Below are 144,179 nucleotides of genomic sequence, written 5' to 3'. Positions count from 1 at the left end.
TTAAGCGTTACTATTCCCATAAAGAAATTTCACATCTTTTGCCAAAGACGCCTTTAAATTACGGACTAGACCTTTAAGCTTATTCTAGAAGGAATAGTTGAAATGGAGGATGTTGAGATGAGAGGGGTAGGTTTGAGAAATGGGGTGGGGTGGAGATTGTATCACATGAACTTACGAAGTGGACATAAATGCCAAATGAATAAAGAAAGAAATGTTTCATTGAACGACGTACTCAATTTATGGATATATGGCTTCAGACATAGGTTAAGGACCACACAAATAATGAGAGAGAATGAATGAATGTTTAACGACACCCCAGCACGAAAAATACATCGGCTATTGGGTGTCAAACTATGGTAAATGTAAACCCAATGTGATGATCATCATCAATATAAAAATTCAACAGTTAAATAAAAACAGTGTAAAGGACTGTGTAAAAATACAAATATCACAGATAGATATAATTAAAATTTAGAATAAAATTCAGTATCTCGTAAAAACTGCAATAAAAGTTCTGGATGGAATCGAAATGATTCTATCACATTTCTTTGTCCAAATATATCTTTTCGAGTTGCTGACAACTGCTTACACTCCACCAAAATGTGTCGCACAGTCAGAAGACACTGAGGTGGAGGATCTTTCTTCAATATAAATGAATGGGTTAAGTAAGTGTGACCGATGCGGGCACGACACAAGACTTCCTGCACTGTCTATAGGAGGACTACCACTCTCCCAAGACTGGCTTGATAGCATGAAGCTTGTTCGCAACCTCACCATCCCAATCACGTTGCCAAGTCGAAAAGATAAATTGGTTGATACAATATTTAAAATCAGTATAAGGTACACCAACCCTTGCATGAGACAAATCCAAAGCAGACTTGGCAGCTGAATCTGCCTTTTCATTACCCCTGATGCCAACATGGCTGGGTACCCAACAAAATACAATGTCTTTATTGGCAATAGATAAAAAGACACACTTTCGTATCACCAAAATGAGAGAGAAGACTTGGTGTCGCCACGTTATGGGTTAGGCCCTACTCTTTTTCGATTAGCATTAAGATATCGTTTATGTGCACCATATCACAAACAGGACAGTACATACCACAACCTTTATTGTACCAGTTGTGTAGCACTGACTGGAACAAGATATAGCCTAAGGGGCCCACCCACCGACTGGGAGAGATCCTAGTTCGATCGGGTATCAGGCGATCGATTTACCACAGGGCAACATCTCGCCTCTCAACTCACGAAAGACTCTTTATTATACATATATATGCATTATATATTATTTATAGCTCCTGTCAGACTGACGGAGTGCCACACCAGTGGAACGTACTGCAAGATACTCTGTCCAAACGGAATGGTAACAGACAAAGACGGATGTCCGCTGTGCCAGTGTATTCTTTAACATTTCACGTGGTAAGACTTTTCTATATTATAAATACATATATTATATAGAATGCAGAAAATATAGTAAACCTAGGTAATATTTTTAGGGGTGGACCAAGAGCATGAGGGTATATGGACCAACTACCTGAAAAAGGAAGTCAATGAAATTGTACCAGATTGTTTATTAGATCATTATTGGCGAATATGAATGTCGTTTTCTGAAGTATATTAGATACCTTAAGTCATTCCATTCCACTGTAGTAATTGTGTAGATGGATACGATATATTACGAATGGACTACAGGATAGAATTAATATGTTTGGACAAGCTAAAAGACTATTAAAGGGAAGGAAGGAATGTCTCTTTAACAACATCCCATTGTTGGAAATGCAATTTCTCGCGAAAAAGACGTTAGACCAATTAATTTATTCAGTGAAAAGAACTTCTAGTATACAGCCATTAAGAGTTTCGCACATTTGTATTGTTACAAAAGAAGAGTTCCGTTTGTGACTGGTACACTATCAATCACGTTTTTAAATATAAAAATATTGTAATTTTCTCTAATACTTTAAAATGCCATTAATCCATTTTATATGGAGACCTGTAGACTCCAGCTTCCCCTTAAACTACAACCATTTGGCGTATATACTTAGGTGAACTGAATGAACGGTTAAAGAGTTTTGGGTTGTCAAATGTAAATGTATGGTTTAAAGACAAACAATCAAACGAGCACACAGAAGCTTCCACATATCAATATAATAATTATCTGATCTATATCGACGCAACGAATTAATGAAAAGTTTGAAGTTAAAGATTGTTTTGTTTAACGACACCACTAGAGCACACTGATTTATTAATCATCGGCTACTGGATGTCAAACATTTGGTAATGTTTACATATATTCTTAGAGAGGAAAATAGTAGCAAAAGATCTTTCATATGCACCATCCGAGACAGAATAGCACATACCACGGCCTTTGGTGTAGAAGTTGTGGTGCACTGGCTGGAACGCCAAAGAGCCCAATGGGCTCACCGACGGGGATCGATCCTAGACCGACCGCGCATCAGGCAAGCGTTTTACCACTGGGCTACATCACACCCATAACAAGATAATAATTATCAATATTATAATTATGCGACACATTTTCCATTTGGATGGATGGATGGATGGATGGGAAAAATGCATATAAAAGATATCTTAGCATCATACACGTACTTGTCCGCAAACGCGCCTAACGGAATCTCTGAGTTTGTAAAAAAAACCTATGGTATAGTTCCATGAGATTTGAGATATATATGACAATGTATTCATGTTTAAACAGTGTATTGACTTTCCTTGTAGGTTAGCATGCATTTGATGTGATCTTGGTGTGACCTAGCTGCATCTGAAGAAATTCCATACTTTTGCGAGGTGGGGTTGGGGTTTGGGGTTTGGTATGGGGTTGTGAGAGAAAAAAAGAAGAAGTTTAAAGTAATAAAATACGTAATTCAACTAAATAATGTGTTTGTTAATATTTAATAATATATAGAAAGCTTGAAAAAAACTACACAAATTCGGACAGGTTGGAAAACAAAATAAACCAATCTAAACGTCTCTCCACACAAACCAGGAATGAATTAATAGAATATAATAGATGTTTAACGACATCCCAACACAAACATACACATCGGCTATTGGGTGTCAGTAAAGGTAAGTATATGGAATATTATTTACATTCAGAATAAAATTTATATAATTATGTAAAACTTGAATTATAGAGGTTAAATCCTCTGACAGTAATACTGTCAGTGTCCTTCACGACCGTTTCCTGAAGACACTGCAAGAGGATTATGATTTTTAATTGAAATATATAATTCATCAAAATTGGGCCTAAGCTCACGACAGTTCCACTATACGATTTTATTTGTCATCAGGATATTATGTATGGGTATTATCTTTGGTTTAGGTGGTCCTTTTTATTCTGAATAATCAGGTGATGAAATGTCCATCTTATCACCTACACCATCTAACGCTTCATACGGATTGCTGACGGGGATTGGCCGCTGTTAGACGTTTGCCTGTAACAGATCTACTGGAGCCTGACTTTCCAGCAGTTGACCCTTTTGGCGTATTCAAAGAATCCGGGGACACCTGAGATGCTTTGCTCACTTGTTTTTGTACAACCGTTGCTGTTTGCGTTTGAGTCTTCTGGATATCCGAGATCTTTTTAAAGTGATTGATAACATTTGGCCAGGTCAAATCTGTCTGAACCGAAAACATTGCTGTCGACTCTTAACTGCTGCAGCTTAGGATGTCCCAACTACAACATGTGTTGCAGTCTCAACTAACGTCCTGGCCTCGGTAAACGACAGATGCTTTTCAACTTTAATCTGCTGCACCTGTTTTTCTACTTTCCATTTTGAACATTCGCGAGAGTATGCAACATGCTTACCCTTGCAGCTGGTACCATGTTAGCCTGGCATGCCTTGCTATCATGATCAAATTGACCACAGAGGGCACATGTCAGCCTGTCGCGGCATGTATTTTGTCTATGTTCACATCTTGGCACAACAAAGGATTGGGAATAAAAGTACCCAGCCTAAATGGAAGGAAGGAAATGATTTATTTAACGACAAACTCAACACATTTTATATACGGTTATATGGCGTCAGACATATGGTTAAGGACCACATATATATATATATATATATATATATATATATATATATATATATATATATATATATATATATGGATCCCGCTGTCGCCACTTCATGGGCTACTCTTTTCGATTAGCAGCAAAGGATCTTTCATATGCACCATCCCACAGACAGGATAGTACATACTACGGCCTTTGTTATACCAGTTGTGGAGCACTGGCTGGAACGAGAAGTAGCCCAATGGGGCCACCGACGGGGATCAATCCTAAACCGACCGCGCATCAAGCGATCGCTTTACCACTGGGCTACGTCCCGCCCCCAGCCTTAATGGCGTATTAAAGTCAGAATTAAAGTATTCGTCGGAACTAATTCATCGTTTCAACAAACATCTATCCGCTTAACTGATGAAACGCCTTGCGAAGAGAGATTTACACAAATCTCATCTTCGCTGACACCTTTCAAGTCTCTTGTTCTAATGACTCCTTCGATGAATTGAGGGATGATGTGCACGTACCTTGATTTTAATATTGCACAATGCCTTTGACATTTAGAATGACTATCTGCAGAACATTCCACCAGCAGTGAACCATTGTGAAGCCTTTTAGCACTTTTATGTTCACTGGCCCAGCCATCGAGTCCATTTTGTACAACAAAAGGTGACAATTGTTTTCGGAAGATTCAATGACAAGAAATCTTGGCCATGCTTGAGAAGAAACCACTTTGGATTTCTTCAAGATCGATACAGTCATCAGACGAAGAAGAGTTCGAAATGTCGGTGTGGACTCTTTTCAGGGTCCCATCTAAATTATAGTGTTTTTAGATTGATCCATAATTAAGGTCATGTGATTCATCAACCATGCCCCCACCCACCACGGAGTCCAACAAGGGAACACGAAGCTGCGAATAATCATCTAACAATCATGCCAGTGATACATAGTTGATATACTTGGGCAATGAAAAACAATAAGTCACCCAAATGACCCTAGCCATCGCCCCAAGAGCAACATATACAAATGGATTTATAAACAATGTTTGTTCTTGGCAATATAATCAAAACTAAATCTGTCTACTCTCGAGTTAAAAGTTAAAGTTTGTACTGCTTAACGACACCAATAGAGTACATTAATTTATTAATCATCGGCTACTGGATGTCAAAAGTTAAGTATTTGTGACATACAATCTTAGAGAGAAAACCCACTGCATTTTTTATTAGTAGAAAGACATCTTTTATATGCACCATCCCACAGACAAGATCGGAGTCGTTGGCTGAAACGAGAAATAGTCCAATGGGCCCACTGTCGGGGATCGATCCGAGACCGACCGCGCATCAGGCGAGTGCTTTACCACTGAATCATTTATAGAATTTTCAACGAACTCACGCGCGCGCACACACACCATGCTTGCACACGCGCGCGCACACACACACGTGCACGCAGGTACACAGCTCCGACAAACCTCTGCTGAATAAATTTATGACGTGATGTAATGAAAAGCGGCACCTTAGACAAAGCTATTTTAAAATATTTTCTGTATTTTTCAGTTATCGCCAACAGGTAGTTTCTCACACTGTATTCGTGTTTTTTTCACACTATTCATGACAGAGTGAACATTTCGTGTGGATAATGAAGACGTTTATCTGTTTTCTTCTGCTGGTAACAGTATCACTCGGTAAACATACTTTTTAGAAGTTTACTTAATACAATTTAATAATTCATAACCCATAAATATATATTTAAACAAAAATCCACTGTCGTCTTTTTAAAATTAAATATTTGATTAAAGGTTCATGTTTCTCCTACATCATTGCACGGTAATTCGAATAATTCGGATTGATATTAATTTCTATAGGTCTCAGCCTGTTGACCAATCCCAAAAACATTTATTGTTACGGCAATAAAATATTTAAAAACCAATTTCTATATATTTTCTGTTATGATGTTAACACAGTCTCAAATCATGTTGAGTATTCGTTTCACAATCGCCAGAATTTGGAATTATTTACATCCTATAGAATCGTCGGTCATTCAGAATTCGTGGAACATAAGTAGTTAAATTATTGGTTTCGAAATATTAGAGTTGTAAGCGATCATGCACTCAGAAATAATTATGTTCAAGCGACCAGACGTGAATTTAGCCAGAAGTACCAAACAATGTAACACGAGCAAGAACCAGGTGCAGTTTTGACAAAAGGACGTAGAATAGAATTTAATAGAATGGAATAGAATAGAATAGAATAGAATAGAATAGAATAGAATAGAATAGAATAAATGTTTAACAACACCCCAACACGAAAAATACATCGGCTATTGGGTGTCAAACTATGGTATAAGACAAAACATTAACTGATGTTCAACATCAATAGAAAAAGGGACGAGTTACATAAAACTATTAACACATTGATCTCGTTCATCATAATTCAATCTTGTATGAGAAAATTGGTACAGACGGCTATTTTAGTATCAATTAACATATATTCCACTTTTCACACACCTGTGGCCTACACGTTGTACAGGTACAAAACAAAGACTAGATAATAGCCTACATTCCATGTTTCTATCAGTATTAAGATACTATTTGATGATGTAACTTTTGATTGCAGGGTCAATGGAACGCAGGAGTGTCTGGTGATTTATACCAATAATACTTGTGTCAAAATTGATCATGTCAAAATAAAGTGCACACCTCTTTTGAATTAAATCTTTCTCTATTTACTTTTTTTTAAAACTTCAAATATTCACGGAGTTTGACACATAATTTATCTTCATTTCAGCCAGGGTAGCAATTAATCGATGCGGGCCTGTGTGTCCTACTTTCTGTCTTACCGGTCACAAGGCTGATGAAAATGGTTGCCCAACGTGCTTTTGTAATCAAGGTCAGTTATTAACTGCCAGCATTAGAACCAGTCATGATTCAACTATTCCAACAAAGAATGAATGAACGAATTAATGAACGAACGTTTAACGACACCGTAACACGAAAAACACGACTATTGGGTGTCAAGCTAAGGCAAATGCAAACATGAAGTGATGATCAACATCAATATAATCAACAAAAACATTTCACATATTTTGCCATAGACGCCTTTAAATTATGGAATCGAGAAGTGATCGTTGAGATGGAGGGTGTGTACCCGTTAACGAGAGGGGTGAATTTGAGGAATGAAGTGGGGTGAAGTTGCATATCATATCATGAAACTGACATACATGTCAAATTATTAGAGAAAGAAATGTTTTATTTACCGACGCATTAAACACCTATTTATTTATGGTTATATGGCGTCAGGACCACACAAATATTGAGAGAAACCTCGCTGTCGCCACGTTATGGGTTATACTTTTCAATTAGCATTAAGAGATCGTTGATGTCCACCATCCCAAAAACAGGATAGTACATTACAAGTCATTTTTTATACCAGTAGTGTAACACTGACTGGAACAAGACATAGTCCAATGGGCCCACCGACTGGGAGAGATCCTAGATCGATCGGGCATCAGGCGAGCGCTTTATCACAGCGCTACACCCCGCCTCTCAACTCACGATAGACTATCTTTATTATACATATACACAAATGTATATGTATTATATATTATTTATAGCTCCTGTTGAACTGACCCAGTGCCACACCAGTGGAATGTACTGCAGGATACTCTGTCCAAACGGAATGGTGAAAGACAAAGACGGATGTCCGCTGTGCCAGTGCCTTCCTTAACATTTCCCGTGGTAAGAAATTTCTATTTTATAAATACATATATTATATAGTATGCAGTAAATATGGTTGTAGTAAGTAGTTTGTGTTTACAAAGCCAGGGGCAGGCCGGACCAAGAACAAAAGGGTACATGGACCAACTCTCTGAATAGAGCACTTCAGTGAAAATTGTAAACAAATTGTTCATTATATCATTGTTGAGGAAGATGAATGTCGTTTACTGAAATGTATTATTTACCTTAAGTTATTCCATTCCACTGTAGTAATTGTGTAGATGGATACGATAAATGACGAATGGGCTACGGATACGATAAATGACGAATGGGCTACAGGACAGAATTGAAGACTGTTAAAGGGAAGGAATGTCTCTTTAACAACATCCGATTTTTCGCTAACATGTTATAACAATTAATTTATTCCGTGAAAAGAGAGCTTCTGGGCAAATCCATGACTCGAGGGACGTGAGAGTAAATAATTAATTTCATTATACAAAGGGTGAACATGTATTCACGTGACACTCGGTTTGCAGAAACACACGCGTTTACATGTATGTTTTTCCTCATGGTTTTGACATAAATACATATCACATAATTTCAAAGCTAAACACTACCCAAAAACAGGAATATTAAGCATCTCAAATAACCTCCGACGCCATATAACCGTTAAGAAAATGTTTTGAGTGCGTCTTTTCCTCAAATATCCTACTCTAAACTGGCTTTGTCACTTCATGTCACTTAGTTTATGAGGTCAGTAGCATTACCTTAAAGAGTAAGGACATTTAAAATATTCTATGAAAGTGTGTAACCAAACATTGGATTTGAAGCACTGCACGCGGTCAGTGTAACGGGCATAATTAAAGACATGGCCTTTCTAATTCTCTTAGAAATAATCAAAGTAAACTTAATAAATACGCCAGTCAGTCTTGAAATGAAGTCATTTGAATTTAAGAGAGAAAAGGAAACTATAACATTTGTCACATGCAACGTCCGTCACAGGTATGGGTGGATTCAGTAACGTCCGTCACATTGCAATAAGTTAGAAAAAGTCTTTATTATTATTTCAGTTATTCAACACCTTTAGAACAAAGGGTGTTTTACTAATTAGTTACCACTAGATGGCAGTTACAGCATATTTTACCCACAATTCTTTACTGTTTAATTTTTGTTCACTTCTGAATTATTGTCAAGAAAAATCTATTTTAATTTCATTAGACGTCCTCGAGAATAAAGGTATATACAGTAAAACTTCTCTAAACCGGACCCTCAGTAAACCGGAATTCCCTCAAAACCGAACTTTTTTCACGGTCCCGCGTTTTACGCAGCTTTAACCACTGAAATGAACCCCTGAAAACCGGAAACCCCTCTACTCTGAATACCGAACGAATTTCCGGGTCCCGTTTTGTTTATTAAAAACCCTGAAGGAGCGTCGCCTGTCTCGACCATACCAATTAGTTGTCAAAGTCGCGGTGTTACTAACTATACCAGATGATATGCGCATGTTCGGTGTAGCGTGTCCGGGACGTGTTTGAGCGTTTGTCGAACAATGCTCTAATTAGTCTCAAGTTCAAGTCTCTGTTACCTAGATTTCGGTTAAGCCTTGCCATTCAATTAACATCTTTAAGTTTGTAACGGGAATAATCATGTGCACTGTGTTTATTGGGAATGAGTGTTTAGAGTTGAAAATGGGCAGAATTTTTAAAATAGCAATTAGTGAGAAAGAAAAAAAAGTTAATAGAATTAAAAATAAATAAATAAAAAGTTACAAGCCAAAAATAAAAAGAATTGACTGCTCGGTCGAATATTTATATAATTTGGAGCATTTTAGAAGGACAGTCCAAAAATAAATAAGAGAAAGAAGGATCGGACTATTTAATAATATTTGTAAAAAAAAGAAGTAATTTCGACATAAAATTTTGAACGAAGGTCTAAAAGTTTAAAGTCCGATTTATATGTCCACATGAGTGGCCTCGTTAAGGCCGTTTTGTTCTTGAGGAGGTTGGCGCCTACGGAGACGAGATGAACTGCTTGCCGTTGAAGTGTGGCACAAGTTTCCTCCACCTGTGACCTAGCAGGGTTTTTGCTAGCTCGACGTAATGAATGCCGGCGATAATCTTGAGTACTCTGTGGACGGTGTTGTTGTCCATATCCCTGAAAAGGATTCCTTGTCTGTACAGATCCTCCCGGCGCGTCGTCACCACTAGGCAGAGCGTCCCATCTCGTTCGTCCGTATCGTGGATGGCCACCTCACTGCCGTCGGGGAAGCGCTTGAAACTTCCCTCTTGGATATCTCCCGGCAGTGAGCCCACGTGTGGTGTATCACCAACCAAGTACTTAGAGTACTGGCTCTTGATCTTGCTGACAGCGAGACTCCATTCGGCAAAGTCCCTGCCTCGGCCAGAGGCGGAAGGCCGTGCCTTGGCTGGCTGGTCACTCGGGGGAGTGACGGCCTTCCGTTTCGCAACACCAACTTCCTTGTTCGTCTCAACGGAGTTCCCCGTGGGTGGGGGTCTCGACGGAGTCGAACGTGAAGGTGCAGGAACGGGAGACGCCGGCCGTGGAGTCTCGCACATGGCGATGTTCAGCTCCTCTCCTGGCGTCGACTCGTCAGACTTCGCTTGCTGGGTCTCCTCAGCTGGCTTGGCTGGCTTGTCCGGTTGGGCTTGGGGCGACGACGCAGAAGGGACCGCCGCTGGCGGTTGAGCCGTCAGCTTTGTTCCTCCCTGTGCCGCCCCTGGCGCACGTTTCCTCTTCCTCGGTCCACTTCCCTTCTTTTGTGGAGCAGGGTCGCCGTACACCAAAGTCACGGATGCCCGTGATCCGGTGTACGCGACGCGGTACTCTATCAGCGTCCCACCGGCCTCGGTGGCGTCGTGGCAGGCCATCGGTCTACAGGCTGGTAGGTACTGGGTTCGGATCCCAGTCGAGGCATGGGATTTTTAATCGAGATACCGACTCCAAACCCTGAGTGAGTGCTCCGCAAGGCTCAATGGGTAGGTGTAAACCACTTGCACCGACCAGTGATCCATAACTGGTTCAACAAAGGCCATGGTTTGTGCTATCCTGCCTGTGGGAAGCGCAAATAAAAGATCCCTTGCTGCCTGTCGTAAAAAGAGTAGCCTATGTGGCGACAGCGGGTTTCCTCTAAAAACAGTGTCAGAATGACCATATGTTTGACGTCCAATAGCCGATGATAAGATAAAAAATCAATGTGCTCTAGCGGCGTCGTTAAATAAAACAAACTTTACTATCAGCGTCCCATACGAAGCAATTAATCCCCCCAGGTGGGGGGGGGGGGGGGGTAACACGAGAGAGCATGGAACAGCGTCCGTCTTCATCGCTAGCTCGAGTAGGAATGTGTTTCCGATATGTCCAAGATATAGAATCTTTAACACAGGCTACAATAGTTAAGCAACGATGTGCTCGTCGGCAGGTAACAATGGAACACTTTGTTAAGCCCGACTGTTAAAAGAAAAACTCAGGACATTTCTTGACGTTTCCATGTGTTACATGTTCCAAATGTATTTGTGTTATTTGTTCACAAAAGCTCAACAATCTACATAAAGAGTTTCCACTTTAATTTGGTTATTGTTGGTTTATAAATGTAATTTAACACACGTTTGTACCTTGGTAATATTAATAGTAAAAATTAAAAAATGGTTATCAAGGCTGTTTCTTAAAACCTCAGTAAACCGGGGTGACGAGTTTCCCCGACTGTGGTTGACCGTAGATTTTGATACAAGGCTATAGTTACTTAGTTATTAGTCGTAAATATGAATGAATCCATACCACATGATTCCAGCTACTACTGTGAACTGTATGAAAGATTTCCATGCAATGATAATCTACAAAATATGCATCCAGAAATGACATTGGTGGGCATGTAACTTAGTACAGGTTTTTTGGCGTTTTTTGCAAATGTGTGAATCCAGGTTTTGTAAAGAGGATTCACAACATTACACAAATAGCAATTTCAGTCTACCGAAGGCAAATGAGCCAAGCTCCCAAATGATGCGAAATCTGTAAGGGAGTTTGAATATTTGTTCGTTAGGAAATTTTGAATAAAAGATGCCCAGAGACGTATTTTTAGTTCAGTATAGTGTTGTATATCGTGGGCGATAAATAAAAAATGGCACTTAAATGAGGGGGTGGGGTGGCACTGACACTTTCCCTGCCCCCCCCCCCCCCTGGATCCGCCAATGGGTATATCCTTTTGTAACCATTTTAGGGGTCGGTGTTTGTCTTCAACATGACAGGTATTTTTTTTTTGTAGTTTTTTTTTAATTTATCAATTTTACCTTTAGAATAATTGCAGACTGTTGCATGATAGAAATAAATAAGATACTATTGATATATTGATAAAGTTTGTGAAAGTTCAGTTAAAATTCATAAAAATCCACATCATGATCGTCACCATGCATTAAAATGTTTTCATCACCATAGCAGATGGTGATGTACTTCTTTTAATGGATGACATTAACCAACTCGACAGAGCCTGGCGTTGTAATTTCCCCGACTTACGTCAAATGAGCTGAGATTAACAGCTAATCGGGCGTAGAAGTCGAATCGAGTCTTATGTTGATACAACACATAATAGATACATCCGTTATTTATTATTTTATGAAAGTTAAAATAGTTTTTATTCGCAATAAACGAGAGAGAGAGAGAGAGAGAGAGAGAGAGAGAGAGAGAGAGAGAGAGAGAGAGAGAGAGAGAGAGCGAAAGCGTGTGTGTGTATGAGATAAAGGGGGGGGGGGGGGTAGGGGAGAAAATTGTGTTGCCTTACGAGTTCAGTAATATATTCATACTGTATACAGCAACAATACAGGAAACAATACATCGAAATTAGCACACATGCGATAATGATATATGTCTATCGGACTATTATTATGCGTTCTGGGTGTTTGGGTCTTACGATTTGTTGTGTCAACTTAATGTTTGTGTCAAAAGTGCCACCGGTGAATTGCGACAATGGGTTAAGCTTTTACTGCCTTTTTTCAGACAAATGTATTCATGCAGGGACTCATTGTACGTACACTGGTTGAGACTGTCAAGCTATTCATTTCACGACATGTTAATGAGATACAATAAACATGTTGATGACTGTTGTTTTTTCTCCCTTTTACAAGGGCGGACAAGTGGGGTACGCATTTTCCCATTTGGCACTGTATAGTCCTTAGGAATCAATTAATGTTTAACAGCACCCCAGTACGAAACATAAACTGGCTACTGGGCGTCACAAGTAAATAATAAAAAACAAAACAAAAACTACAACGCCATACAGAACTATCAACACAATTTATAAGACGAACCATTTAAAAACAAAACAAAAACAAAACGATAAGCATAGACGATAGCCTTGAAAACATTATCACGTCAAATAAGAAAGTTTTCAGAGGAAACCGCTACATTTCCCTCATTAGCTGCAAGGAATGTTTATATGAACAGGACAGTATTTACTGTGGCTTTTGATATAGTAGTCGTAAGCACTGGTTGGGATGGGAATAAAGTCCACTATTGGATCACATCGAAAATGTTGACACACCTGCACCATCGCTAGAAAGCAGGGCCGTAGCTGGGGGGGGGGGGGGGCTTCAAGGAAAACATCGAAACTTAAAGAAAATTATCTTAACCGTTTAAGGAGTTTTAGACTATTAACTACTCAGTTGCTCCCCTCCCCCCCCCCCCCCCCCCCCCCCCGACAAAAAATCCTAGCTACGGCCCTAGAAAGTGTACACGCTGGACGGGACGACCCCTGTTGATGTAAGGTCACCTTCAGACATTCGGGGATCAGTAGCTCGCACGATCGCCATCTATGGAGTCGGGGTTTTTCCCGTTCCAACCAATGTCCCACGACTAGTTTGTCAATGGTCGTAGTATGTTCAGTTCTATCTGTGCACACGTGTATAAAAAAGAACCCTTGCTCCTTTAACGGTAAATGTGGCTAGGGTGTCCTCTAGCGGTGATCTAGACCAAATGTTGAAATGACCAAATATTAAATACCAAATAGCCGTAGTTTAAAAATGTGCTGAGATTCTTTTTCTTAGAAAATTGCGCACACGACATTCATTGCTTACCACCTCCATTCACATTAGTGTATCCGCCCGTTTTATGTTTCTAGTCAACTGCAGCCAACATAATGAATGTGGAAATAACAAATTTTATGTGTTTTTATAAAATAAATACGTTTGTTGTCTCCCAGTGAACAGTCTGCATGTTGGGTGTTAAAGAAACCAGAATGGACACGTATAATTTGCAGTGGCGTATTCTTGGAATGGTTATATTTCTGTGGACTGAAGGTTTGGCTTGTACCTATGTTTACATGCTGCACTAATATTAGTTAAGCTGTATCCTAACCGGACGCGTGCGATTATTTTAGAAATTATTGATTTCAATTGCCGTATCCTAATCGGACGCGTGCGATGTGACAAATATCTCGTTTAACGGATGTCTATCGCATCGCACGCGTCCGGTTAGGATACGGCAATTAAAATAATTTATAAAATAATCGCTTGCATCGCTCGTGTCGATCGCGTCCGGTTAGAATACAGCTTTACTGTCAGGGGCGTAGCGTGGGCTGGACCTGTGTGTGTGTGTGTGTGTGTGTGTGTGTGTGTGTGTGTTCGAATATGAACCAAGTGGACCTTTTCTATTTTGTTTTTGCACCACCAGAAACTCCATATGTATAAACCTGTATGTTTTAGTTCTGAAAGCGGAACATTTGCTTCAGCGGGGTGGGGGTGGGGGGTGGCGATTGTGTTCGTCCGAAGCCCCCAGCCTACGCCCCTGACTGTATGCCGATTATTGATATACTAATACAAACACATGAACACATGCGCACCTACATGTATGCACGAACCTAAGCGCGCAAGCACGTCCCTTAAAGCTGTATCCTAACCGGACGCGAGCGATTATTTTAGAAATAATTGATTTCAGTTGCCGCATCTTACTGCACGCGTGCGATGCGACCGGTTTATCTGTCGAGCTGTACGCGTGCGGTTAGGATACGGCAGTTGAAATAAATGATTTCTAAAATAATCGCTCGCGTCCGGTTAAGCTGTATCCTAACCGGATGAAAGCGATTATTTCAGAAATCATTGACTTCAATCGCTTACAGCGGGACAGATAATCAATGATTCCTAAAATAATCGCTCGCATCCCTCGCGTTGCTTGGGTCTGGTTAGGTAAAAAAAGTAAAGTTTGTTTTATTTAACGACGCCACTAGAGCACATTGATTTTTTTTTATCTTATCATCGGCTATTGGACGTCAAACATATGGTCATTCTGACACTGTTTTTTAGAAGAAACTCGCTGTCGCCACATAGTTTTACGACAGGCAGCAAGGGATCTTTTATTTGCGCTTCCCACAGGCAGGATAGCACAAACCATGGCCTTTGTTGAACCAGTTATGGATCACTGGTCGGTGCAAGTGGTTTACACTTACCCACTGAGCCTTGCGGAGCACTCACTCAGGGTTTGGAGTCGGTATCTGTATTTAAAATCCCATGCCTCGACTGGGATCCGAACGCGTCTGGTTAGGATACAGCTTATCTCTTCTGAACAGTCATGAGGTGCTCAGCCTTCATATTTAGACATCGACAATTTCGATCATGCTGCAGAGTAATATCAATTGCATTTCAATTTATTTTCGTACTTAAATTCAATTAAGGTGCAAGCATGCTATCCTGGTCACATACCTCAGCAAACTATAGGAACTTTAGTTATTAATCGTTGTAGTGACCTCTCTCCATTTAACACATTAAAACCGACTCTCGGTGGAAGACGGTACAGGGGTACGAACCCAGTACCTAACAGCCTTCACGGTACTTCGCCAACAAAAAGCATGTATCTCTCCTCACCACCCCGGAGAAAATGAACGATAAATTATTTACTCGCCAAAACTATACTTTTCTTCAAATTAAGTGAAGGACCATTTCTTAAAATGGGTACAATGTTTTTTGTTTTAAATTGCCAAAAATAGGGGAACCAATTCTTGATTTACAGTCACTTTAACCTTGCCTTCAGTTAAAAAGTTTGTTCAACGACATCACTAGAGCACATTGATTTATTAATCATCGGCTATTGGATGTCACACATTTGGTAATTTTGACAGTTTCATACCCGCTACATTGTTTCATTAGTAGGAAGGGATCTTTTATATTCACCATCTTACAGACATGATAGCACATACCACGGCCTTTGATATACCAGTCGTGGTGCACTGGTTGGAACGAAATATAGTCCAATGAGCCAATCGAGGGGGATCGACCATAGACCGACAGCGCACCAGGCGAGCGCTTTACCACTGGGCTACATACCGCGGCCCTTGCCTACAGATGCACAGTAAATACTAATTCAGTAATTCTGTTTGCACGAGATTTAGAAGTACCACAATAAATGCAAGTGTATTTATTATTATTATTAAATGTGAGTATTTTTTACTGGACATACAGCAAGGCGAGAACTTGCTGGAGAATCATCACGAGATGCACGTGCACGATTCAACTTGAAGCTATGGGTGGTGCCCATCAACACACGTTTTGTAGGCAGCAGCACTAGTCAAATACTGCACTAGTTCACCAAGGTAAACATCTACGGTCCGTTTTTTAACATTTTGACATTTATTGGACCCGATGTTTACAACTTGAACAGCAAAAACAAGCGTGCAGTTTCCGCTCAGATTTCAGGCGGAATCGATACAACCATGGAATTAATTATTTCGTGGCGAAATATGAGATGTACCAATAAATATAAACACTTACTGTATAAAGAAAACTGCCCGAGTCACGTTTTACGCATAAATAGACAGTTTGTCCAAACAGTAATCCTGCATTAATCCAATTTTCAGTTACGAACAAAATCTCGAATATTCCCGCCGGCCATTGTGAGCATATTTAAAATGTGATTGAAAACTGTTGGCGGAATCGGATTATTTTTATTATTATTCGTATCGGGTTCACGAGTTTATTCCACGATATTTAATGGAATATCACGTTTAATAATAATACATAAATAAACTTAATTAATGAATAATATTTTTTTTAAATCAATTAATTGATAATAAATTAATAATAACAATTAAATAATATAATACAAAATTAATTAATTAATACTTAATAAATAATAATATAATAATAAATTACTGAATAATGTTAGTAATAATAATAAATAAATAACATAATAAATAAATTATTGATTGAATAATAATGATAATAAATAAATAAATTAATTAATTTTATTATTAACTAAATAAAATGTTTTTTTTTTCATTTATAAATGTTTCCGTTACACACACACACACACACACACACACACTTATATACACACAAAACAGAAGGGGGTGGGGGAGACAGACATAGAGGGATGAAACGGGGTGGCAAGATATCACGCATTTGTTTGTTAGAACATGTTTAGTAATTAATGCATAACTGTGACTTGATGACAACTGCTGCTTGTGGTGACTGCCTTGTACCTGTCTGCACATTGGCTAAACCGATGTGTACTCTGATTTCTACTTAACCGTTTGAACATTAAATGTGCCTTGCAACCATATGAATATGTTTAGTAATTAATGACAACTGCTGCTTGTAATGACTGCCTTGTACCTGTCTGCACACTGGTGTGCACTTGACAATAACATGCAAGTAGTGGGATGGATGTGTATCATTCCTGTTCTTTTGTTGGTACCAGGATTACTTCAGGTAAGTTTACTGTTAACATGTTCATGCATTTATGTTAATTTCTAAATGTTATGGTTAACATTTGAGACTTAATGCTTGATAATTATGTAGTTGAACATACTTTTTCAGTACTTTATTTAAGTACATTGCTGTGGAGATTTGTAATGTAACTACATACAACTTATAGTACAAGTTTTGAAAGTAGTTACATGAATATGTTTCAAGGAATAAATTACATGGAGCTGACAATCATTATAACATGTTAGATTTACATGTATAATTGTTTTCAACTGCCAGTTTAACTTTCAAATTGTCTGTTTCCCCATTCTTTGTGTGTCTAGATTTATATATATATATATATATATATATATATATATATATATATATATATATATATATATATATATATAAATATATATAATTTTTTTGTTTGTTGTTTTTTTAACTGAATAAAACCCCTAAAATAACTAATGACCAGTAATTATAGCTAAAAAAAAGAAATGAAATTAAAACCAAAAAGAAGAGAAAAAAAAGGAGAAAAACCTTTGAAACACATGTAAGCAATGGCCTGTAATAATAATATTTAAAAACAATTACTAAAGGAAATAATAATTTTGGAAAAAGTAAATAAATGAAGGCCTTAAAATAAGTAATGACCTGTACTAACAATCATTATTTTTTTAATAATAATAAAAAAGAATAATACACCCCAAAACTTTAATGTGATAATATTATTAACAATGCATATAATGCAACCCACACAAAGCACATATGTAGAAACAAAAATAACAAAATAAATAAATTTAATAATCAATTCCATTCAGTTCCGCAATATTTCTTTTTACTGGGTGTACGTAAAATGCTTGATACGAATAATTCTCGTTCCGCAAAATTTTCATTCCGCATTTTCGATGTGCCAGGATAAAAATAGCTTTCAAATGTTTAAATGTGTCATCTTCAAACATCTAATCCTGGAAAGGTTACCAAAGGTATTGTACTTAATATTTTTGTCTAAAATTTATTAAAATATGTTGTTGTACGTGTTGAGGCTCTTAAATAAAGCACATATGCCTGATTTTATTAAATCGTGATTGCAAATGGAAAATTCGATCCAATGGATAAACGTTACGGCACAGCAATAAACATCACAATAATAAATATCGTGCCGGAGACGTTTATCTTGATGAACTAATACTGCACCACCCCAACATGTAGGACATCACTTAAAACGACGTCGTTTGATCGAATCACAATTGCTTAGTATGCATTTAAAAAAGTGGTCCTCAACTTTTGTGAAGGATGTACAGTATATAAAATTCAAAACTGTTCGAAAGAAGCTGAAACATCATGACGATTAAAGGGACAGACCCTAGTTTTTAAACACTACAACGTATTTTTCACTGTTGGAGCCGTTTTTAATAATTAAGTTAGAAATACTTATATTTTATTATTTAAAATATTAATTTCCGTACACCAGAAGTAGTTCTGGTCATCCAGATTTTTATAATGCCAGAAAATGCATTTTCCATAAATTTAAAATCGCACGTTCGTCTGAGAAGAAATGGTTATCGAAACAAGCTTTAGTTATTTTTAGATGGTATTTTCCCCATGTAAACATCAGACCAGCTTCTCCCTGTTATAGTCTTCAGGGCCGTACCCTGATAAAAATCCGGGGGGGGGGGAGGGGACTACTATTTATAAACAAATGAAACACTATAAAAATTAAACCCCGAGATGTGTATGCTATTTTCTGGAGTAAATAAAAAGTGAGACCCCCCCCCCCCCTTGAGGGTACGGCCCTGGTCTTATCTATATGTGTCACGGGTTTGTAGATTACCACGGGCTCAAACTAGGTTCTGCGCCTTTAAACATTACGTATCTGCCGGTATCTTGATAACAATGTACTTTATAGTTCCAACTAAACTCTGTAGGACTCCAAACCCTGAGTGAGTGCTCCGCAAGGCTCAGTGGGTAGGTGTAAACCACTTGCACCGACCAGTGATCCACAACTGGTTCAACAAAGGCCATGGTTTGTGCTATCCTGCCAGTGGGAAGCGCAAATAAAAGATCCCTTGCTGCCTGTCGTAAAAGAGTAGCCTATTTGGCGACAGCGGCTTTCCTCTAAAAAAAAAAACAGTGTCAGAACGACCATGTTTGACGCCCAATAGCCGATGATAAGATACAAAAATCAATGTGATCTAGTGGCATCGTTAAATAAAACAAATTTTACTCTATCTTTTTTTTTTTTTTGTCTGTAGGAGGACTGATATTTCATAGTGGACGTAAGTACAGGCGCCAAAACATTTCTAGTTTCCGTTTAACAAACTGACATCTGAAGACGCACACCGACACGGATGTGAATACAATGTTATTTGATTTGAAAACAATGCCTTAAATTATTTTGAGGTCGAAGCACAGTGTATATATTTCTTTCAAAGACAAATGAGCACATGCTGAATTATGATTTCACACACACTTTCATAGAATTTACACACACACACTCACACACACACTTTCATAGAATTTACACACACACACACACACACACACTTTCATAGAATTTACACACACACAGCGAGAATTTATTCTAACTATTCTATTGTAGTCCGTCCCATTCTCGTACAAAAATGTTTTTGTAAATAATTTGGTTTGACGTAAGAAGAATAGTAAAAAAAAAAATGTTTTGGATATAACACAAAACCAGTGACTATTTTTGTGTAAATTTTAGAAATAACTTGTAGTAAATTCCATAGTATGAAAAAAAGCGTTCCCCGTGGGAAACACTATCGGTCTTCATCATTCTTACAGCGTCTGTAGGCAGACTGCCAGTCAGCTACGTCGCGACAGCATTAGTGTTATTTTGTTTTCGTTAGCGGCAGTCTTCTCAGAGACAAAACACCTAAAAGTGATTTATGCACGAGCTCCGTCATAACTGCCTCCACCTGGTTTTATTGTGCCTCGGTACATTTTATTACCAATAGAAGTAAAGTTTGTTTTGTTTAACGACACCATTAGAGCATATTGATTAATTAAATTCTGGACTGATTACAGTAATCAATATGCCAGAGTGGTATCGTTGGACAAAACAATCTTGACTTTTGTACAGGTTGAAATTGATCAAGTCGGTGGTAGAATGGCAGAGTCGGTGGTAGAATGGCAGTCCTCCTAGATACAGTAGACCGTTAAAAGTATTTTGTTTGACAACACTAGAGAACAATGATTTATTGACCATGCTAATGCCAAACATTTGCTCATTGTGACACTTTTCCCCACATGCAGGACAGCACATATCACGACCTTTGATATGTACTAAGCGTGGGACAATGGTTGGGGCTAGACGGACTAGACAGACACTTGGACAGGTATCAACGCTCTGTCCATATGTCCGCCAAACTCTCTTGCCGTCAGAGTACTCGCGCTAGTCCTCGTCTCGGTGACTTCTTTTCTTTCCGGGTGCCCAGCCATGTTGGCATCAGGGCTAATGAAAAGGCAGATTTTGCTGCCAAGTCTGCTTTGGATTTGCCTCATGCCAGGGTTGGGTACCGTATACTGATTTTAAACTTAATATTAACCAATTTATCTTTTTGACTTGGCAACGTGATTGGGACGGTGAGGTTGCGAACAAGCGTCATGCTGTCAAGCCAGTCCTATAGACAGTGCAGGAAGGATGAAAGTCTTGTGTCGTGCCCGCATCAGTCATACTTACTTGACCCATTCATTTATCTTAAAGAAAGATCCTCCACCTCAGTGTGAGCTCTGACTGTGCGACACATTTTGGTGGAGTGTAAGCAGTTGTCAGCAACTCGAAAAGATTTATTTGGACAAAGAAATGTGATGGAATCATTTCGATTCCATCCAGAACTTTTATTGCAGTTTTTACGCGATGCTGAATTTTATTCTAAATTTTATTCTAAATTTTAAATATTATCTATCTGTGATATTTGTATTTTTACACAGTCCTTTACACACTGTGTTTTTATTTAACTGTTGAATTTTTATATTGATGTTGATCATCACATAGTGTTTACATTTACCATAGTTAGACACCCAGTAGCCGATGTATTTTTCGTGCTGGGGTGTCGTTAAACATTCATTCATTCTTTTCTTTCCGGAGGCGGGACGTAAGTCAGTGGTACAGCGCTCAGCTGATGCGATCCCCGTCGGTGGGCCCATTAGTCTATTTCTTGTTCCAGCCAGTGCTCCACAACTGGTGTAACAAAGGCCGTGGTATGTACTATCATGTCTGTGGGATGGTGCATATAAAAAAAACAAAAAACCTTGCTGCTAATAGGAAAGAGTAGCCCATGAAGTGGCGACAGCGGGTTTCCTCTCAATATCTGTGTGGCCCGTAACCATATGTCCGACGCCATCCCCTGCGCGTGCTGTATAACCTCACCGTGGTGCAGGGGTGTAACATTCTCTTGGAGAATGGCCAATACAGCACAACTCCCCTTTTGGGGTACCTTGTTGGCCGTGAGGTGCATCTCGTAATGCTGGATGATGGGATCCTGGTGGTTGAGTTGGGGACATATCTGCGGGTATGTTTTCTGGCAACACACCACTTTGGCCTGGAATTCAGCCAGACGGGTGGTCAGGGAGGCCCGACCTGATTAATCGGCTGGTCACGCCATGCTCAACATCAAACAAATTTTTTGTGTTATACTTGCCAAGAACACCCATTCCTTGAATGATCATGTGTATATGTTGCTCTTGGGGCGGTGGCTAGGGTCAATCAGGTGAGTTCATGTGTTTTTTTATTGCCTGAGTATATCAACCATGTATCCCTGGCATGATTGTCTGGCGGTTATCCGCAGCTTCATGTCCCCTTGTTGGACTCTGTGATGGGTGGGGGCATGGTTGATGAATTTATGACTCTATAATATGGGTAAAAACAACTCTCAAACTTCAGATGGGACCCTGAAAAGGGTCCACACCGAGGTTGCGGATTCCTCATCATCTGATGAGGAGTCCAGGACTAGTTCGAACTTGAAAAAGTCAAAAGTTATTACTTCTGAATCCTGGCCGAGGTTCCTGGTCATCAGTTCGACTGTTGATGGGGCCTTGAGCAAATTATCTCCATTTGCTATTCAGAAGGGGCTTAGGGGCTTAGCTGGCGAGCCAAAGTCTGTGAAAAAACTGAAAAGTAGTTCACTACTGGTAGAATGTATGACTGAGAGGCATTCATCATGTCTTCTGAAGTCTACTTCATTGTGTAATGTGCCAGTAAAGGTATCGCCTCACGCCTCCCTCAATTCATCGAAGGGGGTAATCCGGTCACGAGATATGGAAGGAGTCACTGAAGAAGAAATAACAGAAAATTTATCATCGCAGGGTGTGATATCAGTGAAAAGGATTAAGATTCGTCGGAACAACGAGTTTGTTCCAACGAATACTTTGATCTTAACCTTTAATACGCCAGTTCTTCCTCAATCAGTTAAAGGCGGATATCTCAGTATATCTGTTGTGCCTTTATACCGAATCCCTTACGCTGTTTTAAATGTCAGAAGTTTGGCCATGGTCAAACTGCGTGTAGAAACAAGCTGACATGTGCTCGTTGTGGTCAGTTTGACCATGACACCAAAACATGTACTAATGACATTATTTGTATAAACTGTAAGGGAAACCATTTTGCATATTCTCGAGAATGTGCACGATGGAAATTCGAGAAAAGGGTACAACAGATAAAAGTTGACAAAAACTTGCCATTTCCTGAGGCTAGGAAACTTGTGGAAACAGAAACACCTATCATAGCAGGTAAATCATATGCTATGGCAGTCAAGGTTTCCACAAGAAGTATTTCAGCTAATACTGACATCACTTGGCGATATGATGAGGCGAAATATCGAAAGCTTTCTGATATAGAAAAAGCTGCTAAACAGGCTGATAAAGCAGCAGGAAGCTTTACAGACACCAAAAACGTCTACGCAAATGACACAAGTATCTCTGGATTCACAGAATCCATCAGGTAGGTCGACTGCTATGGTGCCAGGCCCTAGTGGTCCTCCTCTCTCAGGGAAAAAATCCAGTAAGGAGTGCTCTTCGGGACGTCTCAACAAAATTGAGATGCGTTCTGTCCCGATAAGTAATTCGTTTGATCCTTTGGCTATGGATGTGGGTGATGGGATGTGGGTAATGAGATGGCTGATATGCCTCAAATTCACTCACGGTCTAAGTCAAAGGAAAAAACAAAGATTAATCCCATACGTCCCCCTGATGACTAATTCAATCATTCAGTGGAACTGCCGTGGGCTTAGGCCCAATTTTGATGAATTGAGTCTTTTAATTCAAAAACATAATCCTCTTGTAGTGTGTCTTCAAGAAACTTTCTTGAAGGACACTGATCATATTACCATGAGAGGATTTAACCTCTATCATAAGTTTCAAGAAACTGAAAATAGAGCATCTGGGGGTGTTTCCATTCTTGTTAATAAAAACATTCCTCGGAGTATAGTAACATTAAATACAAATTTACAAGCTGTGGCTGTAAAGGTCACGGGTCATACAACTGTTACCCTATGTTCAGTTTACTTGCCACCTCGTAATCATTTTAATTTTAATCCTAGGGATCCTCAAAATCTTATTGATCAGCTCCCTACTCCCTTTATTATTATGGGAGATTTTAATGGTCACCACACTTTGTGGGGATGCGAGGATATCAATATTAGAGGTAAACAATTGGAAGACTTAATTCTCAAAAACGACTTACTTTTATTTAATGATAAAAGTCGTACATATTTTCATTCTGCAAGTGGATCTTTCACTTCCATAGATTTAACTCTTTGTAGTCCATCACTTTTTGTTGATTTTGGATGCATTGTGTATGGGTCGGCACGCAAGTCTTACTTGCAGATGCTAGATCCTATACACAATCAGGGACTTAGGCTTTGTCTTGGTGCGTTTAGAACATCACCTGTAGAGAGCTTGTACGTTGATGCACATGAACCTTGTTTGGGTGCTAGACGTGCAAAGCTTTCTCTGCAGTATGCTGCCAAGATTAAATCTTTACCAACACATCCAGCTCATGATGCTGTGTTTGACAACAAATATATGAAGTTGTTTGATGCAAGGCTAAATGCTATTCGTACATTTGGTCTTCGCATTAAGCGTTTTTTGTCGCTTTCCAACATTGATTTAACTGACACTTTGGAAACTCCTTCATATTTTGTTTTACCACCATGGTGTATTACACCACCTAAAATTGTGTTTCATCTGGCGCATCTGAAGAAAGATCGTACAGATGCTGTAGTTTATAAACAATTGTTCATGGAAATTCAGGACAAGTACCGTGATTACATTCCTGTGTATACAGATGGATCACGGGATGGGAATTCTGTGGCTTGTGCTACAGTTTTTCCATCAGACACAATACTTTCCATGCGACTACCTGACTCAGCATCGATCTTTAGTGCTGAAGTTTGGGCAGTCATTAAAGCCTTAGAAGAAATAAAGGATTCTAGTGCATCCAAATTTATTATTTTTACTGACTCACTTTCTTGTCTCCAAGCTTTACGTAATATGAAGCTGGACCATCCCTTAATTGGGATGGTGATACGAAAGTGTGTCTTTTTATCTATTGGTAATAAAGACATTGTATTTTGTTGGGTACCCAGCCATGTTGGCATCAGGGGTAATGAAAAGGCAGATTTAGCTGCCAAGTCTGCTTTGGATTTGCCTCATGCCAGGGTTGGTGTACCGTATACTGATTTTAAATATGGTATTAACAAATTTATCTTTTCGATTTGGCAACGTGATTGGGACGGTGAGGTTGCGAACAAGCTTCATGCTATCAAGCCAGTCTTGGGAGAGTGGCAGTCCTCCTATAGACGGTGCAGGAAGGATGAAATAGTCTTGTGTCGTGCCCGCATCGGTCACACTTATTTAACCCATTCATTTATCTTGAAGAAAGATCCTCCACCTCAGTGTGAGCATTGCCAGTGTCTTCTGACTGTGCGACACATTTTGGTGGAGTGTAAGCAGTTGTCAGAAACTCGAAAAGATATATTTGGACAAAGAAATGTGATGGAATCATTTCGATTCCATCCAGAACTTTTATTGCAGTTTTTACGAGATACTGAATTTTATTCTAAATTTTAATTATATCTATCTGTGATATTTGTACTTTTACACAGTCCTTTACACTGTGTTTTTATTTAATTGTTGAATTTTTATATTGATGATGATCATCACACTTTTCTTGCATTTTACCATAGTTTGACACCCAATAGCCGATGTATTTTTCGTGCTGGGGTGTCGTTAAACATTCATTCATTCATTCATTCATTAATTTTTTGTTGATTTCTCCTGGAAAGTTGGTTCAGACCTTTGTGGTAGTGACCACTTTCTCATTATTTTGGAGAATGATGGACCACCATTACTTGAAAGGGTTCAAAGGTGGAAGTTGGCGAAGGCAAATTGGGGTCAGTTTCAGCATCTGTGCAGCACTCGTCTCCAAGTTGAATTCACAAACATCAGTAAAATCTGTCTGGAATAGGATCCGTAAAATCAAAGGTAAAGAATCCAGTAATACAGTTCATCATTTGTCTGTCAATGACACGGATGTCACGTCTCTTCGTGACATTGCGAATGCATTGGCAGACAATGCATTGGCAGACAACTTTTCTCATAACTCATAACTCATATTCTGCTTTCAGTACAGATGCTTTTACATCTGTTAGAACTAAAGCTGAAAAGCAGTCCATTAATTTGTCATCTGAAAATGCTGAAGTGTACAATAGGCGTTTCTCTATGGAGGAATTGCAGGATGCTCTTCGTAGAACCCATGATACTTCAGTAGGACCGGATGAAATTCATTATCAGTTATTGAAACATTTACCTGAATCATCTTTGATGGTTCTGTTGAATAATTTTAATAACATCTGGATTTCTGGAGACTTTCCTTCTGATTGGAGGAAAGCTATTATCATTCCTATTCCCAAGCCTGGTAAGGATCCAACCAATCCAACTAGCTATCGCCCTATCGCTTTGACAAGTTGCATTTGTAAAACCATGGAACGAATGATCAATCGTAGACTTGTCTGGTATCTTGAATCCCACAAATTGCTCACTAACGTGCAATGTGGGTTCAGATCTAGACGTAGCACGGTTGATCATCTTGTTAGATTTGAAACGTTTTGCAGGGAAGCTTTCATCCATAATCAGCACTTGGTTTCAGTGTTTTTTTTATTTGGAGAAAGCTTACGATACCACGTGGAAGTATGGGATTTTAAACGACCTCCATGGCATGGGCCTTAGAGGTCGACTTCCTATTTTTATATCTTTTAAAGTCCGGGTGGGGTCGACTTTGTCTGATTTTCACCCACAAGAGATGGGTGTGCCTCAAGGTAGCATCCTGTCTGTAACTTTATTTTCTGTGAAAATTAACAGCATCTCCCAGTGTTTAACACCTGGTGTGGATTGCTCGTTATATGTCGATGATTTTCAGATTTGCTATAGATAGTCCAATATGAGTATCATTGAACGCAAGTTGCAGCTTTGTTTGAATAAACTTCATCAATGGGCAACTGACAATGGTTTTCGATTCTCAAAGGCAAAAACGGTTTGTATGCATATCTGCCAGAAAAGAGGTCTCCACTTAGATCCTCAGTTGTTTTTGGACAAAAATCCAATTCCAGTTGTGGAGGAGACTAAATTTCTGGGGGTTATATTTGACAGGAAGCTATCTTTTGTGCCCCATCTGAAATATGTTAAAAAGAAGGGCTTGAAAGCTCTCAATATTTTAAAAGTTATTGGTAATACAGAATGGGGAGCAGACCGAAAGGTTATGCTCCGTCTGTATAGATCTCTTGTGAGGTCTAAACTAGATTATGGATGCATTGTATATGGGTCGGCACGCAAGTCTTACTTGCAGATGCTAGATTGCAGATGCTAGATCCTATACACAATCAGGGAATTAGGCTTTGTCTTGGTGCATTTAGAACATCTCCTGTAGAGAGCCTGTACGTTGATGCACACGAACCTTGTTTGGGTGCTAGACGTGCCAAGATTAAGTCTTTACCAACACATGATGCGGTGTTTGATAACAAATATATGAAGTTGTTTGATGCAAGGCTGAATGCTATTCGTACATTTGGTCTTCGCATTAAGCGTTTTTTGTCGCTTTCCAACATTGATTTAACTGACACTTTGGAAACTCCTTCATATTTTGTTTTACCACCTTGGTGTATTACACCACCTAAAATTGTGTTTGATCTTTCGCATCTAAAGAAAGATCGTACAGATGCTGTTGTGTACAAACAGTTTTTCATAGAAATTCAGGACAAGTACCGTGATTACATTCCTGTGTATACAGATGGATCACGGGATGGGAATATTGTGGCTTGTGCTACAGTTTTTCCATCAGACACAATACTTTCCATGCGACTGCCTGACTCAGCATTGATCTTTAGTGCTGAAGTTTGGGCAGTCATTAAAGCCTTAGAAGAAATAAAGGATTCTAGTGCATCCAAATTTATTATTTTTACTGACTCACTTTCGTGTCTCCAAGCTTTATGTAATATGAAGCTGGACCATCCCTTAATTAGGATGGTGATACGAAAGTGTGTCTTTTTATCTATTGCCAATAAAGACATTGTATTTTGTTGGATACCCAGCCATGTTGGCATCAGGGGTGCTGCCAAGTCTGCTTTGGATTTGCCTCATTCCAGGGTTGGTGTACCGTATACTGATTTTAAATATGGTATTAACAAATTTATCTTTTCGATTTGGCAACGTGATTGGGACGGTGAGGTTGCGAACAAGCTTCATGCTATCAAGCCAGTCTTGGGAGAGTGGTAGTCCTACTATAGACAGTGCAGGAAGGATGAAATAGTCTTGGTCATACCTATTTGACCCATTCATTTATCTTAAAGAAAGATCCTCCACCTCAGTGGTGGAGTGTACCCATCTGAAAGCAATTCGAAAAGATATATTTGGACTACGAACTGTGATGGAATCCTTTCGATTCCATCCAGAACATATTTTACAATTTTTACGTGATACTGAATGTTATTCAAAATTTTAATTATATATATATATATCTGTGATATTTGCATTTTTACACAGACTTTACACTGTTTTTATTTCACTGTTGAATTTTTATGTTGATGATGATCATCACACTGTTGTTTCATTTTACCATAGTTTGACACCCAATAGCCGATGTATTTTTTGTGCTGGGGTGTCGTTAAACATTCATTCATTCAGTCCGACGCCATATAACCGTACCGGCGTCGTGGTAGGCCATCGGTCTACAGGCCGGTAGGTACTGGGTTCGGATCTCAGTCGAGGCATGGGATTTTTAACCCAGATACCGACTCCAAACCCTGAGTGAGTGCTCCGCAAGGCTCAATGGGTAGGTGTAAACCACTTGCACCGACCAGTGATCCATAACTGGTTCAACAAAGGCCATGGTTTATGCTATTCTGCCTGTGGGAAGTGCAAATAAAGATCCCTTGCTGCTAATCGGAAGAGTAGCCCATGTAGTGGCGACAGCGGGTTTCCTCTCAAAATCTGTGTGGTCCTTAACCATATGTCTGACGCCATATAACCGTAAATAAAATGAGTTGAGTGCGTCGTTAAATAAAACATTTCTTTCTTTCCATATAACCGTAAAATAAATGTGGTAAAACATTTCCTTCCTTCTTTTCTTTTGTTAAAGCGCGGACTGTTGTTTTGGGGTTTTTTTAACTGTTTAGTGAGTGCAAGTCATCACTGCTACCAATATACATGTGAAATGATTAATAAATCAGTGTGCATTAGTGTTATTGTTAAACAAAACAAACTACTTTTTTTCTTTCTTTTTTTTTAAAGCAAATGCCCAGTGCATGACTTTGCTGGCACACAGTCAGTCAGTTGGAGGCAGACGAATGCCCGGTATAGACAGTCTGGTGGATTGCGCAGAGCACTGCCTCTCAGACTTGCTGTGCCACAGCGTGGATTTCAACAAACAGGACAGCAGCTGCTGGATTCACGACAGATGGCGCCCAGTGAGACGAGCAAACTGCCCGTGTCACCACTTGGAAAAAGTCTTACAGTGTAAACAAGCAGGTATTTGGAAACAATCCTACAGTGTAAACAAGCAGGTATTTGGAAACAATCCTACAGTGTAAACAAGCAGGTATTTGGAAACAATCCTACAGTGTAAACAAGCAGGTATTTGGAAAAAGTCCTACAGTGTAAACAAGCAGGTATTTGGAAAAAGTCCTACAGTGTAAACAAGCAGGTATTTGGAAAAAGTCCTACAGTGTAAACAAGCAGGTATTTGGAAACAATCCTACAGTGTAAACAAGCAGGTATTTGGAAAAAGTCCTACAGTGTAAACAAGCAGGTATTTGGAAAAAGTCCTACAGTGTAAACAAGCAGGTATTTGGAAAAAGTCCTACAGTGTAAACAAGCAGGTATTTGGAAAAAGTCTTACAGTGTAAACAAGCAGGTATTTGGAAACTTAAAACAAAAAGTCTTAAGGTCAGTTTATATTTTGATTGCCGACTTTATTACTAAACTGATTTTTTTTTTTTATTACCGTATATAAAACAAACAAAAAAACGTTGACCGAACGCGCACCAAAATTCAATATGAACTGTGTTAAAACCACATCGACTTTATTGAAAAATGAAGATTAGGTTTGAACAGAAGTAGGACTGGGCGAGTCAACTACTCGCCAAGAACAATCGGTGATAAACGATAAAGTATAATTCTACCTTTACAGTGTAAACAAGTAGGCATCTGGAACGTCGATCAAAGTTTGCCATAGTCTGTTCCAATATTGTTCGCAAATCATCTGTTTACTGACACCTTTCCTTTAATTTGAAGAGTAAACAGCACCTTGTACATCAATGAGAGCCCAGACAAGTAAATGCTAAATTAGGTAAAGTAACATTTAATAGATATTTACTTGTCAGTTTAACATGAAAAAAATAATCGACAAAAATCGTTTTTATTCTATTTCCGACACTACAAGTTTAAACTGACGCACGTTCAAGCAATTGTACCAACTCATTTTAGCCCCGGTGCGCCACATTTTGGTGGAGTGTAAGCATCTGAAAGAAACTAGAAAAGATGGCCTCAGACCACAATTAATTTCGCTATATGTTTCTATATAGCCTTAGTGGCTATAACATTTTTATTAATATCATCAGGCCCGTGAAGTTTTGTATGTACCTTTGCCTGCATGGGGGACACATACCCTGAAAAGGACAACCCCTGTTGTCCAGCTCTTTCTCCCAGCATATTGGTTTAAACAGACACACCCTCTAAACCAGGCCGGAGTACACCCATTTTACACAAAAAGCACTACTTTTGCATGGGCCAGAATTACCACAAACAAATCTTCAATGTCAGCAAGTTACACATGTTTACAAACTACATGCTATCCCCTGTCACTTCAGTCAAACAGTTGCCACTTCATAGCTGTCTGCCATGAAATAATCACAGCCAAACAGCAGACTACTTGCGCGGTGAAACTTCCGGACAACCAAATGGGAAGATAACTGTAATCTGAGGCCAGATATTTTTGGTCAGAAAAATGTGATGGAATCATTTCCAGAACTTATATTAGTTTCTACGTGATACTGACTTTTATTGTAAATTTTAATTTTATTTATCTGTGATATTTGTATTTTGCATAGTTCTTTACACTGTTTTTTTTATTTATTTAACTATTGAATTTTTATATTGATGTTGGATCATCACTTCATGTTTTGCCTTCACCATAGTTTGACACTCAATAGCCGATATATTTTTCGTGCTGGGTGTCGTTGAACATTCCTTCCTTCCTTTTAGCCCCTGAATGCTACAGCATTGTCAACAAGAAGACTATATACTATGGTACAAAACGGACAACAGCCTCGGGGATTTCGTGTCAGAGGTGGGACAAGCAGACTCCTCACAAGCACAGCAAAAACAACGCTACCGACTTCCCAGATGCCTCGTTGGCTGCAGTAGAGAACTTCTGCCGCGACCCTGACGGTGAAGGTTACCCGTGGTGCTACACTGAAGATCCGCGAATTAGATGGAGTAGTTGCGGCGTTCCGTCCTGTACAGGTTTATAGATTTCATTTTTAAAACAAAACGATTTTTTTTTTTTTATCAGGTAATGTTTAAACATGCTCACATACTACTAAGGCTTCGAGCATGTCTGTCCCGGGGCCGGTCTCTTTTGGTAGTATTTTTCAATGTTAGAATCGACCATACTGTATAAAACTTAAAATACACATGAATTTGCAACGTGCTGGGATGTCGTTAAACATCTATTCTATTCTATTCATTTGCAACGATAAATACGTCTTACTATTCTATTCTATTCATTTGCAACGATAAATACGTCTTACCTATTGCAAAAGGTACATTACATTTAACGGAGTATTGGGACATGGGTATTTATATTGAAATGGATGTGTTCATCACTTAATTTTTGCATTTACCACAGTTTGATGATGATCATAGAGACATTTCCTTTCGGTTTCCACGCTAATGCTTATGCATAGCTTCTGTCTCCTAGGAGAGTTTCCTTACTAGGATTCTGAGCCTCTCCAGCGCGGTTTTGATTTTGGAGTTTGCTTCTCCTAGACAATTGTCTTTCTTGACTCACGTCCTCTGTCTGTCCGGTCCATATTGGTCTAGTATTTACCCCTTGACCAGTCCAGCTTGGGTGACCCTACCAGGAGCTGATGATCCAGCTGGCATAGCTCTTCGAGTCATTGAGACACGCAATCTACCTCACCACGTGATAGCCCAGTTTAACACCCAATAGCCGATGTCTTGTTAAACATTCATTCATTCATTTTATCCCCTGCGCGTGCTGTAACCTCACCGTGGTGCAGGGGTGTAACATTCTCTTTGAGAATGGCCAATACAGCACAAATTGAAGTTTAGAGTAAAATTCGGTGTCCGTAAAATTCTGTGATATTTGTATTTGTATTTTTGGCACAGTTCTTTACACTGTTTTTGTTTAAACCTTGAATTTTTATATTGATGTTGATCATCACTTTATTTATTTGCATTACCATAGTTTGACACCCAATAGCCGATGTATTTTTCGTGCTGGGGTGTCGTTAAACATTCATTCATTCATTCATTCATTCATTTTATCGAAATGAGGGTATTCAAACGGTGATCTTAAACTTTTACCCAGGCAAAACTTCAATGGAATTCGTCTTATAGCTGTAGAAAGAGTTTTAGTTGCATTTTCATTGAATGTTGTATGCAGTCCTGGCAGGAAAAGTGCATATTAACTAGGCCCTACTTACTGCTGATTACTGACATTTTAGGGGAAATGTGTGACAATGCTTAGTAAATATGTTGATGTCTTAAACATTTGTTTTGTCAAAAACAGGACCATTTAGAATGAAACTGGTAACTGACGCTATTGGCCAGACGACAACCGTGCAGCATGTATCCACTCCGTCGACTTCACCCGCCACAATTCAGACTAAACATGAGATGAACTTTGATGACGGAGAAAAGGTAGTTATATTAAAGCCGCACACCCTAGTTCCATCCAGCGAAAATAAATTATAATTTGGTTAATCTACAAACCTGTAACACACTTAGATCACGTTTTTATCAAATGGAGTGAAAAAGCAGGTTTTATATCGATAAATACCATGGGAATCCCTATGTCCCAATTGCTTGAAATAATTTTGAAAGTTAGTATTTTGATGTCACCGGTAGATTTTGATGTCACCGGTAGATGTCGCTCGAAGCACAACAATGCCTACGTCAAGACAAATTTCACAGACTTGGGGTGCGTTCGTTTCACCTCTCCTGGACATGTTCCAACTGTTCTGTCCTGGTTGTATCCCCTCTCCAGATATTGTAAGACTTAGCAAAATTATTGGTGGGTTTGTAACGTTTTGTATTGAGACACTTACTTGTCTGAACTTTATTGTTACTGAAAATGTTCACGAACTGTGAAGAAAAATCTCACAAATGAACAACAACAAATCGGATGTTGATTGCGCGAACCGTGCACGAGAAAACAAACCGAACCAAAATGATAACGGTCACGTGATATACCAACGTCTGTGACATTAAAAATAGATTCGACCTCGCTTGCTTAACGGTTTTTTCTCGACAGAACGTCTTGTGAAAAAATGCAAAAATGCATTTCGTGGTTTTACAAACATCGGGATTACCAAAAAGCACTTCAGGTGAATGGAAATGTGTATTCTAAATAATAAAATGTAAGTAAAGTGCAAGTTTATTTGTGAAAAATGGGGTTTAATAGCGAAAAACAACGCCGTAATGGTTAACAAATAGCCGTAACTAGGGTGTGTCCCTTTAAAAAAACAACAACAAAAAAAACACCCCAAAAACACCCCACCTCATATTAACTTAGGTAAACTATTCAGGAACAATTTGTTAACTATACCATGATCAGGAAGAAAGATCTCTATAGAAAATAGAATAAATTTATTCTTATTCTAAATTAAACTGATATTTAAATCTTAAAGATGACATATATTACATCCCCCACCCCAACCCTCACCCATGAACCAGCTCAGAACGTTTTTTTCCTTCTTTTTGCCTAGGTACATGCGTCCTGCAACAATTCACGTGCTTTTCCTGGTAAGTGTAATATTGATTGATTGAAACCATATTTTATTGAGCGGGGGGTGGGGTGCAAGCACATTTTGTTTATTCATGTAAATGTATGTTAGCACAAAAACGTTCCTGTGCACCAAATAAAATAGTCTCAGACCATTTGCAAAATTTGTAAATACATGTAGTTAAAATTTAACACATTGTAATCACGGGCGTTCTGGTTGGAGTTTACGAGTGTTTAGTTAGTACCACTCGATGGAACGAGTGATGCGCGAACCTTGTTTTACGCGCGTTCCATCGAGTGGTACTATCAAAACCCCTATAAACTCCAACCAGAACCCGAACGAACGCCAGTGACCGTAACTGTGCAACTCGTCGGGTTTGTTTTATTCGGCGTAATTAACTTGTTGTACTGCACGTGCAAATAGACACAAGAAGTGATCGACATGTGCACAAAAATTAAGAAAAATATAACAAAATAAAAATCGCATGAAAAATGTGCTGCCAAACCTTTATTACTTTTATTTTGACACGTGCAAAACGTGCTGCCAAACCTTTATTACTTTTATATTGGCACGTGCATAGTTAAACCGATTGTGAGTAACAGTGTGTAACATTCTTTAATTTGATTTAACATTTCGTTTTCAGAGACGGGCACTGTGGTGATCGGCTGTATTGCATCTGTAGCTTTTGTTATTTCCGCCACTTTACTCATCATGCGGTTTCGTTCTTGCAAAAACTGCGAAGAATATTTGCCTCACTTGAAAAGACGTTCTAAAGACAATTCGGAAAATGTTAACATGTCATGTTATTCTGTTTTTAAATAATCCACTCTCCTATGCTATATATTTTAATAAAATATAACATTTCGTTGCTTTAATGTAAATAATATTTTTCATGTATACATATTTACCTTTGTTAGACACCCAGTAGCAGGCCCATAGGAACCGGGGGAGGAGACACGCCCCTCCCTAAGCGAGAAAGAAAATGTAAAAAATCCTACTCTTCTATAAATAAAGATACAAATATGAATTACGCTCCCATTAGAGATTGCCCCCCCCCCCCCCCCCCCCCGATGTTGTTCATACGGGCTTGTGGGCTGAGTAGCCGATGCACGTTTGTACTAGGGTGTCGATAAAAATTCATTAATTCGAGTATGAATATTGAGTGACATGCCCGAGTCATCACCAATCAGGTTCGCTCCCCCCCCCCCCCCCCCCCAACATGCTGATAATAATCTGGTACTGAAGTGTCTTCCAGGAAAATCAAAAGTAAATGAAATACAGTTGTTTTCATTCATTCCACTAAACCTCTTCATGAGAACTAACAAATAAAAGGGATTTGATATTTTGTTAAAATTGAAACCCAACTTTCACAATAAAATAAAAAATACAACTTCTTCCACCAAAAGTTTTCATAAAATTGAAAAACCAGTAGACTAGATTTATTAATTGTTTTTGCAGCAATAGTATAAATCAACAATACAAATAATAACAATAACAATAACCATTTTTTATGGGTATTAATTTTTCTTCAATTAAACTTGCATGAAAACAACAAAGGTTTTTCTAAAGTAGATTTCTCCCCTCCCCCTCCCCCCTTTGTTACAAGTTTTCACACGCTGATGCTAATCTTTAGCATACAAGGATATCCATTATTTTTCTTAATGGGTTTTAATTTTCTTCCAATAAACATTCACTTGAAAGCTGGTGTGGCAAATGTATATATATATATATATATATATATATATATATATATATATATATATATATATATATATACTACTCAAAAGAATTTAAGGGTCAGACGATATTTTCGACATTATTTTCTGAAAATCAATTATATTAGCTAGACCATAATGTCACGCATGGTATTGTTCCATTTTGACGAAAGTGGGTCTAAGCAACCCAAAAATTAATTAAAATCCACTGTCATTGACACTGTCGACTAGTTCTAATGGCGAAAACATGCTTACATTTGCACGTAAATTAGGACGAAAGCGAAAGGTCTGCTAAGTGCCCATAACTTGCTTTTTCACAAAGCGCTTCATTTGCACGCTTTGCACGTGTATTCCATGTTCCCAATGCTGAATTTCCGTATAATTGGAGCTTGCGTTCGTGTACGGTGCACACTCCAAATTCGACAATGGTACGACTTCAACTGACTATCGAAGATCGAGGAAGGGCTATTGCTTGGCTTCAGGATGGCAATACGCAAAGAAATGTTGCTCTGAGACTTGGTGTCAGTCAGAGTGTCGTTGGCCGACTGTGGCAATATGGTACCAAGCAACGAATTCTGTTCGAAATCGTCCACGTTCGGGAAGACCCCGAAGCACTACAAATAGAGAGGACCGCTACATCACCAATATGGCTCTACGTCAACGCACAACCACTGCACGCCGATTACGTGACAATCTGCGGACTGCGACTGGAACTCGAGTGTCTGATCAAACCATACGCAATCGTCTGAGAGCCAATAATCTACGCTGCTGTCGCCAGGCTGTTCGACCACCACTCCTACCACGTCACAGAACGGCCAGACGTCACTGGTGCACGCTTCATCTGCGGTGGCAACTTGTTCAGTGGGGTCGAGTGATGTTCACTGATGAGTCCAGGTTTAGTCTCCAGTTCAACGACGGTCGGGTTCGTGTCTACAGACGTCCTGGTGAGCGCTTCGCTGACGTTAACGTTAGACAACGTCACCGGTTCGGTGTTGGCAGCGTCATGGTGTGGGGCGGCATCTCGGTGTGGGGCGGCATCTCTATCCACCACAGGACCCCCCTCTATGTGGTGGATGGCAATCTGAATGGAATCCGCTATCTGAATGAGATTATCCGGCCGTTGGTTCTCCCAGGCCTTCAGCAGATTGGCGGCGGGGCAGTTCTGCAGGATGACAATGCCAGACCCCACCGCGCCAGGGTGGTAACGGACTTTCTCCGGCCAGATCTGGGTCAACTTCTTATGGCAGAGTGGCAGGCCATTCCCCAAGAGTTCTTCAGACGTCTGATCAACAACATGAGGCAACGATGTGTCGAGTGTATTCGCGCCAGGGGTGGATTCACACACTATTAAACGAATGTTCTAATGTGTAAAATCCATGTTTCACAACCTTCAACTTTGACAGCATGTCATGTGACTTTCTTGTATACAGTGACGTTTATTTGTGGTTTTTTGTAAATATGGAACAATAAATAATTTATTTGGTGTAGTTTACATCATCAATCTAATACACTCTGAAACTTATTTGGTTATAAATGTTTGACCTTAAATTTTTTTGAGTAGTATATATATATATAATTTTTTTTTACAGTTTTTGACACGCTGGTCGGTGGGCCTATTGGGCTATTTCTCGCTCTACCCAGTGCACCACGACTGGTATATCAAAGGCCGTGGTATGTGCTATCCTGCTTGTGGGTTGGTGCATATAAAAGATCCCTTGCTACCAATGGAAAAATGTAGCGGGTTTCAATTCTATGACTGTCAAAATGATGATATGTTTGACATCCAATAGCCAATGGTTAATAGTGGTGTCGTTAAACAAAACAAAGTTTACTTTTTAACACGCTAATTTTGTGCTTATATGTATATTATTATTATTTTATTTATGGGTTTTAAGTTTTCTTCCAATAAACCTTTGCATGAAAACTAACAAAGGTTTTTCAACAAGTCTCCATACGCTAATACTAATCTTTCATAAGTTATTTTATTTATGGGTTTTAAGTTTTCTTCCAATAAACCTTTGCATGAAAACTAACAAAGGTTTTTTTTCCATACGCTAATACCAACATAAGTTAAGTTTCCAAACTACGCTGATTGGTTTTAAGTTTTCTTCCAATAAACCTTGGCATGAAAACTCGGTTTTTCAACACGTTTCCACACGCTGATGCTAGTCTTCCATAAGTTATTTTATTTATGGGTTTTAAGTTTTCTTCCAATAAACCTTTGCATGAAACCTAATAAAGGTTTTTCAACAAGTTTCCACACGCTGATTCTAATCTTCCATAAGTTATTTTATTTATGGGTTTTAAGTTTTCTTCCAATAAACCTTTGCATGAAAACTAACAAAGGTTTTTCAACAAGTCTCCATACGCTAATACTAATCTTTCATAAGTTATTTTATTTATGGGTAGTTTTCTTCCAATAAACCTTTGCATGAAAACTAACTTCAACAAGTTCCATTATTGATGCTAGTCTTCCATAAGTTATTTTATTTATGGGTTTTAAGTTTTCTTCCAATAAACCTTTGCATGAAACCTAACAAAGGTTTTTCAACAAGTTTCCACACGCTGATTCTAATCTTCCATAAGTTATTTTATTTATGGGTTTTAAGTTTTCTTCCAATAAACCTTTGCATGAAAACTACCAAAGGTTTTTCTACAAGTTTCCATACTTTAATACTAATCTTCCATAAGTTATTATTTATTGGTTTTAAGTTTTCTTCCAATAAACCTTTGCATGAAACCTAACAACGGTTTTTCAACACGTTTCCACACGCTGATTCTAATCTTCATTTATTTATGGGTTTTAAGTTTTCTTCCAATAAACCTTTGCATGAAAAGTTTTCTACAAGTTTCCATACTTTAATACTAATCTTCCATAAGTTATTTCATTTTTGAGTTTCTTCCAATAAACCTTTGCATGAAAACTAACAAAGGTTTTTCTACAAGTTTCCATACGCTGATTCTAATCTTCCATAAGTTATTTTATTTATGGGTTTTAAGTTTTCTTCCAATAAACCTTTGCATGAAAACTAACAAAGTTGTTCTACAAGTCAACATACGCTAATGCTAATCTTCAATAAGTTATTTTATTTTTGGGTTTCTTCCAATAAACCTTTGCATGAAAACTAACAAAGGTTTTTCTACAAGTTTCCATACGCTGATTCTAATCTTCCATAAGTTATTTTATTTATGGGTTTTAAGTTTTCTTCCAATAAACCTTTGCATAAAAACTAACAAAGGTTGTTCTACAAGTCAACATACGCTAATGCTAATCTTGCATCAATTATTTCATTTATGGGTTTTAAGTTTTCTTCCAATAAAGCTTTGCATGAAAACTAACAAAGGTTGTTCTACAAGTCAACATACGCTAATGCTGATCTTGCATCAATTATTTCATTTATGGGTTTTAAGTTTTCTTCCAATAAACCTTTGCATGAAAACTAACAAAGGTTTTTCTACAAGTCTCCATACGCTCATGCTGATCTTGCATCAATTATTTCATTTATGGGGTTTAAGTTTTCTTCCTATAAACCTTTGCATGAAAACTAACAAAGGTTTTTCTACAAGTCTCCATACGCTAATGCTAATCTTGCATCAATTATTTCATTTATGGGTTTTAAGTTTTCTTCCTATAAACCTTTGCATGAAAACTAACAAAGGTTTTTCGACAAGTCTCCACACGCTGATGCTAATATTGCATCAATTGTTTTCTTCAGGGGGTTTGAAAACTGCCAAAGATTTTTCTATTAAAAAGTTGATATTGTTTCTTAAAAGGTTCAACACGCTGATGCTAATTTTATGCTATATGTATATTCTTTTTTTTTAATGGGTTTTAAATGTTCTTTCAATAAACGTTTGCATGAAAACTAACAAAGGTTTTTCTGTGTTAATCGTGTGCTTCTATAATTATGTATAGTGATTAATTTATTTCATCAGTTTTAATTTTCCTTAAAAAACCTCAAAACAACGTTAGCATGAAAACTAACAAGTGTTTTTTTCCAAATTCCGAGTTTCAGACATATATATATATATTTTTTGTAGAAATCAGTTAACACTGAAAATGAATTTCAAATGTTCTGTCATCGTAAGTATTGGAATTTATCATTTTACTCACCTAAAAGTGTAGAGGAACAAAGCGACAACGTGAATGTTGATTTGCACGTGCAAGCATGGCTCAGCCCGTTCCGTATGTTTTGAAGTGAAGGGTTTTTTTTTCATCAGTTCATCGACTGTAGTCAATAAGAATAAAACGTTGTAAAATTTTGTAATATATTCTTCCAAAAAAGTAGGGGAACCTGAAATATTAATGTTAATATCAACTATTAGACCGAACATACGTTTTGACCACAGACATCGTAGTAAAGAACGTTCAGGTCTGTTTATCAACACATCGAAACATATTCCATAGTTTGCACATGCATCACACAGTTGCCCCGAACACGTGCGTCGGGTGTCATTCTCGATTTTGACCATTTCCAGGAAGGTCCATTAATCCTGTGGAACATTATTTCTGTCAATATTTTTAATTCTGTTGATCATACAGTTGTTATTGTTTTGTTTTAGTCATTTTTATTGTTTGAATTTGCGATTTACTGATAAACATGTAGACTTTCAAATATCACTTCTGACCCCAATCGTCCTTCAAGATCTTTGGTGGCCATAAAACCTACTGTAATACTGAACTACCGGTTGTAATGTTTGTCCAATTAATTCACTATTATCATATAACCATTCCCCATAACTAAAATACCTTACAATTTTGGCAATTGTAAATTCTTATTAGAGTTCCCCTACTTTTGTGATGAGTATCTATTGATGACATTTACTGGCCTCGATGGCCATCGTCTACAGGCTGGTAGGTACTGGGTTCGGATCCCAGTGAGGCATGGATTTTTAATCCAGATGCCGACTCCAAACCCTGAGTGAGTGCTCCGCAAGGCTCAGTGGGTAGGTGTAAACCACTTGCACTGACCAGTAATCCATAACTGGTTCAACAAAGGCCATGGTTTGTACTATCCTGCCTGTGGGAAGCGCAAATAAAAGACCCTTGTTGCCTGTCGTAAAAGAGTAGCCTATGTGGCGACAGCGCGTTTCCTCTAAAAACAGTGTCAAAATGACCATATGTTTGACGTCCAATAGCCGATGATAAGATAAAAAATCAATGTGCTCTAGTGGCGTCGTTAAATAAAACAAACTTTACTTTTACTTTACTATTGAAATTTAATATTTTTTTGATATGCCTAGAAAAACAAGAAATTTACGTGAACGTGCTATCGGCATGCTTGATGCTGGTATGTGAACGAACATAAGAGATTGGTAGAACTGTTGGGAACTCTAGCCGTGCTATTCGGAATCTCCAGACCAGTTACGACTTAACACATCTGGAATAGTCTAGACAGACGTGTAAGGCGTCGACCCAACCCGCCATCGAACGTCAATGAACTTTGACAAGCATTAATTGAGGAATGGGATATTCCACAGGCAGAAATGTACACAATTGTCAGTTCCATTCGACGGCGATAGAACTCTGTCATCAATTCGCGAGGTGGCTATACCCAATATTAATGTGTAATTATGTTTACGATCTCTACCACAGTTTATGAATAAATTCTTCCTTCTATCGTAAAATTTGGGCCATATTTCTTTTCAAAGCAAATGCACTATAGGACACTTTCAATATAATACAAACATATTTTGGTTTGTCTTTTACCTTTCTAACTATCAGGGGCCTAATGCATTAAACTCTCGCAACTACGATCTCGCAGTGCAATGCTAAAAGACTTGAAAAGAGGATGCTTTGTTGTCTAGCAGTGCCTAAGAGACCTTTGTGAATTAGGCCCCTGCTGTAAACTTACTGGCAAATCCATTTTTGGTTCAGTATATATACAAACGCTGATGCTAATATAATTCTTATGTAGATGGTATACATTTGAAAAGAGGTTAAAGGAAATTAATAAAGATGCGTTTGAATCGTCACATTTAAAAAACCCACCCCAAAAACATTTGTTATATTGTTTTTTGTTGGTGACTTTTATGTATTGAGTTTTACACCGTCTATGAAATTTAGACAGAAATGGCAATGCAACATGAATAAAGTGTTCGAATCACTCGTGTGTATCACTTTTTCATTTAGTCATATCAGAATTTTTCAAAACATTTTACATTGTATTATGAATAAACTGTCAGATTTATTATATTGGAGAGAGTGAGGCATAATGGACCCCTTAGTTTCAACCCGTGGGAATTAATACTAAGTTTAGTTAATCTACAAACCTGTAATACATTTCGATAAATTTACAATTGAGTGAAATGTTGTCTTTGACTTTAAAATGGTGTAATACCCTCTAAAAATAACTAAAACTCGACTCTATAGCTGTTACTTCTCAGACGCACGTGCGTTTTTAAAAATATGATAAATGCATTTTGTGATATTAAAAACACCAGGATGACCAAAAACACTTCGAATGTACGGAAATGGATAATCTAAACAATAAAATATAAGTAAAGTATGATTTCTTTTGTCAAAAACGGCTCTAATAGTAAAATAAAATATGCCTTAGTGTTTAAAAACTAGGGTATGTCCCTTTAACTTGTGCACTGCAACGAGTTGTAACAAAGAGTACAGTACTAACGAGGTGTGATGTGGGCATGTGTGTTTCAAGTATTAAGCTGAAATACCTATTCGATGTGTAAATCCAAACTATGTAGACTGTGAAAACCCATTTTGCCCCGCTAACGTTAAGTTTGGGTAATAAGATTTAGTGTTTTTCTTGTACAGGAATACGATTTTCAAGGTTATAAATTTTTTTGGTGGGTTTTGGTTCTGTAAAAGCAATATGTATACAGCTTTTTGTGATTTAAACTTTATTCTCCTTTATATCGGTACATATTTATATAAACATTGTTGAAATTTGGCCAATCATTAAAGCACTGAGCAAGGTTAAGGACTCGATTCCATCCAGATATATTATTTTTACAGACTCACTTTCGTGTCTCCGGTTCCAGTTGTGGAGGAGACCAAATTTCTGGGGATTATTTTTGACCGGAGGCTATCTTTTGTTCTCATTTACAATATTGTCGCGAACACACCCTGCGAGTGTGATTACACAGACAAAATGTATCAGGGTTCGGTTGCTCGAGTCATCAACTTGAAACTTCCATTAATAAACACTTAACTGGAAATGAACACAAAATACACTTTATAATTAAATAGTAAACTTTATTTATACTAGTAAATGCTAAGTTCCCAAGTGTGTCCTTGTTTTGACTTTATTCAGCTAAAGATCTTTCTAAATCCCTAAGTGTGTCCTTGCTTTATTTATGTAAGTAAATCGCTAGTGAAGGTTACTAAGTAAACTCTAAATTGTGGTAAACTATTAAACTATACGCCAGATCTGGTGGTAAACTACTATTCGCCAGATCTGGTGATAAACTACACAGTTATTCGCCAGCTCTGGTGGTGAACTAAACAACCGTATTCGCCGGATCTGGTGGTGACAAATCTAACTTCTGCTTCAACAACTATACGCCAGATCTGGTGGTAAACTACTATTCGCCAGATCTGGTGATAAACTACACAGTTATTCGCCAGCTCTGGTGGTGAACTAAACAACCGTATTCGCCGGATCTGGTGGTGACAAATCTAACTTCTGCTTCAACAACTATACGCCAGATCTGGTGGTAAACTACTATTCGCCAGATCTGGTGATAAACTACACAGTTATTCGCCAGCTCTGGTGGTGAACTAAACAACCGTATTCGCCGGATCTGGTGGTGACAAATCTAACTTCTGCTTCAATAACTATACGCCAGATCTGGTGGTAAACTACTATTCGCCAGATCTGGTGGTGAACTAAACCACTATAGGCCAGGTCTGGTGGTGACAAATCTAACTTCTGCTTCAGTAACTATACGCCAGATCTGGTGGTAGATCAACAACCCTGGCGTGAACTATAACATTTTCCCGTCAGATCGCTAGATTTCAGAATGAAACTACATTAGTAAGATAATAAATAATCCCATATTACTATTACCAATTAACCTATTCTATTCATCTAAAAGAAGAACCTTGTTTGACGTAGAAATAATTGTTGACGGTTAAGAAATTACAATCTATCAGCGTATTTACTAAAAATTATACAATTTCTACCTATAAAATAATACTTAAGCCCTGGGAAGAAAACAACACGATTATATCCTTCAAAATATTTTTATACTAACTTTCTCCTGAAATCTCGCCCTACTCGTAGTTTTATTGAATTACTTCTTTTGCAAGTAAAAATCACAACACGTCTTTCCTAATCAGCGGACATTGAAGCAACTGTGCGTTAGAGATATTCAAAGACCGTCCACTGATCACGTCACCAACATGACGTCATTACGTTGACGTAATACTGGCGCCCTTTTAGACTTAACGTAAACACAGTGTACTTCTATCCAGTGTTAGTTGAGCGTTTGTTTATGTATCGAAACTAAATCAAATCTTATGTTTATGTTATTAGTAAAACAATATTAGTTTCGTTATAAAGGCTTAGGTGGAATAATGATGTATTCGTTACAGTATGTTAATAAGAAGGGCTTAAAGACCCTCACTATTTTAAACGTTATTGGCAAGACTGAATGGGGAGCAGATCGAAATGGGGAGCAGATCGAAAGGTTATGCTCCGACTTTATAGATATTTAATTAGGTCTAAACTTGATTGTGAGTGCATTGTGTATGGGTCAGCACGTAAGTCTTACTTGCAAATGCTAGATCATATACACAGTGACTTAAGCTTTGTCTTGGTGTTTTTAAAATATCATGTGAAGAGCTTGTACATCGATGCACACGACCTAGTTTGGGTGCTAGACGTGCAAAGCTTTCTCTGCAGTATGCTACACAGATTAAACCAATGCCAAAACATCTTGCACATAGAGCATTGTTTGATAACAAATGTATGAAGTTATTTGATGCGAAGCCAAATGCCATCCGAACATTTGATCTTCGCATTAAGCAGTTTTTATCAGTTTCCAACATTGATTTAACCGACATTTTGGAAACGCCTTCATATTTTGTTTTGCCACCTTGGTGTATCAACCCCCGAAAATGGTATTTGATCTTGTTCATCTGAAGTAAGATCGCACAGATGCAGTTATTTATAAACAATATTTCATGGCAATCCAAGAAGTACCGTGACAGATCACGGGATGGGACTTCCGTGGCTTCTTCTACAGTTTTTCGATCAGACACAATAATTTCCATGAGATTGCCGTATTCAGCATCAATCATTACTGCTGAAATTTGGGCAATCATTAAAGTCCTGGAACAGATTAAGGATTCACGTGCATCCAAATTTATTATTTGTACAGACTAACTTTCGTGTCTCCAAGCTCTACAGTACATGCAATTGGAGCATGCCTGGGTTGGAATGGTGATACGAAACATTTTTATCCATTGCCAATAAAGAAGTTATACTTTGTTGGGTACACAGTCATGTTGGCATTAAGGGCAATGAAAAGGCAGATGTTTCTGCCAAGACTGCTTTGAATTTACCCGGTGTTAGTGTTCCCATCAGTGATTTTTAAATATCATATTAATCAATATATCTGTTCGACTTGGCAGGATGATTGGGACGGTGCGGTCGTGTACAAGATTATTCTGTTAAGCCAGTCCTACGAGAGTGGCAGTCATCCTACAGGCGGTGCAGGAAGGATGAATTAGTCTTGTGCCGTGTCCGTACCGGTCATACGTATTTGACGCATTCATTTATTTTAAAGACAGATCCTCCACTTCAGTGTGAACATTGTCAGCGTACACCGACTGTTCGCCACATTTTGGTGGAGTGTGACCATCTGAAGCCGACGAGAAATGTGTTTTGTGCTGGGGTGTCGTTAAACATTCATTCATTCGTGTCTCAAAGCATTACAATACATGAAACTGGAGCATCCCTTGGTTGGGATGGTGATACGAACGATTCGTTTTATCGATTGCCTATAAAGATGTTACGAGGGGTGATTGATAAGTTCGTAGCATAAGGTAGAAGGAGTCCCGTGTTAGAACATGAAACACATTTATTGTTCTACATAATGCCCTTGTACATTAACACACTTAGTCCAGCAGTCATGGAGCATACGGATCACGAGATTGGAATTCTGTGGCTTCTGCTGTACATTTAAATCACAATAATTTCCAAGCGATTGCCCGATTCAGCATCTATATTTACTGCTGACATTTGGGCAATCATTAAAGCCCTAGAACAAATTAAGGATTCATCTTGTTCCAACCAGTACACCACAACTGGTCAAATGTCGTGGTATATGCATATAAGAGATCCCTTGCTGCTAACTGAAAAATGTAGCGGGTTTCCTCTGCTGACTATGAGTCAAATTACAAAATGTTTGACGTCCAATAACCGATAATTAATTAATCAATCAATATAGTGGTGTCGTTAAACAAACCAAACTTTAACTTCTTGTATGTTGAGTTTAGCCAGAGACCAAATTCGTCTTGATAATTGTTCTAACGATGCACCAACTATTTTCCCAAGAAGTGTCTCGGTATTTTCAACTGGTTTTCTAGCTGTTGAACTTTTGGTTAAATACATGACTAGAGCTTCATCGACATCAGCACTATCCCGGCTTTTATCCACAACTTTATTTCTCTGGATTTGTCGAGCAGTCACAGATAATGAGGTGTCTTGGTGTTTTTCAATTAGGATCTCCTTGATGTTCTGCTTCATCTGGCGTGTGTGGTTCGCCATCACTTTCACTTCCCATGCTTTCTTGGAATGTATCAATTTGAGAACAGGTTGACCTGCAAAGAATATTAAATATATTAAATGGTCATATATCGTCGTTACGACACTTAGAATTCCATTCATATATATTTGAATTGATTACTCAAGTAATTCATGTATTTACATTGTAATTAATTAAAGTATTTAAACAATTTACCCATGCATTCAATTTGTTGTTATTCTTTTGAAATATTAAATTCCTTCACATTGTTAACCAAATTATATAACTTTATTATAAAATTTTCTCTTTTTTTAATGTATCCAGTGTATCTTATTGTTTAAGAATACATTATGCATAAGCGCCTTCCATTTTGAGGACCCCTGCGCGTGCTGTAACCTCACCGTGGTGCAGGGGTGTAACATTCTCTGAGAATGGCCAATACAGCACAAATTGAAATGTTTAGTAAAAGTCAGTATCTATCTGTGATATTTGTATTTTTGCACAGTTCTTTACACTGTTTTTATTTTAATCTTGAATTTTTATATTGATGTTGATCATCAATTTATTTTTCCATTTACCATAGTTTGACACCCAATAGCCGATGTATTTTTCGTGCTGGGGTGTCGTTAAACATTAATTCATTCCTTTTTGAGGAATTATTAAATGTCGTCTTCATAATTTAAAATCAGGTGAGAAGAGGATGCTTTCGCATTTTGGACATAAATAAATGATGTGCACCTATTTACAATATTAATTTATTGTGTATATCAGCCTATAATAATACATCTATATATCAAATGTTAAAAAATTTCCGTGTATTTTTCGTGCTGGGGGTGTAGTTAAACATCTGTTCTATTCTATTATCCACCCTCCACGATGTGTTATCCTAACGTACCCCAACCCTACCCACTGAAGTTATCGTGTCGAGTCACTCAACAAATGATACCATTTTACGTACTTGGGTAAATGTCCATCCGTTTCTCCGTTTCACGTGATCGGAGAGGAAGGACATTAATTCTGAGTATGTCCACTTATTCTTTACCCCCCCCCCCCCCCCCCCCCCCCTCCCAGCAGTATCGCTACTTCGGCCCACACAGGACTGTTTCCATTTCGTATACTGGTCTCTCAAGTACTTCCACTGATCTTTCCCCTGCGCGTGCTGTAACCTCACCGTAGTGCAGGGGTGTAACATTCTCTTTGAGAATGGCCAATACAGCACAAAATTGAAATTTTGAGTAAAAGTCAGTATCTATCTGTGATATTTGTATTTTTGCACAGTTCTTTACACTGTTTTTATTTAATTATTGAATTCTTATATTGATGTTGATCATCACTTTATTTGTTTGCATTACCATAGTTTGACACCCAATAGCCGATGTATTTTTCGTGCTGGGGTGTCGTTAAACATTCATTCATTCATTCATTCGTTAAACATTCATTCATTCATTCATTCATTCAACCGGTCTCGGTGGCGTCGTGGCAGGCCATCGGTCTACAGGCTGGTAGGTACTGGGTTCAGATCCCAGTCGAGGCATGGAATTTTTAATCCAGATACCGACTCCAAACCCTGAGTGAGTGCTCCGCAAGGCTCAATGGGTAGGTGTAAACCACTTGCATCGACCAGTGATCCATAACTGGTTCAACAAAGGCCATGGTTTGTGCTATCCTGCCTGTGGGAAGCGCAAATAAAAGATCCCTTGCTGTCTGTCGTAAAAAGAGTAGCATATGTGGCGACAGCGGGTTTCCTCTAAAAATATCTGTGTGGTCCTTAACCATATGTCTGACGCCATATAACCGTAATTAAAAAAAATGTGTTGAGTGCGTCGTTAAATAAAACACTTCTTTCTTTCTTTTTTCATTCATTCATTCATTCCACTGATCTTTCATTTCATATACTTACCTGTTATGACTCCCAATAGCCGCTGTGTATTTTTGTGCTCGGATGTCCTTAAACATTCATTCATTCATTCCACTAATCTTTCATTTTTCTCCAAGTCCTGCTTTCAAATAATTCGCCTATGAAAAAAAGGCTCTTTTGTGTGACACAAGGGTTGAAAATTCAAAGTGGTTCAAATAGAATATCAGGCATGACATTTCGTATGTAACACCATGTATGATGAAAAACCACAGTAATTATGGAGATATACGAATTCACGAAAATACCACAAGGATTTAACATTGAATAAACTCCAAACTTTTGATATTTTATTTCATCTAAAAAGGTCCTATTTGTTTCAAAACAAAAGCTATGTGTATGCCTTTAAAGCTAAAATATCTAAACAGCACATCCAAATTAACACCTTTGAACCATGTCAAAATTTCCATTTTTGGAAACAAATCTATTTCTTCAGTTTTTTGACAAAATGGTCAAGAAATTTGTGTGACAAAATGGTTGGGCAAGATTAACCATAACTGGTTTCCTTAGTAATACAGATAATTCTGAACAAATGTAAGACATTTTGGCTCGACATCTCTACAAACAGCATCGCAATTAATCACTTTCAATCAAACATCGAAGAAATGTAACAAAGATATAATTCATTTTCTTCTGGCAGGCATATTATAACATGGACCAACATTACGTATGTAATGTTACACTCCTGACCTTCGACAAACGAACTCATATCTAATGGGGCGATCACACTGGCCCGAATGAGCTTCCGTTTGTTTTCCGTATACGAAAGTGGTGTGATTTTTTAAACTGGCCGAATGTCCCTCCGAATGTGTTTTCCCCAATGTATCACCGAATGCTTTCCGTTTGTTTTCCGAATGTTTTTAGTATGCTTTCAGAATAGACCGAATACTTCCAGCATGTTGACTTCGAAAGGTTTCCTTTCCGAAAGGTTTCCTTTCCGAACGCTTTCCGTATGCTTTCAGAATGCTTTCAGAACACGGCGAATCGATCTAGAATGGACCGAACTCTTTCCGCACGCATTCGGAAAGCGTTCGGAAAGGGTTCGTCATGTTCTATGTCCATTCGGGGTGTTCGGAAAGCGTACGGAACATACTGTGCATTCTGGAAGTGTACGAGCAGTTCGGAAAATGTTCTGAAAGAATACTGGAAGGGTTCTGGCTATTCGTTATACATTCGGCGGCATAAATGAAAAAAAATCCGGAAAGGATACTGAAAACGTTCGGAAAGCATTCGTCATGTTCTAGGTCCATTCGGGGTGTTCGGAAAGCATACGGAACCCAGCACCTCCAAATTTTCATTCCGAATGCACCAAGAACTAGACGCATGCTTCCCGAACGTTTTCCGTACATGCTGTATGCTCCTAGAATGCTTCCCGAATACTTCCCGAATACACATGGACGCCACATTCGGATGGTCGATGAAAATTATTTTGAACATGCACAAAAAAGTTTTGGAGCTACCGAATGCCGTTCCGTATGCATCCGTACGGAGCCGAACAGCCAGTATGCTCCTAGAACACACCGAATGCTTCCCGAATATGATCCGTTCGCTCCCCGAACACCCAAATTCCTATTCGGAAAACAAACGGAATGGCATTCGGGCCACTGTGATCGGGCCATAAGGCACAACGCATGAAACTTTATGGAATATCCCTTTACCATAGTTTGACACCCAATAGCCGATGTATTTTTCGTGCTGGGGTGTCGTTAAACATTCATTCATTCATTCATTATGGAATATTATTCATCATGAATGACATAGTGATACTTATTATGAAAACTATTATGATACTTATTATCAACAAACTTGCAACTTTGCTGAAAACAAAAATGAAGTAAAACGTCAATGAACACAATGTTGTTTGCATATTAACAAATAATGAAAACAGAACTTATAGCTCTTCTGAGCTGTTGTCTGTAAACATGCACTTTATCAATAAGATGAAAATATATTTTTAAAAAAACCCAAAAACATTTGTTCACTACGGGTAAGTATATTGTGGATAGTTCAAGCCAGGAGTGTAAAATTCAGCTCCAGATATAATTTTTGGATTTTGAACGTAATATCAAATAAGAGTTAGACTTCATGCATTTTGCTCCTGCACGTGCTGTAACCTCACCGTGGTGCAGGGGTGTAACAATCTCTTTGAGAATGGCCAATACAGCACAAAACTGAAATAAAAGTCAGTATCTATCTGTGATATTTGTATTTTTGCTTTACACTGTTTTTATTTAAATCTTGAATTCTTATATTGATGTTGATCATCATTTACTGTTTGCATTACCACAGTTTGACACCCAATAGCCGATGTATTTTTCGTGCTGGGATGTCGTTAAACATTCATTCATTCATTCATTCATTCATGCATTTTGTTGTAATTACTGTAGGTAATGACATTCTGATATGCAATTTCGTTAATAATTTAAAAAAAAATTATGTATTGCAAAAGTGAGGGTTGCATCTAGTGAGAAAAGTTGTTTGACAACAGACCTTCAATTAAACAAAACCGTTTGTGATTATGTCTAATATTTTATGCTAATATTTGTTGTATTTACTATTATTTGCATCAAAATGCCATAATAGAATTTTTAAAAACGTATCTAATAATTTTATAAATATGTACTAAATGATGCTAAAAATGTTACTCCTGACATGACAATATATGGGATCTCTCCACCTCAGTGTGAGTACTGTCAGTGTACTCTGACGGTACGCCACATTTTGGTGGAGTGTAAGCATCTTCATGAAACTCGAAAAGATATTTTTGGCCAAAGTAATGTGATGGAATCATTTCGATTCCATCCAGAACGTATTTTACAATTCTTACGTGACACCGAGTTTTATTCTAAATTTTAATTATATCTATCTGTGATATTTGTATTTTTACACAGTCCTTTACACTGTGTTTTTATTTTAACTGTTGAATTTTTATATTCATGTTGATCATAAAACAATTGTTTTGGCACTTACCATAGTTTGACACCCAATAGCCGATGTATTTTTCGTTATACATCATATATTTTAATTTAAAAAAAAATTGTAATCTCGGGTGGTAAAACATTTATTATTTTCTTTAGGATTTGGAGATGTATGGTTTAATCAGCAAGTTGATGTACTATTTATAAAAAGAGTTAACATGCGCCTGTCAGATCCCTGTATTCAAGAAATAGACAAATTGTTGAACAATTCATCAAAATGTAATATTTTAAGGTATTTAACAGATACTTTTTGTTTACAATATTATCTGAGGATATCATTACGTTTGTTATTCATCTCTTACCACAAAATTTAGTGTCTCGTCGCACCAATTACTCATTGAACAAGCAGGGGTGTAACATTCTCTTTGAGAATGGCCAATTCAGCACAAATTGAAGTTTAGAGTAAAATTCGGTGTCCGTAAAATTCTGTGATATTTGTATTTGTATTTTTGGCACACTTCTTTACACTGTTTTTGTTTAAACCTTGAATTTTTATATTGATGTTGATCATCACTTTATTTATGTGCATTACCATAGTTTGACACCCAATAGCCGATGTATTTTTCGTGCTGGGGTGTCGTTAAACATTCATTCATTCATTCATTCATTCATTGAACAAGGAAGGTATTGTGGAACTGAACGATCACAGAGAAAATGTATGTGTAATCTGGATAACATTGAAGATGAATTTAATTTCATTTTAATATGTCCATTGTATTTGCATATTCGCGTATTGTATGTAAACAAATACTACTGGTTAAGACCGTCTGTTTTTAAATTAATACAATTACTTTCTGTTCAGAATAGAAAACAACTTTATAACCTTGGAAAATATTTAAAACATGCGTAATGCATAAGATTGCAACTTGTATAACTGTCCATCCTCCAAATACACATCCACTTGTTTATGTTTATGCTGATGATTGTTTATATATGACTTATAATATTGTATATACTTGTATGCTTATGAGCCACACGGCTTAAAGTAAATAAACTACTACTACTACGCAGCTGCGTACCTGCGTATATGGAATCTAGGCCCCTGAAATAGAGAAAGACTTTAAAGATCAGATAATACAATACTACTAGGCAAGAATACCCAAACAAAGGAAGAAGGAAATGTTGTATTTAACGACGCACTGAACACATTTTATTTACGGTTATTGACGTCGGACATATGGTTAAGGACCACAAAGATATTGAGAGAGGAAACCCGCTGTCGCCACTGCATTGGCTACTCTTTTCGATTTGCAGAAAGGGATATTTTATATGAACCATCCCACAGACAGGATAGTACATACCACGGCCTTTGTTACACCAGTTGTGGAGCACTGGCTGGAACGAGAAATAGCCAAATGGGCCCCAAACAAAGGATGAATGTTACACTCCAACCATTTGAGGGTAGCTGACATTATTGGTGCATTAAACATGCAGACATGTATTTGCAAGATATATATTTTTTTAAACAATAAAGAAATGTTTTATTTAACGACGCACTCAACACAGTGTTTACGGTTATATGGCGTCAGACATATGGTTAAGGACCACACAGATATTGAGAGAGGAAACCCGCTGTTGCCACTTCATGTTCTACTCTTTTTCGATTAGCAGCAAGGGATCTTTTTATATGCACTATCCCACAGACAGGGTAATACATACCACGGCCTTTGATATACCAGTCGTGGTGAATTGGCTGGAACGAGAAATAGCCCAATGGGCCCACCGACGGGGATCGATCCTACACAGATCGCGCATCGAGCTAGCGCTGTACCGTTTTATAAAACAATAAGTTTGCCTTTTGTAAAACATCACTTTCTTTTTTAAAAATGACAAACTCTCAAGACTCATTTTTGTACCATTTTTCGTGCGAGTTGGGGCAGCTCTTTTATGACCTGTTTGTAGATCTCCAAAATTCAATATATCAATTATAACAGGTGTGAAGAGAAGTTGTCACAAAAACGCCAGGACCCCTAAAAACCATTGTATTGTGCCTTATTACCACACAGCAGTCATCAGAAATTAGACTTGCAGTTGTTATGTCACTGTCACGGGGATTCTATAATTCCCGTAACTGAATAAAACACGATTATCAAAATATCTCTCCTAACTGTATATCTATTAGATCTCTCTGTAACAGGCTGTTAAACCCTAGTATGGCTCGTCTAGGTATGATCAGAGATACGATCTTATATAAAGTATATATTATTATAGCACGTTAGTTCTCTAGAAAACACAACAAAAACACAATACACTTGGAATCTGTATTAATCTACGCTGACAAATGTACAGCCGTAGTAGTAAATTAATAACAGCAATAATAACAACCCAGAACTGATCACTTAATTAGTTAATCTCTAGGTGTCTAGTTACACAATATGCGAATCACTTCACCGTTACACCACACCCACACGTGTGATAATTGAGAAACGCTTACAGGAGAAGTTAATTAATAAAGGAATTACAACACCATTCCTAACTGGTTAATTTTTAATTAACCCTTACTACTCGTTCAGTAACGTGTGATAATTTAGAAACGCTTGCAGGGGAACTTAATTAATAAAGGAATTACAGCTCTATTCCTATCGGATTAATTTTTAATTAACCCTAACTACTCATTCAGTAACCTTGTAACACAGAATTAATACTTATCACAATAAAGACAATAACCTACAGTTTACCTAGGGTCTTCTAGGATGACTGGCTAAGCTTTATATTACCAAATACTCATATAATGTTAGAACAAGAAGTCTACGATTTACTTCGTCAGATGACCGAAGACACTGTCTAAAGAATATTGGTATAATACAGTATTAAAATATTTAAGTCACATCAATCACATCAAGGTTATACACAGAGCAGAAATGATATTTACCAAAGTCCAAACGGACTAACGTTCCCAGGAAGCTTCCTAATTCGTTCTCCTAGATATCTCTAAATCCTAGCTATTTATTCCAAAATCAAAATTGGCCTGGGGGAACAAGGCGGTACTTCACGTATCATCTCATATTCTACATTTACTAGAGTCGGTATATTTCTCTCTGATCGTCAGTCTGGCTGTCGCCAACCGCGAGCAATCTCCTGGCCATAAACAGCACTACCGGAGATATTACGTAACTACTAGCCACATGGCCTCCGCAGCTGGCTGAGGGTGTGTATTAGGCGTACCGATCGAGGACGGTCGCGCAGAAGTCTTACGTAACAAGTTGCCCATCTGGGCTACGGGCAATAAACTGCACACGGCCCTCTAACACCAGTAAAATCGCCACAGGCGAAAACAAATTAAAAGCATGTACCGTCACAGTCACGCGAGTCTTTAACACTCCTAACCATTTTTTTTAGAAGCATCTTTATTTATTTAGTAATGTATGCATGGAATCATACTATTTTCTTACTCAATATACACAAAGAGATGAACATAAACAGGAGTTAATAAATAGTATTGTATTTCGAGCCATTTTTTTTCACCCCTATTGCAATCCAAGACTTCTGTTTTTCCATGGTATTGCAGAAATTTGGATACTTCTGAACCTCTTCTATCAAACTTTAATTTTCTGAAGTAGAACATGTGTGGCAATTTTGTTGTGTTTCGTTTTTTAATACACATCTGCCATGTTGTTTAGGTCACCGATGTGTGCTTTTACCACAACACAACGAAACACCCAACGCAAAGAAACGCAAAAGGAAAAACTTCAGTTTGATTTTTTTAAAAAGGTGTTTGTTTTAACAACAATACTAGAGCACGTTGATTTATCAAGCATCGGCTATTGGATGTCAAACATTTGGTCATTAGAGAGGAAATCTGTTACACGTTTCCATTAAGTAGCAAGGCTATTTTATATGCACCATCCCACAGACAGGATAGCACAAACCAAGGTTTTTGATATCAGTCGTGGTGCACTGGCTGGAACGAGAAATAACCCAATGGGCCCACCGACGGGGATCGGTGTCCAGCAATTTGACTGAAGTCGAACAGAGAAGAAACGGGTCGAACGTGCGCACGTGCCAAATGTGTCCACACGTGTCTAGGTCATACAATAGTGCGGCGACATCAATTCCCGCGGTGCGTGGAGCTTGACGAGTTGAATATAAATTGGCCTTAAGACTATATATTTTAAAATTACCATGTTTTACATCCAACAGCCGATGATTAATACATCAATGTGCTCTAATGGTGTCGTTAAACAAAAACCAACTTTAACTGGTTGGGACGGGGGGAAAACCCAAACAGAACGTGTCCACCTAGGTGATCCGATCCTAAGACAGGGTTGTACCCTCCAGGGGGCAGGGCAGTTCCCCCCCCCCCCGAGAATCTCACTTTTTTTCTTTTTACTCCAGAAAATAGAACACACATCTCAGGGTTTAATTTGTATAGTGTTTCATAAATTTTGTTTATAAAAAGTAGTGCCCTCCCCCCCCCCCCCCTTAGGATTTTGATCAGGGTACGGCCCTGTATGATGCAAGCACCTGAGGCGGGCGCTCTACCAACTGAGCTAGATTCCGTCCCTACGTACAAAAAGGTGATTTATGAAATAAAATGAAATTCTAGATTCTTTGACACTTAGAAACATTGAGAATTACACTTAGAAACACTGAGAACATACAAGGTTAACCTATATTCTTAACAAGAAAGACTGGCCTCGGTGGCATCGTGGTTAGGCCATCGGTCTACAGGCTGGTAGGTATTAGGTTTGGATCCCAGTCGAGGCATGGGATTTTTAATCCAGATACCGAATCCAAACCCTGAATCCAAACCCTGAGTGAGTGCTCCGTAAGGCTCAATGGGTAGGTGTAAACCACTTGCACCGACCAGTGATCCATAACTGGTTCAACAAAGGCCATGGTTTGTGCTATCCTGCCTGTGGGAAGCGCAAATAAAAGATCCCTTGCTGTCTGTCGTAAAAGAGTAGCCTATGTGGCGACAGCGGGTTTCCTCTAAAAAACAGTATCAGAATGACCATATGTTTGACGTCCAATAGCCGATGATAAAATAAAAAATCAATGTGCTCTAGTGGCGTCGTTAAATAAAACAAAACTTTTTTTACTTAGAAACATTGAGAACATATACGGTTAACCTATATTCTTAACAAGAAAGACTGGCCTCGGTGGCATCGTGGTTAGACCATCGGTCTACAGGCTGGTAGGTACTAGGTTCGGATCCCAGTCAAGGCATGGGATTTTTAATCGAGATACGACTCCAAACCCTGAGTGACCCCTGCGCGTGCTGTAACCTCACCGTGGTGCAGGGGTGTAACATTCTCTTTGAGAATGGCCAATACAGCACAAATTGAAGTTTAGAGTAAAATTCGGTGTCCGTAAAATTCTGTGATATTTGTATTTGTATTTTTGGCACAGTTCTTTACACTGTTTTTGTTTAAACCTTGAATTTTTATATTGATGTTGATCATCACTTTATTTATGTGCATTACCATAGTTTGACACCCAATAGCCGATGTATTTTTCGTGCTGGGGTGTCGTTAAACATTCATTCATTCCAAACCCTGAGCAAGGCTCAGTGGGTAGGTGTAAACCACTTGCACCGACCAGTGATCCATAACTAGTTCAACAAAGGCAATGGTTTGTGCTATCCTGCCTGTAGGAAGCGCAAATAAAAGATCCCTTGCTGCCTGTCGTAAAAGAGTAGCCTATGTGGCGACAGCGGGTTTCCTCTAAAAAAACCCAGTCAGAATGACCATATGTTTGACGTCCAATAGCCGGTGATAAGATAAAAAAAATCAATGTGCTCTAGTGGCGTCGTTAAATAAAACAAACTTTACTTTTTAACAAGAAAATGCATTTACAATATCACATTTTAATTTAACTTTTGAATTTTTATATTGATGTTGATCATCACTTTAGTTTTTCCCATTACCATAGTTTGACACCCAATAGCCGATGTATTTTTCGTGCTGGGGTGTCGTTAAACATTCATTCATTCATTCATTCATTCGTTCATTTTGTGTTGGGTGCCCAGCCATGTTGGCATCAGGGGTAATGAAAAGGCAGATTCCGCTGCCAAGTCTGCTTTGGATTTGCCTCATGCCAGGGTTGGTGTGCCTTATACTGATTTTAAATATAGTATTAACCAGTTTTTCTTTTCGACTTGGCACCATGATTGGGACGGTGAGGTTGCGAACAAGCTTCATGCTATCAAGCCAGTCTTGGGAGAGTGGCAGTCCTCCTATAGACAGTGCAGGAAGGATGAAATAGTCTTGTGTCGTTCCCGCATCGGGTATACATATTTAACCCATTCATTTATCTTAAAGAAAGATCCTCCACCTCAGTGTGAGCACTGTCAGTGTCTTCTGACTGTGCGACACATTTTGGTGGAATGTACCCATCTGAAAGCAATTCGAAAAGATATATTTGGACTACGAACTGTGATGGAATCCTTTCGATTCCATCCAGAACTTATTTTACAATTTTTACGTGATACTGAATTTTATTCAAAATTTTAATTATATATATATATATATATATATATATATATATATATATATCTGTGATATTTGCAATTTTTACACAGTCCTTTACACTGTGTTTTTATTTAACTGTTGGATTTTTATATTGATGATGCTCATCACACTGTTGTTTCATTTTACCACAGTTTGACACCCAATAGCCGATGTATTTTTCGTGCTGGGGTGTCGTTAAACATTCATTCATTCATTCATTCATTCATTCATTGTTATCAAGCCAGTCTTGGGAGAGTGGCAGTCCTCCTATAGTGGTGCAGGAAGGATGAGGTAGTCTTGTGTCGTGCCCACATCGGTCATACTTATTTGACCCATTCATTTAGTTTGAAGAAAGATCCCCCACCTCAGTGAGCACTGTCAGTGTCTTCTGACTGTGCGACACATTTTGGTGGAATGTAAGCATTTAACAGCAACTCGAAAAGATATATTTGGACAAAGAAATGTGATGGAATCATTTCGATTCCATCTAGAAATTATTTTACAATTTTTACGTGACACTGAGTTTTATTCTAAATTTTAATTACTGGTATATCTATCTGTGATTTTTGTATTTTTACACAGTCCTTTACACTGTTTTTATTGACCTGTTGAATTTTTATATTGATGTTGATCATCACATTGGGTTGTATTAACCATAGTTTGACACCCAATAGCCGATGTATTTTTCGTGCTGGGGTGTCGTTAAACATTCATTCATTCATTCCATCCAGAACTTGTATTGCAGTTTTTACGTGATATGGACTTTTATTCTAAATTTTAATTTTATATATCTGTGATATTTGTATTTTTTGCACAGTTCTTTACACTGTGTTTTTATTTGACTCTTGAATTTTTATATTCATGTTGATCAACAAATTTGTTTTGCTTTTACCATAGTGTGACACCCAATAGCCGATGTATTTTTCGTGCTGGGGTGTCGTTAAACATTCATTCATTCATTCATTCATTTATAAAACGATCCTCCACCAGAATTAGGTTTACAAATTTTTTCATACTTGTTTGTCACTGATGTATCATATCTTCAAAATGGCATCTGCATGCTGGCCATAAAATATTTTGAAATACACGTACTTGAAAAGTACATTCAAGAAAGTATTTAATATTTTCTAATTGGCCTTAATCCTGCAGGATTCAAGAGTACCAAAACCAACCCTCGCCCGCTACCGACCCTGGTCGAGCAACTTGTATTCCATTGCACATGCCAGCGCGGGTGACCCTCTCTGCCACCCACCCCAAACCTTTTTCTGTCCTGGACGGAGGAGCCGGCGAATGTCGACAACTGCGCCGGGTCCATTACAGGCATGTGCTACAACAACTTGTTCTCAATGTGCACGTTAAAACCTATGACCTGGGGCCTAATTCACAAAGGTCTCTTAGGTTCTGCTGGACAACAAAGCATCCTCTTTGCAAGTATTTTAGCATTGCACTGCGAGATCGCAAAGTTGCGAGACTTTAGTGAATTAGGCCCCTTACCCAACATAACAGGATTACTTTTTTGTTGTTGACCTTTTATTTCTAACTTTGGTTGATAAATCAATGGAAGGTGAACTGCTGTCATTGTCATGTAATTATCGAATGCTACGAAGTCATAAATATAGCAGAAAGTACAATTAAATTGTTTTGCTACATGTAGGTTCCTTTTTTCTTCTTCTTTTTTTTTGTTGTTGCCAGATTAGTTAGAAATTCATGAAAGTCATGTACACTGCAGCTTTGGTAAGGGGATTGCTAAATGATGAAGACAAGCAAACATTGTTTTATGGGAAAGTTGCAAAAATTACAGTTAAGTACTTGTGCAATATTAAAAAACAGAAGAAAATTATGGACTTCAGCTTTTGCGGGAGGGTTCGGGGGATCCCCCACCACCCCCCTAAATACGGATCTGATTATTAATCACTGGCCATTAGATGTCAAATAGTGTGCAACTGTAACAGGACAGCATTTGCCAAGGCCTTTGTCATGCCAATCATAGGACATTAAGTGGAATGGCAAACATATCTGAGAAAAAAAAAAAAAAAAAGAGTCCACCAATGGAATTTGATGCTACAATCCATGTACCCCTGATAACTTGTTTTGCTGAGGTAGATAAAATTAAGTTTATTTACTTGAACGACACCAGTAAAGCATTTATTTATTGATCATTGACCATTAAATGTGAAACCTTTGGTAATTCTGACATACAATCTTAGAGGAAACTTGCAACATTTGTTCACATTAATTGCAAGGGATCTTTTATATGCACCATCTATGAAGCATCTCAAAGACAGAATAGCAAATACCACGACCTTTCATATACCAGTAAAAATAGCCCATTGAGCCACAGACAGGGATCGATCACAAACTGACCACATCAGGCGAGTGCTTTACCACTGGGCTACATCTCCCCACCCCAATGATACTTATAGCATTATAAAAATAGCTTTGCTAGAGTACTGAATCTTGTTGGGCTCAGTTGTTCAAAGCATAAATAAATTAACCGTGTTAATGTTTTCCTTTTTAATGATTTTAGCATAAATATAATATACTAGTATACTTTAAATTCAATTATATATGGATATCTTATGTTTTTCTAACTCAAGTTTCAATATTATAATTTCAACTATTATTTGTATTAGTTCAGAGCTTGGATTTTAAAATTTCCCTCAATCACTGATTAAGACAACTAATGTTTGAACAACTGGTCCCAGGTTTTCAGTCATCAATACAGTTATGTATTCCAGTTTCCAACTTGTTGATAATAAATTAACAAACAATATGAAATCTCAAAATATTTTATTGAAATAAACAGTAAGCGACATCTGTTACGTTTTTTAACAATAAAAAAATATAGAATCATTATAATTTGGTTACTGAAGTACAACAGCATCCTAAAACGGCTTTGTACTATCACTATTACTACTAGCCATGCTAAATTAATACATGTACTTGACAAGTAAACAATGCCCAATATATTATAACATACATGTCATGCAATTTAGTCATGTTGACTGAAAGATTCGACAAAAGCTGTTCCCAACAATAATAATCAATGTGACAAAATATGCTCCATCCAAACAAACATTTCCCTTCAGCTACTTAGTACATTTTAATTAAGAACTAGTTAATAATGTGGGATATCAGATTTATCTTATGGAAGTACGAATGGGACAGTATACGGAAAATATCCGATATTAACTACTTATTTTTATCCATAAAAAAACATCAGGGAGAAAAACAATTATTTCTGTTCATTTCAGCTACAATGTACAATAACTCAAGTCAAAATGAATGACTGCAAAATATTTATGCACATGAAGCCACTTGTAAACGACGCAAAGTCGTAATCTGCAAGTACAAGTTTATGACTGCTTTAATCTGTCCTTATCAGCCAATAGAAACAAGGCTGATAGGTACAGGGTTCGCAGCCCCTACCATCCAGTGCGAGTTTTAACGACTCAAAGCGTAGGTAAGACCACTACATCCTCTTCTCTATCACTAACCCACTGTCCTGGACAGACAGCCCAGATAGCCGAGGCGTGTTCCCAGGACAGCATGCTTGAACCTTAATTAGATATAAGCACGGAAATAAAATAGAAACAAATGTATGTAAGATAAATACCTATTTTATAGCACTAGCACATTCTTTGTCTACTCTTCATTTATATATAGCAATGTCAGATATTACGAGTATATTATATCAGTAGAATAGGTGTTAGTAAAAAGGGACAAACGTTTCTGTCTAGTGCCTATCCAAATAATCTAAAAACATTTCTATTGAAAGTATATATATATATATATATATATATATATATATATATATCTACATCTATATACATATATATATATATGTTGTTTTTTTGGAAATGATTACCTATCCATCTATGGTATATATCTACATCTATACATCATGAACATGATAATAATTGTTATTTCTTACTAGTGGGTTTTTAAAACAAAAACTATTTTTGAGGTAAATTATTTAATGTTAACAATAAGTGAAATAATTTCATACAGCAACTTCAACATGCAGATGAAAGTGTTTATATATATATATATATATATATAAAATCAGGAAATTTTAATATTGGTTGTTGGGTACTGAGACAGGTCAAAGGGTTAGAATTGCACAATGGTGCAATTGTATCAAGTTTTGGATGGAGTATGCAGAAAATGTTGGGACAACCAGCAGAACACCCAGAAATACCGTAAAAAATAAAGATCCAGTAAACTTTTATCTCTGAACACGAGTAAACTGATGACCCCATGTCCCGGACTAATGGAGTGCATGACCACCACATTTTCCATGGGTGAGGGAGTGGGGGCCTTGAGGGGTCACGGAGGCTGGAAAATGGTGCAGTAGATCTGAAGAAATTAGTTTAAAAGACATTTCTTGATACAACTACAGAAAGGTCTTCCACCCCATCCCTAATTATCACCCAGTAGTTTATCACACTATCGATAAATGGCGTAACCCTATGGATGCCAATAACATGTAAGGGCATTGCATATGGGTGCAATTTCAGCATTTGTGACATTGTTGGAACGTTTTATGAAAGCAAAATTAGTATCTTGAATAATTTAACCTCATTTAAAGATTGTACATTCATATCAAAGTCGGTGGAAGTCTAATAATCAAAAACAAATAATGAAGTACCTATACACGCCAATACAAAAGCATAGCTAATAAATCAAAAACATGCAGTTATATATTTTGATGGTTATCAAGTGAAACTTCACTGAATGCATCCTAAAATAGAGAAAAACATTTCAGGTATGTATGTGTGTAGAAAACAGGTGGTGGGGACAGGATGTAGCAGAGTGGTAAGATAATGTTTTATTTAACGACGCACTCAACACATTTTTTATTTATGGTTATATGGCGTCGGACCGAGTGGTAAAGGCACTTGCTTCAGGTGCGGTCGGTTTGGGGTCGATCCTTTTTCTACTAATGGAAAAATGTACCAGATTTCCTCTCTAAGACTATATGTCAAAATTACCAAATGTTTGACATCCAATAGCCGATGATTAATAAATCAATGTGATCTAGAGGTGTCGTTAAAACAAAACAAACTTTAAAACAGGTGGTGACAATTTTAAACTAGCATTCTGAGAGTACTGCTAAAACAATACATGTCCCCTAACGGAAAGAAAATTTAATCTGGTCTCCCAAGTTCAAGGGCCACAACTTTGAGAATAAATCGCCATGAAAGTTAACCTTGATCTGTAACAGTACAGGATAAGGCAATATACACAATTTCATCTCAACATCTTCAGTCATTGAAAAACGAAAAGAAAAAAGTGGGATTTTTCTTCTTCATATCTTCAAGTTCAATGACCATAACTCTGTCAAAAATGAGTCATAAAAGTCAATCTAGATCTGCAACATTAAAGATATACACAAAATTTCAGACGTAAGGACATGAAACCTAGTCCTCTCCGGTTGGACCGGTAGTAGACAAAAAAGAAAGACGATATTCAACACTAAATTGCCCTGAAAAACCGCATCCGATTAGCTATAAAAAGTTGTCACAAAATTGTAAACGGGGTAAATAGTTTGTACAAGGCAAATAAGCCACGCTCCCTTTGAAAACGTCTCGATGATGCCTAAGACAAGTACAAATGAAACAGGAGCATAGGATGTAGGGGAGGAGGAAGGGTCATCTTACATATCACTCCAGAGGCTAAAACTGATCTTTATAGTGCAATATTAGGCTATACATGTATTCAGGGCAAAATGTAGACGAGGATCTCCGTTTATAACCTCCCTCAGGTCCAAACCATGCTACTCCCCTGCACAGGAGGTTGGAAATTAGAATTATATTCGATATTTCAATATGAATGTTTTAATTATTCGCTATACTTTTGTATTTGTACATGAAGTGTTTCATCGCAAAAGGCCATGTTAAAAACCATTGTACAAACACCACTCAAGACGCTGTTCACATGTAGACAAGCACAAGTTCAAATTCAGTTTTCAGCAAAACTCGATTGAGGATATATCGCAGATTGCAGAGGAATTGGTGTAGTGTTTATGGTGATTTGGAATAAAATGTTTTTAGGATTGGGTGTGTATAGTGGCGTTTATCGCATTTTGTGAGGAAACTTCATATATACATGTGCTTTTTTATTTACATTTTTAATTAAGACACTTCCACCAACTTTAATACGTGTGTATTGTTCATTGTTTGCTTGAAATATTTTAACTGTTGTTTTTTCCAAGGGTTTCAACATGCTGACTGTAACACGAAAGTGTATGTTAATATAGATTTGTCAACTATTAAACATTGTTAAATAATATATTATGTATGCAATAAAATCATTTGCAATTATCAAATAATAAAAAAGTTACTATTGCAATACATGTAAACCAATTTTGACCACAATAAGCATGTTTGAACCCTCTGGAAAAAACAGTTAAAATATTTCAAGCAAACAATGAACTAATACAGATCAAACAATACACACGTATAATTCAACAAAGTTCAACATAAATGACCAGGGGACGAAAAGTCTAGGGAATAAAACAGTGGCGAGTATGAAACGTCCAGGATGAACCTGATTGGGTATGAAATGTCCTGTAACTGATGACACCGGGTAAACACCATGACAGATTGAAATGCAGAAATTCCACGCGATGAGCCAACATCGCAAGGATATTTGACAATTCATTTCGACTCATCATGAACAAGGCAAGGTTTTCAAATTTTTAGTTAGGGTATCCCAATAAGTTTATAGATGACAGACACTCAAACATCATAATGACTAGATATGAAAAAACTATTTCAAGCAAGTGTAATATTAACAAATATTAACACTGAATTGTAAATGAGTTTTAAAAGCACCAATGGTTCATTTTTAAAATGTGAAGGTGTCCCATTCTCAGGAAAACAATGGTTATTAAAACTGCATGAATTTGGAGTTTTCTTTGGTTGTTTTATCAATAGTCAGAGATTTTAAATCATATTAATTCCATCTAAAAGTGACATCAAATGCAGTTTTCTACAAATCCTTTTTTTCAGGCTGCCATTTAAAAGGACACTCCCGAGTTTGCTGCATTGTAAGATGTTTCCGACTAATAAATTATTTCTACAATTAAACTTACATATTAAATATATTTTCTTGTTTAGAATATTAGCGTCTGTATATTCAATGTGTTTCTAGTCGTCTAATATTTGTAAAAAGCCCAAAATGGATTTTGTCTTCAAATAATTTCGTAGGTATGAAAAAATATATTTTAGGAAATAAAATGAAATTTAACCTAGTACAAATATTATAACGATCAGAAACATGTTTAATATACAGCCGCTAATATTTTATGCAGAAAAATATATTTGATATGTAATTACATTCGTTAGAAAGTCTGTTAGTCTATAACATCTTAAAAATTGCAGCAAACTCAGGAATGTCCCTTTAACAGATTTTGTGGGATTATAAACTAGGGTTTGTGTAAAGCTGCACATTACAGATGTGGTCAATCAAGACAAACGGTAGGTATTAAACATGAAAGAAAAACAAACAAGATGTCTCAATATTGTCAAAATTTTCACCCAACAAAGTAAATATTTTAACTCCAAAAATATTCTTTAAAAAACCCCAAAAACAGGATGCTGAAAAAGACATCAAGCTTAACTCAACTCGCTGCTTGAAAAACAAAAAGTAACACCAGAACAATTTTGTGCTGAGATTTCGTTAAACACACACCCATTCATGTATAAACAAAACAAATTTATATTCTAAACTTTAAACATTAACACCTTCTTAAGAAATATATATCATTTTCACAATCTTTAAACAGAAAATTGAACTTTTAAAAAAACTTTTATTACAGACTTTACGATCGACACTGCAGCAATCATTTGTTAACATTGTGATACATACATGCTGGAATGTTATTTAAGACATTCATGAAGGATTCAACGACTCTCACGAGTTTGCCATTCTCATATTTCCATCTAACAATACTCTTCAGCACTAAATTACATATTAAATACATTTTCTTGTTTAGAACATCAGTGTTTGTGTATACAATAATTTCCTACGTATGAAAAATGATACATCAGCAATTTCCACGAAATTAAAATTGTGGGGAACGATTAATTCCTCCATTAACTTATATTATGGAGAACAATTATACTGATGCCATATAAATTCACATGCTAAAAATTAGTCCTTCAACTAGTCTCGGGGAGTGATAGTGTTAGCTCCCCTTGAATGGCGAGGTCTGCAATAGTAAATGTAATTTCCGAACTACTATAATTAGGACAACAAATACATAAGAAATCAAAAGATGATCTATTGAATGTGCAATTTTAGTCATTAAAGGTTCTTATTTGAAGGAAACATGTCGACAATGATATGGGTAAGGATGCAGCAGGTGCTCACCTAATGCATCGTTGGCCCAGGATCAATCCCTGTCAAACTAGTTTTTGTTCTGGGCAGTCCTCCACAACCGGTTAACAAAGGCCATAGTATGCACTATCCAGTCTGTGGGATGGTGAATATAAAAGATCCTTTGCTATTAATCAAAATTAGTAATCCATGGTGTAGCAACAAAAGGTTTCCTCCTTAACAATCTTTTTGGTCCACAACTATATAACCGTAATTTAAATGTGCTGAGCACATCATTAAATAAAACATTTCTTGCTTTCTCAACACTGCAGTGAACTTGGAACTGTCTCTGCAATTAAAGAGTTGCACTCAGTTTACGTCCAAAACTAACCTGACCTTGTATTAGTATACATGTACAAGCTCAATGTTTGTAGACCTTACTGGCTAAACATTAATTTTTGTTTTCCTTTTATTATCAAATTTCATAGCCATCCTTAAAAAAGCTACCAGAAAAATCATTGAACATTTCACAAGAAACATACAAGCCATCCATTTTAGAAATCATGAATTTATAAGGACTGTCCAATTTTTTGTCAACCAACAGATATTTTAAGTTTTAAGACTAAAATTGCATTATTAAATAAATTTTCTTCTACATTAAATATCAATGGCGGTGTATTAAATGCGTTTCTGATCATCCTGTATTGGTACTAGGTCAAACCTTATTTTATTTCCCAATATATACGACTGGATACGAAATCCAGTTTGGGCCTCTTATAAACATTATGACAACCAGTTACAGCTGAATTTACAGAAACTGATATTTTAAACAAGAAACTATACTGAGTATGCAATTTTAGCAAATGTGAATAAACCAGTGGAATGTAATCATCAATGTACTTTTAACAAAACTGAACCAAATGTTGCACAGAGGAACAAAGAAAGGAAAATGCTCTTCATTCAACTTGTATGAAATCAAATACTTGCAAAAAAATCCCAACAAAACCAAATCAAGCTTCTTATGTTCTTTAAAAAAAAAAAATTGTTTTTATTGCAGCATTTTTAAAACAAGCAAATTGAATCATTACAACATGCTGGTTCTGTTGCTTTTCACTAAACTACAAGTCAGGTAATAACATTGGATGATGGTTGGTTTATCAATTCCCAATAAAATTCTAATCCATGAATACAAATCAACTAAAATATAAACAAAACTATTAAAATCTTTTCATAAATTTGGCACATCTAGCCAATAACTAGCTAACAGTAAAATACTTGACTTTAATTTCCTAACTACTTTTTGCCATTTGCACAACCAACCTGTGGTATAATTATAAAAAGAAGAAGAAGAAAAACAACCAAAAAAAAAGCCTGAACAAACCAAATAATAATAATAAAAAAATCTGTTTTCACCATTACAAAATGCAATGTCAGCTTTATGAAAATCTCATTTTGAATAAACTGATTACAAAAAGAACTATGTGTTTTAGAAAACAATTTAACTAATAATCACCATTTTACAAACATTACTAAAGTGAAGGGAAAAGAGGTAATACTAGGGTTTTTTTCTCTTTTCACCATAATTCTAACATGTTTTTGCTGACAAAACCTTTTTCTTTCAGGTTATGCATGGTAATATTATGAACACAACTTCTGAAAGCATCTCCCATTTAGAAAATGTAATGTCTTAACTACTAAGCATATTAAATGAGATGATGAACAGAAGAAAAAAAAAGAAAAAAGGTATGTGATTGGCAGTGAACCATATAAACAAATGGTATGTAATGAACAAGTCTTATGTCTCAGTTGCAACTTGAAGCACCAGTGAATATTGCCACAATCACAAGAAGAAAAGTCTGTCTGCCAAGGCTGGGGACGGCTCCTTATGAAGTGACTGGCCAACGAGGAAGGCAAGTTTGTGTGCATACTGACAAGGTGCCGGAACACGAATTGTACCCTGAAAAGAAAACGAAAATTGTATTCACAACATTCTGCTGCTCTAATTACAGTTTATAGCTAATGTACACAAATATTAGTCTCAACAGTCTACATGTTCAGCTTTAACCATTATTTGGTGGCTGCCTGTGTGTATTACATTTCTTTTCAAACTTGGAACAAAGAGTACCGGTGAGGTACATAACACGCCCGTTATTTTTATCACAGTGACCTAGTAATTGTATGTGACACACACAACCATCCTAAGTGTTTTCCTACATGTGAGGTTTAATGGTCCTGTATGCAAGATATGATCTGGACAAGGATTTACTGTTACGTGCAGTAGACTGAAAAGTAGGTCACAGTGACCTAGTAATAGTACACGACATACCACCATCACAAGTTCCTACATGGGAGACGATGTCCCTGTATGCAAGATATGATCCGGACACGGATTTACTGTTATGTGCAGTAGACCGTAAAAAGTAGGTCACAGTGACCTAGTAATAGTACGCAACACACCACCATCCCAAGTTGTTCCTACATCTTAGGTTTGATGGTCCTGTATTCAAGATATGGTCCAGACAAGAAAAGGTTAACAGACGGACGTATGGACAATGCCATACCATAATTATTCAACCCATCATAGACAGGTGTATATTAACAAAGAAAAATAATATTTAATACTTCCGCAAATCGAACTATGGATATTTGACGTCCAACATGTGGTTATTTAGATGCACTGATGGCAGAAACAGAGCGACAGGAGAAACCTGTTTCTGTTATTCTTGTAAACATCTTGGTTAGTTTGTGAAGACTGCCTCAAATAATTACTGTAGCCCATAAAGTTTCAGAACTACCCATGAAAACTTCACAATAAATCACTTACAAAAAAAAACAGAGAGAAAAAAAAGAAGATAGTGCAAATATGCTGAATGTACTTGGTTAAAAAGTTTGTTTTGCTTAACAACACCAACAGAGTACATTGATTTATTGATCATCGACTATAGGATGTCAAAACATGCTACATTTTCCATCAGTAGCAAGGGATCTATTTTATGTGCCACCCCACAAGCAGGATAGCACATACCACAGCATTTGATATACCAGTCATGGTGCACTGGCTGGAACAAGAAATAGCCCAATAGGCCCACTGATGGGGATTGATCCTACACCAGCCGAACGCTTCAACACTGGGCTACGTCCCGTCCCAACCTCTGATAGTAGACTGCCTAATGTACGTACCGGCCAGTTGTAGTAGAGATGTGTCAGTTTGTATGCCAGTCTCTGCATGTGATCCGGCTTCAGTCCAGTTTTATCCCAGATTATGTTGTAATGCGTTGGTGTCACTGTTCCCTGGCGCACACTTTGACTTATCAGGAAGAAGTCGTACCTGAAAACATTAGGTTCAGTATCAAAACAGGTTTCCACAAACATGATAGCAATACTTAATATTCTCCACCAATGTTTCCCCTTGTAGACTACATTTTCAAAGAAGTACAAGAATAATTGACTGTTGCTGTTGAAGCAAAAATCTCAAATGCTCAAGTCTACGAACAATTTATATTTCACTAAGGGTACATTTTTAGAATTTTGATTAACAACATTCAATTAAGCATTACTAAATTTAATTATATAGTAATCTCTTAAACTTGCAAAATGAATCACGATGCTACATTGAACAAACTGTTACTAAATATAAGTAAAAACAAAAAAAACAAAACTAACAAAAAACATGCACATTTATTTATTCATGCTTAATCTTTTACAGCGGTTGCAAAACAAGGCGTCGCATGCGACGTTTACTACCCTCATTTCCAAAGTCTATTTTCACCACAGTTCATATTTTCTTGAACACATACTATCGTACAAAAACAAAAGAAACATCTAAGTCACTTTTTTCGATTTGCTGTCACATGCAATATTTCACTGACAAATAGTTGATCACCAGTAATCTTCGACTCATCCACAACATCAATATACCTACCGATGTAACTTTATTCAAGTTATAAAATGTAAACATTGAAAAAAAACAAAAGTTCATCGTATTGCCGCCATTTTGTTTTTTTCTTGCACTGGAATCCAAATATTTGTTCCTTTGATACTAATATTAATAGAGTGTCAAACGGTAACCAGTATTTTATTAGTTTAAAGGTTGCAAGCCACCATTTACGTTTGCAAAACTTTAAAAGTAGAAATTATTAAGTTAATTTATAAAATATCAAATAAATTGCAAAACAAACAAAAATATATATAATTAAATACACAATATCATCGAATAGATAAATTTAATAAAGTATCTACATCGAAAAATTACTAATTTGGTGTGTGGTGTGGAATTGTATGTCTTAACCTATAATACATGTACAGTTTATGCTAATAAAGGTTTGTTTTTTGTAGTTTTTTTGGGGTGGGGGGACGAATTCCCATTTATAAGTAAATAAATATATACACATTTATAAGTGATAAAATATTAATTTGTTTTTAATGCTGTTAATTGTTCTAATAGGTAACATGGATAGTTTTTATAACTTAGGTGGTATTAGTGGAAACAATTATTTTTAAATATTAATAAGTAACTTTATTCTAAACTGATGAAAATTGTTTGCATGTTTTTCTAAACATACCATAAAATATGCCCAATGAGCATGTTGTGTAAATTGACAAATTGATTTAACATGATCTTAGTATGCAAAATGTATATTAAAAAGTTAATTATTTCAATTTAATGGGGTTTTGTGTTTTATAAACAGTTGAAATTGGGCAAGTGAATTTTTCACAATGACCAGTAAATTTTCAAATCCACTGGTCCCATGGTAAGTGAATTTAAAAATAAATAAATCTAGAACCCCATGTACATGGAACGCTTGTAACAGTTGGATATCGTATATTCCTGCACTGACCAATTACATTCAAGGATAGAAATGTGAGTCATACTTGTTCCAATCTTGGGCCAAGAATTTCACCAGCTATATGCATTACTAGTGGACTACAGTGCAAACTTCTGGGGTAACAGACTCCGGCCCATAGATCCCCCCCCCCCATTACTGAGCGTATGTAACTCTCGATCCCCCCCCCCCCCCCCCCCCCCCCCCCCCCCCCCCCCCCCCCCCCCCCCCCCCCCCCCCCCCCCCCCCCCCCCCCCCCCCCCCCCCCCCCCCCCCCCCCCCCCCCCCCCCCCCCCCCCCGCCCCCCCCCCCCCCCCTCTCTGACAGTTCCAACGCCTTGTAGTACTTCATTTTGCAACCGCCGTTTGTTAACCCTTTCTGTTGTGAACTATGGATGAGGCTACACCGTTTATTTTAACTGCTTACCACTCAGGCTTTGTCACTTCTGAATCAACAATTGTTCCTGGTATGGGATTGACATATCCACCAACTTGAGCAAAGAAACGTGCATTGATTCGTTTCTTGACAATCACTACTGCAACTTTGGGGCTACAAGAAAAATTAACAAAAATTAGTAACCCTAGCACTTCATGTTTCATTTATATATATATATATATATATATATATGCCAATCCTTCAAATAGTCTTAACCTTCTGACTACTGCAGGCAAGATATCTCACCCGACATCACGGAAGTCGACATACTGTACATGGTTTACAGTGCATTCTCCAATTCATATTTAACGCCGTTTTGCACACGACACTCACCGGAAAGACTTTTTATAACAGGAAACAGAAGACAACTCAGCTTCCTGTATGTTTAGATTTTTTTTTTTGCTTTGAAAATAGCTTGTAATTTTTAGTTGATAAAGTGGCTTTTGGCAAGTATTTTCAACAATGGAGGCACGTCACATTAATTTTCAGGGATCGGTAGTTGATTGTGACAGCTAATTTGATAACAAATTTGATCGTTTTACCAACAACGAAAATCATTAAAAATTGGGATATGAATCGAGAAAAGTAAGACAAATACTGGACAGCTGGCCACAAATGCCGGTAAGTAAACGTGACTTTTTTGCCTAATTTGAGTGAACATAAACTGATCTGAAATATCATAAAAATTATAAAAACCCAGGAAAATAATACTTACCGATTCAAATATGAACTTTATGTATTTATAAATTATTTAAGTGAATATATGCGAGTAAAAATTATAAACTTGTACCCACTCGTGGTTTTTTTCAAAAAATTTATCCAGTAGTCTAAAGGTAAATTTAATGGTCCTGTTATCAGCATGGGTTGATAAAAGTATGAAATCCGGGGCTTCAAATCAAGTCGAAGCAATTTCTGTGTTAAATCTGAGCAATTTTAATCTGTAAATACTTTTTTGGGGATAAATGTTTGGATTGGTCCAAATGATATCAGCATCACAGACGTTTGCAGATGATTTTTTGGTTCCTGACCAATGGGATGTCGTTATATTGTAATGAATGCAACTTAAATTTAATTATTACTCCATGCACGTAAATTCTGCACTATTTTCAGAAATAAATAAAGTAAAGAACTGAATATAAAACTATTGTTTCATAGAATTTTGTACTGATGAAATAGTGATACACTTGGAATTGTAAGACATGAACATGATAATTGTTTATGTTCATACAAGTATGAGCCACAGAACTGTTTTATTCACTTATGTATTAATGACTGCATCAATGCCATTTATAGTGTGTAGTGTGGTTGTGGTTCACACTTCCATAAGGTAAAACAATTATCATGAAATAAATGATTTACACAACAAAAATCTGAAAACTAAAAATACATCACATTTTAAAATACCAATTTAATGACCAAGAAATTAGACAGGACTAAAAGATTCCAACAATCTTGCTGTAATACATTACAACAAAACTGCATCAAGTTTTTGATATAGCTCTATTGCATCCCCACACCGAGATCTGGTTTTCACATACTCATAGCCTGGGCCTCCACTCTTCTTAATAGCCTGGATCATCTGTGGTACTTCGTGCTCATACACAACAGGCAGCTGTCCATCTCCCACACCATCTCTGTAGACTATGATCTTCTCTGGCAGAGCTCCATTCACAGAATGATACTGCTGTAGAGCTCCTGAGCAAAGAAAGAATTTGATTTTTTTTTCTAAAATGTACCAACCACACCAAACACAGTGCACTAAGTGGTGCAAAAGGTGACCTCTATAATCTAATAATGAATGTTGACAGTCACTTTTCGGACCCTTGTTTTGGCTTCGTACACAATAAATAAAACCAATCCAATGGTAATTTTTGTTTATGATATATTTGATGAAAGGTACTTTTTAAATTTTTATTTCTTTCATCTTTTAAAACTTAAATTAATATTTTGTCCAGAATTAGGAAAAATAAAAAAATACCGACCTGTAAACATTGTCCTCGTTCTAGAAATTCGACAGGGGTCAAAGTTAGACCAGTTTTTATTTTAATATGACAAAGCCTTGTAATAATGTAGCTAATTTTGAATTTGAATGGCGTCACTTTACTATAAACTGGGTAGATGAGGTTTCCGTTTGAAGAATGCTGGAAGATTTTCTATACAAAATTGCAAAATGCAATTGTTTTTTTGGACATTACTAATGCTCCTGAATGTGTTTGAAGGAAATCTTATGATTAATTTTTTTTACCTTTTACAAAATATGGATTTGAAGTTGAATTATGATAAGATATCAGACTTTCGTTTTTGAAAAACCCAGGAGTGCTAAAAATCGAACTCCTCAAAATGCTTACGAGGGAGGTGGAAATCACTCTCCTCAAAATAATCAGAATTAGACTGAGAGGAATTGCACCTATGAACATGATTAAGTTTGAGGAGTAATAGTTTCTAAATTAAATAAAATTATATCTTAAGGGTTAATGTTTTGTGTTTTCAAAATAAATATCCTAATTTAACGATGGTTGTTCTCAAAGATGGAAGGGATGGGTCATTGCAGTATTACACAAGAAAAAGAAACACCATGAACACAACATTTGTCGATTTCTTAAATATTATATGCATATCATGTGGCATTAAAATTCTGAATCATGACAATCTGTTTACTATTTAAGAATAAGGAATTGAAACTGATTTGTTTGTGCTTATTCTAATTTTAGTTTTCATCGCAGAATGATATGATTTCTCCATGGACACAAACCTGTGAACTGAATGTAATAGTGTAACAACCACATGGCACAGGGTTATCACATTTATCACGATATCATAATATACATGTTATGTACCTGCAAACTCTCTATTTAAAAAAATAATGTCATAACAGAGAAAATGTCAACATCTATTGTTTTCTACCCAAATATATCTTACTACAATTTTTATAAATATATATTACAGGATTAACTTTGATTATCGGTGTACTGTAGTTAACACGTCATTTATTATATCATGGGTGGACCAGTTTCGGTGAGCACAAGTATTCGATTCTAAATCATATCAATATTTATATCACAAAACTAAAGTCTGAGATATGCTATATTTATTGTGTACGAAACCAAAAAAAGGGTGCGAAAAGTGACTGTCGTCAACCTTAGTTTGATTATATTTATTGTGTACGAAGTCAAAAAAAGGGTGCGAAAAGTGACTGTCGTCAACCTTAGTTTGATTAATCTACAAACACCACATTTGTATAAAGTTAGAGTTAAGCCAGAGTGACATTTAAACGGAAATACCTTTAACCAAGAATTCCACGTGGTTAATCTACAAACACACATTTGTAAGCAAGAGTGACGTTTAAACAGGGAAATACCTTTACAGAGCTGCCAACCCTCACTTAGCATTCATGACAAGCTGAGCGTAGCAAATGATATTTGAACGTAGCATGGCCTAATGTCATAAACAGCAAAAGAAAACACCAAATAACTACGGACATGCCCGAAATGTAACAAATGTTGTCAGATAAGTCGGGCGATTTGAACAGGATTATGAATGACCAGAATTTTGTTTTTAAAACGGCATTGAAATACAATAAACCCAAAATTAACCGGTGTGCGATGATGTGATCAATACTAAATTTGAATGCTTGTATTCTTATTTCAAGTTAAAGTTAAAATTACTCTATTCCTAACTGGCATACGTTCACATGCAATTTTCTATATTCACAGCATGCAAGCGTAAAATAACTAAAGAACAGTTCTTTGAAGGTTTTATAGTACGCGACACTGGGGCAACAATAAAACTACATGTCTGTTATTGAATACACCTTACTATAACTGTTTTACAATGGTTCTTAATCCACAAATTATACTTTTATATGTTGGAATAAAAAAAAGAGAGAAAAAGCCACAGAAATTAGGAATTCAGTTTTTAGTTAGGCCCCTGCTGTATTCCAAGATTTTTAGTATAATTGCCAGAAATCACCCGCTTTTCAACTGTACTCTATAGACCTATAATTTGTGATAAAGATGAAATGTATACGCTTGCCAAATAAAACATAATTCATACTGGATTTTTTTTTCAAATGAGCTTAGCAAACGTCAACTAAGCGTAGCAGTTGGCAGCTCTGCCTTTAACCAAGAATTCCATGTGGTTAATCTGCAAACACATTTTGGTGCACTGTGATGAGCAACTATAAACCAAGTTTGGGAGACTTGATTATTAAAAAATAATGGTGTTAGTCGCCCAAATAATATTATGTTGGCAATCTTCTTTCTATAATATATGAGCCACTATTAATAATTGTATGACATATTTATTCCACATTAAAATCTTGCTTGTGGTTTACAAAACTGAACATATTGGCTTATTGCAATTTGCCAACATTAATTTATATTACAAACATGTGGTAAACCAAATGCAGTTAGGTGTAGTCTTTATAAAACAAAGACATTCTGACTGATCCAGTTCGTGACCATTCGGAACATCTCGGCCGAATACAAGATCAAATCCGAACATTCCCGAATGCTTGCTTTTGTCATCTGCTTCGTGGTGTTCCACATTTTTTTGTTTTTTTTAAATATCTCATTTTAATTGGGGGTTTTAACTAGCCAGTTAATTTGGTGCCTATTGAATTTACTGATGAAACAGTAAAATTAATTTTTACCATTTTCAGAGTAAAATCATAATCAAGATGTCCTCTGCTGGGTACAATTTTCTTAAACACACAGCAAGAAGCAAAGGAAAAAAGCAAGCATGCAAATGAAGTTTACTTTGTCTTTCAGTTCTGCCTAGCACAAATGAAGTTAGGTTCTGTTAGGATAAGGAGAACCGTAACCCCACTTTGCATCTATTTCTTACAAATACTTACATTAAACACTGAACGCGCGAAGAACACTTTGATAACACATGAACAACAATTATGTAGCCCAGCTAGTTGTACAATATTTGTTTGTATTAGGTGAGCTACCCTTGGGAGACGAGTCACACCATGCAATTTTGCATTGATGATGTACACCAAAAATTATAAGTTAGACATTTTGTAAAATTGTACAAAACAAGTAAATAATTTGATCAAGTCAGTGTTTTTTCTTTTAATTTTTCATTCAATATCATGTCTGTTGGTATCTTTGTTATCTAAAAGTGGTTCTTCAAGTCAAAATTATTTCATTGAAACACATTTCATATGCTACTTAAATATTTCACTTAAAATCTGAAATATGATTATTTTGTATTTGGGCTACCTAAAGCAAGTTTTGGCCACTGAAAATGAAATTTTAGTGGCCCGGATATTTGTTTTTGGGCCACCATATATTTTGGCGAGTTTCGAGCCCCGTTAGGACTTTTAATTTATGAGAAACTATCTAAACACGTAATGCCTATGGAAGTATAATACCTATACCGTGACTAGAGTTTGTGCCATAACTGTTACTTCTTAGAGGTACGAGTGTTTTAAAACTATGAAAAATGCATTTTGTAGTATTAAAAACACTTCGGATGTATGAAAAAGGATATTTAAACAAAATCGAAGTATTGTCAAATTTCAATTACCAATAATGGCCCATATAGCGAAAAATATTACCGTGTTTGAATATAGGCCTATTCGATTCTCAATTTTGTCAGTAGCATTTAGCATTGCACCAACAGAGTTTTATCATCTGTTTCTAGACTCTCATAATCAGCACCATTCCCCAAAAGCTATGTTATGTTTTATTTCCAATTTTGGAGTAAATAATTTCCCAATCAATGTAAATAATTCTCTTTTTTTATTATTATTATATAAAGGCATATTTTAAAAACAATACATAAAGACTAGATATTAATTTGAATAAATACAAGTATATGTATAGTATTAGTATTTTTGATTCTAACAAGGCTTACTAAGATGTAGTGTTGGGTACCGCGTTTTTTTGTAATGTACCATGGTATACCACATTAGTAATGACATCATACTAATCACTGCGAATCAGTGATACAACAATTGCTCAACATACAATGTCATCTATGTGCCTTTGAACTTACGGGTCAAACAAATATGACAATGAAATACCTACCAGTAGAGATTTTTACAGATTCAGTTTACACTCCATTTCCCTCTAAAGTCGAGTAACCATTAAGCAGGACTAAACATCTCATTTAGAGAATAGCTAATACTTATAATACTTATAAGTAGAACATAGTTGCAGAGCCTTGTTGTATTTTAAGACCTTATAATGTAAATGAAATGAGCATAACAGATGAATAAATTCTGCAGTTCAGCTGAACTGGAAAAATAATGAAAATGACAGTTTAAACGAATGTATTCTATTATCACCATTTTAATTATACCAGTAGCTATTAACTACCAGTAACTTTTATATAGCTACTTTTATTTCAGTTGATGACCCAGGCAAACAGGTCCATTTATGTTTTCAATTTGCTACACTTATGTATTATTGTTCAAGTTAAATCGTCTTTAACATCAATTTAGTTTCAAGAATAAACAAACTCCATAAACCTATGAATGTCTGAATAAATCATGTAGTGTGTCAATTCCAGTCATTATTATCTGGATTACTGTACTGAATTTAGTTCATGTTCTTGTTTGGAAACATTAGTGCATTAGTGATTAATATGTGAAATATTTGTTATCGCGAAATCAAATATTATCAATGTAATGGTATTTAACATCAAACATAGGATCATTGTGGTATTAGAGCGAGAATCTTTGCCTGCCCGGTAGTAGACAGAAATTCTGTGTATTCGTTCTCTCTGATTGAGAGAGTGGATGTAACTGTCCAAATGTTTCTCTAGCTCTAGAACAGTAGGCCTTCTTGAGCTAACCACTTATGATGGAATGAGTTACTTGAGAACAGGTCCAAGCAAACCATCACTGCATACAGAGTAACAACCGGACATTTGGGACATACGTTTTAAGCTAAGTTTACTAGCACACATATTTCAAATCAGTTTATAATCATTGTTTTGTGTTTTCAACTAGCTATTACTACCTACGTTAAAGTTTAAACAGTGTTGCCGTGTCATAGTGTTTATGACAACAAAAAAACGAGAAAAATAATTTAACAATTTTTTAGTAATAAAAAATAGTGTTTTACGCAACGCTGTTCAGTACACTCACCAACCACCTGTAACGCTATAAAACGTACACACACACCCACCCCTCCAGCGTTACGTAGTATTTGAATGGCCCCTGATGTCTTGGACCGGTCGTAGCCCAGTGGTAAAACACTTGGTCGGACTAGGATCGATTCCAGTCGGTGGACCCATTGGGCTGTTTCTCATTCACGTATGTGAACCACGACTGGAATAGCAAAGGTCGTGGTATGTGCTACTAATGAGAAAATGTAGTGGGTTTCCTCTCTAAGACTATATATCAAAATTACCAAACGTTTGACATTCAGTAGCCAATGTTTTTGTTCTGCTCTATATAAAGATAAAAAAATGTAACCTGTGCCATATATATATATATATCCCATTGGGCCTGTAGAATTGGCACGATATCTGGAGGGTTGGGGATGTATGCAGAGCCTCTAGTGGGGTGGCACAGGTTACATACATATATATATACATATATATATATACATATACACATACACATACACATATATAGAGGCTATGTGCTATGGCAACGTACCGGTACACACCACGACAGAAAAAAATACCGGTATACCGGTAATACTGCACACCTCTAATAAGATGTTTTTTTAAATGAAACTGAAAATTCCCCCAAAAATTTAAAACACTAAAATGACCAAAGTCAAAGTCATGGATGGCAAGTCAAATATTAGAAATAAAACCCTGACCAAGTTTCAGAACAATCTAATACACTCTATAAGATCTATTTCAAAGCAAAATTTGACGGGACAGACACTAGACAGTACTAGTAAAGCTCCACTGACAAGTGTCACCAGTGGTGATAAAATTTCTATTTAAATCTTTAAATTTGTCAATGTTAAAAAATTTAACAATACCAAAATCTCTCAATTTGTGAAGACTTACCCAGAAAATCATAGTACGAAGTTTAAGAACTATTCAAACAGAACTCTAGTAGGCAAGACTTTTAAATTTTATGGTTAAATTTCTATTTAAAATTTAATAAAAGAAGTTTGTGAAGACTTCCTCAAAGAATCATAGTACCAGGTTTCAAAACTATTTGATCAAAACTCTAGAAGATTATTTTTGGGAGTGCCTCTGAGGATCTTTGTATGAAGTTTCAAAAGTTGCAAACACTTTAATGGAAAAATTGGTGGAAGGATAGAGAAACGATTAGAGTTTAAGAGAGTTAGCAAAAAAGTTTGATGTGAACAGAATCCCTGCAGAAGGTGAAAATGGAAATGGATCCTAAGGCATTCTCCCTTGATTTTGTTTTTTAAAATATTCAGTTGCTTTTAGATGCATTCTGAAATACATATAGAAGTTTAAAAGAAATCTAAATTTCAAGATGTATATTTCAATAAAGTTTATTATTATTTGCATATGTCAAATCTTTGATGAACAATAATTTAAATTTCATGGAATTGGTTTTTCAATTGAAACTAAGCACAAGTACATAATATATAATAGTGAATTATTTAACTGAAGTGATTTATTTTTATATCTGATCGTACTGAAAGGGGAACTGAAGTTGAATTTGTCCCGATAAAAACTTATCGAAATTAATATTGCTGAATCATTGTGATGAGACAAAATTGGGTGCAATTTTATAGTTCACATATTTACTCTATTTTCCATGGGATAAAACGCTAAAAAATCTTTTTATTCTTTTAGTGGATTGATTGCAGAGGTTATTCCCCACCATTTTGTTTTGGTTACAATTTTTACAGTTCCAACAGACATTCATGGGGTCTAGGGTAAACACTGACATTACACAACACAACCATAGAAAGGAATATTTGTGAAACAAAAACCTCTCAAATGTTTTTTAAATTAAGGTTATTTGGTGTTCAGCATTAACATTTCAACAGTTGGTCAAACAAATAAAGAGGAAGCCTGCTGCCACCAAATAGGCTACTCTCCTACTGATAAAGCAGCAAGCGATCGTTTATCTGCATGTTCCCAGACAGGACAATATATACCACAGCCTTGGATATACTGCTCTTGGGGAATTGAGTGGTAAGACACTCTAGTCCAATATATGCATTAGTATCTGAAGTCATGTCTAGTGCTTAACAGTAGACATATCGGAGTATATTTATTAACAATGTATCAAGTTAGCACAAGCAGGAATATTAACTTTTTAAAATAGGCCTCTTCAATGTAAGAAAACAATACTAGCTGTAAATTAAAATAAAATAAAGTGGCATAGTGCAATTGTTTTGCAATTTCATGTCACTGGAAAATTAATGTAACATTCTATTGTTTATGGGGAAGGTTATAACCTCAGTTGAGCAAAAATCCACCATAAATATACAAACCGTAAAGTGATGTCTCCAGTCCATCTATTAACTCCTGGTGGGTGTGCTGAAACGTTACTTTGCTGTAGTATCTGGTCATCAGTCTGTTCAGACTGCACACTACGCCGCCAACAGAACGACCCTTGGAAGACGAGTCGTGATATGTATCTATGCCTATGACCATTGTGTGCTGCAGCTATAGTTGTCCAAAAACAAAAGCCTTGTGAGTAAATCAAATAAAAATAGATCAAATAAAAATGCTGCTACCTGCAGCTCGCCAAAATCTTGGCAAACATGCAAAATATTAGGGAGTAAAAAATGAAATGTTTCCACAATGCATTTCAGTCAAGTCGGGTAAGAAGAAAAAAGCATTCTAAGTTTTGGTTCACTTTCCTATTCTACTTTCACCACATTAAACATTCAGTGAGTGTAAGAAATCTCTAGAAATATTTTGGAATCAGTAATTTTTTTTTTTTTTTAGTACATCAAATTAAAAGATACAAATTCTTTTCACCCGACTAACCACTGTACATTGAAACATATCCCAGAACTGAAAACTAAACACTTGGATTGAACCCAAGGACCAACCATTCATCGACACTTTGAGTCCATCACAGAGCTCTTGCATATTGTGTTGAAATGTGCATCTCGAGTAGTAGCGAGTCAGGAGCGGGTTTAAACTGGCCACAATACCACCCACTGATCTTCCTTTCTGTGCCGAGTCGTGATAGCAATCGATACCAATCACCATCAGATTTCCAAGCTGTTATAAGAATAAAATAAGCAGAAAGAGACACCCTACACATGGTTAATGGATTCCCTAGCTGAACAGAGAAAAGCTTGATGACCGTGTACCATTTGGAATAGAAGAAAAGCTGGTTTTATATGATCAGGCATGATACCGAAAACAGATGGCAGTCAAGGAAAATATCTTCTTACAGTGTAAAACGTGTGCTTTATCGAAGACGACAACTGTGTATAGTGGAAGCTAAAATATTTGCCAAGCTTGATACACTTGCACTACATGTTATTAACATACACAATCAAAACAATGCAATTTTGCTCATAAATTATGATGGAATTTCCTAAATTTATCACAAAACGTTTTGCGTTGTTTAAATGACACCATTAGAACACATTATGTATTGATCATCTGCTATTGGATGTCAAACATTTGCTGATTTTGACATTTAGTCTTGGAGAAGAAACCCACTTCTTTTTTTTTCATTAGAAGCAAAGGATCTTTTAATATGCACCATCCCACAGACAAAATAGCACATACCATGGTCTATGATATACCAGCCGTGGTGCACTGGTTGGAATGAGAAATAGCCAGGAGGAAAACTTGCATAGTGAAATGCGATACTGAACAAAATGTTCCCAGATATTGATCTGAAATTATGTCCAAATTTAATGCGAGAAAATACAATAGCTGGTTTATATAAAGCTAAAACAAAAACACAAACAAAAAATACAAACAGAAAAAAAATGAAGGAATTTTGTAGCTGAAATCAATCCAGGAATTATATTTTAAGCAAATATCTTTTGAAATATATTTCTCAAATTGTACTCCTATTTGGCAAAAGTAGCTTAAATTCTACATACAAATCGTTGAAAGATGATGCAGACACTAGTTCCATGATTTGAATTACTAAGTGTTTAACGACACTCCAGCACTAAATTTAACTTACAACATGTAACTTGTTTTGCATTAGGATTTTTTTCTGTGATCTTTATTTTGTGCACCATTCATAGCTCTATTACATTTTTCGAAGTTCAAATGAATAAAAACATCAGCACTGATTTAGCGTAACATTTTTGTTTAAAAGTGCTAACTAGCCACTTAGGTAACAGTTCCATCACTTACCGGAATTTCTACTGCCCAAACCTCTCCCCCGAGCTTGCAGTTCAGCTGAATAGCTATCTTTGTGGCTACACTCATCAACATCTGCTTCTTGGAAATGGTTCTGGACACAACTACTTGGCTGGGAACTGAACAAATAATAAAACGATTACATGATATATTATCAAGATAGCAAAAAAAAAATTGAGAAGACTAATCTCATCTGATAGAGTTTTTGTAGTAGTTTGTCTACCTAGGGCAATCATATTTTGTGTGAAAGTAATTTGCTTTAGAATAAGAGAACATGGTCCACATTCAGCTAACTATGGAATAATAACACTTTCCCCCCACCCCCCCACTACTTCATTGAAGAATACAATTAAAAATAAAAAAAAAAAATTAAGGTCACATTTAGTCTGATCATACATCTACTCCCGATCTTCATCATAAATTTATTACTCTTTTTTAGTATCGATTTTGTAGGACAAAATTTATCACTACGAATATATCCCTAATTTGAAAGCTCCAAGGCTTTGTTGTAAAAACTCGACCAAACACTTCAAAATCAAATAATTACCTGGGTGATCAAGGCAACAGGTCTTTTTAATAGCATCATATCGGTCTTTCTTGTTTGTGGGTACAACACACAGTACCATCTGCGTGTTCCGAGAAATATTTTCTTTCAAAGCATTCAGGTACATGTCATTTCTATCGCTAGGCAACTCCACACTGAAAACAGACATTAAAAAGACACTCTTTTACTTGTGATAAAATAACTGAAGTCATATGATAAAAACTATCATTTTCTTTTTTTAAGATGCTTAACATTGGCTCTGAAGTCTATGCATCCCCAAATCCGACAACCAATCAATTTTCTACCATGTTCCACTGCATCACCAACTATCCAAATAAACTAATGTGGCCTATGGTGAAAGAAACAACGAGGAATCAACAAACCTGAAATATTTAATTGACAAACCACCAAGAAAAAAAGAAGAAGCTACGACTCCATTTTACTTCAATGTAAACACTGAGAAATTAATATTTACGAGTATATAAAAATAAGTCTACAACTTACATTCTTGGTTTGTCAAAGTTCATACCCATGGGTGGACCCACCCTGTTCAGTGTGGAGATGAGATCAGTGACCAAACCAGCATCTCTTCGTGTTCCAATCACCACCCAGTTCTGAAGATTGACGGGCACGAGAAGTTGTTTTCCACGCATGTCCCTCGACCAGTCAGCATCTTCTTGCCTGTAGTTCACCTACACAATTTAAAATACAAGGGTCACAAACATAAAACACAAAAAATCACAAAGGTCACAAAAGGTATAAATATGCCTGGGGTTCAAAAATCCCATCGCCCGACGCCCGTACCAAGTGGAATTTTTATGCCGGGCAAGTAATTATGTTAACTGCATATGCCCGATGACAAGTGACTAATTAACACCTAAAACTGGGGTTTTTTTTGTTACAAATCTCGGTAAAACCTTTGGAAAGAGTTCCAATCGTTTGAGCATTTACATAGCTCTAAGGAGAACTAACCCTAACCCTAAATGCTGGAACAATCGGAACTCTTGATTTTGGTGGGTTAATTAACTAGGATTTCATCTCTCCATTACTGAAAAATAATGGGAGCGTTGAGACAATACTGTGACTTCGCAAGTGTATTTTAAATAAAAATAAAGTATACATGCCTCGTGAACGCAATCAAAATGTTTAATCCTTGCAAAAATTGTCATTCAAATTATATTAGATGTTAACGCGGTGGATTCTGGAATCTACTCTTTGCAAATGAACGGAGGCGTAAAGCACGTTTATAATTTCCGAGTTCACTTGAACAAAGCATAAATATTATGAACTGTATTCTTATAAACATTGCAAGATATTTTAGTTTAGATATCATAAATCTTGTAGCAGAACATTCTTAATGTTTTTCGAGTACTTTGCAAATGTAAATCTACGTCCGTGTAAAATGAACGGGTAAGGTGAAGTTAGATTTCATTAGCCCTACATCATAATCGTGACAAGTTAGATTTCATTAGCCCTACATCATAATCATGACAAGTTAGATTTCATTAGCCCTACATCATAATCATGACAAGTTAGATTTCATTAGCCCTACATCATAATCATGACAAGTTAGATTTCATTAGCCCTATGCCATAATCATGACAAGTTAGATTTCATTAGCCCTACATCATAATCATGACAAGTTAGATTTCATTAGCCCTATGCCATAATCATGACAAGTTAGATTTCATTAGCCCTACTTCATAATCATGACAAGTTAGATTTCATTAGCCCTATGCCATAATCATGACAAGTTAGATTCATTAGCCCTACATCATAATCATGACAAGTTAGATTTCATTAGCCCTATGCCATAATCATGACAAGTTAGATTTCATTAGCCCTACATCATAATCATGACAAGTTAGATTTCATTAGCCCTATGCCATAATCATGACAAGTTAGATTTCATTAGCCCTACATCATAATCATGACAAGTTAGATTTCATTAGCCCTATGCCATAATCATGACAAGTTAGATTTCATTAGCCCTACATCATAATCATGACAAGTTAGATTTCATTAGCCCTACATCATAATCGTGACAAGTTAGATTTCATTAGCCCTACATCATAATCGTGACAAGTTAGATTTCATTAGCCCTACATCATAATCGTGACAAGTTAGATTTCATTAGCCCTACATCATAATCATGACAAGTTAGATTTCATTAGCCCTATGCCATAATCATGACAAGTTAGATTTCATTAGCCCTACATCATAATCATGACAAGTTAGATTTCATTAGCCCTATGCCATAATCATGACAAGTTAGATTTCATTAGCCCTATATCATAATCATGACAAGTTAGATTTCATTAGCCCTATGCCATAATCATGACAAGTTAGATTTCATTAGCCCTATGCCATAATCATGACAAGTTAGATTTCATTAGCCCTACATCATAATCATGACAAGTTAGATTTCATTAGCCCTACATCATAATCATGACAAGTTAGATTTCATTAGCCCTATGCCATAATCATGACAAGTTAGATTTCATTAGCCCTACATCATAATCATGACAAGTTAGATTTCATTAGCCCTACATCATAATCATGACAAGTTAGATTTCATTAGCCCTACATCATAATCGTGACAAGTTAGATTTCATTAGCCCTACATCATAATCGTGACAAGTTAGATTTCATTAGCCCTATGCCATAATCATGACAAGTTAGATTTCATTAGCCCTACATCATAATCATGACAAGTTAGATTTCATTAGCCCTATGCCATAATCATGACAAGTTAGATTTCATTAGCCCTATGCCATAATCATGACAAGTTAGATTTCATTAGCCCTACATCATAATCATGACAAGTTAGATTTCATTAGCCCTACATCATAATCATGACAAGTTAGATTTCATTAGCCCTACATCATAATCATGACAAGTTAGATTTCATTAGCCCTACATCATAATCATGACAAGTTAGATTTCATTAGCCCTACATCATAATCATGACAAGTTAGATTTCATTAGCCCTACATCATAATCATGACAAGTTAGATTTCATTAGCCCTATGCCATAATCATGACAAGTTAGATTTCATTAGCCCTATGCCATAATCATGACAAGTTAGATTTCATTAGCCCTATGCCATAATCATGACAAGTTAGATTTCATTAGCCCTACATCATAATCATGACAAGTTAGATTTCATTAGCCCTATGCCATAATCATGACAAGTTAGATTTCATTAGCCCTATGCCATAATCATGACAAGTTAGATTTCATTAGCCCTATGCCATAATCATGACAAGTTAGATTTCATTAGCCCTACATCATAATCATGACAAGTTAGATTTCATTAGCCCTATGCCATAATCATGACAAGTTAGATTTCATTAGCCCTATGCCATAATCATGACAAGTTAGATTTCATTAGCCCTATGCCATAATCATGACAAGTTAGATTTCATTAGCCCTACATCATAATCATGATGGTGCAATCGATGTACACCCCCTCCCCTTCTGTTGTTTACCAACCATGCACTATTTAAAAAACATTAACAGAGCTCATGTTTACTTTGAGCCCAGCCACGGCTGTTTGCGAGAGACTTTTCTCAGCTATGAACAGGGTAAAAACATCCCAGAGAAGTGTTTTGGGGCAGAGAATGTTAAACAATATACTCACAATAATGACACATGGGCCAAAATCCATAAACATTTTTCAACCAATGCCAGCCATAAAAGAATGGCTCAAAAGTGGAAAGGGTTCTCGCCACATCCACTAATACATACATCGACACAATAATTATGTTGAGATGAACAAGTGGACACTACCAAATAAATAACAAATTTTAAATCTACAAATGGACACAATTTAAAAAATAAAGTTTAATCAACAAATAGAGAAGACAGTGGATACTACTGGATAGACATATATATTTAGTACTTCCTGAGTAAGTGTTGTAACCTATTGGCAAAATTCTTTATTTGTGCAATCAAACCAATTACTTTCAATATTATTACATTATTAAGCACTGTATATCAAGTTAAATAGAGTAACACAATTGTACCTTAAGAAGTATGGGCAAGTGGAAAAATATATGGAGCAAGTGAATATCTGATTGGCACTTGCCCTGTCGCAAGTAATTTTTTTGAACATTTTTGAACCCCTGATATGCATTCAACAATACCACAGCACATTTTAAACTACAGTTAATTGTACAAAAGGAAATCTGCTGTTACCAGACTAATTCTAAAATAAAAAATAAAATAATAAAATAAAAACACCTCCACCAAAAGCAATTCTATATATGCACTTCCCCACAGACAAAATAGTCCTCCTTTTTTGATGTAACTAAAGCTCAAAGCAAACTTACAACTGCATTATTTTTACCCCCCCCCCCCCCCCCCCCCCAATTTTTTTTATTTATTTAACTCATACTTACAACTGCATTATTTCCCTGCAATATTTTTTCTTGAGGACAGACTCTGCCTTTGACTTCCAGAAGACTTTCACTGAACTTCAAACCCCAACCATGCATGTATTCTGCAACCTCTTTATTTCTAATTTGGAAGAAACACAACTTTCATCAACACTAAATGAAAAATAAGTGTCAAAATTAATATGAAGCAATATATATTAAGGATGTGTTTGGTGGATTTACCACAAATATCCTTAGTGTTAAAAAAAATCAGTACTGGACAAAGCTATTAATTTCTTTGCAGTACTTGTGGAAGACTCCTTGAACAATTGCAAACTATTTTGATGTAAAAAAACCAAACAAAAAACCCCCCAAAAATGAAAAAGTGGACAGACAAAATTAGATATTTTTAACACAGCATACAGGTACATAAAAACCAGAGACCAATTTAAAAAAAAACAACATTTTAAGCCAGTTTTGCAAGTAAACAAATCTAGAATGATATATATACACACATGCATACATCATGCATGTGTAAGTACCAATCATAAAGATCAAATTTGCCAATACTTTCTGTAATTAAAATAATGTCACTTCATCTTATTATTAGTAAATTGGAGACTAAAGAAATAAAATGAAAAAATAAACACCATTAACTTCTCGAGACAGAATTGGTATTAAATGTGGGAAAATAGAGCAATTTACTGATTGATTTGTTTGATGAAGCTGCAAAGTTTTTCACATCTAACTGCGGGAGCTATCCGAGTGTGAGTTGCAACATCCTTCATAACCTGGAAATCAGCTCGCACATCATCAGACAGACCTACAAAACAATTTGTAATTGGTGCATAAAATAAGTAAATGGTAAACAAGACACACATATGGCTAATCTTCTTTACTTTTGTGATAGCAGGCACTTATTTTGGGTTACATTTTTTTTTAAGAAGTCTGCATATTCATTTAATATTGATATTTTGGGATTTGTATAAGCATGAAATTGTGCTAAATTCGCAGCCTGGATAGAAATATCATATGCATTTTAGGCCATGGGACCAAACCTGTATCTTGTCATTCCGTTACAATTGTCAGGGGATAAGCTGATTTTTTGCATGTAGGCTCAGAAATGTATTCTTTTACTAAAAATACAATGTCGTCACTTCAGATGTTGCAATTTTAAATGTACCATTTTCAGAAGTGTGGTATGACATCACTCTATCCAGAGTTCTCTCCCATTCCACTTATCACAAAATAGCTTTCTTACATCAACCCTACAGCAGCCAACCAAAACGCTTAATAGCTAAATTTGTGTGTCCAAAAATGTCAGCTTCCTTGAGTGAGTGCTGTGTGCACATTAAAAACATTTTAGGCCCAATTACACCATTTTCAGAATTTTTTTGTCACATCAGTTAATTTATGGAAAACTCTAAACACAGCAGAGATAAGTTGGCAGCCACCTTCTGTATTGGGCATGAAATAACTAAAGAAAACAATGAACCTATCTTTGAAACATGTAAACATTTGGGTTATCAGGCAGTGTTACATGGTCTTTACAAGCATTAGAAGAATAAATAGCAAAACAAATACTACTACTAAATCTGGGTCAGAATGTAGTACCAGTACAGATTCATTTGACAGGTATGATCAAAATTAAGTGTTTACATGAATGAAGATAATTAAGTTAGAATTGTTTATTTTATTTACGTAATTTTTGTTGTAGCGATATATAATTTTCGGCAATATTCGGCTATAATTAACTTTGTCGTTAATCTTCGTTATTTCTATGAAGAATTGTTATGATAGGTTAACCAATCGTCATGTCATTAATTTGGACCAATGAGAGCCATTCCATATATTAATGCTAGATTTGTCCATCAGTTTACTCACTTCTGATTTTTCAACTACAGGTACACCATGTGTGTATGTTGATAGTGTTTTTTTATGTGTAGATTTTGAATGGCTCTCTCTCACTCGGTTATTATTCCAAATTGTGTTTTTAGATTTATTATGTGAGAACCGACAATGATAAGCTATTTATTTATTACCTAGTTCATTAACCAAATGGTAGTGTATTTTTGTTAGTTGTCACCGAGTCGCATTGCATTACCGTAAACCTTAAAATTATTGTTAGGCATATTTTGTATTGACACTTGAGAGGTTACTAAAATATTTTTGAAAGAAGATTATTGGAATTTTGGAGAGAGGAATTGAGTGAAGGAAATATTATTTCTGTCTCGTAAATTTCCAAGTATTCCACGTTTGGGAATCTTGTGGTTTCCCGAGTGGGAACGAATGTTTAAGTACGTTTTCGATGGATTTTCATTCTCTTAGAATAAACAAATAGTAATCCATATTGGGATTCTTAATGTTTCATTGGCGGGGAATTGAATGGTGGTTGAGTTGTAGAAATTTGAATAACTATTATGTAACCTGTATCTCTCAATGTCAATCATGAAATCTATTAAAAATCTTAATTATTTTGCTGGTCAACTGTAATTGATTTTTATGATCTACTGAAATCCTAAAATAAACACTGTGAAAAAGGACGACTTATGTGATTATTTGATTAGTTAGTGAGAAAGGTTAATCATGAATTTACATATTGAAATGTAATTTTTGAAGTCTACGACCGAAAGGGGTAGCCGAACCCAGCAAGGTATTTTTAGAACTGTATTTAATTTGATTTTAGCACCGGTCTATAAGTGGGCACGTGCTGAGAAAGCGAAATCGTTACAATATTAAGGAGAAGAGGACAAGCTTTCGATACGTACCTAATTTGCTATGAATTTTTTAAATATTTATTTACATTTTAAAAAAACCCTCGTGATTTGGATCAATAAATTCGATATAAGCATACAAAATAATACATATAAACTAGGTATCAAATTAAAGCTGAAAATGTCTACTTTCGTTTGGTATACGAAACTATGCATGTAAAGCTATCCTCACTTTGCGCTTTGCAAAAGAAAAGGGGAACCCCGTTTGTGAAAAAATGGCAGTGCCCATAGAAGACATGGATGGCGACGATGAAACGATTCCATCGAGATTTCAGTCTGTACTATGTAAGTATTTAAAATTATTAATGCAATCGTTGACGGAATTGTTTGTTAACATGTTGCAATATATGTGTCGTTATTAATTATCTTTTAAATGATAATATTGATGATTGAATTGGAACAGGTGTATAAATATGTAAATACATCGTCAATGTGGCCAATCGATAAAAAAATTTCGAGGCACGAGTAATGAGCTATTCGTTCAACTTTGTTAAATTGCTAACGTGATATGGTCATTAGAACATAATGTGCATAAAACTAGTACATAAAATTCTGTTTTATTAGTTTTATTGCTAATTAAATTGTTGAAGCGGCATGGACCTACGAGTTCGCTACATTGGTCACATGACCTTAATACAAGCTTATGATTGGTTGACACAAAACCTGGTATTAATGGCTATTAAAAAACCACTTCTGTTATAATTTATAGCTTATATTGAAATCGTTTATTATATTATTAATACTGATTGTGTTATATTTACTTACAAATTACATTGCAGTTGTTTTTCTTTTGTTAAAGGGGCAGCACATTATTATTTTTATTTTTATTTATTTACTTTTTTAAAACTTTTTCTTCCAAAGAAAATTTATATTATATTTAAAACTCCATGTTTAGGTTTTAGGTTATATAGGTTAATGCTAATACATGTCAGTTTGAACATACCTTACTGCACTGGCAAAAATATAACACCCGTTTGACTTTATCATTGATTTAAAAAGAATTAAAAAAATTCAATTCAATTTATGTTTAGTCCATCATACTGGAGGAAACCATTGTTTATCCCAAGTGGCAGCACATACTTTTGATATTCTTGAGTTAATAAGCAAATATGTGTGGAAATGATTACTTTCACAAATCAATGTAATAACTCCTAAAATTTGGCACATTCGTCTCAGATGATAGTGATTTGCACCTTTATAACAGAATTTAAATGGACATTTGTTTATTAAAAATTGTATAATTATTTCATATTGTAAATTACTGATTACTATTATACTATAAAGTAATTGGTGTATATATATTTGCTTCCTCAAGTCTATTCTTCCTCACTTCTTACAACACGTGTGTGAAAATTGAAATGTTATAAAGTTATATGACTTGGTTGATCACATGGTTTTTGATAACTGATTTTCAATGTTTTTGTTTCAGTTGATGATCAGTATCATGTTTTGGAGAACATTTTACTGGCAAAAGGAAGAGGAAGACGACCAACAATTCCTGTATGTGATTGCACCATCAGAATTATTTTAAAGCTGATACTGTTGAAGAATAACACTGGAGTCTCATGGGAAGCTATCACAGAATTATTCGGAAAACTGTTTCCAGAAACACCAGTGGGAAAGTTCTATAGAATCAGAAAACGTTGTTTAAAGGCTTCATCAACATTCACAGGTTCTGACTTAGAGTTTCTTGATCAGACTGCTGCAAATACAGATTCTACTGGACCAGGACTTGATATCATTGGCATCTACCGATGCAGTCTCTTAGGAGACTTGCAGTGTTTATCAAATGTAGTTGATGGTCACCGTCTGACAAATGGCTTGATTGTGGAACTGGAAAAATTTCGAAAAAAGGAGTGCCTTCCATGGCAGTCGGCCTTCCACTGGTTCGAATGTTTTGGTGTTAGATGCAGTGGAAATGAAAGCAAAATAAAGAAAGCTGTGAATAACACTGTTTCAGAATATCGAACAAAGGCAAAATCTAAAAACAAACACAGCAAAACAACAGGTCAGCATTTTGAGGATTTCTGCAGTACACTGTTCAAGTATCCAGCTGGCACAATTTTATCGGATATAACAACAACTACAAATGAAGACACTTCCGAAACCACTGTACCAACTGTTGACAATGCTGTAAGCAAATCTAAAACTAATGTTCAACTGGGAACATTGCTTCGTAGTACACAGGGACAGTTAAAAGCATTAAAAGAAGAAAGTGAACTTAAATACAAATTGATTATATGCAAGGAAGAATGTTCCAAAAAACAACAGCTGATTAATGAATTGCAAGAAGATGGAGGGAACAAAGACAAAGAAATAATGGAGCATGTCACAGCTAAAGCATTACTGACTGATCAGGTGGCCGAGCTACTAGGAGAGCAAAGTTTGATAAGACAGAGTAATTATTATAAAAGATTACAAAAGAAAAGATGAACAACTGAAAGAAAAAAAAAATTTTAAAACAACAAAATGAGAAAACCCACCGATTTGAAATGCAAAAAATAAAAAAGCAGCTGAAGATGTTACAGACAAAGTTGTCGCATAAAGATAAAACTATAAAGCAGTTAAGAGACACAAAGTGTAAACTAAATGCAATGGTTAAAAAAATAAAACAAGAGTGTGACAGTTACATAGTACAAAATGAAGATTTGAAAAGTGGTGAAAAAACATTATTAACAAAAGCTGGAAACAAGTATAGCGATGCGGTTGTTAAGTGCATCATTCAGTTGATTGGAGAAGCAAGTGTACCAGCATCTCGGTGCGCAAGTGTCATTCAGTGTGTTTCAAAGTGTCTCTTTGATCGTCAAATAGATATTGATAAATTGCTATCTGAAAGATCAACACTTCACTATGCTGACAGAGGTCATGTTCTTGCAAAATACCACATTGCTGACTCAATTATGAAGTCTGACAGATTTGACATGCATTCTGATGGAACGAGTCGTGACCACAGAAAGTACACTGGCAGCCAAGCAACCCTCTCAAGTGGCAACATTTTTAGCATGGGATACACAACTGTTTGTACTGAGGACACCAAAACACTGCTAGACATTTCAGTCACCCTTCTCAAAGAACTAGCAGATATTTATGATGATGATGGAGACTCAGTGGACCAGAACTTCAAAGAATTGCTTCAAAAGTTGTCTGGTTTGATGTCTGACTGAGCCAATGTCAATAAATCCTTCAACAAAGCTATGAAACAGTGCCGCCAGGAAGTTCTGGAGAATAATTCGGCTCAACTTCAGTTTTTGTACTGCAGTGCTCATTTTCTCCTCGGTCTCAGCAGTGAAGGTGAGCAAGTTCTGAAATGCCTGCAGAAAGAACTAGATGGAAAACTTGGTCGAGACAAGCTGTCCATCTTCAACTCTTTTTCCAGTTCCGGAGAATCCGCAGTCTCGCGCTACATCAGAACAGCCTGTGATGTACTAGAACCACGAGGCGACGAAAAGAGTGGATGCCGCGATGCATGGGAGGCTTTCTGTGCCATGAAGGGGTTGACGTCTCACATCAAGAGTTACCGTGGTAACAGATTTAATAATTTTTTTGAGGGAGCTGCCAGCTTACATTTTCACAGAAAAGACATACAGGACTTTTTCTCGAACTACAGCTTCAGTCTAAATCTCAAGTTGCAGTGTGTTTTAGCAGACTGCCAGTGTGATGTTGTTGATACTCTGATAGCAGCTGTGGGCATCACTTATTTCACTGTCACTGGTCCCTACTGGAACTTGTGCACCAGCAAGACTGAGTACCTTGATCTGTACCGCTACATGTCACCAATGCGAGAGAAGCTCCAACAGTATTCATCTGATGCTAGCCCGTTGCTAGAGGATCCACTATCTGTCATCCCAGAGTTTTCTGTTGAAGGTGGTGAAGTCGTTGCTGCTTTGATGGAGGTGCCTGATAGAAAATTACTTCTTGATACTCTCCAAAAGCTGTTTTCAGGTTTTCTTGCAGTGACAGATTGCCAACTGGCTGACTTTCTTCCATCAGGAAAATATTATGACATACAGGATCCGATTTTATGGCAAAAGATGAGGCACTGTCAACTTACAAATCTGACAGGTGAACAAAATCTTGGCGACTTGGATTACAGCTTATTTGTGAAACGCCATGCCTCTCTACACTATAGAAGCTTCACAAACATGATGTCACGCAACAAAACAATGTCGTCATGGTTTCACAAGAAAACAGCAGTTGAACAGAGGGATCTGTTATCCATGTCTAAGTCAAAGTCGGAACCACTGAGATTAAAACACAAAGATGTGGAGAAAGCTATTCTTCGTCAGCGGCAGGAAAAACTTCTGATGAACCAGAAGCAATTGGAAGAAAAGCAACTGAAGGTGATAAAATGAAAGTCAGTTTTATCTGAAACTGTGAAACAACAAGGCGGCCCATGCTGGTGTCCAAATGATGTTGACACCCTATTGAAAAACTGCTCCACCAAAACTGCAGCAAAAGTCAGATTAAATGCAGAAATTCAATACCAGAAAGTTGTCCTGGGAGCAAGAAACCACCTCTTGAAGTCTGCAAAATTGTCAAATGATGAAGTGGCAGACAACTTGAAGAAATATCTGGCTGGTGTTTCTGCAACTGATGTGTCTGATGTTGACAGCCTTAGAGACGAGTTGGATGTGCCCGAGACTGATGTGCCTGAATCTGCAAGTGCAAGTGGATCCGAATCTGATTTAGAAGATGAAGGTATAATATTATTGCATATGTAGTTTAATTTTGAAATGCGATAAATTCAATTACGTCAAATTTCAACATGATGTAGTGTATATCACAGAAAGCAGTTTTGACATCTTGTTCAATGGGTATAGATTGCATTTTGTTGTAAAATTTGTCGAGTTGTACTAATATCAGTATACCTTCACTGTTAATCTGGAAGTAACCTCGTCATGTGATTTAAACATTTGCAGTGTAAATTCAAATAGATTAATTTCTCATAAATAAAATACTTGTTTGAAGGGATTTTGATATTTTCATGTCATTTGTTAACAGGATTTTATTGTTTAATAGTCTACATAATGTTTGTTTTGTTTTTATAATGTTAATTACGATAGAACAAATTATAGTTTATACAAACATTTGTAAAAAATTGTTTTATCCATTATTCAGGTGTGCAAACCATAATTGCAAGCAGATTTCGGTTTTCCAGTCAAGGAACTTGGGTCGGTGTATTCTACGACGGACAAAGTGGACCTGATTATTTCATTGGCCAAGTGATCGACCTGTCATCCACAGAGTCTGGAAGAGTCACCTTTCTGGAAAAGTGTGGACTGAAAAAAAATCTTTTCCGATTTCCAGCATCTGCTGACATTGACACAGTCTCAGCAGACTATGTTTTCAGTTCTGGTTCCGATGTGACGACAAAAAATGGACGAACCTGGAGTGTTACCAGTTTTGAAGAAGTTGAAAAACTGTTTCAACAATATGTGGAGCTTTACTGTTAATTTGTTTCTAATTTTAAACAATGCTGTGCTGTTAAATTGTATGCTTCATCATTTAAGACTAATGGTCTGATGACCAAGCAATTAACAAAATCATTCTACATATGTGAAAAGACAACTTTATTTTTAATATTTAATATTTAATATTCCTGTTCATGGCAACTCTGTGTCATAGTGACTTTTATTAACAAGCATAGCTCCATCAAGTGACTGTTGGTTATAACATATGTAAGACAGTACAGTGCAACATGCATTGATAGTTTTATTTCTACATGAGAAATTTTGTTTTGGCTAATAGTTCATCACTAATGGCTTCATCGCTACAGTTGAGTTATTGCTTTGACAACGAATACACTGCTCAAATTGCAAGGAGTGTACTATATGTGTAACAACCTTGGAGCAATGAGTTTAACACCCAAGAGAGTGTTATGTTGGCACTTTCACCATGCAAAATCTTAGGAAGATATCTTCAATGGTTTTAGAGTGAGATCCATTTGAAAACTGCCGAAATGCAACATTTTGGTGGTAAAATTTTCCGCATTATATTTTTAACATTTTGTCAATATACCAGATAATATAGTTAAACCAATGAGTTTAACACACTCAGCATTTTGTAAGCACTTTCACCATGCAAAATTTCAGGAAGATATCTCTAACAGTTTTAGAGTGAGATCCATTTGAAAATTGTTTAAATAAGCCATTTTGGTGGGAAAATTTTCCACGCTACATTTTTAACATTTTGTTATGTTTAAGAGCTTGTAACTTCATAAATTACATTCCCAAGCACTTGAGAAAAAAATAGGCTTGTACTATAGAACCAGTTGTGTATATATTATGATTCTTTGGATGTGTAATGCTATTATTTTATGATTTATGATTATGCAAAAACTGGCCCAAGGCCAATTATTGTTGATTTTTGGCGCATATTTTCCTGTTTTCACACAAAACTATGAAAATAGTAATCAAATTAAGACATTCTTACAAAATTAAATGGAGATTACATATATCTTAAAATTAAGTAAACTTTTTATGTCATTCCATATCATTTTGCGATATTTATTCCAAAAAGGGCCCCCCTATAACGCTTGCGAAATGACTAAAATGGCCATATTTCAAAAACTAATAAAGATATCTTTCTGTTCTGTTTGTATTCTTCCATACTATAAGAATCATGTATTGTAAGGGTACTAATTTTAATTTTGGATGCTGGTACCTATCAAAACTAGTGAAAAACGTGGCACTGATGCTGCACCTTCATGATAAGGATTTAATAGCTACTGAGCTTCAATATCATCCGTCATGCCACAAAAAATATGTCAGAATTTTGGATAAAAAAACCCATGGCCGATGAACCTGAAATCACTGATACACCATACCAAAAATCATTTAACGAATTCAGCAAACAAGTTTTGGAAGATAGGATTATTAAAAGGCATGAAGTACTAAAAATGAATACTTTAACTGAATTATTTATTAAAACTCTTAAAAATGTTGAAAATGTTGATATACCGGAATACAGAAATTACACTTTGAAGCAACAAATTATCAAAATGCATCCAAACATCAAATTCATTTAACAAAGCTGAAAGAATGAATGTGAACTTGTTTTTAGTGAAAATGATGAGTATCGCCATCTCCAAATTTTACACCTAGATGATAGTGATATTGATACAATTTCAGAAGGAAGTGATGTCACTGATTCATGTACAACCGAGTTTAAAAAATCAGAAGAAACAAGACTTAGATTTTTGTCTTCACAAAATTTAAGAAGTATTATTGTAGATGCTGATTGCCCCAACATTTGACCGTTAGTTGCAGAAGATCCAAGTTTGGACAGTGCTTGGTCTGCAGTCCCCGTGGAACTGTACAACTTTTTGGCATGGTTGACAGGGTTATCTGAAGACATTACTGACAAGTATGTTAATCTGAAGCCAGAACAAGAGAAGAAAATACTTTCAATTGCCCAGACTATTGTCTATCTTGCAAGTAATGGAAAAAAGCAAACCCCCAAGCATTGGGCTCTGGGAGTGACTGTGCACCACCTGACAATCTCATCAAAACTCATTGGTATCTTAAATGGTCTTGGACACTGTGTATCCCATTCAAGCTTGGCAGGAAAACAATTTCACCAGATGGAATGAAAAGTAATACATTTTCAACTTTGGTGTGGGACAATAACGATTTTGGAGAGGAAACAACAAGTGGAAAGGGAACGACTCATAATACAAATGGCATTATCATCCAAAGACAAAATGCTGATCAAAACAATGTTTTGTTGGATAAAATAACATTTCCTCGAACCAAACAGCGAAGTCTGTGTTCTCCACCAATAGATATATTACCATTTCATGTCAAAAAGAAAGTGGGTCCAGCACCAATGCAAGCACAATTAGACATTCAGCTGTACACAGATGTATTAGCACCTACACGCATGCTTGATTCGGCCTTTTCTTTGTCAAAGTTACCAGACATTGCCTGGATGGACGGGTTTCAACACGCTGCTACAGATGACTGAAATACCACCAGTCATTGATGCTTCTCCCACAGAGATGAGCACTGCGTACACAATTTTGCAAAGAAGTGTGGATGTGGCTACTGAGCTACAGCTTGAACATATTGTTCTAGTAATGGATCAAACAATCTATTCAAAAACTCAAAAAATATGTTGGCAGAATACATTTCAACAGAGACTAGTTATCCAACTTTGTTATTTTCACACCACAATGGCTGTTTTTGGGTGTCATTGGAAAAAGATTTCAAGAATCTGGGTTTGAGGATATAGTTGTTGAATCTGGTATTGTTGAGTCAGGTTCACTCAATGGAGTGACGAGTGGTCATCATTACAACAGAAGTATACGCACACATAAGATAATGTATGAATCACTTCAAAGGCTGAGATGGCAGGTTTTTTTTAGAAAGCTTGGAAAAAAATGAAAAATTGCTTTATTTGGATACGTGCAAACGACTTCACACACACTCCTGACTTTTTCACTCTTCTTGACAGTGAGGAATTGAAGCAGATTTCTAAGCAGTATGACTTGTACAATGAAAAGATGATTCAAGAGCATCCTACCTTTACTTTTTTGTCATCATACATTGACATTGTGCAAACACTTCTTCTCTACATTAGAGCTACAAGACAAGGTGGAATGTGATTCAGTTGATGAGGCACGGTACAACTGGTTCCATTTGGGTTGCAAGTCTGAAGCTTCCTTACCTCCCAATAAGGATTGTCTCATTCTTCACATCAAGCGTGCAAATTACCAAGCTTGTATTTTCCGAAAGAGCTTATCTCAAAAAATAGACAAGCCGTCCCTTTTTGACCATGGGTGGAACAAAGATGAAAAAGGAAAAGAACTTGTCATCACATGGATGAAGCTACCAGCAGCACCAGAAAATATATTATCATATGTGCACTGCAAATGCAATTTTTTTTAGTGTGCCTTGGACAACTGTTCTTGCGGACGTTCGGATGTTCTGAACCGTGTGCTTGTACAGAGTGTAGTAATTCTGTACAGGAATAGGTTTTCAAAATGTACTATAAACTCTTGTCACAAAACTACTTTTCATTAATTATGAAAATGCATATATTTAATTCCTAAAATGGTGCAATTTGGTCAGACTCTAATCATAAAAGACTATCTTGTAAAAACAGAGGCATAAACATTAACATTCCTCTGCATTTATTTGTTTAATGCAGTGTTTGCTAACATTCTCACTATGCTGTGACCGGATTATCTCCCTTTATGGATTTTTATGACTAATGAATGATGGATGATTTCACTTTTTAAAGGTAAGAACACTTAATTCTACCTATTATGTTGAACACAGCATGCAATCTGTTTCATTATCCTAGAATTTATCAACATCCTAGCAGGTTGTGACCTTTGACCTCGCATACAAAATTGCAACTTTTTAGGTGACAACATTGTGGTGTTTTTTTTCTATAATATATTAGCTTATGTTAAAACAACTTTCAGCTTATCCCCGAGAGGTCTACCGAACTTCATTTTCTGGAGCCCTTAGAAATTTCGTCCCATGGCCTATTTGATGGGGATTTTGGTGAACATTTCACAGTAAATTCCCTCAAAAATAATAAATATACCTTTACAATTTGCAAAGCCCCACTCCAATCTGCAAACTTAGCTTGTTAACAATCTGGGCAACTCCCTTGTCCCCAATCCTTAAAACTGACCCCATCAAGGCGTTAATACCAGTCAGTGTGCAGAGCTCTGGTACGAGATATATGGGACCAGTCTGTCCCCTTCTTTCATCACTCTTGGATGGTTTGCTGACAAACAAGGGCTGATCATCATCTTTGATATCAATGTCGTAGTGCTGAAAACAAAAACGAAGTTAAATGTAAGAAAACTTTTATTATCAAGCAGGGTTTCTGCCAGAGGGAAAAAACGAATATTGCATCATATCCAATTTTGCAGATTTTGTTTTTTAAATGAACCTTTTGACAAAATTAATTACTTTTCATCATTACTGTATAATTTTCTTAACCCTAACCCTAAAGGTAATCCATTTTCTTTCTGTGGTTGCATAATGCAATACCCAAAATTTTCTTTCTAGCAGAAACACTTTCATGATATAACATGTCAGCGCCCTCAATAGTTTAAGAAGTAGCAGGCTACAACAGTGATGATAGCAGGGGGCAAAGCGGAGGGTCTGGGGGCCTATTTTGGCACCTTGTTTGGATCCCTTTTGTAGGAGACTTTATTAAAGAAGAGAAAGCACTTTTTTTTTACCATCAACGAAAAGTAGGCGGCGGCAAAAGCTGTTTCAGGCGGCGATTTGCCGCCGGAGACTGGGTACTTTTGAGGGCTCTGACATGTTAAAAGAAAAGCATTGTGACAGTACTGCTAAGCAAATATATGTCCCCTCCTGGGCTCCACAAATTTAAGTTCAAGGGCCATAACTCAAACCTGGATAAATTTCACTTTTGACAGCTATGGTCCTTCCCACAGAAGTCAAACTTGATCCCTAACTCTACATGCTATCTTGAGACTTTGCAGAAAACACAGTTTAAAAAACTAAATGTGGTACAGATGGACAATTAGAGATGCAGGTAGAAGGCTGGAGACGAAACCTATATAGCTTCCGGTTGGAGACTAATAAGATACAGAGAGATAGCAAAAAATGTCTCTCTGAATAAATATTTATTAAAAGAAAGAAAAAAGAAAAAAAACTAATGCCCCTATTTGGAAATTTAAAACCTGAATGCATGACCATACACACAACTAGCATTGATACAACAATAATTGTCAAAAGTTATGCAAACCATGGCAGACTGAAAATACCTTTAGAACTAATGACAAGATATCATGATTATTATTCTAACCTGTTCAAAAACAACCTCTTCTTAGTTTAAGAAGCACTTAATTACCTGCTTGTAGTATGCTTTGTACGTCACTTCTGTTCCATTTCTCAGCTTGAAGGCATCTGTTGGATGTTTGTCCCAGTCAATATCGTCACACCGGTACGTCTTGTTGTTGTATCTGTACAAAGATTGTTTTAACCATGGCATTATATTTGCACACCATTAAATAAATTAAAAAACACAAGAAGCCCATGGGCCTAATCAGTCACCTGAGTAAACTGTTGCCCCTAACTACAATACTCATGATAGCAAGCCACCCATTTTTACAATGAATAAACTCATGCTTTTGTTTGTTCACGAGTCAAGGAAGCTTTTCACCGAATTTAGTTCGAAATGGTATAATAGTTGTGAAGCAATTACAGTTTAACTGCATTTCTCTGTACAACAATGGCAGGCACAGAGGACCCAAAATTAAAGTCACAGATCCTATTTTCAACCCATGAAAATGGACCCAAAGTTTGGTTAATCTACAAATCTGTAACACATTTGGATGTATAAGAAAGAAAGAAAAATATGTTTTAATTAACGACCCACTCAACACATTTTATTTACGGTTATATGGCGTCAGACATGGTTAAGGACCACACAGATTTTGAGAGGAAACCCGCTGTCGCCATTACATGGGCTACTCTTGTGATTAGCAGCAAGGGATCTTTTATTTGCACTTCCCACAGGCAGGATAGCACAAACCATGGCCTTTGTTGAACCAGTTATGGATCACTGGTCGGTGCAAGTGGTTTACACCTACCCATTGAGCCTTGCAGAGCACTCACTCAGGGTTTGGAGTCGGTATCTGGATTAAAAATCCCATGCCTCGACTGGGATCCGAACCCAGTACCTACCAGCCTGTAGACCGATGGCCTGCCACGACGCCGGTTTGGATGTATAAAGTTACAGAGTCTGCGATACTGAAATGGGGGAAATACCCTTAAAAACAAGCATTTTGAAGAGTACTGCTAAAGCAATACATGTCCACTACATAACCTAACCATTTTCCTCATCTCCTAAATTCCGTTTTTAAACCTCTGTGAAAAGTGGGTAAATCACCATGAAAGTTAAAACTTTATTAGTAACAAACAGTATATGGTAAAGCTATACACACAATTTCACTTCAATATCTCCAGGCAGTGCCTGAAGTCACGCTAGTCGACATACTGTACACTGTATACAGTGCATTCCCCAATTCACACTGTTTTGCACACGACACTCAGCGGAAGTGATTTATTAACAGGAAATGGAAGACAAGTCAACTTCCCGTTTCTTTACATTTTATTTTTTCAGTGGATTATACCTTGGAATTTTGAGTTGAATGTATTTTTTGGCAAGTATTTTTGCTTGACAACAATGGCGGCACGTCACGGTCATTTTCGGGGATCAATAGATTGTTTCAGCTAATTTGATAATAAATTTGATTGTTTTGCCAACAACAAAAATCACCAAATATTGGGATATAAATCATTGTTATTTTTATTTATTTTTTAAATTCTGGTCAGAAAACCATGGTTATAGGGAATAATAGACATAAATACTGGACAGCTGGCCACAAATGCCCGTAAGTAAAAACAACTTTTTCGATTTTTTTTTTTCCTAATTTTAATCAACATCAACCAATCTAAAATATCCGGGTAGAGTTTGACCCTCGTGGAGGCTCTATTCCCTCCCTGACCAAATTCACAAGCATGTTTTTCCATGTGCCAATGAAGCTTCCCACAAAAGTAATTTTGGAGAATTAGAAAATGAAAAACGTTTATGCACAATGGACGACACATGGAAATGGATCTAAACAGGTTACGAGACAACCTTTAAAATAAAATCACCTGGTCAGTAAAATGGATCCAACAAATTTCTTAAAGGCATCATCATAAAACGACCCAGCCCCACGCTCGTACATATCGTACAGGATGTCAAGCACGGTGTCGCTCCTGAGAATCTTATGTGCTATGTCTGCACCCAAGAGCACACTGGTCTCGTACTGCAGAATGGAAGTAGTGAAACCAGGCATCACCTGCAGCCTAAGAAGAAGAAAAAATAGAAGTCAAATTAAATCTAGTCAATTATGAATTCAAGAGCAATAGTAATGGCCATACTGATATTAGTTCAAATTACACATATCTAGATACCATTTATCTCGAGTTGTTTTAAAATGCATCTAACAAGCTGAAGCGAGTTGGATGTATTTTTAAACAATGAATTGTAAGATAACAGTATCTAATGGACACAAATGTAGGATTCTATTTCTTACATATCCTAAAAAAAAAAAACACCCCAGGTTTTAGGCAAATTTTAACATCTTTTTGGACTAAAAGTTATTTACAGCCTTTGCGTATGTAGCCAACATCACAGAAAAATGATTGTCAGTGTAATCATTAAAATCATGCTGGGTTTTTTTCATTGGATGTATAGCATTGATGACCTGGTCATCACCTAGGAGCAGCCTTCTTACGTCTTGAAATTGTTAACAAGTATGTGTTATCAAAAATAACGAATGATGTTCTCACCAACGAGTGTGTAAGAATATATCTTCAAATTAACAAAATATCCACATTATATATATATATATATATATATATAAGAATTGTTGCTCATTTTTTAGGAATTTATCGATGTATATAAGTCACAAATGGTATAAAATCGCGTAGCGTAGCGATTTTATACTACATTAGTGACTTTTATACATCGATAAATTCCTAAAAAATGAGAAACAATTCTTATAATTACAAACAGTACAAGAAGTGTACCTTAAAACACTCAAAAATAATTTCTTTCGTTCTTACCATCAACCATGTTCTGTAAATAAGCGTAGGAATACATGTATACATACTATTGGAAATTGTCCGCAAAAAATAAAAATAAGTATTGAATCAACAAAAACAGTGTATATATCTTTATTATAACTTCTTTTTAAAAAATGAAACAATTTCATGCGCAGATTTGTCTTGTGTTTTTCTATCGCAAAGTGACCTTGATATTAACTTTTTTTACGTGTAGTGACTGTTGGTGTTATGACGTATTTTTATGAGGTTTATGGAAGGATAACGCTTGGTTTTTTAGTGACGTCAGCCAATCAGAATACAGTAAATCGTATAAATTCGGAAAGTTTGTAATTATATATATATATATATATGCATTCTGTATTTTAATTTGTATTATTTTATTTCTTTACCGTCTGTACTGCTAATTGATGGATATGTGCTCTATAGTTTGTTTTTGTTGTTTTATAAATCACCTTTCCACATTGCCTTCTTTAGAAATAATGAAATGTAATTCAACAGCACTAACTTAACCTTCTGACTACTGCAGGCGAGATATCTCGCCCGACGTCACGTCAGTCGATATACTGTACACTGTATACAGTGCATTCCCCAATTCATATTTCCCGCCGTTTTGCACACGACACTCACCGGAAACGGAAATATAATTAAAGAAAAAAGATTTTTTTTTCAAAATGGTGGTTTTTGTTTTGATTTTTTCAATTGAAAATACCTTGAAATTTTGAGTTCAAAAAGTGGTTTTCAGGGATCGATAGCTGATTGTAACAGCTAATTTGATAATAAATTTGATCATTTTACCAACAACGAAAATTACCAAATATTGCAATATGAATCGTAGTTCGGGTTTTAAAAAAAATTCTGGTCAGAAAACCACTGTTATCGGGAATAATGGACATAAATACTGGACAGCTGGCCACAAATGCCCGTAAGTAGACCCAACTTTTTCGATTTTTTGCCTAATTTTAATCACCATTAGCCGATCTAAAATAATACAAATTACAAAAAAAAGACACGAAAATAATACTTACCGATTCATATATGAACTTTATTTCATGTATTTATGAAACATTTAAGTGAATATATGTGAGTAAAAATTATAAACTTGTACCCACTCAACATGGTTTTTGTTAAAAATTAATCCAGTAGTCTAAAGGTTAACCATTTAGAATTCATTCTCTCACAAGTTTGTCTTTCACTAACTACTCCATGCAGAGTATTGTCCTAGTAGATTAATCTACCATGGTCAAGCTTAGATTACTTACTCAAAGGCAATTAAATGCAGGCCACAGCAAGTTTCTTAATTGATACACTGTGAAGCTGTCAGACTGAATGGGTACTAGTATCCGAGAAGGTGTGAAAATTGCTTATCTGCTACAGCTTATTGTTTAAAATAAAACAACTGTTTACAGTCGTCGCTTAACACAACCACTTTAGTGACTTGGGGATCCAGTTTAGGTGGCCGCTGGGTGTGTAGGACAGGTTACCTTTTATTATGAAACCACTAGGACAGGTTTTCTTGCATTATTTTATAATTTCGATATTTGTTTTGTATATTGAAGTTATTCATTATGACAAAGTCTAATTAAAGGTAGTCAATTACTCCCCGCATTTTTTTTTCACGTCGAGGTCTGCTACTCCAAACAAATAATTTCTTTTCAATGTATTTTTCGGTGGAGCATGACTCAAACCAGGGTTCATACAGGTTTGAGAAAATAAAATTCAGGGACTTTTTTAAGTACTTAAATTAATTTTTCAAGGACGCAAAAACATGTTTTAAATAAATTTACCTAGTAATAAAAAGTAGACTGACCAATTTTACAGCTTTGTCCTCCAGTTTTAATTCCAAAAACGATCTTTTAATGCTTAGGTGCTCCGGTTTACCGGACATCACCGTATACATATCGAGCTCGGCTTGGCCACATCTTGAGCGCGGGCATCGCTGAACTAATCTGTGACGTCATTTCCCAAGAGCGCTATGGCTGTTATCCTATTATCGCTCACCAGTCACAAAATTGATCGAGTTGCAAAATACCAACGCACATCATTAAATATGTTAAACTAGCCTCAGAAATAAAAGAAAGTACACACCTCATAATTTATTCAAACTACAAACATACAGACTTTGTAACGCTGCCTCGCCCATGCTTGCTACACTGGTTGCTTTAGAGCATAGTCTGCATCGCGCTGTGTGTCCATCATCTGGCACACACAAAAGCCAGTCCTTGTAATCCTCGGTTTGCAACCAGGCATCGATAAATTTACACTTGCCTGGCATGTTAAAAGAATTTTCACAGTCAATTTAACAATCAAACAATGGTGTCTTCTGATGATGCACAACTACTTTGACCTAATGAGAGAGCAGTATTTGTGAATATTTAACTTTCGTGGACGGCCGAAGCACATATTTGGCGGGAATGACAAAGAAGTTTTGGATTGATGCATAAATAAACCTACGGAAGCGATTAATTGTTTTTACTAAAGCTAGGAAAGGCATGTTTCCTATTTTTTTAGGAGGGGAAAATAAAATTCAAGGACTTTTCAAAGACTTTTTCACACAAATACAATTTATCAAGGTTTTCAAGGCCTTGAAAATACATTAACAAAATTAAGTACTTTCAAGCACTTCAAGCACCTGTGCGAACCCTGCTCAAACTCCCTAAAAAAAATATCATTTGCCATAATCTAGATCCCCACCCGTGTACAATTTCCAGCACATTTGCCTGACAATACGCTTCGACAGTCAGCAGCACGTTTAGACCAATTATTAGTGCCAGACACGGGTGTTGTCGGAGCTGGACAGTCTACGGGTATCTGTGAGCCTGTCGCATGATTTTGTGGCGCCAGTCTCTCTTCAAACTCTCAGACACTTCACACTTAATTATCATCTACAAATAGGTGTTCAAGTTCTTCATTCATCCGTGATGTGTACATTGCATGTGATGACTATTTTTTTTAAAAGGTGACACAGATTTCGCCATACGGTGACTGGCATGGCGAAGTCAGGCTGGTTGGAGCCAAGTTTGGGCTCACTTCGCCCGTATATGTATGCGTGAGTATGTATGTGTGTATATGTATGTATGTATGTATGTGTATGTATGTAGTATGTGTGTGTGTGTATATATATATATATATATATAAAACATCAGCACTGTTGTCCGCGCAATGTTTATTACAAAATCAGCCCAATTTTTCACTTTCAGTTACCACTCGCCTGTGTAATTAAGCTGTAATGCATTTTTTTTTTTTAAATCATCACATTTCTATTTACGATTCTGAATTTAACATGACTGAATCCACAGTTAAGATGCTCAAGTAAATCAAAAACCAAAGCCTGCCTACTTACTTGTGTTTTGGAATATTCACCGACAATGATGGGTTAAAGTAATGCCTGCCAATCTGCTTCATGTCAATCATAGACAAAATCCTAAAAGAACAAGAAAAATTAATTGAAACAAGCTTTCTAAGAGTACTGCTAAAGCAATACGTCTCCTATTGGGCCCAACAAACGTTCATAATCTCATAAGTTCAAGGGACATAGCTCTGAAACATGGATAAACTCCATTTTCGACAGTTGTGTCTTGAATAAATTCCCATTAAAACGAAAACTTGATCTGGTTAGAACTCTGTCACAAATTGGGTAAATCTACATGAACATCAAACTCAATTTGTAACAGTATTTCAGAGCAATATCTCGATGTATTCTGAAAAAAAAAAAAAAAAAAACAACAAAAAAAAAAGTCTGGAAAACTTATGAGAGACAGACAGATGGACAGACGGAGATGAAACCTATAGTTAACTCCAGTTGGACCAACAATTGTTACCTGAATGGTTTCTAAAGCATTTATAGATCTGGAGAAAATTTTTTTATATGTTAATGCGGTCCATTTAGCAAAACGTTTGTCATTTAACATGTAGTACAAAATTATTTGCATGTAGCAATTGTTCTTACTTAGCATATCTGAAGTTTAAAATATATAAATCAATACCAATTGCAAATAAAAAAAATAGGAACAAGTTTTCCAACCAAGACTTAAAAATTTAAACTGGGCCAATTGTAGATTTTACTTCAATGTTGTTCATCCCAAAAGTCACCTTTAAGTTGTTCAACATCATCATACGATTAGTTCAATATTGCAGCATTACCTCCTAAAAATGATGTTTGCCACTTGAATGAACTGTGGTGAATTTGGTGGTAGTTCATTTGTCAAGGTTATGGTTATTCTAATTTGCTCCCCATCATACTGTCTCGTAGAAAAGACTTCAGTCTGAAAGAAACAAATTTAATAAACTCCAGAGAAATGAAAGAAATATAAAATGCAATGCCATTTAAAAGATAGATTAGTTGATTTTAATTAGTTTTGTTATCTAATAAGAAGTTTTAGAATAACGTATCCTATATGCACAGATTTGCATGAATTTCCATGTGTTCAACCGACATGCTGTTCAATATTTTCAACTTTATATCCTACAAACGATGGTTGATTTTCTTTCAAACGTTAGGATTGCACAATTTTATTTTCCTTGTGATGGTCGGGTAATCAGAAACAACTATTATTTTGTTTGGCCTAATGATAATTTGTTATGTACATGAAACCCTGCTGCTGCCACAGCTTACTGTTAATCAGTCGATGCAAAGTAAAGTTTGTTTAATTTAACGACGCCACTAGAGCACATTGATTTTTTTATCTTATCATTGGCTATTGGACGTCAAACATATGGTCATTCTTACACTGGTTTTTTTTAGGAAACCTGCTGTCGCCACATAGGCTACTCTTTTACGACAGGCAGCAAGGGATCTTTTATTTGCGCTTTCCACAGGCAGGATAGCACAAACCATGGCCTTTGTTGAACCAGTGGTTTACACCTACCCATTGAGCCTTGAGGAGCACTCACTCTGGGTTTGGAGTCTGTATTTGGATTAAAAGTCTCATGCCTCGACTGGGATCCGAACCCAGTACCTACCAGCCTGTAGACCGATGGCCTAACCACGACATCCCAATTATACCTTCTGCTCCTGAAGTCTACGTGGAAGATACAAAATCATCCCATCGAATGCCCGCACTTGTCCAAGCAGTTCAGCATGAGAAACCAGCAAAGCAATTTTCAACCTCCGTGATTCAACTGGTGGGCTGTAATCCACGTGGTACTGGTAAAGCATCCATTGGGATGCAGTTTCAAGTCTAAAGAAGTTTGAATACACAGACAGTGGCCTTCCAGATGTACCTATAAAGTCCAAAAGAGTTTTCTTTTCAGTCTATATAGTAGAACAGTGGTCTTAAACAGGGATGTCATTAATAGCCGGCACCCAGCTATCGAATTGAATCAATTGTCGCCGGGTATAGAACTTCCAATAAACAATGCTTGTCGACTTTTTGTTGATTAATGCCCGCCTATAATTTGATTTCCACCTGCTATTTTTATTTTTAATGACATCACTGCTTAAAGAGATATATTAACAAGTAGAAATGTGGTAAAAATTCCAGTTTTTATAACTATTTTAGGGTCTAAAAACAAAAAACAAAAAAACATTATTGAACAGGTCTCTGAAAATTGAGCAAATGATCATTTTGTTCGTGCAAATCTAATTTTGCGTAACCTACTTTATGTTCTCACAAAATTCGGGGAATCATTTACATTGACATAACTGGTTTCGCCAAAAGACAATGGGTTGCCTGAAATTATTTTTGCACAACTCATAAATGGGTTATGTAAATTTCCAGTTCTTAGAGGTCTGTTCAATATCCATCTATCTATCTATATCTATATCTATATATATATATCTATATATATATCTACCTATGTATGTATCTATTTATCTATGGGCTATTTTCACAAAAAGGGGGAAAAAATGGTAGACATTATAGCTGCAATATTTTCCACAGAACAGCATATAATGTAAATCAACATGGATGTACCCGGTACATAAAAAGCATTATCACTCAATGCACTGGATATCATATTTCGCATGTAGATGCATTAGAAAAGCTTGTGATTAAAATTATATACCCAAAATGACCACTCCTGTTATTGTGTACAATAGCACATGCAATCGTTATGGAATCGCAAAACTACCTAAAATAATAAGTATTTGCCTTTAACTGCAAAATGCAAGTAAACCATTGATAAATATATTTTTCTTAAATTTCATTTAAAAATATTAATATATAAAGCTACACTGGATACAACTTTTAAAGTTGCATTGTTTATTTTTCATTTTATTGACTTTACTGTTATATTGTCGATAAAAAGGACCAACATTTTTTATTCTAAAGAAAGACAGTTATACACCAGATGGCACCATCACATCTAGGTAAAGGTTAGATCAACATACGTCTGTACATGGACACTGACTGGGTATCTTTATAGGAAAGTTATTTTAAATTTTTAAATTACTTTTTTTCAACGTCACTTATTGTTTGTCTTTAGCCTACCATTAGTTTAATAAAGTATCCACGAAGCATAAGACACCCATCATTTATATTTTTTATTCAGTAAATCTGTTTTTAAAAGACATTTGCATGATTGCATTACTGAAGTACATTACAGATTGCACAAATACCATGCCATGTATCTTTACCATTATCTATGTTGAATAGCCAATGAGAATAAGGTATAGACCTAATTAGCATTAACAAGTGGTCTTGATCAAGATGTGCATCGTGTGCTCACAAAATAGACACCCAGTTTTAGTTCAAATCTGGGCTTGGATACATACATATATATAAAAAACCCCAACAAAAAACCCACTGTAGACATGAAATAGAAATCAATGTTACACACTGTAATACTGCTAAAACTCACTGGTGTTACCTTTAGACTAGGGATTAATATTTTTTGACAAAAACTATGTTGAGTTTATAATTTTTACTCACATTATTCCCGTGAATGTTTTATAAATACTGTAGATCCTCAAATTAATGTGTCCCTAAATTAATGCGAGTGGCCTCCCTTTGATGAAGTCCCTAAGGTAGACAACGAAAATGTATTACATGCGTAAATTGATAACATGACGATAATTAGGAGATAACCATATGGAGTTTTTATATTTGCGGGTGTTATTGTCTGTTTGATCCAGCAAATGTCATTTTTGACTGATGGCGTTAGCCTGAGGTCAAAAATTAAACATTTGCGGGCATCAAATAAGACAATAACACCCACAAATCTAAAAACTCCATATGGTTATGTCCATTGTAAACTGAATAGTTTTTTAACAGAACTAACTGTATATTTGGCATTTCTTGAAAAAAATACCTGGCTACAATCTAACTGTAGACCCTTGAATCATCAACTTCGCCTGTTTCAATTGTTAATGACGTCATTAGCTTTCCGGGTGTTATTTTCATTTGATCCCGGAAAAAGAATGTAATTAACCAATCACAATACAGAACACTCTCGAGTCAGTTTACAATTATATATTTCCGTCTGTAGTAAAGTTAGCACAACTAGGAAACTTGGGGGACATTTGGTATGTTATTACTAATGATGTTCTACATCTATTCTGAAAAATTCAGCTCTGCACTATTTATTTCTGGACTGAAAGACAAAGAAACGGTTGACCACAATATTAGCGTGCTACAACCTATTCACAAGGTGGCCAAAGACCCTGTAATTGTCACATGTGGCTGGCATCTTGCTGGACTACCTTGCAATTAGAATGTCTCTTCAACCATAAATTGTGCTCCAGCTATTTTATAAATATATTAGAATTTTAATCTTTGTTTGTTTTAATAGCGTGTGACACATAACTATTCAACAATTAGTCTGATTCGCCTACAATGAATTGTTTTCCAGTTGTTGTTTTTTATAAATATATTAGTTTTAATATTTTTTGTAGTTTTAGTAACGTGGGACACATAAAAAATATAGAAATAAATGCGTAATATTATTAATGCGAATAACGCACTCATATTTTTCGCATTAACTTCAGGATCTACAATACATAAAATCTTTTGTATTATTTTCATGAGTTTTTCTAATTTTTACATTTTAGAGGAGTCGTTGATTAAAATTAGGCAAACAATTTTAAAAAGTTGCTTTTACTTACGGGCATTTGCAACCAGCTGTCCAGAATTTATGTCCATTATTCTCAATAACAGTGGTTTACTGACAAGATTTTTATTTAGTTTTTTTAAAAACTGATTCATATCCCAATATTTGGTGATTTTTGTTGTTGGTAAATGACTGAATGCAACGGTCTATGGTCGGGTTACCTTTTTTGTCTGTGATGTGAGCAGGTCGAGTGGCCAAATCACTGTAGCGGAAGTCGGCACGTTTGTGTCCGACCGCACTGGCCTCTCCAGTCCCGATGGCCATCTGCTGCATCTCCTCTACAGGAACTCTAGGGACCTCTCCAACCATTCCAGGCCGAGGCTCCCTCGCCCCTCCCCTGTATGAAGCTCTCCCACTGGGAGCTGGCGGACCACCGGCTCCTGCAGGTGGTGGTGGTGCAGCAGCAACATGCTCAGCCTAAAAATAACAAAATAAAACACACAAATATACACACATGAAACTAATGAAATGCACCTGCACCTGGTGCCGACTAACAAGACTGTATAATAGCCGGCCTGAAGCCAGTCACAGCTTTCGGCCCGATCAGCTAATGCAGGAAGCTTAAAAAATAATAATGAGATGCTAAATGCGATATATGCCTATGATTTTTTTGATACTCAGTAATAATGTGCAGTACGATGATTATAAAGATTTTTGTGTAAACTATTGTTATTGTACATCTTTTAAAAAAGCAATAGAGATTCATCAAACATTTCCTGATAAACCAATTAATTGGTGTAACAATTGTTAATAATGACGACCGATATGTTTAAATCAAATGCTTCATAGTTACAGCTTTGAACAGACACCAAACATTTCGAGGGAAGTGAAGGATATAACATTTTATATGAAATACCTTTTCGTTTTACATATGGCCTTGCTGAAATTTTAGTTTTTGCACATTTCAACCACCCTTTTAGCAAAATAACTGGTGGGGGCTGGCTTTCCTATAGATGTTAATTTTGTACCCTGCTAAATTTATTTTTGAAAACAAAAATGTTCCTTTTTTTGTTTATGCAAAGTACAATGTTAATTAGAAATATGGGCAAAATGAAAAACCAAACCACCATGACCAAAGTTGGACATATATAGAACGAATAATGAACAATATCTTAACCTTTAAATAATAGCACTAACCTGTGCCTGTTCACCAGGCCGTCTACTCTGCTGTTCTGGTGGTTCTGTACCCCCACGTGCTCGTCCTCTAGCTCTTCCTCTGGCACGTCCAGACATTTAACCTAAAATAATCATTATCGAGAGACATTTATTAAAGTTAAAGCCACTATGGCCAGGCACACATTATATACTAGATTATAGTTCGAGTGAATATAGTTCTGGTTGGAAAAGGTATTATTGAGAAGAAAAAAATTTAAATAACCAAACACAAGAACATAATATATAATAATGAATTAGTTGATTATTTTAATTTATTTTTTGGATTCAAAGTGAATTTTTTTTTGCAAAGTAGTTTGCTTACACTGATGTCAGGGCGTCTAGATTATGGTTGCCCCACTCCCATGGCTAGTGATATTCATGTCAGGCTAGTAAACAATTACTATTGCCATGCCAGACGGCTAGCGATTGTTTTTTTTTAAATATTATTGCCCCACCCCAAATCCCCGCTTTAGGCGACTTATCTGATTATTACTATTATTTAGTAAAATTGTATTAACTTCAAGTAAAGTAGGGCTTGTGAATTTTTAATTGTGGCTAGTAAATTTTTAATAAAAATTCTAGAAGGCCTGGATGTTCTGGAAAACATCAGAAAGCCACACAAATCAACTGGGTAAATATTATCCAACAAATTTAAACTTAAAACAAGTTAAACAATGAATAAATTAACCATTTTTGGGAATTAATGTCAATTTTAAAAAAATAGAAATTTGAATTAAAACACTCTAAAAAGAAGTAGAAAATTTGTTATGTCCATGACTGTTGGCAATATCAGGTTTGTCTAGAGCTGTAATCATTTTATTCCTCATGTAGTAGATGCTGTATCTCTTGTTTGGCCATTCCAATAACATCCTGTTGTTTCCATCGCAAGACGATGTCAATGACTCCTGGGAACAATGTCCTGTTGCACTCGACAACATACTAGTCGCCAACCATGATTTCAAAATCTTTTAAAGTTGGTACTGCATTGGGACTATTCCACTCTGTACTGTCCTTTGAAAGGGTGAATGGCATACTCATTCAAAAGTGCTACTACAGTCCCTGGAATTCGACATGTGCACCACATGAAAATCAATTCCAAATCGGTGCCATTCACTTTTTCAAAGGACAGCACAGTGGAATGATATTTCCAAGTCGTGGACATTTCAAATTTTCTACTTCATTTTAGAGTGTTGTTTTAATTCAAATTTCAATTTATTTATTTTTTACATCAATTGTTTAACTTGTTGTAAGTTTAAATTTGTTGGTAATATTTATCCAGTTGATTTGTGTGGCTTTCTGATGTTTCTTTCAATAAAAGTTTGACATTTAAAAACTGTTGTTTTTCTTTAAAATCAGTTTTTTTTTTTTTAGCCATTACCAAATAGACAAATTGTAACGCGAGTAACACTATTTTGATAATCAAAAATGAATTAATTGTATAATTTCAAAACTATATCATATAAGATACCATAGCTATACACCAATATGGATCGTTCTTAGAAATTGTGTGCCACTTCGTGACTTGGGGGTAGTCTATTTAAAATCCATACTAAAAAAGCAATCTTTTATTGCACTAAATATTTTGACTTCATGTCAGTGTATATTGATGTGAGCGATAATAAAGATAATACTGAGTGTCTGTGTTGTGTCTTACGTACTTTAATGAGATGGATGTGGCTAAATGAATAAGAAAATGGCGTCAGCGAGTTGTGACATCGGCAACACCACTGGGAAGAAAGCGAAGCAAACTTGATTAAAAAAATGCTCAGGAACAAAAAAGTTTATAAAACGATCATATTCAACCTTTTTCTTAAAGTTGGATACATATTTATCTTCAAGAGCAATCAAAATTATGATATAGTTAACCAATTGTGAAGTCATTAACATCGTAACCATTTGTTTCCACTTCGAAACAATGTAAAATTTCACTGCAAGCATAATGTGAAAACAAAACACAAACTATTTCCATGGTTATTGTACATAAAGAGTTAAATCTTAAAATGTGTCACTAGACAGTAAAAATTGAATTGAACGTATATCTATGATCGTTGATTCCTGTTTAACATGTTACGATTGTAAATCTGTCATAGTATTTATTTAATTCAGAATAGAATTACGGATTATTTTTACACGAATCACTTCGCGAAAAGGGCGGAAAAAGCAAAGCTAAACATGTTTGCATTTTACCAATAGGTCCTGACATTATACAATTCTATAACTAAATGCCTTGCTAAGATGATGTCACGTTTAATAAATACTCGTAAACAGCGTATTGTTTTCCACACGTAGCGAAATAATCAAAGGGAACGCGCGACTATTTTACTAAATATTATTGACACTTCTAATGACAGTGCCGACTTTGTAATCGACCGCATACATTGGGTTTTTTTCTCTCACATCTGCAATGCTAGGCCCGTTCTCTTATTATTTTATTCCAAAAATAGTTATATTAGCCAAAACACGTCAGTTTTTATATTTGCACGAACGATCCGTTGTTCGTGTCGATATTGGTTTTGCATAACCGACAGACGAACGACAAAATCGTACGTGCCAAATTTTATGCCCTGCCTATCGTGATTAAATGTCGATTTTCTTTAATTATTTTGTTTGAATACATTATCAAATATTTTGTTATTGAATTACCAATAATTTATTTCCACTTAAGACTTTTGATATTGAACTTTCTCGAGTGAATGAACTTGCGCATTAATAAACGTCACGTGGAAAGCGATTATTTTGTTTTCCATGTTACAAAGTTCATTTATCACCCATTGTGATCAGATACTGAAATTGTTCTAACATTATTTTGTTTGGATGCACTCTAAAATAGTTTATTATTTAATTACAAGTAATTTGTTCCCACTTAAACTGTTGATATGGAAATTTCTTGAGTGAATGAACTCGCCTATTAATAACGTCACGAGGAAAGCCTTTTTTTTGCTTCAGTGTTACGAAATTAATGAACATGCGTTGAGAACTTATATTGGTGAGCTGTTGAAATTTGTTTACATTTCGACGTAATAATATGTTTCGTTATTTAATTATCTGTTCTTTATTCAACATTCATGGCTCTTTAAGTTTACCTTGCTTGTGTGAGAGAATCGGTGCATTAGTGACGTAACACGGAAAGCGATCATTTTGTTTTCCACGTTACGAAGTTAATATATCACCCATTGTGATTAGATGCTTATACATACTAAAATACTTAATTAATAATTTGTTCCCACTTAAACTCTTGATATTGAACTTTCTCGAGTGAATGAACTCGCTGCATTAATAACATCACGTGGAAAGTGGTTTGTTTTGCTTCAGGGTTACGAAATTAAATTTACATTGAGCATGGATATTGGTGAGCTGTTGAAATATGTTCGAGTTTGGACCTAATAAAATGTTTTGTTATGTAATTATCCGTCATTTATTCAACATTCGTAGTTCAGGGAGTTCACCTTGCTTGTGTAAGTGAATCTGTGTATTAGTGACGTCACGCGGAAAGCGATTATTTTGTTTTCCACGTTACGAAGTTAATTAATCACCCATTGTGATTAGATACCGATTTTTCATTTAAATTATTTTGTTTGGATACATACTAAAATACTTCATATTATTTAATTACAAATATATATATTTTTTAAACTCTTGATATTGAACTTTGTTGAGTGAATGAACTGGCCCATTAATAACGTCACATGGGAAGTGCTTTTTTGTTTCAGTGTTACGAAATTAAATGAACATACATTTTGAGTGGATAGTGATCTAATTTGTTAAATATATTTCTGTTCTGACATAATGTAATGTTTATTTATCTTAATTACCTATCACATGTACCACATAAATGACATGTACCACATAAATGATTTGGTTTCGAGGTTTCTCAGTGAATTGGTGCATTAGGCCTACTTACTGACATCCAGTGGGGACAACCAGAATACATTTTTTTTTTTTTTTTTTTTTTGGCTTTCAGTGTTACAATGCTAAACACACCTTGTAGGGTACTGATTTTTTTTTTTTAAGTTTGTTTTTGGACTTATTAAAATGTTTAGTTATTTTATTCCCTTTTTACTTTTGTTCCACATAAATCATTTGATGACAATTGTGAATGCACAAATATAACCAAAATTAATGTCATATGGAAAACTTTATTTTCTCTGCTACTTTAAAAATAAATTATTACGGTTATGTGAAACTAACTACTAAGTCTTCCAAGCTTTAAGTTCGATGCAGTCGGTTTCAGATCGATCCCCATCGGTTGGACCCATTGGGTTAATTCTTGTTCCAGCCAGTGCAGCCCTCGAAATTCGTGGCGGCAATTGACAATGCCATCGCAAAATTTATTTGCGACAGCATTTCATTGCTGTCACAAATTTGAGAGTGGTGAAAAGTCTGTAGGCATTTTTGTTTGAACTCCAATTACAGATCCCAGAAAAAAGCATTTATAATCGAATGTGATCCAATTCTTCCTCTATTAATATATTTTATTTTAGTATGTAATAACGTGTATTTAGCTCAAGTCATACATTCAGGTAGATGACTTGGAAGTGATTTTTAATTTATATATATAGTGTGTGTGTATATATATATATTATTTTTATTTTTTTAATGAAGGATCACCATGCCAGTTTGGCAAAGCAACAGGATTGCTGTTAAGCGAGAAGATGATGGTCATCATCAAACAGAACCACAGACACCTGCCTCGTCGAACTCCATCCCACCTCTTCCGGCCCAGAAAAAGAAGAAGTCTGCAGCTGTAGCTGTAAAAGCGTGTAGGGAGAGAATGAGAGCAAATGATCCTGAAAAGTATCAACAGTGGAGGGAAAAAGGGAGGCATGACAGCAAAACATACCGCCAGAACCTGTCTGAAGAAAAGAAAATTGATCAGAGAGAAAAAACAAGACTACGGATGCAGGCCTACAGGGAAAGGAAGAAAACGGAGCAGACAGAGAAACCAAGGAAGACCAGGGCAGCTATTGATGATCAGCGTGCTAAGTGGAGGGAACAAAAGCGTCATCAGATTGACAAACAGACTCTTCAGGAGAAGGCTCAGAAGAAAAGAAGGTACAATGAGAAACGTAGGTTACTGTACAAGGAGAAAAACTGGCTGCTCATCTAAAGAATATTTCAAATACTTCCAAATCAACCCAGTGTACATCCTTGATTAAGTTGGAGAACAGTGCATTGAGGAAAGTGTGCAAATTGGTGATGAGGTCTCCTGTACGGGTAAATCACGGTATATGGCCACTTTGTGTTGCACTTAGGGGTCATTTGTCAACTTTAATATATTTATGCAGCATAATTTTTTTGGGAAAGGTTAACACCTTCTCTACATAAATCTGTAATGGTTTACTGGAGAGTACATGAGAAATGTACTTTTCATGTGTGTTAAAGGTGGGATGGGTCATGGTTACGGACACTACAGGGAGTGTATAACATACTAATTGAAGAACATATCACAGTTAACTCTTTATCATTTTGTTTAATTAACTTACTAAAAAGCTCGCTCATGGGTGTTCACAGGAAGACCATATCCAAGTGTTGGAAACTCGTTTTCAACCAGCGTTGGCATGGTGAAGAAGCAGAAGGCGGCGGAAGCTGAAGCAGCAGATTTCTTTGAATCCAGTGCCTATGCCGCAGTCCTCACCAGACCTATGAAGGACTTGTATAATGATTTCATGGAGAGCAAGGAGATGACCACACCCATCAGCTTCTCGCACTTTGCAAAGTGTCGTCCTACTCGCGTTCGCCTCATGAGACAGTCTAAACTTTGGCAATGTTTGTGCGAATATTGTACCAATGTGGAGTTAAAGCTACGTACTTTGAACGGTGTTACCTCACGGATAAACAATGATTGTCGTGTACATCATGTATACCATGCTGTTGATGTCATCACCTATGATAGAAGGCTTGTGCCTATCAAGAGTGCGACACCTGTGGCATCAACCAGCTGGACCTCACCTGGAACCACTGCTCCAACACCAGGGCCCAGTGACGTGGATGAAATGGGAGTCTCAGGCAAACTTTGTCATTGAAAAACGGGCAAGATAAACACACATGTATAATAATTGAATATAATTTAACTGTTGACATGTCACCATCACCAGAAGGAAGAATGCTTCACCCACTGACCAAGGTCAGACAAGTATTCATTCAATTATTAGTAACATAAATAAAACTAATAGTATGGAAGTAGAATACATCACTTTTATCATACATTAAAGGCTTTTGTAGGAGATATCGCTGGCACTATAATTTGCGATATTCTCCTTAGGATATATCGCTTATTTTGTTACATTACTGTGTGTTTCAGCGCTATTCAGCATCATTAGTGACGTAGTGCAACTGTCATTCTACTAGTTAACGAGTCTACCGTTGCGAAATGAAGTGACATTCAACCCACATTACTGACATTGTTTACAATTCTTGCAAAGAATGATAATGGATGATAAAAAGAATACCCCCCTCGTTTCTTATGATTTTTATCAACTTGTGCTGATAAATTATCACAAGATACGGTGAGTATCCTCTATTAATGATTTAAATGAGAAAATGAAAGATGAGGTAGCATGTTTAATCATTATATTATTGAACAATCACCTAATCATGGTTTGTTGTTTACTTCAGGTGAACAGAAAGATGCTTGTCCGGAAGCAGGGGACCCTACAGGATTCAGTATGGGAACTGAAGCCGGAAGTGACGTTACTGGCACAATCTAAATTAAAATTAGCTCCACTATTACATGTGGATCTAACAGCAGCCAGTTGGAGCTCATGTCCACCAATCAAAACTTTACTTGCAGAATCATGCCAGTGATTTGAAAATAATTTGAAAACATTCCGAATTATCCTGAGTATATACGATATGTTTCATGTGAATTACATGTATGAATGCCTTATTTAAACCAGTAGAACTAATTTTAATCAGATTGCTAACAACACTGCGTAGTCCCCAATGTCCAGGTAACATTTCGTCTGTAAATAATAATTTAAATATTGACCAATCACACTTCGCCTTTTATAACGTTATTTGGGAGCATACAAATTCTGAAAATATCGGGCGAGTCTATTTTAGTGGCCGCAGTACAGCGAACCATACCAATACATACGGGATGGGTTACCAGTCTTCAATTTTACATTAAATGATTTATTTATTTATAACCCCCCCCCCCCCCCCCCCCCCCCCCCCCCCAACTAAATCAGTCTTCAGTTTTACATTACAAATTATTTATTTTATAAAATAAAATGTTTTAAGGCATTCGTAATTCACATGAAACATGTCGTATACCCTCAGGATAATTCGGAATGTTTTCGAATTATTTTTAAATCACTGGCATGATTCTGCAAGTAAGGTTTTGATTGGTGGACATTAGCTCCAACTGGCTACTGTTAGATCCACATGTAATAGTGGAGCTAATTTTAATTAGATTGGTTTCTGGCACAATATCTGTTTCATGCCGACTGGCAAAATCGGCAGTTTGAGGCCATGAGGAAGTGCCATCCATTTCCACAAAGAACTGTTGGCATGGTCTTGGACTTTGCAGAAAATTTTACCTGCACCAGCCAAGACGAAGTCGAAGCGGCTCACTAGTATCATGAACAGGTGACAGTGCATCCCATAGTCTGCTATTATGGATGCAAAGGATGCCAGGAAACTGTCATAGTCGCTGGTTTTTATCAGTGAAGACAGACTTCACGACTACCATGCTGTGTTCCATTTTATACAGCTAGGTATAATTTTACACAGCTAGGTATGAAGCACCTTCAAGCCACGAGAGGACTATCACTGGACGCCATTATTCAGTAGACAGACAGCTGCTCTAGCCAGTACTACTACAAGTCAAAGGGGCCTTTCAGCGACGCATCGTGTACCTTGAGTGACTTCAGGGCCCATATTTTCGAAGCCATCTTAGCGTTACGAAATCGTAAAACCGTCGTAGGTTGTGACGTCACTACAGCACACGCCATAGTGACGTCATAGCTTACGATGATTTTACGATTTCGTAGGCTAAGATAGCTTCGAAAATATGGGCCCTGGTGTACAATGGAGTGCCATTTCTTTGGCTCTCGTCATGGAAAAGGTTCATCGGATGGTGAGAGTGCTGTTGTGAAGCATCATGCAGCCACAGCAGTGAAGTCGGGAAATGCAGTCATCACCGGTGCCAAGGACCTGTTTGATTATTGCATCGTAAGCAAACTGAACAAGCAGCCCGATAAAGAATGCAACCATTTCTGTTGTTTGTTTTTCTGGGTAGCGAATGGTGAAGTGGACAGAAATAGAACAAGGAGTGTGAAAACATTGAAGGGTACCCGCACCCTTCATTCAGTGAAATGCGTAGAGGCAAATGTGCTTTCATGCTTCTGCCAGTCTTGTCAGACAGGCACTGGTGACTGTGCCAATGATGCAATTGTTGGGATGTGGAGCGAAGAAGTGCTGTCCCCACTGTCAGGCCCTCTACAGCCAGTTGTCAACAACCAGTCACCTGATGACGAGCAGGACCAGTCAGTTACTGTGGAACCAGCTGTTGACGACTGCCTGCCAGCTCCAGCAATAGATTTTGTGCAGGCAGAAGTTGCTGGACGGTACAGGACAGTGGTGTTCTTTGCCAAAGTGGAGATGTAAAGCTGCATTACCTCACACTCAAACCATGTTCTAAGGACATTTATATTTGGTCAGACGTATCCTGGGTGTCTAGAGACCAAATAACCAAGACAGTACGCCCACCTGTTCTGGCACCAACTCGTGGCATTGGCTTTATGTTCTTATGAACTGACACTAACCATAATGTAAATAACTGTAAAATATTTTAGATGTAATGCATCACTCCTCTACATTAACTTTTCTACCTAGGAGCCAGATGGCACCTACTTGTACTTTTATATAGATAGCATGAAATGTTTTAGTCTCCAAATGAAAAAAAAAAGATTGCATATACGACCAAAACGGTCAGTGTAGAAGGCTGAGCACTTTCATATCTATGCATAAATAGCTAATTAACTGTGTCTTCATATTCAAGTATAAATAATTTCAAACTACTACTAATACTTAACAAGAATTTCAGAAAGCAAAGTGAATTTTGGGTAATCGTGTGTTCATTGGGGGTAAATATCAGGATTAAACATATAGAATGTTAACGAGTTGTCCAGATATATATTAATAGGCAGCACCTGACAATTCTTCACTGTCCTCTTCATGAATTGTTAACCAGTTACCAACAATAAATGCTTTGAGACACCAAATGGTATAATTTGACATTCTAATTTGCATATATTAATACAACATATGCATTTGAAAGCTTGTTCCAGAATAGTTAATTTATTATCGATATATATTATTAGTACAGCTGATAATCTCTCATATCATAAGAATTGTGCAAATTATGACTAAAGCATGAAATTTCTACCAGTGTTAGTACATGCCATAAGCTTCATTTTCAGATCGGGAGGTAAGGCAGATTTGACCTCTGAGGACCGTGAGAGGTCAATGACCTCAAAGTATCAGAATATTGACGTTTGGTGTTAATGGTAAACATGTTTATAATGTACAAACCATGCATTTGTGTTACAATAAAAGTGTCTACATATTCCACAGAGCATTGGTCATTATTTACAGGTGTCTAACTTTGACCTCTGAAGACAGTGAGAGGTCAATTACCTCAAAATATCAAATATCGATGCCAATGAATGCAAACTGTGGTGGCTGGTACTAACACAATTGTTGTTCTTGTATGTTGCAGGATCCCTGCCTGATGGTCGAAGCAAAGATACAAGCATCCCAGACCTGATCGTCACTATGGCAAAGCGTCATATTCTCATAGACCCATTTCAACTTATTTTCATGCTTATATCCAATTAAGGTTCAAGCACGCTGTCCTGGGCACACACCTCAGCTATCTGGGCTGTCTGTCCAGGACAGTGGGTTAGTTGGTTAGTAGTTAGTTAGAGAGAAGAGGGTGTAGTGGCCTTACACCTACCCATTGAGCCCTTAAGAACTCGCTCTGGGTTGGAGCCGGTACCGGACTGTGAACCCTGTACCTTCTAGCCTGTAGTCCAATGGCTTAACCACTACGCCACCGAGGCCGCTTCATAGACCCAGCACAGCCCTCTACGTCCAAGCAATCAAGACCACCCCCAAGAACTAACTGGGAGCTTTGTATTCTTTGCCAAGCAGAGACAGATGAACCTTTGCAGTGCCCACTAAGATCTACCATGAAACCGAGTGATGTTGGCTATGCATCATTGACAGAAGACCTCTTCCAGTTCAAGGGACTTCGACACATGCAAATGGAACTCAACGTGAACAGACTGGATGATGGTGATGGCGTAGAAGCTACCTTGAGGAGACAGTGCTCAGTGGCACAAGAAATGTCGTTTAAAGTTAACAAAAAAATGTTTGCCCAGCAGAGCAGAGCAGAGCAGAATCAGTTCAGGACAACAATCTAGTACCGGTACTCCAACCCTGCGCACATGATCAGCAGCTGCCCACAGGCTTCCACAGTCAACCGAGCCTATCAGCTGCCCACAGGCTTCCAGTCAACCGAGCCTATCTGTTTCTTCTGCAATAAGCCAGCTGGCACTGCAGACTTGCACCAAGCAGCTACAATGGAAATTGACAAGAACGTTCGGAGATGTGCCACTGAATTGGGGGACATTGAACTGCTGGCCAAGCTGTCTGCAGGAGACATGGTTGCCATCGAGGCAAAATACCATCGCAACTGTCTCCGTGCATTATACAACAAAATCAGACCAGCCGCACTCAAGGACGAGGATGAGGATGAGGATTGTCTGCATGGCATAGCCTTTGCTAAGCTGGTGGTATTCATGGAGGACATGCATGCAGACAATGCCCCTGTATTTAAACTCTCAGACGTGGCTAACCTCTACAAGACGAGACTGGAGCAGCTGGGTGCCACGGTAACCAACAGAATACACACAACCAGATTGAAGGACAGACTTCTTTCTGTGCTTCCTGATCTGAGAGCCCATTCTCAGGGCCGAGACACACTTCTCTTGTTTGAGAAAGATATAGGTCCCGCCCTGATGAAGGCCTGTGATCATGACAGTGATGCCATGCACCTAGTAAGAGCAGCACACGTAGTCCGTAGAGAAATGTTTGAGACCAGGTTTACCTTTGACGGTGCGTTCCAAGCTGATTCCCAGAAAGATTTTGTGACACCATTCCTCCTTGCTGTGGTGAACATGATCCTCGATGGGGCGAACATCAAGCACCAGACTCAGTTGGCCAACACAAGCACCACAACTGCTGCTCTTACACTATCGCAGCTACTGGTGTTCAGCATGTACACAGTGTGGAGTAAACCTCAGTGTGCCACAGCCGCGAGAGAGAAACCCCATTCCCACTCTACTGTCCCACTGTCCAGGAGCAGAGGTCTGATTGACACACTGTTCAGCCTAGGGATGTGTGTGTCATATGATAGATTACTACAGCTCACAGCAGACATTGCCAATGGTGTCTGCCAGCGCTTCAACATGGAAGAAGTTGTTTGCCCACCCAAGCTGCGCCAGGGACTGTTCACTACTGGGGCTGTCGATAATATTGACCATAACCCTAGCTCTGCGACGGCCAAGGATTCTTTTCATGGCACGGGTATCTCCCTAATGCAACATCCATCGCACACGAATGACGGACTCGACCGTGGTGTATTGGTGCTTGGGCAAGACATGTCTACCACCAAGTCGGTAACACCTCTGCCATCAGTGTACACAAGTGTGCCACCTGCTGCCATGAAGACGCAGAACTTTACTGCACCGGCTGTACAACGTCCTGCAAGACCTCCCGACTGCTGAAGCTTCCGTACAAGAAGAGTATGGGTGGCTGAGGACAGTGACGACAGCTCTACAGAAGCAATCCATAGATGAATGGGTGTCATGGTCTGCCTACCATGCCGATGTCCAGCAAGCAGTGATCCCACCTGCCGCGATCAATGCACTGTTGCCTCTGTTCGTAGACAGCGCACACTCAGTGGCAATGATAAGACATTCCATGGCCATCGTCAAGGCAGCAATTCAGCACGTAAACCCTGGACAAGTACCTGTACTTGCTGCTGACAGCCACTCTTCGCCCTTGCCAAGGAAATACAGTGGACTTTGTGATCATGTTCGGCGGTCTGCATATCGAGATGGGCGTGTTGAAGGTAAGTTCCATGATATACAGTAATAGCCAGTGCTGTACCTATGAGATACCAGTACATGTGGTAGTAACAGCAACAATGTTTCACCAATGTTCTGTGCATGTGCATCTAGCAACTGAAATAATAGGCTTAGTGTGTCAGTCAGAGGCTAGTGTCGTACAATCTGAACATCATTTACATAATTTGCGTTTTGTTTCAGCTGCTGGGAGACTGGCTGGAGGACAGCGGTTAGACGAACGCCCTGGTACAGGCCAACATTGCCAGCTCTGGGACAGCAGATTCCTTCATTCGAGCCAGCCATGTTACCAAGACCCGCCATGCGCACCAAGTCACAGCTGCAACCCTCCACACACTACTCAAGCAGGCATACAGTAAAGACTGCACACTGGATGATGGCAACACCACTCAGCCAGATGATGAGGTCTTTGAGGAGTGGTGCACACAGCGAGCAAAGGCCAGTGTGCACTTTGACTACTGGCTCAAGACCCTGTCACTGGAGGTTCTCTTGCTGGTGTACATCCGATCACTTCGTGAAGGGAACTTTGAGCTCTATGTGCAATCCCTGACACAGATCATGCCCTGGATGTTCGCCTTAGATCACACTCACTATTCCAGGTGGCTTTCTGTACACATCCGTGATATGATGAACCTCATTGACAAACACCCAGATGTCCTGGCAGAATTCAAGTCTGGGAAGTTTGTGGTACACAAGACCAGCAACAAGTTCTCTGCCATGTCAATTGACCAATGTCATGAACAGAACAACGCTGTGGTCAAAGGGTCTGGTGGAGCTATTGGACTGACAGAAAACCCTGGGGCACTCAGACGCTGGATGGTGGCAGGGCCAGAAATAGCCAGGATCACTACAGAGTTTGAAAAGCAGGTGATAAGAGGACATGGCGGTGCTCACGACATTGGGCATCTTCACCATGACCAGAAACCTGGAGTACAAGCAGCCTTTATGAAGGATGTCAGAGCACTTATAGCAGTGTTTCAAGAGATGGGGAATCCCTTCCTAGAGAACACTCAAGATCTACTGGTCCTTGACACGAGAGACATCATGGAAACCCCAGTGGCAGAAACTGTGAGGAAAATTGAGTCCCTTGGTGAGGAGCAATACACAAAGTTTGTTGAAGGAAGACTGGAACTATGCACGAAGCCAGTTACAGACACACTGCCCAAGAACAAGTTGCCACTCTTCAGTCGGTCACAGACCAAGACGCAGTCAAAGCAGCAGATGCAACTCGCCGCAGTGAAGAGCGACTGTAGTCTCTTTTCGAGGCTGTATATTGCATGTCAATCACGTGATGGGGATCTTGACCAGTTCTTCTCCCACGAGAACCAGGCAGCCCCACCTGCATTATCAACAGAAGGAAAACTGCACCTTGCAGTCAAAGCAGATCTACTACACTGCCTGAAATCAGACCAAACCGAAACCACAAGCGCACCTGTGGTTGATGCCACAATCCTTGATGGAGCAGCTATTGTTCAAATGCTCAATCCTGTAGCGGCAAAGACCTTTCAAGAGTATGTGAACATAGTTTTTGCACCTTACATCTACACTCAACTGGAAAAGGTCCACAGACTGGACCTCGTCTGGGATGTATATCTACCTGACAGCCTGAAAGGAACGACCAGACAGAAGAGGGGCAAGGGCGTCAGGAAAAGAGTGGCTCCCTCTACCGTCATGCCTAAGAACTGGAAGGACTTCCTTCGTGTTGATCAAAACAAGACTGAGCTCTTTGGTTTCCTGTCAAGAGAGGCCATTCGTCTTCCAATAGCTGATGGCAAGGAAACGTATGCAACATGTGGAACTGAGGTCCTGTGCTCTTCTGCTGAGTCCGACTTGACCAGCCTCGCCCCATGTTCACACGAGGAGGCAGACACTCACATGCTGTGCAGAAGGGGATGAGGAAGGTGGCCATATGCACTGTGGATACTGATGTTGTGGTACTGGCTGTGTCTTCTTTCAACAACATCAATCCTGACGAGCTGTGGATAGCTCTTGGTACTGGATCCAGCTTCCGGTACATAGCTGTTCACCAACTGGCTGCCGCCATGAACCCAAGACAATGTGCTACTCTCCCCATCTTCCATGCCCTCACAGGGTGCGACACTGTATCTTCATTCGCTGGCAGAGGGAAGAAGACTGCCTGGGAGATTTGGAAAGTGTTCCCAGAGGTGACTGATGCCTTTGAAGAACTCTTACGCATGCCAAGTGATGTCAGTGAGGAGTCAATGTCACTGCTGGAGCGCTTCGTTGTGCTGATGTATGACCGCACCAGTGACATCATGGAAGTGAACAATGCTAGGAAACAGCTCTTCGCACACAAGTCTAGGGCTCTAGACAACATTCCCCCAACGCAGGCAGCACTCCAGCAGCACATCAAGCGTGCATCTCTCCAGGCCAACTGCTGGAACCAAACTCTGGTCCTGAATCCTGAGTTACCAAGCCCATCTGACTGGGGCTGGACAAAGGAGGCCTCTAGGTGGCAGCCTCTTTGGACGACACTGCCAGAGGCATCAAAATCTTGCCACGAACTGATCCACTTTACAATATTCATATTAAACGTACATGTATGGGTGCTTAGTCTATAGGAGGACAGCCACTCCCGAGGAAATCCTTTACTGGAGATTTTTTTTAAAAATATTTTATTATTTATTTCCCCCCCCCCCCCGTCCATTCTGACCATGTCACGGTCGGGGAGCCTTGAATTCATAGCCTTACATCAAAGTGATATAATTTATATACAAGTACATATATATCTAATTTTGTGGTATAATAATGTTATATAGTCATATATAACAATTTGATACATAAATGCATTTGTAATGTTTTTGTATAAATTAAAGATTGGCAAAAAACAGAACCAATTGCTACGACGCATAGAATGGCAAGGACTGGGAAATATAGAAGAAGAAAGAAGATATAATGGTTAAAACACATAATAATAAATTGGTAAGTAAGTAAATAAATAAATAAACAAATAAAATACACGGGGGGGGGGGGGGGGGGGGGGGGGGGGGGGGGGGGGTGTGTAAATTTATACTAGCGCGGAACGAAAAAGACCTGGAATTTGAAACAAGCTATTGTTATGAAACACGTTACAGTCAGAGATTAAGCCATGGTGTCCATTAAAAATTTCGCAATTGCAATTCTTGTATAAAATAAATTTTTCTATTTCAAACTTGTTTAGCAAAATATTTTAAACTCCATTGATATTTAATTTTTCTCTGTACTTTTCATACAATAGATATAATATTTAATGTTGATAATCAACCAATTTACAAAGTTAATATTTTCGTTATTGACCATAACAATATCTTGACTAAAAATAATGTCAATTCCTGTTTGTCAATATCCATTCTCATATTGATTCCCAAATGTAATTAACCTTGTTACAGTCAAAGAAAAGATTTAACGTAATGTATCATATACAAAAATGTGTTAGTAGTTAAGATTCTGTGTACTATTCCATACTGAAACCATGATAATGTGTCTTTTACACATCTAAAAGGAATAACAGAATACTTTTCCCATTTCTTTGTAACATACATGTATCCTTCATTTGCAAATTTCAATTGTGCTTTTGGAACGAGTTTGTGAATTTAAAATATCATACATGTATATGTTTACAACCGTTTTTTGTCTTTTAATAAATGTTTTATCTTAAACAGGAAAACAGCATTTTTAAGACTTGTGAAAGTGTCATCGTTTATGTTTTCTAATTTGTTTATAAATGATTTAACAGCATTTGTTATAGTAGTCTAAAACCGAAAGTGTATTGTACAGGGACTCGGGAGAACCGTCAAGAATAAAACTTGTATCATCTGCATATTGTGAAATTAAATATCGTTCACCAACTATACTGATACCATTGATATTACTCAAGTTTCTTATTATAACTGCAAGTATTTCAGCACATAAAATAAATATATAAGGTGATAAAGGATCACCTTGTCTACAACCTCCTAATTTAAAAGATTCAGATAAAAATCAATTTTGTAGGACACTAGAGAGGGAGTTATTGTAAAATGTTTTTATCCAGTTTTGAATAGATGATTTGAAATTAAATATGTCTAAACACTTTATATATAAAGGACCAAGATAAAGAATCGAAGGCTTTTTCAAAGTCGATTAATAACAGCAATCCAGGAATATCATGTTCTTCAGTGTATGACATGTCATAAATTAATGTAATATTTTCTCCAATATATCTTCCTTTTATGAAACCAGTTTGGCCAGAACACTTTTAATTCTGTTTGCAATACACCCCGATGCCATTTTATAAGTACAGTTTAACCTTTAGACTACTGGATTAATTTTGAACAAAAACCACGTTGAGTGGGTACAAGTTTATAATTTTTACTCACATATATTCACATAAATGTTTCATAAATACATGAAATAAAGTTCATATATGAATCGGTAAGTATTATTTTCGTGTCTTTTTTTGTAATTTGTATTATTTTAGATTGGCTAATGGTGATTAAAATTAGGCAAAAAATCGAAAAAGTTGCGTTTACTTACGGGCATTTGTGGCCAGCTGTCCAGTATTTATGTCCATTATTCCCGATAACAGTGGTTTTCTGACCAGAATTTTTTTTAAAACCCGAACTACGATTCATATTGCAATATTTGGTAATTTTTGTTGTTGGTAAAATGATCAAATTTATTATCAAATTAGCTGTTACAATCAGCTATCGATCCCTGAAAATTACCGCGACGTGCCGCCATTGTTGTCAAGCAAAAATACTTGCCGAAAACCACTTTTTGAACTCAAAATTTCAAGGTATTTTCAATTGAAAAAATCAAAACAAAAACCACCATTTTGAAAAAAAATCTTTTTTCTTTAATTATATTTCCGTTTCCGGTGAGTGTCGTGTGCAAAACGGCGGGAAATATGAATTGGGGAATGCACTGTATACAGTGTACAGTATATCGACTGACGTGACGTCGGGCGAGATATCTCGCCTGCAGTAGTCAGAAGGTTAAAAAGAGTTAAAGGTCACCAATTTTGTAAGAATTCTTTTGGTTTATTTAGTTTTGGGATACATGTTATAATGCCTAGCTTTTGTACATGCGACATTTCTTTAATGGTATAGCTATAATTAATAGATCTAACTACATAATATCCTATATCAATCCAAAATAATTTAAAGAAATCGGCTGTAAATCCATCCGATCTGGGGCTGTTGTAATTTTTCATTGTTTTAAGAAATGCTAAAACTTCAGAATATTTTATTTCACCTTCTAATTCTTCAGCTTCTTCATCAGTTAATTTATTGAAAGTAAAGTGAGATAGTTTTTCAATAATGTCATCATCATTTTGCCAAGATACCCGGAAAATTAATCGATAGGACTTTCCTTTGGCACTGTCAGCGTATAAAGAACATTATTTATAAATACTATCATGGAAGGACTTTCCTTTGGCGGGATGCAGTGAACTTGTATGGAAACGAAGTCGTATGAACGGAAAATGAACTCGTATGGGGATGTATGGATATGCAGATATACTTTGATATTTCTCTTAAATGTGTATTTTGACACTTGTTTTGTATACATGCTTCTTATTTATGTCGCCATCAGTCACCTATTTTCGTGTCACCCGTGGTCACCTATTTTCGTGTCATGTTATATATTTTGTTTCGTGCATAGGCGTATGGGCACATTTCCCCCCGAATGACATGTGACGTCAAGAGCATCCTTATCAACCCCACCCCTGCCATGTATCGTAGTGTGTAATTCCATGCATGTTTTGCATTTCTCACTATTGTCCGACCAATTTGTTAACAACTACGAAAAATTACTCTACTAACTTTAATTGCGGTTAGATTTCCTCCAAAGTTTGTCCAGACACAAATCTTGAAAAAACCATTACAATGACACAGATTCCACATACCAGATGATAACCATGTCACCTATATCGACTTCGCTGAGAGCACTTAGGGAAAAAAGCATGTAATTTTGTATCAGCTGCCATTTTGACTTTTTATGGAATATTCTTCAAGAGGGGTGAAAGGATAGGACTTAATCTAACAACGTCATAACATGTTATGATATAAAAGCAAACGTGATGACGTCATATAATTTTTTATTATTATTATTTTAATGATACCACTAGAGATCATCGATTTCATATTAATTGTGTAACATATTTTGGAGGCTTTCACCCCTCTTGAAGAGTATCCAAATAAACAAGCAACATGGCAGACGGCAGAAACTGCATGTATTTTTCCCTATGCAATCTCAGCAAAGACAATATCGGCGACATTGTTGCAGTCTCGTGTGTGGAATCTGTATATTTGTAGTGGGTTTTTTTGCGATTTGTGTCTGGACAAACTTTGGAGGAAATCTAAAAGCAATTAAAGGTAGGAGAGTAATTTTTTGTAGTTGTTAACAATTTGGTTCGGACAATAGCCCGAACTTAAAAACCACTAGCCACAGACGTCGTCGTCAGGCTAGCGGATTTGTTGAACTCTGCATAAAAACTACACACAAGTTGCTATACAGTATTGGATATATCAGTTTGTAATTTCCATACGAGTTCACTGCATTTTCCCCCATAGAGTAAGTCTTCCATACTGTTCACTTGTGGATTTCCATAAGAGTTCACTGCATTTCCCCCCATACGAGTTCACCGCAAGCCCCTTTGGCACGGTCACTAACCCTAACCCCATGTCTATCATTGTATCAAGTATTTATAATGTTCTTTATATGTGACAGTGCCAACATCCTACCTTTATCATAAATAGTTATGGTTAAGAGTTATGGTTAGTGCCAAAGTCCTTCCATTTTCCGCGTTTTGTTCCCGCTTTTTAAAAATCGTGGCCATTTTCGTAAACAAAAAGAAAACAATTTTATTATGATCATCATGCAAGTTTCGTCAAAACAACCTAAACTAGGCCGGGGTTTTATTTATTTTTATAGTGGATGATTTTCTGCTGAACTAAGAATGTTCAAACATTGAGCAGTTGAAGCATGGAATGATGGATTAGTTTTTAAAAAATATCCAAAGTAGGTCGAACATGGAAAGAATATAACCGTAACAAAATAAAAGTCAACATCCACTTGTATTATTGCATATAAATACAGAGCATCATATAAAAAGTGAATACCTTCTGTAATATAAAACTATTGAACAATACGATTCAACAAACACTTTCCTGCATTCTCTCCAACAAAGATGGCTGACAGCCCATCACAGTTTAGGGGGGGGGAGGGGGGGTAAATTAGAGTTCTGAAGCAGCCAATCAAATGAATGGGTCCATACGAGCCATTCATAATTCATAGGGCCGCTTCTGCAAGGGGTACCTATAGTATTCCCTGTTCAATAAAAAAAATGTGTGTGTGTATTTTGATGTAAAAAGAAAACGGTAATACAAACAATATTATTTATTTTAATTTTTTGCTTTGTCCACTGTACATTTAGCCAAAAGATCATTCGTTCACGTCGATCTACATTTTGTTGACGTAGGTTTGTGAACTTCGCAGCCTACTCAGGACACTGCCCACCTCCCCACCCCACCCTCGCTGGTGTAGCCAGGATTTTATATGGGGGGGGGGGGGGGCAAACCTACACTATGTGTGAGTGTATGCATACCTGTCATCTCTCACGCATTTGTAACAAACATCACGCTCTCACTATAATCTCACACTTATTCTAAAAATAAAAATATTTTATAATCGTGGTTTATATTTTAGAGCTGAATGGAATTATATGCTGATTATGCAGGTCTCCGAATTCGTTACCTATTAATAATAATACAGCATATTGAACCTACCCCACCCCTCTTAGATCCGCCTCTGCACAGCTCCGGATCCACACCAGGCAGAGTCATGGTCGACGAGCAGTTTGTGTATTATTTTAGTAGCACCACGAGGATGACATGCAACACAATCTTGTAGTCCTTTCTTGGTCCTGTCACCTGGCAACACACTGATTTAAACTATTCATTTCTGTACTTTCCACACATTGTCCTGAAAATAACTATTAAAAGATCACTTCATAACTTGATTATATATGCATATTGTAAGTGTATGCGTTTTTGCAATCTTTATTATAAAATGCAATGTATGTTAATACTAAACTATTCATTTTAGATATATAAAGATTAATTTTTTTCCAGTAACTTGCAACTCTTCTATGTAAATGAGTGCTTCGCTTCTAAATTATGTACCTACATACGGTCGAGATTTCAACTGTAACAGTTGGGATTAGATCAGCAAATAAGGTTGTCATATTTACACGATCTTACCTTGGGGGATTTGCTCGACAGTCTTCCAACAAGCAACTGGAACGAGAATGTAGAGTTCTGCAGTTGTTCATCTGTGTCACAAACACGCGAGGCTGCTCACCTGTGATGATCTCAGTCTTTTAAAAACAATTCCATGGGATGTTGTCCACCAGCAGAGCAGGAACGGACCCATTAGGGAGGAACCAGTGGAACTGAACCCCCTAAAATATTCAAGTGCCCCCTTTCCTCTTTTAAAATTTGTTTTCTCATCGGGATACCCTGTTGACGCGTTGATTCACGTGCAGAGTCAGCCTCCCCCCACCCACGCAAGATATTTTCTAGATCCGCCCCTGCAGCTGTTACTGCATGTCAACTCGCGTCTTCTGTCAGGTGGCCTTTCAACAGCTGTTGGTGTTGTCAGTCAGTGTATTAACTTAATACTGGGGCGGGACGTAACCCAGGGGTAAAGCGCTCACCTGATGCCCGGTCGGTCTGGGTCCGATCCCCATCGGTGGCCCACCGACAGGGATAAACCCCATACTGACCGCGCATCGGGCGTGCACTTTACCACTGGGCTACATCCCGCCCCTGGACATCAAACAGCCATAGTTTTATAATGTGATGAGGTGTTGTTCGTAATTTAGGAGTGAGGGAAACTACAACGCAACAGTCAAGTTGGCCAACTTGGTGGTAAGAGTTAATAGTCTGAGCCTAGCATTAGATACTCTTTATATTACAAGTCGGGTTAATAGTCTGAGCCTAGCATTAGATACTCTTTATATTACAAGTCGTTGTTTAAAAACGTATCCAACTCGCTTTCTTATCTGATGGTATCTTATGCTAGTATCAGACCATCAACTGTCATGACAGAGTTGGCCAACTCGACGGCTACGTTGTAATTTCCTTGACTACAATGGGTGCGCTCAGATTAATTTCATTTATTTCAACTTATTTTTGTGCCTATATCCAATTACGGTTCAAGCACGCTATAATGGGCACATACCTCAGCTATCTGGGCTGTCTGTCCAGGACAGAAGGTTAGTTGTTAGTGATTAGTTAGAGAGAATAGAGTGTAGTGGTCTTACACCTAAACACGGAGTCATTAAAACTCGCTCTGGGTGGCAGCCGGTACCGGGATGCGAACCCTGTAGGCCTACCTACCAACCTTATGTCCGATGGATTAACCACGACACCACCGAGGCCGGTGCTCAGATTAACAACAAATAGTTGGTCGTTGGAGTTGTATACTACGAAAATCCGAGTTGTAAGAGCTCTCGGATTAGCAATTGGGCAGTCGTGGAAGTTGTGAGATCGGCGAGTTGCCCAACTCCGTCGTGACAGTTGGTAGTCTAGCATAACGTTCACTCATGCAGTAGACTCTATTCATTGTATAATGAGAGTGAATATGGACGCCTCTTAAAACACCACACCACACCGTTTAATGTATTATTATTTAATTTATTAGTTGCAATATAATAATGTTTACTATACACAATTATCTAGGCTGAAAACATTAATACTAATGCCGACAGTAATGTAATTATAATATACTTGTAATGTATAGAAAGAAAGAAATGTTTTATTTAACGATGCACTCAACACATTTTATTTACGGTTATATGGCGTCAGACATATGGTTAAGGACCACACAGATTTGGAGAGGAAACCCGCTGTCGCCACTACATAGGCTACTCTTTCTGATTAGCAGCAAGGGATCTTTTATTTGCGCTTCCCACAGGCAGGATAGCACAAACCATGGCCTTTGTCGAACCAGTTATGGATCACTGGTCGGTGCAAGTGGTTTACACCTACCCATTGAACCTTGCGGAGCACTCACTCAGGGTTTGGAGTCGGTATCTGGATTAAAAATCCCATGCCCCGACTGGGATCCGAACCCAGTACCTACCAGCCTGTAGACCGATGGCCTAACCACGACGCCACCGAGGCCTGTATGTAATCTATATATACAAAATTTACATACAAATTTATTTCGATAACAAATTGAGGAAAATAAAATATTATATACAACATGATTTTGAAAGAAAATAAAGATACATAAAAAGAAGCAAATATAGTACAATCATAGTGAAACCTTTGTTTTAATCAAACGATGAATATTTTTATTTTTAAGCGTGCAAACGCCCTTTCAAAACAAGTTTCAAGCACGCGAAACACAATTTTCAAAAATATAAAAAATAACTTAAACAGCGCCATATTTGACATATTTAAAAAAATAACAACCAAAGAGATACATAACAATAAAACAAATGTATTCAATAATAAAAGTATACATCAATCCACATAAGTGGCAGAATTTTTCTACTTCCGTTTTAAGCATAGTCCTACTTTATGGCTTGTATAGTTTACAAAACATGATAAATATATTCATCAGTATAAATAAAATTACGATACCTAGTACAGCCATTAACAGCATTATCACACACACACGCACGCACACACGCACGCACGCACACACAGACCAAACATAAAAAATCCTCACCACCCCCATCTAAAAGCCCCACATTATTAGCAAATAGTGTAGTACAGTTTCACTCCCACATACAGATTAGTAATAATGTGACAAACTTGAGACCAATGTTATTTTTATGTAGGTACATTGCCACATTTGCACTATTTCATCAGTGGGGTCAAACTAATTTGTGGTTAACTGGATCAGGGACGAAACGTCTGGTACCCACACTGACTGGCTATCGTTCTGCATTACGCTTACATTACTATTAGATCTGCATTTTTCGCAGCAAAATCTAACAATGGTTTGTAAAAATTTGCATTTTTTATAGTTTAATTTACTTGAATAAAACAAGATCGGTAGGTATATTAATTAATTAATATTAATGTCATGAATGTGTCACAGATTACTGGTAGCCAAATAGTATTTCGTGAAATGTTGCACGTGAAAGCATACGGAAAGAACTTAAAAAGACAATTGTGGATCCGTTTCTTTTGTTTTCGTATGATCGCAAGTGTTCTGTTATATGTTCAGGTTTTTACACACCGTGGCGAAGTTGCATGCATCACCATAGAACCGACGTCTGTCCCGTATTAATTAAAATATTTTTAAAAGAAAACATAAACTACATAACAAGTAAGACAAATTTCATATATAGCTTCAGTTTACTCGATTGTCAAAAACATTTTCATTGGTCGGCTGTTGACAAATACAGCTAATAGACAAACGTCTCAGTAATAGCACGAAACAGTCGATAATACCAAGTTCAGGCTGCAATTGAGAATGCAAAATGATAAACTCTGTTTAATAAACTCGGGATTTAAAAATATAGAAAATTTAAAATATAATATTCAGAAATGGTTGCTTCCAAAAAAATAACGGTAGCGAATTTGGAAAAAATTCCGGATATTTGGCATTAATTCCGGAATTCCGGATATGGGTTAAAAATTCCGGAAAGTTGGTCTCCCTGTTGGTTGTACATGTTGCAACGAGTTTCAAAGAACCTGCCTCTGTTGCTCATATATTGTTTTTACATTGAAAGAAATATTTAATACTGTTTTTTGTAGAAGGGACAAAACTAACAAATTCAAGATATCGGTGGTTCGACATAAACGTAATATCTGTTGGTGAAAACTATGCCTCAGGACATTTTCTTAACCATATATGATTCTTTATAATAGCCTTTTTAACAGAAATAAAAGTAATTCATTTTACTTTATTTTCGAGATTATATCAAATTAATGTATAAGCACGCTGTTCTGGGCACACACATCAGCTATTTTGGGTTGTTTGTCAAAGACAGTGGGTTAGTTGTTAGTTGTTTTGACTTCCTTTCATATTCCTTAGCATTTTCATGCAATTAAAATATGTTTGTCATGTTCACAACTTCTGGTATTCTCCTTCTCCAGACTCTGCTCTGGTTCCTCCATCAGTATGTCCATCAGCGCTCATAGTATAACATTGCTATTTCATCTCTTGTGTTCCTTCTAAAATTTCTCAGCCATATGACAATTTGGTTGGGGAATAGCCTGGACTGCCTGGCATGACTGATACCAAATGACAACTTGGCAATTTGTTCTCTTTATGTGCATTCTCAGAACATTCTCATTGAATACATACATGTAGAGTGGAGAAGGCTGATCTATACTCTACTGTAGTTCAATATTATCATCCTTGGTTTGGCAACAAACATTTCCAGATATTTCTCAAGTCATGATGTTTTTGTATGTTATTCACACCTGCACTCCCATAGAGAAGGTATATGAAATGATCTGCTTCTTAAATATATGAACATAAATTTTTGCTGAACTTCCATGAGCTAACAACATTTCAAGGAAGTCTTGGTGTTGCTTGAGAATATTCAAAACCTCCAGTTTTCCATTCTGCATATAAAAGCACTGTTGGTATCATAGCCAGTAATGGCAAGCACAGCTGGAATTGCTAGTTGGTGTTTTCCCTGCATCCTTTATGATGCTGTGCACATTTATAAGATGCCTCTTGTTGCCAAGTTGAGTGTATAAACAGTTTCGTATCTGGGATGGTGAACTGGCACCAATGTACAGACATTGAAGTATAATCTTTGTTTCTGTATGTTGTGTACTTTACAACACCCCCAGATATGGTTTGCATTTGTCTCACAAATTTTATAGAACCCTCTTCCCAAGAAGCTGAGGGCAGAGTTTTCTTTTTTTTGTTTAAAAGGTCTTCCAGTCTCTTAAGACCTTTGTAGGGATTTCTTAGATCAAGTGTGGCTTGGAAGAACCCCTTTCACATGAGAAATTTAGTGCCAAACCACGAATGCTGTTATTATGCTACTGTGGATTAGTTGCAAACCTTCCATCCAGTAGATATTCCATGAAAATATGCTGTACCAATAGAGCAAATTGGAAGAGAGCAACTTGCCATGGTCTCATATGGTATTAGTCATATCACAAAGTCCAGGGTATTCCTCAACCACATAGAAATGGCTGAGAAATGTCCAAAGAAATACTGAAGCTGAATCGGATGGTTTGTGATCTGATAATGCAAGAGCTGTTGACATATTGAGGGAGGAACAAGAGTGTGCTGTTACGCAGATAATGTAATGAGAATTACTCCATAGTTAGTACATTTTATTAGTTAGGTACCATTTGCGGTGTTTAAGGTTGTTGCAAAGATTATCTCCCTTGTTTTGACCGCGCGTTGATGAGCCACAATAATTCAAACATATAGCCATTTAGCCCCCCTCACGGTGTAAGTTTGTGGTTTTATAGAATTTTATATGTTTACGAGTTAGTTTAGGTGTGTTTTTGTAATTTTGAAACATACTGCAATAGGCAAAACTCTGTCCAAATTTTCACTATTTATTCGTACCATTTTCGAGTGGACATAAGAGGTTTCGACCCCATAAAACAATTATATTTTAGCTTTCATCGCACCAAATTAAGCCAAGTTCAGGTTTGATTATTAGGGATTTAATTTGATTCTGTGTTCTCAGTGCAGATACTTTTGTTCTTTTATTGATTCAATCTTTTTGTATTTGTATTGATTCTATCCCTTTGTTGTACTTTCAGTCTTTTACCACACACATTCACGCATCTGTACATATGGAAGTGAATAAAGGGTTAGCTGTCTGCAAACATTGTTGTGTATATGTGAGGCAGAACAAAGAGCAAAGGCCCAGAGGAAAATTAAGAAATTACAGATATTGTGAACATAATAGACAACATATTTGAGTCAGATGATAAGACTGAAATAGGAAAGAAAGTCAAGTGCTAGATGTGCCTGATGACTATATCTGATGTCAATTATATAAACCTAAGCATAAATTAAGCACAATTTAAATACAAATATGTTTTTAAAAATAGTACAAGCTTCTGTGAGATAGATGAATTGTAAATGTTTTAACACACATGCCAAGGAAAGGTACTTATAATTGGCTGGTACTAAGAACGGAGGGACTTCTTCATAAATTTATGAACATAGTATATAAACTCCATATATTTAACCATATTTGAATAATGAAGCCTCAATATGTTATAGAAAAAAGTCAGGTCAATTTGTTTTTTTAACAATAAAAGCTTCAGGCAATCCTAAGTATGTGTATACATAGAAATTAATACATTTCTGGCATTGCTTACTAGTAACTTATTTTGAGAAGTATATAATTATTCATACCACATATTATATTGTTTTGTAATTGTTATTAACATCTACATTATAGAATAAAAGGAAGGATGTAGAAATAGAAAATTGTAAACATCACATATATCATATTTGGGTCACATAAAATGATTGAGAATTGGGAATGAAAGTTAGATTTTTATAGTGCTAGATATTTGCCTGATGACAATATTCTATGTAGTTATCAATTATATACACCAAAACATAAGTTAAGCATAATATAAATAGAACTGCAATTCTAAAATATTACAAAAAGCAACAAAAAAACTATCTATTGTAAGATGAACTGTTGTGAGATAGATAAATTGTATATGTAATGCAGACTTGCCTAGAATGGTATGTAAATTCACTTTTTATGTTTGTAAGACGTGTGTAATATAAAAATATTCAAAATATCCATGTAAATGGTTTAGACAGCATGTACTGCACCATATTTAAGTAATGCTGCCTTCAAATATTAAATACAATACAATAATAAACGGATCAGAATGTTCTAGGTACGGTATGTATATATTATATACACATGTACATAGAGAATTACCCCCGGTGCTATATCCATACCACATATATTGCATTGCTTTGTGGTTTGGTGTTATGAACATGTAATTTAGCATGAATAGCATTCATAATTTGGTCTTAAACCTGTTCAAAATAAGTATGCATGTTAACTTCAACATTGCCATGCAGTTTTTTCATATACTATGTTTGTAATACTCAGGACATTTCAAATTCATTGACTCACTATGCTTAGTCAGATGCCAAAAATGTATTATTTTTTGGTGAAATACATTCACCAGTAACCCAGCTTTAAAGTAAAAGCAGTGATATAGTCCAGAATTATTTTCAAATATTTTTGAAAATTATGTGGAACATTCACCTTGATCAGAAATTTGCCCTGTTAAAAATAAATAGGGTGCCTACACTCAAACGTGCCCTACAGGCACACCCACCAACAGATTGCCTGCAGACAAGCTGATTTGAATATGTCAATGGATAGGCTTCAAATATATACTCATCTTGAAAAATCCCTATTGGGGGGCAGAGGGTGGGGGGGGGGGATGTGTGTTATAATGGGCCCACGGTCTAATATGTGTTATAAAAAATAGCGAATGATGTTCTCACCACTGGGTGTGTAAGAAAACAGTTTTCAAGGTATTGGAGACTATATGGTTAATAAATGCACACACACGCACACGCGTGCACAATGTTATAAACATAATAAAAACTAATAAAATACAATCATTGAAAGATTCACACAGGTTTGTACTGGAATCTCAAGTTGAGTATTACAATACCATTGCAGTTTATTTCTGCTGTGGGATGGTGCATTTAAATGATCCCTTGCTACTAATGGAAAAATGTACAGGGTTTCATCGCCAAGAATATATGTCAAAATTACAAAATGTCTGAAATCCAATAGCCGATGATTAATAATCAATGTGCTCTAGTAGTGTCGTTAAACAAACACACTTTTAACTTTTTGTCTCTGCTGTAGAACAGTACTCACCGTGCAGGTAGTCATGACTCGGGTCCTGACATCAGGTACCATCACGATCCATCCTGATCTTTGATGGCCTGCTTTAACACCCGACTCCATATAACCGTAAATAAAATGTGTTGAGTGCATCATCAAATAAAACATTTCCTTCCTCCCTTCCAGCTTCAACACATCCTCTGAGAAAACAGAGTCGGTCCTCTTTTGTTACACCTGCCATCCTTGACAAACCACTGGTATTTCCTACCACACAACGAAGCATGTCATGGTTCCGGGTATTTCTGGTCTCTAGAAGTGGCCATGATGTCCCGCAGTTTGTGAGTTAACATGTGACGTCAGAGCTATAAGCTATATTCTGTCTGTCTGGAAACAGGTATGCATAGATCATTATTCTACAGTGGATATACAATACTATCAAGCGAGCAATCGGGTCAATTTTTAGTATCATCAGGAGTAAGTGAGATGTAAAACGTTTGCTTTACAATGATATTCTAATTTATGATCATAAGCTATTCATAACTTCTTTGTTGGTTTATAATGTATGTCATTCGATGTACATGTAAAACATAATCCTATTTAAGAGAAATTATAACTACAGCTATGCATGTAAATGTAGTTATTTTTCAAAGGCGCACTGTCACGGATGATGGTTGACCTAATTAATGACCTAACAAAGTATTATCTGAAAATATATACATTTGATTTGTCGCTAAAAATACTTTATTCAACCATCTACATAAATAACATAATCCACTTATTACTGATATTTTGTAAAAATAATTGAATTATGTCAACGGTCCAAAAAATAACGACTATTTAGAGCGAAGAGGTGTGGCGTATTATTTTTGTAGTCACGAGATGGGCAATCCCCAAATAACCGCAGTGTCAAAACGATTTACCAAGCTTGTGTAACGAGAACGCTTGACCGTCCTCTGCGACGTAGGGTAAATGGAAAAAAAAAACCCAATGAAAATAAGTTAATACAAATTAATAAAAACATGTATTGAATGATAATAAGCTTTATAAGTCGAACCCCCCCCCCCCCCCCCCCCCCCCCCCCCCCCCCACTGCTCAAGGCGAATTTTTTTTTCATATCACGATTTTTAATGTAATTTCTTTCCAAAAAAATATGGTCAGAAAGCAGCTCGGCTAGCCAGCAGAAAACACCTCAGAATAGCCCTAGAAGGGGTCAATTTTTCAAATTGTTCTGGGGGGGGGGGGGGGACGACGACCCCCCAGACCCCCGCCAACTGCGCTCGCGGTGTCGGGCTTCGCCAGACATCTCGACGCCACCCCCCCCCCTGCACAATTTCCTGCGCACGTCCCTGTATTTATCGTTAGTCGTACGCAAAAAACTCTAAACATCTAGATCACAAACACCTTCATTTTCCACCTTATTAAATTCATTAATATGCAAAATATGCCGTAACAGCTGACATGGAATAGGAATTGTTACATTTTTAAAGACTACTCTGAACTAGACGGTGTTTATATACGATGTGACTATATACACGACGGTCGTATATATAGCCACAGCAACCGAGGGCTGGCTATATTCACAGCAAAAACGTATATAGGCGGTAAATAAGTACTCGACTGATCCATATTACCGAATCATCTAGAACAGGAGGAATACATACTAAGTACTGTACGAACAGTAAGTTTTCTGAACTGGGGGGGGGGGGGGGGGGGGGGGGGGGGGGGTTAGCATATGAATCTAGCGGACCCTTTTGTGAACGGTTTCCATAGACACATGAATAGCGTAATACTGCCCCTACAGTAGGCCTACTAACAAAAAATTAATAAGAAATTAAAAAAAAAAAAAAAAAAAAAAAAAATAATAATAACAATAGGATCGGGGGTTTGACTCGGGACAGGGATATTGACAATGTATTAATGGAGCCGTACCACGCGGACGCGAACGAAACCACTTGCCAGTGATGAAAAATAGTGTATTCATAGAGCCTGATGGAAATGACATTGGCATTTGTGGATTATAGACGTAAGAAACCTGGGGTACTTGTGCTACCAGTGTAGGGTTTGAGTTCACAGACTTTTGTTGGGTGGGGTCTTTGTTTACGTTGGCGGACGCTATTTTTGGTATTCCAGAAGATCGTCGGTTTGAGGGTTGTTTAGCTGTTTTACCACCTTTTGTCATATTAAACAACTACCAAGATACCGCGTCATTGCCAGTATATCTCCAGATAGCTTATTAGTCACTGTATACCTGTATATATCTTTAAAAAACAGACATTTTTTTGCAGCACCGGATTTTCTGTCCTCCCATCCGCCATTTTGTCACGTGTCACATATCCTTCAAGATATGTCCTTCAAGATGGAAGTGAACAAAGACATGGGGTCATCAGCATCAGTAACGGCAAATTGTTGCAGACGAGTGCTGTGCAGATACTGAAACTGACCCCAATGTGCCTTCGCCAACTTCCATCTTTAAAGTCTTTCAAGCGATGGAGGTCCATCATTCTCCAAAATAATGAGAAAGTGGTCACCACCACAAGGGTCTGAATCAACTTTCCAGGAGAAATCAAGAAAAAGTGAAGGACTACAAAGGGTTAAGTCTACAGACGTGAGAGAACCACTTGCAGAATGAAAATATGTATGACTTTTATCATTAAATAAAAGTAAGTCATTTCTGAGAATTAAGTTTCCAATTGTTTACCTCTAATATTGACATCCTCACATCCCCACAAAGTGTGATGACCATTAAAATCCCCATAATAATAAAGGGTGTAGGGAGCTAATCAATAAGACATTGAAAGTCCCTAGGATTAAAATTAAAATGATTACGAGGTGGCAAGTAAACAGAACATAGAGTAATAGTTTTATGAGCCGTGACTTTTACAGCCACAGCTTGTAAATTAGTATTTAATGTCACTATACTCTGAGGAATGTTTTCATTAACAAGAATGGAAATACCCCCAGATGCTCTATTTTCAGTTTCTTGAAACTTATGATAGAGGTTAAATCCTCTGATGTTAATATGATCAGTGTCCTTCAAGAAATGTTCCTGAAGACACACTGAAAGAGGATTATGTTTTTGAATTAAAAGACTTAATTCATCAATTCCCTGCAAAACGTTTC

General features: G+C 36.9%; 3 protein-coding genes and 1 long non-coding RNA gene across 6 annotated transcripts in view; 3 read left to right on the top strand and 1 right to left on the bottom strand.

Moving 5' to 3' along the window:
• The window catches only part of LOC121367327, a 4,780-nt gene extending 1,937 nt beyond the window's left edge, over positions 1–2,843 (top strand). The window contains exons 3-4 of the long non-coding RNA XR_005957364.1: positions 1,296–1,419; positions 2,731–2,843. This is a non-coding gene — a long non-coding RNA (uncharacterized LOC121367327). The remainder of the gene's footprint in view (positions 1–1,295; positions 1,420–2,730) is intronic.
• A 2,714-nt stretch (positions 2,844–5,557) lies between these two features.
• On the top strand, positions 5,558–7,753 carry LOC121368258 (antistasin-like). The gene is made up of 3 exons (XM_041492912.1): positions 5,558–5,696; positions 6,799–6,900; positions 7,625–7,753. Exons 1-3 carry the CDS (start codon positions 5,651–5,653, stop codon positions 7,735–7,737), a joined length of 261 nt encoding a protein of 86 aa, XP_041348846.1. The 5' UTR covers positions 5,558–5,650; the 3' UTR covers positions 7,738–7,753.
• A 6,137-nt stretch (positions 7,754–13,890) lies between these two features.
• LOC121367709 (plasminogen-like) lies at positions 13,891–35,020 on the top strand. Its single transcript, XM_041492037.1, has 6 exons — positions 13,891–14,029; positions 29,219–29,455; positions 31,190–31,450; positions 32,742–32,872; positions 33,940–33,976; positions 34,601–35,020. The coding sequence occupies exons 1-6, from the start codon at positions 13,945–13,947 to the stop codon at positions 34,777–34,779; spliced, it is 930 nt and encodes a 309-aa protein (XP_041347971.1). The 5' UTR covers positions 13,891–13,944; the 3' UTR covers positions 34,780–35,020.
• Positions 35,021–65,028: 30,008 nt separating this feature from the next.
• LOC121367707 (piwi-like protein 1) lies at positions 65,029–132,428 on the bottom strand. 3 transcript variants are annotated; one of them, XM_041492035.1, is made up of 19 exons: positions 132,334–132,428; positions 113,058–113,158; positions 112,082–112,337; positions 108,877–109,094; positions 108,015–108,136; positions 107,215–107,295; positions 102,918–103,112; positions 101,107–101,218; positions 99,929–100,052; positions 88,196–88,313; positions 87,515–87,632; positions 83,615–83,802; positions 83,114–83,265; positions 82,561–82,685; positions 81,282–81,456; positions 72,855–73,011; positions 71,308–71,430; positions 69,239–69,386; positions 65,029–68,015 (listed from the first exon to the last, which is right to left on the bottom strand). In XM_041492035.1, exons 2-19 carry the CDS (start codon positions 113,151–113,153, stop codon positions 67,899–67,901), a joined length of 2,625 nt encoding a protein of 874 aa, XP_041347969.1. In that variant the 5' UTR covers positions 113,154–113,158; positions 132,334–132,428; the 3' UTR covers positions 65,029–67,898. The 3 variants fall into 3 exon arrangements, with proteins under 3 accessions (XP_041347969.1, XP_041347968.1, XP_041347970.1); XM_041492034.1 differs by lacking the exon at positions 81,282–81,456 and adding an exon at positions 80,715–80,889; XM_041492036.1 differs by lacking the exons at positions 81,282–81,456; positions 132,334–132,428 and adding exons at positions 80,715–80,889; positions 118,559–118,645.
• Between the last annotated feature and the right edge of the window lie 11,751 nt (positions 132,429–144,179).

Source organism: Gigantopelta aegis, chromosome 3, assembly GCF_016097555.1.
Source record: "Gigantopelta aegis isolate Gae_Host chromosome 3, Gae_host_genome, whole genome shotgun sequence".
Lineage (NCBI taxonomy): Eukaryota > Metazoa > Mollusca > Gastropoda > Neomphalida > Peltospiridae > Gigantopelta > Gigantopelta aegis.
Note: the sequence above shows the minus strand (reverse complement) of the source record. Positions and strands in the feature narration are given on the sequence as shown.

What these genes read in the sequence shown, in the direction of transcription:
- LOC121367709 (XM_041492037.1), top strand. Translation starts at nt 13,945, where the DNA reads ATGTTGGGTGTTAAAGAAACCAGAATGGACACGTATAATTTGCAGTGG. An exon ending in CGGCGTTCCGTCCTGTACAG is followed by an intron (nt 31,451 to 32,741) that starts GTTTATAGATTT and finishes TGTCAAAAACAG; the next exon opens with GACCATTTAGAATGAAACTG. An exon ending in CAATTCACGTGCTTTTCCTG is followed by an intron (nt 33,977 to 34,600) that starts GTAAGTGTAATA and finishes TTTCGTTTTCAG; the next exon opens with AGACGGGCACTGTGGTGATC.
- LOC121368258 (XM_041492912.1), top strand. Translation starts at nt 5,651, where the DNA reads ATGAAGACGTTTATCTGTTTTCTTCTGCTGGTAACAGTATCACTCG. An exon ending in GCTGGTAACAGTATCACTCG is followed by an intron (nt 5,697 to 6,798) that starts GTAAACATACTT and finishes TCTTCATTTCAG; the next exon opens with CCAGGGTAGCAATTAATCGA. An exon ending in AACGTGCTTTTGTAATCAAG is followed by an intron (nt 6,901 to 7,624) that starts GTCAGTTATTAA and finishes TATTATTTATAG; the next exon opens with CTCCTGTTGAACTGACCCAG.
- LOC121367707 (XM_041492035.1), bottom strand. Translation starts at nt 113,153, where the DNA reads ATGTCTGGACGTGCCAGAGGAAGAGCTAGAGGACGAGCACGTGGGGGT. An exon ending in GGATCCATTTTACTGACCAG is followed by an intron (nt 101,219 to 102,917) that starts GTGATTTTATTT and finishes ATCTTTGTACAG; the next exon opens with ATACAACAACAAGACGTACC. An exon ending in AGAGCTCTGCACACTGACTG is followed by an intron (nt 88,314 to 99,928) that starts GTATTAACGCCT and finishes ATTGTTTTGTAG; the next exon opens with GTCTGTCTGATGATGTGCGA.